Consider the following 144,179-nt stretch of genomic DNA (forward strand, 5'->3'; position numbering starts at 1 on the left):
TCCAAACTTACTTCGAGGTACTTTACAACCCCTAAAACGACGATCCAAACATATATGTATGCTTGATATAATGAGCCGACATTATTTTACGCTAAAAAAAATATGAAGTTCTATATAAAAATATTTATATTTCGGTGTTTTGAAATGTGACTAATCTTCGGTTAAAGTTCGGAAAAAGCTTAATTTTGAGTTTGATTTTCAAAGAACAAAGATGACAAGTTTTCAAGTAAACAAATTTTACTTCGGGGCGCTTTACAACCCCTAAAACGACGATCCAAACGTTTAGGTATACTTGATGTAATGAGCCGACGTTATTGTACGCAAAAAAATATATTAAGTTCTATATAACCTATTGATATTTTGGGGTTTTAAAACATGACTAATATTTGCCCAAAGTATGGGAAAAACGTGATTTTGATAGCTTAAAAAAAGAAAAGAAAAAAAGGCACCCTATTTCACGCACAAAATCTGTGAGTGAAAGGACCAAACTCAAAAAGTTAAAGTTTGGTCCTTTCACGCACAGATTTTGTGCGTGAAGCCTAGTTTGGTTTTTTTTTTAATGGGTTAGTTTGGTTCCAAAATTATTATTTTGTGGGTTAAAAATGTTTCGGACTCCATTTCCGATTTTCCGCCACCTGTGCAACCTCTTCTTACTTCTCTTTCTCTGCATGAGACTAAGGGTGTGTTCGGTATGGAGGAAAACATTTTCCAATTTTCCCATGTTCGTTTGGTCAAAAATTTTGAAAAATATTTTCTTTAGGAAAACAAGTTCCTCAAAAATAGGGAAAATGACTTCCCTAATAAAAGTAGGGAAAACAAGTCTATAAGTGCATTCCACCCCACCCCACCCCCACCCCCCAAAATACCCTAGCCCCCCCCCCCCCCACAAAATACCCCTGCCCCACCCCCACCTCCCAAAATTAATTTTTTTTTGAATAAAAAAGTTTTATTTTTTTTTATTTTTTTGCACCACCCCACCCACCCCTGCCTCACCCCCAATCCCCCCCTCCCCCCACAAATTTTGTTTTGAAAAAAAAGTTTTAATTTTTTTGGTTTTTTGGCCCCACCCCACCCCCCTTTCCCGACACCCCACCACCCCCTCCAAAAAAAATTGAGGGTGGGGGTGGGTGGTTGTGGGGTTTGGTGTGGTATGGGTCCACACCGGGGGGAGGGGGGAGGGGGATGTGGTGGTTTAGAAAATCTAGAAAAAAATTAAATACTTCAAAAAAAAAAAATGGTGTGGGGGTGGGGGTGGAGTTGTGGGGCTTGGGTGGGTATTTTTCTGAAAATATTTTCTACCAATCAAACGAACATGAGAAAAAAAGTAAGAAATTCACTTATTTTCCGCTACCTAAACGAACATATGAAAATAAGTAGAAATTCACTTATTTTCGAAGAATACATTTTCCAGGAAAATATTTTCCTTCATACTGAACACATCCTAAATAAAGATTCTGCAAAACTCCACAAAAACTGCACTAAGTTCTCCATTTTGTGCAGTTCGAAAAATAACCCAGTTGAAAAATAAAATTTAGACATTATGTGAAACATACATGTAGCTAAAAATCAAATGATAGAATGAGAATGGAGTTGTGGGTGAAACCAATGAAATGAAATTGAATTGGGGATATTTGGTAAAATGACAAAACGGTCTCTACTATTAATTTGGTGGCTAAAAAGGTAAGGACATTTAAGTACACTAAAAAGTGGAAAGAATGCTAACATACTACCTTCAGGTAGTATATTTGCAAGACCATATATATATATATATATATATATATAATATTCCTAATATATAGAAGAGCCCTGAAGCTGCTAAGGGTCGTCATGTCTGCTTGTTGATGAGGGGCAATTTTGACATTTCAGAATTTTTGTGGTTAAAAGACATTGTACTTAGGTGTTATATGTGTGTACTTTTCCTTCTTGGACAATAAAGTGCATAAGTTACTTTGCTGAAAGATAGGTCCACACTAGAATTTCTATGCTACACGCTGCATTTGAAGCCTTTTCAAATGACTCATCAAAAATCGTGGGCCCCTCTAAAATTTTGATGTGAAAGTCTCTCTTTGTAGGTTTTACTTGTCCATCTCTCCATAGCTTTTTAGTAAATATCCTACATATCAGCTTTTATCAAAATTACTTTTTTAACTAAGTAACGTCGCATAACGTAATATGTTAACAATTTGATTGCAATGTATAATGTTCTAAAAAGAAATAAAGATAAATATCTAATGTATTAAGTTTCTAATTATGAAGCATCAAAATAGCTAAAATAATTTATTAATAAATACATAATTATGATAGTTCAAGTAAAAATAAAGGATAGAAGGAGTATTTTATATCACATTTCCCTGTTATATGACACCATAGACTCATATAATTACCCTATATATGAGACATTGATTTATAATAAATACCTAGAGTTTGAACTGCATAATTGAAATTTTATAAATAATTTTTTGGAGTATGAACCGTGTTAATATTGTTTCCACGAATATTTTATGTAGTCCTTGTATTTCAAGTTATGCATATATGCGAAGTTTAAAGATTTTCACGTTTTAATCTAGGAGTATGATCGTTCAAATGATGTTTTCGGATTTAAAAAAAAGTAATTAAAGTTCAATTAGTTTTGAAATTTTAGTTAAGGTTTGATTAGTAGTTTAAAAATTGATTATTAACATATTTGTTTCAAAATATAAGAATAAGGTTACATTACTTGAAACAAATAGATACGCTATATAATACAAACTGTTGAATCTCTGCTCCGAAAATCATAAAATACGTTGAAAGATTCTTATAATTGCATAGAAAAAAAATATTAACATATGTTGGGCCCGTGCTGACACGGGCTTCGATATCTAAGTATATATATGTATGTGCACACGAAAACTTAAGGAGAATATCTTTCATTTTGAATTTTAACAAAAGTACAAATTAAATTTCAATCTTTCTTCATTTTTCATTCAAAGCAAAGTAATAAAACAAGTTTGTGCATTACGAATTTCTAATCACGGACTATAAACAATAATGTTAAGCACCCAATTAAATTAAAATAATACACCTGAACTATATTAACTGAAAAAGAATTTATCTTAAGCTCGTTAGAAAATTATCAGTGAAGGATGGCATGTGTCATGAGTTGGAGAGTCCGGAACCAAAATGCCCCCAAAAAAACCACTTTGAACCAAAATACCCCAACAAAAGAAAAATGTTACAAAACTACCTTTAGCGCAGTAATTTACTGCGCTAAAGCAGTTCACGGAGACGGAGTCGTTAACTGCTTTAGCGCAGTATTTTACTGCGTTATAGAAGCAGTTAATTTTTTTTTCTATAACGCAGTAAAATACTGCGTTATAGAAACAGTACCAAAAAAAATAAAAAATTGGCCAACTTTATTTTTTGCAACACTTAGTGTTTTTTTCCATACTTTAACCAATGATTAGTCGTGTGTCAAGACTCCGAAACGTCAATATTTTATATAGAACCTGATGTTTTTTTCTGCGTACAATAATGTAGGCTCAATACATCAAGGATATGTAAACGTTCGGATCGTCATTTTAGGGGTTGAAAAGGTGCCCGAAGTAAGTTTTATTTGTAAACTTTAGGTTTAAGTGTTCTATATACATAGATGTACATTTTTGTTTGAAGACTTGTTATCAGTAGCTTAAGGTTTTTTATTTTTAAGGTTTAGATTTATTGAAAATAAAGTCGTTGCCAAAAGGTTTTTAATTGCTTTAGGGCAGTATTTTACTGCGCTAAAGTTTTTTTTTTTTTTTGTATAGCGCAGTAAAACGGCGATCCGAACGTTTACGTATCCTTGATGTATTGAGCCTACATTATAGTACACAGAAAAAAATATCAGGTTCTATATAAAATATTGACGTTTCGGAGTGTTGACACACGACTAATCGTTGGTCAAAGTATGAAAAAAAAACACTAAGCACTGCAAAGAAAAGATTTATTAAAATAAGATGTTGCGATCTTTTTATGGAAAAAAACACTAAGTTCCTTAAGTGTGTTATTTTTTAATGCGTAACTTTCTTTCGAATATGTTGCAAAAAAAAAAAAAATCGCGTAAATCGGACGTCCGAGCGCAAAAAACCGCGTATATTCGAAATAAAGTTACGCTTTAAAAAATAACACACTTAAATCTAAACCCTAAAAATAAAAAACCTTAAGCTACTGACAACAAGTCTTCAAACAAAAATGTACGTCTATGTATATAGAACACTTAAACCTAAAATTTACAAATAAAACTTACTTCGGGCACCTTTTCAACCCCTAAAATGATGATCCGAACATTTACATATTCTTGATGTATTGAGCCTACATTATTGTACGCAGAAAAAATATCAGGTTCTATATAAAATATTGACGTTTCGGAGTTTTGACACATGACTAATCATTGGTCAAAGTATGAAAAAAAACACTAAGTGTTGCAAAAAATAAAGCTGCCCAATTTATTTTTTTTGGTACTGTTTCTATAACGCAGTATTTTACTGCGTTATAGAAAAAAAAAATTAATTGCTTCTATAACGCAGTAAAATATTGCGCTAAAGCAGTTAACGGCTCCGTCTCCGTGAATTGCTTTATTTACTGCGCTAAAGATAGTTTTGTAACATTTTTTTTTTGTTGGGATATTTTGGTTCAAAGTGATTTTTTTGGGGGCATTTTTGTTCTGGACTCTGAGTTGGAAGAGGGAGTGTGGAGTGCTGCTAGGTTCGAAGTTTAAAAGAGAGACAACAAAAATAATATTTTACTTTTGAGACTTTTTAAATCATAGGGATAGAATTTCAATCTTTGTTGGGATTTTCCCTGAAACTTTTCCACTAATTGTATTTGCTCATACGTTAGCTCATCAATTTTTGGGGCTTAGCGTCATTTTAAACTACTTATTTGTGAAGAAACAAATAGCAAAATGCAGGTCTGAGAATAGAGCCCGCGACCTTCCAAGCCCTTCCAAGCCCAAGGAGTCGGTCCATAATACATTCGTTAAAGGGTCATATTTGTCCCTCAATTATTGAAAATAAACTATATTTGCCTTCATTTACACATTTTTAACAAATATACCCTCTATAGTCATTCTTAAGAGCTATATTTATCTCTCACCCGTTAAAATTAGCTATATTTATCCCTCACCTGTTAAAACTTCATTTTCAGCTTAAAAATGTCATGCGTCATGCTCGAAGTGAATGAAAAAATCAGCCTCATTTTTATAGAGTTCACTATAAAACTATGCTTTATTTACCCCTCATCCTAAAGTGTAAATAGAGTTCGCTTTTATAATAGAACATTGAAAACGAAATGAATTGTTAATAGCAATTAATTTTCTTCATGGAAAAATAGCACGTTTTTGGAAAATCTAAAATTTAAAGTAAGACACTTCGGTACATTCTTTTTAAAATCGGGCCAAAGTGGTAATTACATAACTGATAGTTACTTGAGATTTAATCGCTTTTTAATGTAACACTTTCTTTATTCAACTTTTCAAAAATTACAAAGGTCAACATATATATTCCACTGCCTCCCAACAAATATAAGTACTCTCTCCATCCATTTCAGCTATCGTTATAGCTCAAAACAATTGTTCCAAAATAATTGTCACTTTAGAAAATCATGATTAAAGCGACACTTGTTTTCAACCATATGCTTAATATTAAAAAAATAGTTCTTTTTAATATTGTTCAATTCTCAAAAAGCATTTAATAACCCGTTTCGTTGTGGATGTACGCTTTAAGGACTGCCATTCATTTACTAAATAGGGTTCCTAGTAAAGCAGTTCCAAAGACACCTTTTGAACTATGAACAGATAGGAAACCTAGTTTGAGGCATCTGCATGTTTTGGGTTGCCCAACATAAGTTAGAGTTTATAACCCACAAGAAAAAAAATTAATTCAAGAACAATCAACGGTTTCTTCATTGTTTATCCATAAAAATCAAATGGGTGTAGATTTTACTGTCTTAATCATAGTATGAGAATAGTTGAAATTGAAAATGTCAGGTTCATTGAGAATGGTGAAGTTAGTGGGAGTGCAGAACCACGTAATGTGAAATTTAAAGAAGTTAGGGTGCAAATTCCTCTACCCTGCACTTCTTCTAATATTGTTTTTCCTAAAGTTGTTGTACAACCTAACAATCAACAAGAACAACAAATAAATGATCTTGCTATTATAGAAGTCATAATTAATGGACTTACAGTAGATGAACCATAAGAAGTAGCATTAAGAAAATGACAAAGACAAAGGAGACCGACTATTTCTGATGATTATATGGTATATCTACACGAGTCAAATATTGACTTGGGAATTAATAATGATCCAGCTTCATTACAAGTTGTTGAAAGTAATAATTATGATAAATGGATCGATTCTACAAAAGATGAGTTGAAATCTATAAGAACAGAATGAAGTTTGGGACTTTATTGAATTACCAGAAGGTTGCAAAAGAGTCGGGTGTAACTGGGTCTTTAAGACCAAACGCGGCTCAAATGGCAACATCAACATCACAAAGCTAGACCTATTGCCAAGGTTTCACTCATAAACATAACATTCACTATAAGGAGACATTTTCACCAGTCTCTAGAAAAGATTCACTTAGAATTATTATGGCTTTAGTAGCTCTTTATGACTTAGAGTTACATCAAATGGATGTGAAAAATGTCTTTCTGAATGGGAATTTGGAAGAAGAAGTTTATATGGATCAACCTGAGGGGTTTTCCATTAAAGGAAAGGAAGACATGGTGTGTAAACTTAAGTCAATATATACATACTTAATCAAGCTTCCCGATAATGGTATCTTAGTTTAACGAAACTATTTTCACTTTTGTATTCAAGGAACACACTGTCTGAAGTTTAGTGATAGTAATTTTATTATGTTAGTTCTGTATGTTGATGGAAACGTACTTGCTATGATCTTGATCTGTTGCATGAAACCTAGAAATTTATCTCTAACAACTTTGAAATGAAAGATATTAGAGAAACATCATATGTGATTGGGATAGATATATTTCGGGATAGATCATAAGGATTGTTGGAGTTGTCTCAAAAAGCCTGTATTAATAAAGTGCTAGAGAGATTTAGAATAGAAAGATGCTCATCAAGTCCTGTTCCATCCAGAAAGGAGATAAATTTAGTCTCAAACAATGTCCAAAGAATGAATTGGAACGAAAACAAATAAAAAACTATTCCTTATGCATCAATAGTTGGGAGCCTAATGTATGCCTAGACATGTATGAGTCCAAGCATCAGTTTTACTGTTGGGATGCTATGCCATATCAAAGTAATCCAGGAATGAACCACTGGAAAGTTGCGAAGAAAGTATTGCGATACTTGCTAGGAACGAAAAAGCAGATGCTCACTTATAAAAGATCTGATCATCTTGATGTGGTTGGATATTCAGATTATGCTTGTTGTGTGGATACAAGAAAATCATTATTCGTTCCAGTTAGCTGGAGGAGCAATATCATGCAAGAGTGGGAAGCAATATGTTACAGTTGCATCCACTATGAAAACTGAGTTTGTGGCATGCTTTGAGGCCCTAGTTTAAGCTCATTGGCTGCGGAACATTATTTCTGGACTTAGACTAGTCGACGGTATTGTGAAGGTTTATTGCAATAATGCTACACCAAACTTTTTCTCTACAAATGACAAGTATTCGAATGGTGCTAAGCATATGGAGTTGAAATAATTTTCGGTGAAAGAAGTCCATCAACATAAAGTTTCAATTGAACATATTAGGACCAAACTTATGATTGATGGCCAAGATGTCACGACCTGACTAGAGGGCCATGACGGGTACCCAGAGCTAACCACCGAGCATCGTTCGTCATACAATTAACCTGCCTAATCGGTACACATATAGTCCCCATGGTGATACTTATCATTACCTGATCATAAACTATTCTTCAAAACACGTACAATTACATATATATATATATATATATATATATATATATATATATACATAATCCCTCACGGCAACAAAAGAATAACATACAAAATATACATTGAGGGTCACTTAACATCAACTACCCACATATGAGTATCTACGAGCCTCTAACTGAAATACTGAAGTCATGAAGACGGGACAGGACCCCGCCATATCCCAGTATGTACCCAAAAGAATGTATCAGAGACTGCACCTCTGGAATATGGAAGTGCTTCTGTGCAAGCTGATCTGGCTCCTACGAAGCTGGGTCGTGCCCCTGTCTACCTGTGGGCATGGGCACAACGTCCAAAAGAAAAGGGACGCCAGTACGAGCAATGTACTGAGTATATAAGGCATGCGTCATAACATAATAAAGAAACAAGAGAATAAAAGGTAAACAGATAACCTGTGACAACTTGCCTCCTAAGGCGGAGTCATGCATGCAAACTTATAAAACAAATAGCATCATATCATATATTATATATTACTGCGGAACGTGTAGCCCGATCCATATATCATCACATATCAATATATTGCCGCAGAACGAATGGCCCGATCCATTTTCCCATATATCTCGCGTCCGGGCATCCCGTGTCCCGGACGATATCATAATATACCAGTTGATCAGGTGGCTATGCGTCTATAGCGCCTCACCTTTCCCCATATCCCCTATGTACATATACGTATCATATAAATATATAATATAAGTAGCATGCATGAGAGCCCAAATAAAAGCTACGACTTTATCGGAGTAACGTAAGGTCGTGAACCTCCGATCACATTATGGTCTCATCGTCACTGTTATGTCTCACCTTGAAGGAACTATACCATGAGGTGAGACCCCAATGAAGAATAACATCAATGGAATCATAAACATAGAAATATCGACTTCATGAACACATCATTATCATCGTCGCTGTCATGGAACATGTCTCATAAGAAACTCTCGAAGATCTTTAACTTCCATTCTTAGGGGTATAAGAATGTCATGGGGGTATAAAAACAGAATAATAGAACACGAGTCATGCCTTTGAAAGAAGGGGACAAGCCTTACATACCTTTATATCTCCCTAACGATAGTGACTTCGTGCACTCCTTCTGAATTCACAATTCTACATACAAAAGGGTTCGTACGAAGATTAGATTGTTGGAAGTATACTTAAGCTTAAACTAAAACGACTAAGGCTAACGAAAATTGGGCAGCATTTCCTTTGTTTCAACAACTTTTTCTCATATAATAAATAGCTCCCAAACATCACAACGACACCCATAACATCATGATACATAAACTCCTTCGAATTAGACATTATTCAACTTCCAAGAGCCTCCATAACCATAACTATAATACATCATCATATTTATCATTCATATAATACTTCCTCAATATCATTAGTGTCATTCATAATAATATTATACTCATTTTACACCATGAATCATAACTCAACTTGTCTTTCAACTCATCATACCCTTATCAGCATACTTAAGCTCGTATTGCATACTTGTTTCTAATTCAAGTTCTTCAACTACTTAACACCATCACTAACATGAAATAATCGTGAAACTCACCTTTGCTTATGTAGAGATGGTCCTTTGAATGAAAATACTCCTCTTAAGAAAAACTCAACTCCAACACTAAAGTGATTCTTGATCTCTATCAATCCTAGGAAGCATCCACACCTTTGATTTCACCAACTTTGGACGTTTGATCTTTGATTTCCCTTCTTGTATATGTGTTAGTGTGATATGGAGAAAATTCTAGAGGTTTTTGGAAGATTGGAGAATTGGAAAATGAGTAAAATAAAAGGAAATCGTGTATATACAAAAATAGAGTTCGGACCCGACCCGAAACCTACGGTCTACTATACGGACCGTATAATTTATACGGTCCGTATAATGGACCATATGTTTCTTCCAGAAACTCACCCTTCACTGGAAGGGTTCTATGGTCAGGTATACGGGCCGTATAAAATATATGGTCCGTATATATGACCGTATAATCCCCAATTTTTCCAAATTCATTCTCGTCGCTTCGTTTGATCTCGAATCCTTATGGAACCTTACTTGTGTAACACCTACTTAATGATCTAACAAACATTATAACTCATCCTGAAGACCTTACTAAATATTCGTTAGTTCAATAGCCGTGAAATCCTTCCCAAACATAGCTTATACTCCATTTCCTTTGACGAGCCTAGTTTCACCAAGTCATATAACTTAAAATTTTTATCGTATATGCCTTAAAGTTTCCAATCACCCTCTTATAGTCGTGAAGGCCTCATGTATGCCTTAAGCTGATGTTAGTGTATTCACGACACAACGACATGAAATTGCCGAGGTGTAACACTCTCCCCTCTTAAGAACATTCGTCCTCGAATGTTAAATTCTAGGGAATTCTACTGAAAATTTCGCTAGAGTTTTCCCTGTAATTTGGCACTACCATCCTATCACAGCAACCCATAATAACTTCGCCACACAGGCTATAGCATCAACAACAAGAACAATGGTCAGACACAACCCAAAAGCGATAAAGAAAACATTTCATACCTTGGAGCACTGGCGTCTCATCTTGAGCCTCCTCTAGGGATGGGAATAAATATGGATATTTGGATTTCATAGCTTCCTCGGCATCCCATGTCATTTCTTCTCTATTATTATTCTTCCACAAAACCTTGACTGAGGCCACTTCCTTGTTTCTGAGTTTCCGCACTTGTCTATCTAGTGTGGCAATAGTCATTTCTTCATAGACTAATTTTTCGGTGACTTGAATGTCTCTTGCGGGTACTATTTTAGTAGGATATCCAATGCATTTACGGAGGATCGATACATGGAAAACTGGATGGACCGAGTTAAGTTCTGGAGGTAAGTCCAATTCATAAGCCACTTGGCCCATTCTGCGTACAATCTTGTAGGGTCCGATATATCGAAGACTAAGTTTGCCTTTCCTACCAAATCTCATTATACCCTTCATTGGTGACACTTTCAAAAATACCTAGTCATTGACCTGAAATTCCAGATTCCATCGGCGATGGTCCGCATAAGACTTTTGGCGGCTTTGAGCTGTCAACAACTGGTCTCGAATAAGCTTAATCTTCTCAACTGCTTGATGGATCAATTCTGGGCCTATGAACTGTGTTTCTCCCACTTCAAACCATCCGATGGGCGACCTACACTTCATCCCATATAAGGCTTCATAAGGGGTCATCTGGATACTGGCATGATAACTATTATTATATGCAAATTCAATAAGTGGAAAATGATCCACCCAATTACCTCTAAAGTCCAATGCACAGGCCCCCAACATATCCTCTAAAGTTTGAATGGTGCGTTCAGCTTGTCCATCAGTCTGTGGGTGGAATGCAGTGCTAAACTTCACTTGAGTGCCCAATCCTTCTTGAAAGGACTTCCAGAATCCGGTCGTGAACTGTGCTCCTCTGTCAGTAATGATAGACACTGGGATGACATGGACTCGCACTATCTCCTTGAGATATAATCTGGCATAGTCCTCTGCTGAGTATGTAGATCTGACTGGCAGAAAATGTGCTGATTTCATGAGCCTGTCTACAATTACCCAAATAGAGTCGTATTTACGCCAAGAACGAGGTAAACCCACAACAAAATCCATATTGATTGCTTCCCATTTCCAGGTTGGAATTTCCATCTCTTGCAAAAGCCCTGCCGGTTTCTGGTGCTCAATTTTCACTTGTTGACAATTCGGACATTGAGCCACAAATTCCGCTATATCTCTCTTCATTCCTTCCCACCAATACATTATTTTGATATCATGGTACATCTTTGTCGCTCCTGGGTGGACAGAATAACGAGAGTAATGAGCTTCTTCCAGAATCTGACGATGCAGTCCCGCAACATCCGGAACCCATAGCCTGCTTCGATACCTGAGAATCCCATCTGCAGAGATATCAAATGGTGACTTCTATTTTTAGGGAAGTGTATCTCTATAATAGCTCAATTTGGGATCCTCATAATGACGCCTTTTTACTTTTGCGTCTAGGGACGAAGCAGCTAGGTTAAGCATAGTAACTCCTATATTGTCCGAACCCATTAAGCGAACTCCTAGACTGGCTAGTTGGTGGAGCTTACAAGCTAATTCTTCCTTTCTGGTGATACATCACACTGACTGCCCATGTATTTACGGCTAAGAGCATCGGCTACCACATTTGCTTTACCAGGTAGTATAGAATATTTATGTCATAGTCCTTCAATAGCTCTGGCCATCGCCTCTGTCACAAATTCAATTTTTTTTGCTTGAAAATATATTGAAGGCTTCTGTGATCTGTGTAGATATCCACATGGACACCGTACAAATAATGACTCCATATCTTTAAAGCGTGAATGACCACAATTAATTCAAGGTCATGGGTCGGATAATTCTTCTCGTGTTTCCGCAGCTGCCTGGAAGCATAGGCAATAACCTTACCGTGCTGCATCAGTACACATCCTAACCCGACACCGGAGGCATCGCAATACACCACATAGCCCTCTGATCCTTCTGAAAGTGTCAGGACTGGGATTGAAGTCAACCTGTCTTTCAGCTCCTGAAAGCTACGCTCACAAGTATCGGTCCACTGAAATTTGGCGGCTTTCTGCGTTAGCTTAGTCAGTGGTGCTGAAATAGAGGAAAATCCTTCCATAAATCTTCTTTAATAACCTGCTAGTCCCAGAAAGCTACGGACTTCTGTAGGCGTTGTAGGCCTTGGCCAAGTCTTCACAGCCTCAATATTTTGAGTATCGACCCGAATACCATCGGCTGAGATGATATGGCCCAGAAAAGTTACAGAGTTCAACCAGAATTCACATTTTGAGAATTTAGCATATAATTTGCGAGCTCGAAGAATTCCAAGAATCGTATGCAAATGGTCCGCATGCTCTTCCTCTGCCTTGGAATATACCAAGATGTCGTCAATGAACACAATTATAAATAAATCTAAAAATGGCTGAACACATCATTCATCAAGTTCATAAATATTGCTAGAGCGTTAGTCAAGCCAAACGACATCACCCGAAACTCATAGTGACCATATCTAGTTCTGAAAGCCGTCTTCGGAATAACTTCTTCTTTGACCCTCACTTGATAGTATCCTATCTTGGAAAACCACTTGGCTCCTTGCAATTGATCAAATAAATCATCGATCTTCGGAAGAGGATATTTGTTCTTTATTGTCACCCTGTTCAGCTGCCTATAATCAATACACATCTGCAAAGATCCATCTTTCTTTCTTACAAATAAAACAGGTGCTCCCCATGGCGATGAACTAGGCCTAATAAATCCCTTCTCGAGAAAATCTTTCAACTGTGCTTTTAGTTCTTTCAATTCTGCAGGGGTCATTCTGTAGGGAGGGATAGATATTGGCTCAGTATCCGGTAGTACATCAATAGTAAATTCAATCTCCCGCTCTAGTGGAAGACCTGGGAGTTCATCCGGAAACACATCTGGAAACTCGTTTACTACAGGAATATATTGAAGAGTCGACAGTTTTACTTCAGTGTCATGAACTCGAATTAGATGATAAATATAATCCTTGGCAATCATCTTTCTTGCTTTGAGATAGAAAATAAACATGCCTCTTGGAGATGCAGTGTTACCCTTCCACTCTAAAACTGGTTCTCCCGGAAATTGGAACCAAACCACTTTTCCCCTACAATCTACATTGGCATAACAGGAAGCTAACCAGTCCATGCCCATAATGACATCGAAATCCAGCATTTCCATCTCAATTAATTCAGCTACGGTGTGTCGACCACACACTACAATCATACAATCTTTGTACACTTGTCTGGTTATCACAGGTTCACCAATTGGGGTAGATACCTCGAAAGGTTTAATTGGCTCGAATTTTATCCCAATACGACCAGCGATATAAGGAGTAATATATAACAAAGTAGAACCCGAATCAATCAATGCAAATACATCATAAGAAGATATTATCAGTATACCTGTCACAATATCAGGGGAAGTCTCCAGATCCTATCGTCCCGCCAATGCATAAATATAGTTCTGGGGACCGCTCGAACTAGAGGCTCCTCCTCTCCCTCTGCCACAGCCCGCTGAAATCTGGGAAGTCTGCCCTACAGGGTGCACGACCGATGAAGAGCCTGCTGCTGAACCCGTGGGCTGGGCCTCATCTCATCCGCTCCTCAATGGGCAATCACGCATCATATGGCCAACTCGACCGCAGGCATAGCAAGCATTCGAGCCTCGACGACACTGACCTGAATGTAACTTACCACACTGACTGCACCGTGGTACCGGCGGTCTCCTATGCCTAGAATCACCACGATACTGGGAACCTGAAGCTCTCGAACCCTGACTCGGCCCAGAATAAATGGGGCGATCAAACATTCGGCTCGCAAACTGAGGGGGTGCACTAGATGCAGACTGGCCTGAATATCTGGAATGTTGTTGCCCTTGGCCTCCTCTTTACTCACTACTAGCACCCGCAGATCTGGCCCTTTTTCCATGTCCCCGATCCACATCTCGCTCACCCCTATGCGGTTGTCGTTGCTCTTCTAGATTTTGGGCATGTGCTTGAATACGCGAGATGTCCATTCCTCCCAAAAGCGAAGCTGTCAAACAGTCTTTAAACAAGTGTGGCCCTAAGCCACTCACAAATTCATGTACTCGGTCTCCCATATCTGCTTCCATAGCCAGAGCATATCTAGCCAATGAATTAAACCGAAAGCTATATTCTCGAGTACTCATATTCCCTTGCTTGAGATTCAAGAATTTATCGGCGCGAGCCCGACGAACCTCATGTGGCAAATAATGTCGAATAAAAGCATCCACAAACTCTTGCCATTTTGGGGGAGGTGCATTTTCCCCTCTTGAAGAAATCCAATTGTTATACCATAAAACAGCTACGTTCCGGAGTCTATAATAAGCCAACTCCACGGACTCGGTATCAAAAGCATGAATGATTCTCAGCGTCCTCAATACCTCAGCAATAAAACCCTGCGGGTCTTCATATGGTTTTGATTCGAAAAATTCTGGAGGATTCAAGCTCATGAAATCACGGGCACGGGCACTGGTCACCCTATCACTTAGACCCGCACTCTGCCGCTGAGCCTGGGCGGCAACTAACTGAGTCAACAACTGGACTGCACCTCGCAAGTCCTGATCTGGAGCAATAGGGGAAGGAGCTGGGGCCCTCTCATGCTCCTCTGCTGCTGGAGGAATAGGACTGGGAGTGGCATGCGAGGGAGTAGCACTCTGAGCCTCGCTATGTCCTAACTCAGCTGGGGGTTCTCGACTGGTACTTGCTCCAGCAGCGTCTAATATTGTGCAGATTTGCTTCTTCCTTGGCGGCATCGCTGAAATTATAACACACAATTAGAATAGGAGGAAATTTTACATTATAGCTCTACCGCACGATCTATGAAAAGGAAAGACGGTCATTATTCCTAAATGCCCCGCAGCCTCTTGTTTATAAGTATGGCGCGCTTCACACCCATAAACAAGACTCTACTGGACACGGCTCGTAGACACAACCTAGGAAGAACTGCTCTGATACCACTTTTGTCACGACCCGACTAGAGGGCCATGACGGGTACCCGAAGCTGACCACTAAACACCGTTCGTCATACCATTAACCTACCTAATCGGTACACATATAGTCCCCATGGTGATACTTGTCATTACCTAATCATAAGCTATTCTTCAAAACACGTACATTTACATATATATATATATATATATATATATATATATATATATATATATATATATATATATATACATAAGCCCTCACGGCAACAAAAGAATAAAATACAAAATATACATTGAGGGTCACTTAACATCAACTACCCACACACGAGTATCTACGAGCCTCTAACTGAAATACTAAAGTCATGAAGACGGGACAGGACCCCGCCATATCCCAGTATGTACACAAAAGAATGTATCAGTGACTGCACCTCCGGAATATGGAAGTGCTCCTGTGCAAGCTGATCTGGTTCCTACGAAGCTGGGTCGTCCCCCTGTCTACCTGTGGGCATGGGCACAACGTCCAAAAGAAAAGGGACGTCAGTACGAGCAATGTACTGAGTATGTAAGGCATGCGTCATAACATAATAAAGAAACAAGAGAATAAAAGATAAAGAGATAACCTGTGACAACTTGCCTCCTAAGGCGGAGTCATGCATGCAAACTTATAAAACAAATAGCATCATATCATATATTATATATTACTGCGGAACGTGCAGCCCGATCCATATATCATCACATATCAATATATTGCCGCGGAACGAACGACCCGATTCATTTTCCCATATATCCAGCGTCCGGGCATCCCGCGTCCCGGACGATATCATAATATACCAGCTGATCAGGTGGCTATGCGTCTATAGCGCCTTACCTTTCCCCATGTCCCCTATGTACATATGTGTATCATATACATATATAATATAAGTACATTGCATGAGAGCCCAAATAAAAGCTATGACTTTATCGGAGTGACGTAAGGTCGTGAACCTCCGATCACATAATGGTCTCATCATCACCGCTGTCTCACCTTGAAGGAACTATACCATGAGGTGAGACCCCAATGAAGAATAACATCAATGGAATCATAAACGTAGAAATATCGACTTCATGAACACGTCATTATCATCGTCGCTGTCATGGAACATGTCTCATAAGAAACTCTCGAAGATATTTAACTTCCATTCTTAGGGGTATAAGAAGGTCATGGGGGCATAAAAACAGAATCATAGAACACGAGTCATGCCTTTGAAAGAAGGGGACAAGCCTTACATACCTTTATATCTCCCTAACGATAGTGACTTCGTGCACTCCTTCCAAATTCACAATTTTACATACAAAAGGGTTCGTACGAAGATTAGATTGTTAGAAGTATACTTAAGCTTAAACTAAAGCGACTAAGGCTAACGAAAATTGGGCAGTATTTCCTTTGTTTCAACAACTTTTCCTCATATAATAAAATAGTTCCCAAACATCACAACGACACCCATAACATCATAATACGTAAACTCCTTCGAATTAGACATTATTCAACTTCCAAGATCCTCCATAACCATAACTATAATACATCATCATGTTTATCATTCATATAATACTTCCTCAATATCATTAGTGTCATTCATAATAATATTATACTCATTTTACACCATGAATCATAACTCAACTTGTCTTTCAACTCATCATACCCTTATTAGCATACTTAAGCTCATATTCCATACTTGTTTCTAATTCAAGTTCTTCAACTACTTAACACCATCACTAACATGAAATAATTATGAAACTCACCTTTGCTTATGTAGAGATGGTCCTTTGAATGAAAATACTCCTCTTAAGAAAAACTCAACTCCAACACTAAAGTGATTCTTGATCTCTATCAATCCTAGGAAGCATCCACACCTTTGATTTCACCAACTTTGGACGTTTGATCTTTGATTTCCCTTCTTGTATATGTGTTAGTGTGATATGGAGAAAATTCTAGAGGTTTTTGGAAGATTGGAGAAGTGGGAAATGTGAAAAATAAAAGGAAACTGTGTATATATAAAAATAGAGTTCGGACCCGACCCGAAACCTACCATCTACTATACAGACTGTATAATTTATACGGTCCGTATAATGGAAGGAATTATGTCAACTGATCTTGGGTAATAGACTAATATTGTAGTACATGGAAGGAATTATGTCGAGAAGTGATGTATGACCACCATGACTCATATTAGTTGATTTACTTAATAACAATGAATGATGTTGAATTTAACATTAATGTTCAGTTGATTTACTTAATAACAATGAATCATGTTGAATTTTACATTAATGTATGCATGATGATTGAAATATTTATTAAACCTTTAAGAATGTGTGCTAAGTGGGAGAATGTAAGTTATGGTCTACATGGTTATTCATTTGGTTTAATAAATTAAATAATTATTATTAAATCCTAATTAGAGATGGGAAGTTACCTAGTGATTTTAAAACTACTCATCCCTCACGTTGATGGAACGTGAAAGTAACTATTCAAAGGAAACCCTCTCTTATAAAAGAGTCCCTCCTTCCCCCCCCCCCCCCCCCCCCCCTCCCCCCCCCCCCCCTCCACAATTAAAAAACAATGTTGTCCATCAGTAGTTTTCATAAAATGAAGGAAAAGAGAGAAAAATTTATCTTCTTAAGTACAAGATCAAGATCAACTCCGCATAACTACAAGAAAAGAGTCATGGGTTCAGGTATGTTTTTCTTGACTAAAGTACTGTTTTCTTACGTTCTTGTGAAAATATTTAAATCCTACGATTCTGAACTATTGATAGGATTTCATGTTAGATTGTTTATGTGTACAATCTGTTATTGGGAAAATCCTTATAGAGAGTATGTATCTAGCTCTCTGCCTACCGCTCCGATGAATAATGGAATCTTAGTACAGTATCATTCCATTTTCCACTTTTGCAACATATTAACAACATCTACGTTTCTATTATATATAAGTATTCAAGAGGGACTAACACAACTGTGAATGCCTGTACCAAAAGCTTTATAAATTGTACACGCAATGAATGCTTGTACCAAAAGCCATATAAATTGTATACTTTAATCAACTACTTTTTTATCCCACGTGAACATATGTCATAGTACTGAATATTTATTCTCTTCTCATGTATACACGTTCTTGCTGAGTATTTTTCTTTTCTAATATATATAAGTGTCCAAGAGGGACGAACATAGCAACAACAAATTGTACAAAAAGTTGTCAAAGTTGTACACTAAATTTGGACTTATTTCAATTGTACTTGTTTTTTTTTCCAGTTGTGGGTCCACTTCATCTAACAAGTATTACTACTCCCTCCATCCCAAAAAAATTGTCTTCCTTTCCTTTTTAGTCTGTCCCAAAAAGATTGACACCTTTCTATATTTAGAAACACTTTAACTTTATGAGATGATTTACAACTACATAAATATCTAAGGCTTGTTTTGGACCACACATTTCAAAAGTCTTCCTTTATTTCTTAAACTTTGTGCCAAGTCAAACTAAGACAATATTTTTGGGATGGAGAGGGTACTTGATTTGCCACCTATTCTCTGTACACGTGTATTCCACTTTTACGTTATCATATTTCTTTACTTTTACACTTCATTTTATTACTCTATTATAGAAAGCACATGAAATTGTACGCTAAGCAGGGACTAACATGTGTACATTTCAGAGGATTAACATTAATTCTACCTCTTGTGTGTTTACTTTTTAAGTCTCAATTGTCCTTTAAGTTCCTTCATTTGGCATATAGCCCCTCTGTCTCAATTTAAGTGTCTAAGTTTGACTAAACACGGAGTTTAAGAAATAAAGATAGACTTTTTAATCTTGTAGTTCTAAATTAAAAATATGTATAATATAATAGAATATCCTTTGAATCTTGTGATTATAAATTTGACATGTAGGATATTTGAATTGTCAACTTACTAAATATAAAAAGAGACGGACATAATCAAAATAAGATAAATTTTAACAACAATTGAGAAATTAAGGGGAAAAATACGAGGAAAAGAAATAAAATATGGAGACTCACTAAGGAAAATCGCGGTATCCTTTGCAAAATATACAAACCATAAAGACTAACTAAAGTGAGTAATGCCTTTCTTCTTCACTATTCCGGTGGTCTCTCAGCCTTTATTCTACTTCTCTGGTCTTCACTGGCTCGATCTGATTATTCTCTGGGCTGCTTAGTGCTTCATATAGTTAGTACTCTGAATTTGAGATTTCTTTTAATTTTTCCTGTTTAAATTAGAGTTTTGCTATTAATTTTGGTGAGTTTATTCTCCAAATTTCTTTGTTCATTAGATCTAACGCAGTGTCTCAATTGTCATTTCATTTTCTTTATTTGGCATATACTCCCTCTGTCTCAATTGAAGTGTCTAACTTTGACTAGACACGGAGTTTAAGAAATAAAGATAGACTTTTGAATCTTGTGGTTCTAAATTAAAAATGTATATAATATAATAAAATATCCTTTGAATCTTGTGATTATAAACTTAACATGTAAGATATTTGAATTGTCAACTTACTAAATATAAAAAGAGGCGGACATAACCAAAATAAGAATTATTTTAACAACAATTGAGAAATTAAGGGGGGGAAATAAGAGGAAAAAGAAACAAAATATGAAGACTCACTAAATACAAACCATAAAGACCAACTAAAGTGAGTAACCAAATTAATCATGTTCTGCCTCGTGCATCGCACAGGCATAGTTTGCTAGTACCTACCTATATCATCACACTTGTCTCATTTGTTTGGAACCTCATTCTGCTGGGCTCCTCTACAGTTTAAATCACTTAGTACGGATACATCCTTCTGTTGGATTGGAAATAAAAAATCAAACACTTCTTATAGCTTTGTTGTCATGATAAACTAACAGCTGCTGAGTACTATCACCACATTTGTATCATCGACAAGAATCAACACTGCATGTTCACTGTGCCATCACGAATCAAAATCCATATATAGCGCATCTTTTCCTTCACTAACCAATTGCAACTGACTTGTGGACCAGCCTCCAAATGTCTACATACATATACACACTCAATGTCGCACATTGCCCATAAGTTGGTTACTGACTGGATTAAGATTTTACTGATGATTATTTTAATTGTGCAGGAAACTATTATGGGAAACTATAAAGAATAAATGAAGGTGAATTACAAGCATTAAGGATGTGACCAATTATGGAAGGTCGACTTACTCCCTGCAAAATAAGTCAACACGAATTGAAGAAGATCTGCCAGCAAAAAGGGCCTCTCTTAAATCAAAGAGATTTCAATAAAGATGGAGAGGATATCAAGGAAGGCTAATTAATTCAGTCAAGGAAGAAATAAAAGAAGAAGATTTCGAAACAGACTACAATGCAGGATTGGTGATATTAAAGGAAACAAGTATCAAAGATCTTGTGACTATCAAATCACCAAAGCCCTAGATGGAATCAAGTGTAATGAATTGTTGTTATTCAAGATCCGAAGATCTCAACAATGAATACCAATTAAAGCTCCACCTTATTCTTGGAAATAAGATCTGTCAATTTCCTCTTTCTAAGAGTCATTACTTTTGGGTTGCCACCTCTGTCAATGAGCCTAACGTTCAGATTCAAGACTATTTAAAGGCGAACCTCAAAGGTCAATAATATACTTCTTCTCAACCATCTCAAGTTCTTTGTTTTAATTCTTAACAAGCATTGTAATCTTAGTGATTAACAGTTTATTAAAAAACAAGAAAAGAAAAATATTGTTGGTACGACATTATATCAAAAGTTCCAAGAAAAGTGATAGCGTGTGGACGTAGGAATTACGCTTCATCACAATTGTACGAGAATCAATTACAAGAGCTTACAGACAACACCCTTGCAACCTAGAGGATTGAATTAAGATCTACATTGGATCATAACCAATATAAAAAATATTGCATGCCACTTTACCTTTTGCACCTTACTTTCTGAATTATTTTAAGTGTAGTTCTTCACCGCTCTTATTAACAGTCGACTATTGATTATTCTCAGTCAATTAAAAAATAAAAAATGATTACAATTCGCCTCCGCTCTTGCACTTCATTTACATGAGCTTATTAGCCATAACACCGTTCCCACTTCTCTCCATCTTCCGAATAATATTTTCTTTCATATTTGTCTATATATATGATTACATCACAACTACTTTAAAACTTTTTTTAAAGAGTCCCAAGTCGATTTACCCATATAATAAGCCAAGTTAATTCACATTCATGATATAATACCCTTGTAATTCATTGATAAAGTTTGTAATCACACAATATCTATACACATCATGAAAAGTGAAATAGGAGAAGACCTTAGGGCCATATGCTCATTGCTGGTTTTATGTTCGTCGGGAAATTCTGATTTACTCTTTCTTGAAACTAATTTTAGTCCGTCACAATAAGGGTATCAAATATGGTCCAAAATTTAATCGCCCGCCCAATCAGCCCAAAATTAAATTTTATGGGTTGGGCTCAAGATAATTTAATACTTGGCTGATTTTAGCCCAACTCAACATAATCCATTTTAAAGTGATCTTCCAATTTAGTCTAATACTAACTCAATTCTAGCCTACTTTTAGATTTACTTTACTTTGGTTTGAGTTTATTGCTTCAGATTTACTTTATTATTTTCTATGTATTCACTTTTCTTGTATCATGTTATAAGTTCGGGGTGTGTTTGATATGACGAAAAAAAATTTCCTTGCAAATGTTAAAAAGGTTTCCATGGATAATGTTTTCCGAGAAAATATTTTCGACGGAAAATATATATTCCTAAAAAATATTTTCCACAGAAAATGTTTTCCTCAAAAATAATTTCCACAGACTCCCGGCCACCACCAGGAACATATTCAGACTCGAAGAGGGTCGATCCTCGATGGACGGTAGGGGGTGGGTGGGGTGGGGGGAAAGTAGACCCTTAAAAAATATTGGGTCCAGTTGGGCGGGTCATGACCTAGCCCATTTCAGCCCAAATAACTTTGGGTCACTCTTAACTCAATTTATTTATTAACTCAACCCATTTTGACTTTTTGTAATACCACGTTAGGATCGGTTCCTGCTTGAAATTTTATTTTCTTGTTTTCTTTTTTTTTGGTTTTTCCTTTCATGATAAAGTTTTGGGTTTGGTTCTATTTTTATCCTTTCGATAAATAACTTAACTAATGAAGGAAAAGACACAATAAATTAATAAAAAAAATTAGTTTATTATTATTATTATTATTATTATTATTATTATTATTATTATTAAATACTCCCTCTGTCTCAATTTACGTGGCGCCGTTTGACTTGGTACAAAGCTTAAGAAATAAAAGTTTTTTTTTGAAAATGTGGTCTAAAACAAATCTTAGATATTTGTATGAGCCATAAATCATTTCATTAAGGGCAAAGGGGGAATTTTAAAATTAAGTTGTTTCTAATTATAGATGGGTGTCATTCTTTATGGGACAAAACTAAAAGAAAAATGTGTCACATAAATTGAGACATAAGGAGTATTAATATAGATTATTAAAAGAGTACATAGAGCCTGTTTAATTTGATTGACTTATTTAAGGTGATTAAGTGCTTTTACGCACTTTTGTAGTGTTTGGGTAAGATAAAAAGGTACTTTTAAGGAATTGTTGTTAAGCTAAAATAACAAAAATAAGCCAAAAATAATAAGTTAGATTTCCAAATTTAGCATCATGCTTATCAGGCATAAGTTATAAGTCCATCCAAACAGGCTCATATTTGGGTCTTTTAAACTTTTTAGTTTAGGACTTCCCTGTTACACCTCGGAAATTTTATGTCGTTGAGTCGTAAATAGACTAGCGCAAGCTGAAGACGAACATGAAGCTCTCACGACTATAAAAGGGTATTCGGCAACCTTAAAGTATGTGCTATAAGATTTTAAGTTATATGACTTGGGGAAACTAGGTTCGTCAAGGGAGCAAAGTATAAGTTGCGTTTGGGGAAGATTTTATGGTTATTGAGCTAACAGATATTTAGCAAGGTTTTGAGGATGAGTTATAAGGTTCTTTAGATCGTTAATGAAGCGTTAAACAAGTGCCAAGAAGGTTCCATAAGGATTTGAGATCAAACGAAACGACGAGAACAAATCCGGAAAATTTGTGGATTGTACGGTCATATATACGGACCGTATGTCTGTCCGTATAACCCTTCCAGAGAGGGATGACATTCTGGAGGAAATGTACGGTCCATTATACGGACCGTATAATTAATACGATCCGTATAGTAGGCCGTAGATTTCGGGTCGGGTCCGAATTCCATTTTTATATATACACGATCCTTCTTTTTTTTTTTTCTCATTTTCCACTTCTCCAACATTCTCTAAACATATAAAACCCTCTTCATATCATACTAACACATATCTAAGGGAAAAACCAAGGATCAAACATCAAAAGTTGGTAGAACCAAGGGTGTGAATGCTTCCTAGGATTGATAGAAGTTGAGAATCTCTTTGGTATTAAAGTTGAGCTTTTCTCAAGAGGGGTATTTCCATCCAAAGATCATCCCTACACAATAAAAGGTGAGTTTTACAATTGTTTCATGTTATTGATGGTGTTTAGTAGTTGAAGAATTTGAATTAGGAACAAATATGGAATATGAACTCAAATATGCAAATAATGGTATGTTGAGTTGAAAGGTAGTTTGAGTTATGATTCAAGGAGTAATATGGGTATGATCTTGTTACAAATGACGCTAATGATGTTGAGGAAGTATTATGCTAATGATGAACATGATGTTGTAGTATGGTTAGGGTTATGGAGGATTTTGGAAGTACATTTGGAAGTCGAATAATGTCTAACTCGAAGGAATTTACGTATTATGATATTATGGGTGTTGTTATGAAGTTTGGGACTTTTTTTATTATATGGGGAAAAGTTGTCGAAACAAAGGAAATGCTGCCCAATTTTCATTAGCCTTAGCCGCTTTAGTTTAAGCTTAAGTATACTTCCGATTACCAGATTCTAGTACGAACCCTTTTGTATGTAGAATTGTGAGCTCGGAAGGAGAGCGTCTAGCTGATATCGTTAAGGAGAGATAAAGGTATGTTAAGGCTAGTCCGCTTCATTCAAAGGCATGATTTCTATACTATAAATTCTTTTCTATACTCCCATAACCTCCTTACATCCTTGAAGACGAAAGTCAAAGATCTTTAAGAGCTTCTTACGAGATATGTTTTATGATAGTGATGACGATAATTATGCTTTCATGAGCCTGATATTTCTATGGTTATGATTTCATTAATGTTATTCTTTGTTGTTGCCTCACCTCATAATACTAGTCCTTTCAAGGCGAGGCATAACGATGATGATGTTCTATAACATAATCGAAGGTTCCCGACCTTATGTCACTCCGATAGCGCTATGGATTTTACTTGAGCTCGCATGCATGCTTGATGTTATGTACATAATGATGATACACCGTTCCTAGTTGGCCGGGCATGACACCACTTCGGTGGGCGGCTTATGGATAAGGATAACACCGTGTCTTTATGGCACGGGCATGACACCACTAGTGGGCGGCATGAGATGATTGCCTCGGACACGGGAGGCCCGGACGCGGGCTAATGATGTTATTGACTCAGACAGTTCATGTATGCATGTATGATATGTTTTAAATGGTAAAAGTGAGCATGCATGGTTCCGCCTCAAGAGGCACGCAGTTTCAGTTATCCTTCTTATTATGCTTTCTGTACTTTCTTATTATGTTACTATACATGCCTTACATACTTAGTACATTGTTCGTACTGACGTCCTTTTTATTTTATAGATGCGGTGGTCATGCCCACAGGTAGACAGGGGGACGACCCAGATTCCTAGGAGCCGGATCAGCTTGTACATGAGCACTTCCCTATTCCGGAGGTGCAGTTTTCGATATGTTCTTTTGTGTACATATTTGGGTAAGGTGGGGTCCTGTCCCGTCTTCATGACTTCAGTGTCTCCATTAGAGGGTCTTAGATACATATGTGTAGGTAGCAGATGTTATGTGACCCTCTAGTGTATATTTTGTATATTATTCCTTTGTTGCCGTGAGGGCTTATATAAACATGCATGTCTTACGGAATATTTTATGATCAATTCGTAGTAAACATTATCTTGGAGATTATGTGTGTACAGGTTGGGCACGATAGTAGCATGATTTGTGGTGCTCAGTAGTTCGCTCCGAGTACCCGTCATGGCCCTCTAGTCGGGTCGTCACAAAAGTGGTATCAGAGCAGTTCTGTCCTAGGGTCTGTCTACGAGCCGTGTCTAGTAGAGTCTTGTTTATGGGTGTGAAGCGCGCTACACTTATAAACAAGAGGCTGTGGGGCATTTAGGAACAATGACTGTCCTTCTTCCTTATAGATCGTGCGATAGAGCTATAATGTAAGATTTCCTCTTATCCTAATTGTGCATTATAATTTCAGCGATGCCACAAGGAAGAAGCAAATCCGCGCAATATTAGGCGCCGCTAGAGAAGGTACCAGGCGAGAACCCCTAGTTGAGTTAGGGCATAGCGAGACCCAGAGTGCTACTCCCTCGCATGCCATCCTATTCCTCTAGCAGCAAAAGGGCATGAAAGGGCCCCAGCCCCTTGCCCTATTGCTCCAGATGAGGACCTACGAGATGCAGTCCAGTTGCTGACTCAGTTAGTTGCCGCTCAGGCTCAGTGGTAGAGTGCAGTTCTAGGTGATAGGGAGACTAGTGCCCGAGCCCATGATTTTATGAGCATGAGCCCTCCAGAATTTTTCAGGTCAAAACTGGATTAAGACCCGCAGGTCTTTATTGATGAGGTGTTGAAAACGCTGAGAATAATTCATGCTTCTGATACTGAGTCCGTGAAGTAGGCTTCCTATAGACTCCGGGATGTAGCTGTTCTATGGTATAACAATTGGATTTCTTCAAGAGTGGAAAAAGCACCTCCCCCAAAATGGCAAGAGTTTGTGGATGCTTTTATTCGTTACTATTTGGCACCTGAGGTTTGTCGAGCTTGCGCCGATAAATTCTTGAATCTCATGCAAGGACGTATGAGTGCCCGGGAATATAGTCTCCAATTTAATTCATTGACTAGATACGCTCCGGCCATGGTAGCAGACATGGGAGACTAGGTACATCGGTTTGTGAGTGGCTTAGGGCCACACTTGTTTAAAGATTGTTTGACAGCTTCACTCCTGGAAGGAATAGACATTTCGCATATTCAAGCCCATGCCCAGAACCTAGAAGCGCAACAATCACACAGGGGTGAGCGAGATGTTGATAGGAGATATGGTAAGAGGGCCAGATCTGTCGGTATGAGCAGTGAATATAGAGGGGACCAGAGACCACAACATTCCAGACATCCAGGCCAGCCTGCAGCTAGTGCACCTCCGCGGTTCGCGGGTAGAAGATTTGATCGCCCTATTTATTCTGGATAGGGCCAGAGTTCGAGATTTTCAGGTCCCTAATTTGGAGGTAATTCCAGTCAGAGGAGACCACCGGTGCCACGGTGTAGTCAGTGCGGTAAGCTACATTTGGGTCAGTGTCGCCGAGGCTCGGATGCTTGCTATGCCTGCGGCCAGACTAGGCATATAATGTGTGATTGCCTCTCGGTGAGTGGCAGAGGTGGGGCCCAGCTCGCAGGTTTAGTAGTAGGTTCTTCGTCGTCCGTGCACCCCGTAGGGCAGACTCCCCAGGTTTTAGCGAGTCGTGGCAGGGGCAGAGGAGGAGCCTCTAATTCGAGCGGTCCCCAGAATCGTATTTATGCATTGGCCGGACGACAGGATCTGGAGACCTCTCCCGATGTTGTTACAGGTATATTGATAGTATCTTCTTATGATGTTTATGCATTGATTGATCCGGGTTCTACCTTGTCATATATTACTTCTTATATCGCTGGTCGTATTGGAATAAAACCCGAGCCAATCAAACCTTTTGAAGCGTTTACTCCAGTTGGTGATCCAGTAATAGCTAGACAAGTGTAAAAAAGTGATGTGATTGCAGTGTGTGCTCCACACACCGTAGCTGATTTAATTGAACTGGAAATGCTAGATTTCGACGTTATTATGGGCATGGATTGGTTGGCTTCCTGTTATGCCAATGTAGATTGTAGAGCCAAAGTGGTTTGATTCTAATTTCCGCGAGAACCAGTTCTAGAGTGGAAAGGTAATACCGCATCTCCAAAAGGAAGATTTATTTCCTATCTCAAAGCAGGGAAGATGATCGCCAAAGGCTGTATTTATTATTTAGTTCGGGTTCATGACACTGAAATAAAACCGGCAGTTCTCTAATCCATCCCAGTAGTAAATGAGTTTCCAGATGTCTTTCCGGAGGAGCTTCCAGGTCTTCCACCAGAGCTGGAGATTGAATTTACTATCGATGTATTGCCAGATACTGAGCCAATATCTATGCCTTCTTACAGAATAGCTCCTGTAGAATTGAATTAGCTAAAGGCACAATTAAAGGATTTGCTCGAGAAGGGATTTATTAGGCCCAGTTCATCGCCATGGGGAGCACCTGTCTTATTTGTAAGAAAGAAAGATGGGTCTTTACGGATGTGTATCGATTATAGGCAGCTGAACAGGGTGACGATAAAGAATAAATATCCGCTTCCGAGAATCGATGATTTATTTAATCAATTGCAAGGAGACAAATGGTTTTCAAAGATAGATCTGAGGTCAAGATACCACCAAATGAGGGTCAAAGAAGAAGATATTCCGAAGACGGCTTTCAGAGCTAGATATGGTCATTATGAATTTCTGGTGATGTCATTTAGCTTGATTAACGCTACAGCAGTGTTTATGAACTTGATGAATGATGTGTTCAAGCCTTTTCAAAATACTCCGAGCTCGAAAAGTATACGCTAAATTTTCAAAATGTGAGTTCTAGCTGAATTCTGTAACTTTTCTAGGTCATATCATCTCAGCTGACGGTATTCGAGTTGATACTCAAAAGATTAAGGCTGTGAAGACTTGGCCAAGACCTACAACGCCCACGGAATTCCATAGCTTTCTGGGATTAGCAGGTTATTACAGAAGATTTCTAGAAGGGTTTTCCTCTATTTTAGCACCGTTGACGAAGCTAACGCAGAAAGCCGCCAAATTTCAGTGGACTGATGCTTGTGAGGGATCCTTTTCTATCAGATAGGAAGGGTTGTAGCACAAAATGTATTAAAAGGGAAGTACCTTTCCCTTTGGGGGTAGGAAAATCATGATCGGGATAGCGAACCAAAAGCTATGGAACTTGGGTGTGGGTCTTTTGTCGAAATGGAATGACTTTTCTTTTTATGTTTTTATTTATCGTGAATGGGGGAATCATTACACGTAGTATGCCCGATCGGCGTATTTTTTTGTTTTACGCCCCGTAACTCTTCCTCGGCCAGGCTTGGGCAGAATAACAGAGTAAGTATTAGTAGCATAAGAAAAAAAGCCTTCCTCGTCATTAATATCTTTGCTCGCGGCAATTGTGACCTCTTGGGAGAATCGATGTGAGGAGCCGTGGTGGTCCCCCCTGGATCGCCCGGATCCCACGAGTGAATCGAAAGTTAGATCTATATTGGATCTCACCCGAATCGCCCCATCTATCCTCCTGGGGAGGAGTTTGGTTTCAAACCCCGGTTCGAACAGAAGGAGTACGCCATGTTAATGTGCCTTGGATGATCCACCCAGGTGCTGAAAGACAGGTTGACCTCAGCCCCAGTCCTGACACTTCCAGAAGCATCAGAAGGCTATGTTATGTATTGTGATGCCTCCAGTGTCGGGTTAGGCTGTGTACTGATGCAACACGACAAAGTTATTGCCTACGCTTCCAGGCAACTGCGAAAACATGAGAAGAATTATCCGACCCATGACCTTGAGTTAGCTGCAGTTATTCATGCTTTAAAGATATAAAGGCATTATTTGTACGATGTCCATGTGGATATCTACACAAATCACAAAATCCTCTAATATATTTTCAAGCAAAAGGAATTGAATTTGCGATAGAGACGATGGTTAGAGCTATTGAAGGACTACGATGTCAATATTCTATACCATCCTGGTAAAGCAAATATGGTAGCCGATGCTCTTAGTCGTAAATCCATGGGCAGTCGGTGTGATGTCCCACAGGAAAAGAGGGAATTAGACCGTGAGCTCCACCAGCTAGCTAGCCTAGAGTTCGCCTAATGGATTCGGACAATGCAAGAGTTACTGTTCATAACCCAACTATTTCATCCCTAGATACGGAAGTAAGGAGGCACCAGTATGAAGATCCCAAATTGAGCTATTATAGAGATACACTTCCCCAAAAGGAGAAGTCACCATTTGAGATTTCTACAGGTGGAATTCTCAGGTATCGAAGCAGACTATGTGTTCCGGATGTTGCTGGACTACACCGTCAGATTCTGGAAGAAGCTCATTACTCTCGTTATTCCGTTCACCCTGGAGCGACAAAGATGTACCATGACCTCAAATTAATGTATTGGTGGGAAGGAATGAAGAGAGATATAGCGGAGTTTGTGGCTCAGTGTCCAAACTGTCAACAAGTGAAAATTGAGCACCAAAAACCAGCAGGGCTTTTGCAAGAAATGGAAATTCCAACTTGGAAATGGGAAGCGATCAATATGGATTTTATGGTAGGCTTACCTTCTTCTCGGTGCAAGTATGACTCTATCTGGGTGATTGTTGACAGACTCACGAAATCAACACATTTTTTGCCAGTCAGATCTACATATTCAGCGGAGGACTACGCCAGATTGTATCTCAAAGAGATAGTGCGACTTCATGGCATTCCTGTGTCCATCATTACTGACAGAGGAGCACAGTTCACAGCCAAATTCTGGAGATCCTTTCAAGAAGGATTGGGCACTCAAGTGCAATTTAGCACTGCATTTCACCCGCAGACTAATGGACAAGCTGAACGCACCATTCAAACCTTAGAAGATACGTTGCGGGCATGTGCATTAGACTTTGGAGATAATTGGGAGGATCATTTGCCACTTATTGAATTTGCATTTAATAACAACTATCATTCCAGTATCCAGATGGCCTCGTATGAAGCCTTATATGGGAGAAGATGTAGATTGCCCATCTGATGGTTTGAAGTAGGGGAAACACAGTTAATAGGCCCGGAATTGATCCAACAAGCGGTTGAGAAGATTAAGCTTATCCGAGACCGGTTGGTGACAGCTCAAAGCCGCAAAAAATGTTATGCAGATATTCGCCGACGAAATTTGGAATTTCAAGTCAATGATTGGGTATTTTTGAAAGTGTCGCCAATGAAAGGTATAATGAGATTTGGTAAGAAAGGCAAGCTTAGTCCTCGATACATTGGACCCTACAAAATTACACGCAGAGTGGGCCAAGTAGCTTATGAATTAGACTTACCCCAGAGCTTAACTCAGTCCATTCAGTCTTCCATGTATTGATACTTCGTAAATGCGTTGGAGATCCTACCAAAATAGTTCCCGCAAGTGACATCCAAGTCACCGAAAGATTGGCTTATGAAGAGATGCCTATTGCCATACTAGAGAGGCAAGTGCAAAAACTCACAAACAAAGAGGTAGCCTCAGTCAAAGTTTTATCGAGGAATGATAATAGAGAGGAAATGACCTGGGAAGCAGAAAAAGCTATGAAGTCCAAATATCCGCATTTATTTCCACCTTCAGAGGAAACTCAAGATGAAACGCCAGTATTCCCAGGTATGAAATGTTTTTCTTGATCGCTTTTGGGTCGTGTGTGGCCATGTTTCTTGCTGTTGATGTTGTAGCCCTGTGTGGCGATGTTATTTTGGGTTATTGTGACAAGATGGTAATGTCAAATTACAGGGGAAACTCTGGCAAAATTTCTGTAGAACTCCCGAGAATTTAACATTTGAGGACGAATGTTCTTAAGGGAGGGAGAGTGTTACACCTCGAAAATTTTATGTCGTTGAGTCATAAATAGACTAGCGCAAGCTGAAGACGAACATGAAGCTCTCACGACTATAAAAGGGTATTCGGCAACTTTAAAGTATGTGCGATAAAATTTTAAGTTATATGACTTGGGGAAACTAGGTTCGTCAAGGGAGCAAAGTATAAGTTGCGTTTGGGGAAGATTTTATATATAGTTATTGAGATAACGGATATTTATCAAGGTTTTGAGGATGAGTTATAAGGTTCTTTAGATCGTTAATGAAGCGTTAAACAAGTACCAAGAAGGTTCCATAGGGATTTGAGATCAAATGAAACGACGAGGACAAATCCGGAAAAGTTGTGGATTGTACGGTCATATATACGGACCGTATGTCTGTCCGTAGAACCCTTCCAGAGAGGGATGATATTCTGGAGGAAATGTATAGTCCATTATACAGACCGTATAATTAATACGGTCCGTATAGTAGGCTGTAGATTTCGGGTCGGGTCCGAATTCCATTTTTATATATACACAATCCTTTTTTTTTTCTTCTCATTTTCCACTTCTCCAACATTCTCTAAACCTCTATAACCCTCTCCATATCATACTAACACATATCTAAGGGAAAAATCAAAGATCAAACATCAAAAGTTGGTAGAACCAAGGGTGTGAATGGTTCTTAGGATTCATAGAAGTTGAGAATCTCTTTGGTATTGAAGTTGAGAATCTCTTTGGTATTAAAGTTGAGCTTTTCTCAAGAGGGGTATTTCCATCCAAAATTGTCCGTACATAATCAAAGGTGATTTTTACAATTGTTTCATGTTATTGATGGTGTTGAGTAGTTGAAGAATTTGAATTAGGAACAAATATGGAATATGAACTCAAATATGCAAATAATGGTATGTTAAGTTGAAAGGTAGTTTGTGTTACACCCCGTACCTCGGAGAAGCATGGGTTAAATTTGAATGTAAGTATGTCGAGTTACGACTAGGTAAAACAACTTTAGAGTATGAGGAACGAGGCATTATTAAGTATATTGTTTAAGTAAAGGACGAATTACGATCTCGTAAGTCGTAATCAGGAAAGACTATTTTGAAACACAAGAACATGGCCATTATCAAGTATAATAAATGATAAATATCATGTATGGAGAGTTTCGGAAGATTTCGAGATCAAGCAAATTGAAGAAAATAAGTTCGACGAAAATTTGAGAAATATTGGGCAGCTTTTTAGTCGACTTTGGAGGGGTATATCTCCATGTATATTAGGAGTTTTAAAGTGAAACGAAAGCCTAAAATGTAGTTCGTCGAGTCTAGTTTATAATTCAACAAACCGCTCGTCGATAGGACATCGGAGTAGAGAATTATAGACGTTACAAACTGAGCTGACAAAGCTGAAACAGAACTGCTACAGTACTGCTACAGTACTATAGCTACAGTGATGCCGACTTTGCTCACTATAAAAGGGATAAAATCCCATTTCTTTCTTCATCCAAAAGCTTTGAAAATTTCCAGAAAATTTAGCCATCAAAGGGCTCTTAAATCCCACTTAAAATTGAGGAATTTGAGCGAATTTCAAGCTACGGAATACTAATCGAAGTTCGGACGATTTGTAGTCGCGATTATCATTCCTTTTTGGTGTTGGAGGAGCTTGGGAACAAGTAAAAATTGAAGATCTTGTTACTTTGGTAAATACAAGGTATGAACCATTGAATTTCTTTCTTTATTATCATTGATTAAGGAATAATTTCAAGAATAAGGTTATAGTTTGTTGTGTTGATGTTGTTGATTTATGGATTGGGTTTGAAGAGAATTTTGGGTGAAAATACATATATATTTATCTTGTAGGATGTTGAGGATGTTGTTATTGATGTTGTTAGTGTTAATTTCTGCATCTTTATGGAAATAAAGTATTCAAATAAAGTATTCAAATAGTCGTATCACAAGTTGGTTAGTTGAGAAATTTAGAAAACATCGTGTGGGATGTTTTAGGAGATATATTGGCATGGATAATGGTATTGATGATGTTGGTATTGTTGTTGTTGATTGGTTGTTGATATAATGATTTCGAACTAGGCATATAAACAAGGGAAATGCTGCCCGAATTTCGACAGAATTTAGAAGGATTTTAATTAAAGTCTTGAGAGAAGTGCCTGATGACGAGCCTAACAATATTATGAATGGTTCTATATGTAGATTACGAGGCTATCAATGATCTTAAGTGAATTGCAAAACTGGAAGTAAGTTGGAAGTCGAGAAATTATCTTCCAGGTATGTTAAGGCTAGTCCCCTTCTTTCTAAAGGCATGATTTCGATACTATGGCTTTATAAATGTTTCCATATCTTCTTCGTTTTCAAAAGTTAAATGTTTACGACTCCAAGGCATAATTCCTTTCCTAATAATTCATAGTTGTTTTCCCAAAATGTCGTATTTTCCAAATCAGAGATTTATGATTCTGTGAGTTCTTATGATAAAGACGATGGATATATTTTTCCATGACAACGATGATGTCAAAAATGAGAATATTATTTATGATGACTATGATGAGAACGATCTTATGTTTAAAGGTTTCAAGTTTACGATTTCAATGACGATATGAGAATGTCGAGCTATTTATTGATTTCTCAATCTATTCATGGATGGTGACTTTATTTCTAAATCTTCCAAAGTATACGAATTGATTCCTTATGAGATTTACGATCCTATTCTATGTTTTCTCTTAATTCTACTCTTCATCGATAGTCTCACCTTAAAATAATTGTTCTTTCAAGGTGAGACAAAGCGACGATGAGTATTCCATAATATAATCGGAGGCAACCGACCTTACGTCACTCCGATACAGTTGTGGCTTTTGATTGGGCTCTTATGCATGCTTTGTATATATATGTATGTATTTTCTCACACCGCGTTGCACTATAGTCGGCCGGGCAGGCACGTAGATGTGCACACCACTACAGTGGGCATGTTATGATATTGCCCCGGACGCGGGAGGCCTGGACGCAGGCTAATGATGATAACACCGAGCCTTGATGGCCGGGCATGATATTATATATGACACCGCGCCTTAATGGCCGGGCATGTTACTATGTATATGTATGAATATGTTTTTTTTTAAAAGGTTAAGCATGCATGACATCCGCCCTACGAGGCATTCAGATGTACAGGTTATCTCTCTTATTCCTCGTTACTTTTCATATCTATGTTATGTTGTTACTCATGCCTTACATACTCAGTACATTATTCGTATTGACGCCCCTTCTTGTGGGCGCTGCGTTTCATGCCACGCAGGTGTATACAGATGAATAGAGGACATGGCTAGAAGATGTTCCAGCGGGATTGGCGAGCTCCATTTCTTTCCGGAGTGTTGCCGAGTCAGAGTATCCATGTCATGGTATAATGATTTATGTTAGATACTTTGCAGACAGAGTCATGTGTACAGTATGTCAGTCTTGTAAGCGGCTATTTAAGCCGATGTATTCAGTATGCATTACTTTACAGATTTCATATGATTACAGTTTTACTTGGTTTAAGAAAGACGAAAAGAATATTTTTTTGAAAAAAAAAAAAACTTCCATTATGCATTTCAATTCATGACCTGAAAGTCCAGTGAGATTAAGAGTATAACGAGAGCCAGTGGGTTCGCTCGACTCTAAGTAAGGGTCGGGTGCCCATCATGCCCTATCAGGATTAGGGTGTGACAGTTTGAGTTATGATTCAAGGAGTAATATGGGTATGATCTTGTTACGAATGACGCTAATGATGTTGAGGAAGTATTATGCGAATGATGAACATGATGTTATAGTATAGTTAGGGTTATGGAGGATTTTGGAAGTACATTTGGAAGTCGAATAATGTCTAACTCGAAGGAATTTACGTATTATGATATTATGGGTGTTGTTATGAAGTTTGGGACTTGTTTTATTATATGGGGAAAATTTGTCGAAACAAAGGAAATGCTGCCCAATTTTCATTAGCCTTAGCCGCTTTAGTTTAAGCTTAAGTATACTTCTGATTATCTGATTCTAGTATGAACCCTTTTGTATGTAAAATTGTGAGCTCGGAAGGAGAGCGCCTAGCCGATATCGTTAAGGAGACATAAGGGTATGTTAAGGCTAGTCCCCTTCATTCAAAGGCATGATTTCTATACTATAAATTCTTTTCTATACTCCTATGATCTCCTTACATCCTTGAAGACGAAAGTCAAAGATCTTTAAGAGCTTCTTACGAGATATGTTTTATGATAGTGATGACGATAATTATGCTTTCATGAGCCTGATATTTCTATGGTTATGATTTCATTGATGTTATTCTTTATTGTTGCCTCACCTCATAATACTAGTCCTTTCAAGGCGAGGCATGACGATGATGATGTTCTATAACATAATCGGAGGTTCCCGACCTTACGTCACTCCGATAGCGCTATGACTTTTACTTGAGCTCGCACGCATGCTTGATGTTATGTACATAATTATGATACACCGTGCCTAGTTGGCCGGGCATGACACCACTTCGGTGGGCGGCTTATGGATAAGGATAACACCGTGTCTTTATGGCACGGGCATGACACCACTAGTGGGCGGCATGAGATGATTGCCTCGGACGCGGGAGGCCCGGATGCGGGCTAATGATGTTATTGACTCAGACAGTTCATGTATGCATGTATGATATGTTTTAAACGATAAAAGTGAGCATACATGGTTCCGCCTCAAGAGGCACGCAGTTTCAGTTATCCTTCTTATTATGATTTCTGTACTTTCTTATTATGTTACTATACATGCCTTACATACTTAGTACATTGTTCGTACTGACGTCCTTTTTGTTTTATGGACGCGGTGTTCATGCCCACAGGTAGACAGGGGGACGATCCAGATTCCTAGGAGCCGGATCAGCTTGCACATGAGCACTTCCCTATTCCGGAGGTGCAGTTTTCGATATGTTCTTTTGTGTACATATTTGGGTAAGGTGGGGTCCTGTCCCGTCTTCATGACTTCAGTGTCTCCGTTAGAGGCTCGTAGATACATATGTGTGGGTAGCAGATATTATGTGACCCTCTTGTGTATATTTTGTATATTATTCCTTTGTTGCCGTGAGGGCTTATATATACATGCATGTCTTGCGGAATAGTTTATGATCAATTCGTAGTAAGCATTATCTTGGAGATTATGTGTGTATAGGTTGGGCACGATAGTAGCATGATGAGTGGTGCTCGGTAGTTCGCTCCGGGTACCCATCATGACCCTCTAGTCGGGTCATGACACCATTTTTATATTAGTATATATATGTATGTACAGTTAAACCTCTCAACAATGGCAACTTTTGTTTGAAAAATTTATGGCTGCTATATATAGTGAGGTGTTGTTGTTTGCAACAAAGTTTCTCAAGATATATAGAATAAACTACAATCACAAAATAAATAAAAAAGTGATTTCATTTATCAAGATTGTGAGTATAAATCTGTATATTTTCTTGATTCTTCTCTCTTAAATCTTCTCAGTGATTCGAGGGCCATTGACAAGCGTATATGATTTGGATGTGGAAATTTTTGGAATGTATGTATTTCTCGAGCGTAGATGATTTGGATGTGGACATTTTTGGAATGTATTTAATCTCCATGAAAGGGTATTTGTGGATCTTCTTGAAGTATTTGATTGTCAAGAAATATCCGGCCACATATTGATCTCTTTGTGAATATCCCGTGAAGTTTATTGTATTTTCGAGATGCCTCCTCAAGGGAATATGTGTCCCTTTATATAGGCATGAGAAAGGATTTAGGGTAGAGCAGCCAGCCTCCAAGAAACCCTAACGGACCTTAGAGTTCGAAGATGGATTGGACTCGTCTTGCAGAGTCCTATTTTAAATAAGGTAAAATTTCGATGTCAACAACTGTTATGTATGTATACTGACATTTGATGTTTAAATCTCATTAAGCTATAGACAAAAGTACGCAAAAAAATATTTTTCTGTACTTTTTATGTATAAACGAAAACAAAATATTTGTTAATTTTCCATTGTTTGTAATATATATATATATATATATATATATTTCTCATGGTAATTTGATTTAGTCTTGCAAAATTTCAAACACAAAAATAGACTAATTAGAGCTAGAAAATAGGTGAGTTTGAAATTTTGCAATACTAAATCAGATTACTATGAGAAATATAATTTTTTTTCCTTTTAGATATTCGTACTTTAAATTTACTACATGCATGACATTAATGATTATTCTCATAAAGATTTTAATGTTTTATTTTATACATAATATAATTATTCCAAAATCTTATTACACAATATTTGAGTGTGGCTGTTATAGTGAGGTAACTGCTTTATCATGGTTTTTTCGCTTTCGTTATTTTTATTTTCATACTGCTTTGAATTGCTTGTCCTTATCTGACATTTTTTGCTATGTTTTCTCTTGAGCTGAGGGTCTTTTGGGAACAACCTCCCTAGCTCTGCGTACACTTTACCCTTCTCAGACCCATATTGTGGGATTTCACTGGATATGTTGTTGTTGTTGTTGTTATACAGAGGTAATTTTACTAAAAGTGCACCACTATAATGAATGTCACTGTCGTTATAGGTAGAATGTTATTCTAGAGAGTAAAATATAACATGAAAAATAGATATGGAGAAAATCTAATCGTTATACTGAAATGTTGTTATAATGAATAACAATTACTATAAAAAGGTTTGATGTATATGTGTACTTATGTACGCTGTAATTGATATTCAATTCTGCTTATTTATTTCACGTGCCGCTAGTGTTCCATTCCTGCGGTAGATTTTAGCATCTACAAGTACTATAAGCCACGAAGAATAAATATAATCCCTCTGTTCCAAAGAGATTGTCCTTCTTTCCTTTTTAATCTGTTTCAAAAATATTGTCATCTTTCTATATTTAGAATCAATTTAACTTTATGAGACGATTTACAGCCACACGAATATCTAAGGCTTGTTTTGGATCACATATTTCAGAAGTCTTCTTCTATTTCTTAAACTTTGTGTCAAGTCAAAGGAGGATAATCTTTCTTGGGACGGAGGGAGTATATTATTAGAAGGGAACTTTTGTCAAAGTTTGACTCTCAAGGGAGAAAAAAGTTCCACAATATAAAACCAAAATACAAAAAGGAAACCTCCAGTAAATAAAAATATTACACCAGGATTTCAACGTAACATGGAGAAAGCAGCGTTGGGAAAGACTAGCAAATGCACAAAATCTTCAGTTTTCACCGATTATCATTTTTGCTTTGTGTTTTAAGTGTATGATCTATCGAGACATATCTTAACCATGTTGTTCAGATTAAAGAAGTTGCTGCTATTTACAATCAGCTAATCCTCATTCTCTTGAAATTCATGTTGATTAGACTAAGGGCTGTTGGTGATTTTTCTTAAACCTTCAAGTTCCATTGCCATTTCCTTCATTGTAGGCCTATCTTTTCCATGCAAGTGAAGGCAGCTCTTCACAAGCCCAGCCGTCTTTTGTAACTGCTCAAGACTTCCTTCCTTTATTAATCGACGATCAAGAATAAGAAACAAACAATCTTATTCATGGACGAAAGGAAATACTCTACCAAATTCCTGTCCCCTTCACTTGTATCTCTTGAAATAGGTTTCATTCCTATTAAAAGTTCTGCAAGAACTACTCCAAAACTAAAAACATCACTTTTTTCGGTCAATTGACTAGTGCTGAAATATTAATGTTCCTTGAACCAATGTAGCGATATGTGATTAATCAAGAGGGATTAATCTTGGAAGCTCAAAAATCTGCAACTTTAGTTGTGTAAACACTATCCAACAAAATGTTAGAAGACTTGACATCTCTATAATTATAGGCATCGCTGTAAATGAATGAAGGTACGCAAGTGCGTTTGCTGTTTCAACGGCAATCCTTAGTCTATGTTGCCAAGATAAACGACGTTTCTCCATTTTTATCGTGGATATATATGCTCATTAAGTGTTCCATTGAGAAATGTATTGATAGACCAGTGACGACACTTAAACTTCCAAACAACATCCAAAGAGTCTCACCATGTTTTAGTGATTGACTTGAGTGAGAATAAGCACCTCATTGATGAACTGTTCAGTATGATCCTCGTCCACAAACATAGATTTTTTTATTGCAACCATGTAATTATCAGGTAGAGTACCTTTATATACAACCCCATTTCCTCCACAACCAAGAATCTATCACTGGCATAGTTGTTTGGAGCCTTCTTCAGCTCCTCAACGGTAAAACTTTTGACCGCTGCCACACCACCCTCGTTAGATGAAAGTTGTTGTTTCAAGGGCAAACCTCCATTTTGTTGGAAGAATTTCTCCTGGAGTTTAAACAGTTTTCTTTTCTTGAAGCTAAAATTGAGCCAAGTTACATAAAGCCAACTCCCATACCTATATGTTAATGAGAACAAAATTTAAGCCCCTCCTTAAATGAATTAGGTTCATTCCGATGCTGGATGACTATATCATATGTAAGTATAGACAAGTTGAACTTCTGAGAAACTTACTGTTGACACCTAATTTTTGCGCTCCAGTAATGTTATTTAATTATTCAGAGTTCTTGAATCACAAACCGAGTGAAATATGCATTTTACAAGTCAAAAATAATTTTACAAAATTATTTCGGTGACATTTTGCCATTTCATTTGGTAAAATATCTTCAAATATATATTGTATATCATCTCATGCATTTGTATATTTTCTATAGTTTTCAAGAATATTTGTCAGTATCTTAATCCAAAAATAGTTAAAACAATTATTTAATTAATAGTTTAAAATATTAAGATCAAATTGACAAATATTTTATTCCGTTAAATCAAGAAATTTGAGTAATTAAATAGATAGTCAAGTACGTCTCAATTTTATAGTTCATCGGATTTTATTTGCAATTTTCCTCAAATTAATTGAAATTGAAATTATCAATTAATTGTGGTTATGTTTTAAATTATCAATTGATCCTTACCACTTAATGTGGCTATTTGTGTAATTTAATTAATGACCGCATTTTGGCAAAATTGACCACATTACACATATATACATATATGTGTAGTAGCTTGTTTGCTAGTTACTAGTATGCTTGGTGGGTTTGTTTAATCATTAGTAGAACATATATGTTTAGTCTAGCCTATTTTAATATGCCTTAGTATAGTTTGGCTTAACTAGTTTGGGATAGGCCTTAGCTGCTTTGATAATTTAGATTAATAACCATCTGTGTTAAGTCAGTAGGCTATAATATTCATTAGTTTTTAAAATGATGCCTAATCTTGTATTTGTTGAGTCATTTGTCAGTTCATCAGGGTTTTAATCTAGTTTAGTTCCTTTTTCAACCAAGTATGTGCTAAGTCAATTTATCTAGTCATTGGCATGCCTACAAGTTTTTTTTAGTCTGAATATTTTCTAAACCTGTTTGTTGGACACTTGTTGGTTTATTAGCATGATTAGAGGTTGTCATATTTGATTATGTTTAGCTATGTGTCATGGATACGTTTATAAGATCATTTGATGCTTCAATTACTGCCTACCTATATGACTATTGGCTCAGATATGGGTTTGCCCAAGGGCTCTATTCTAGTGTTGCTATATGCTCGTTAAGATAACTCAATATGATAGTCTGCTTAGTTGTTCAGTTTAGATATACTAGTTACTTATAATACATCAAGGTCACTATGTCCCCATATCTGTATATGATAGACTTATTAGCCCAATCTTGTTTAAAGATAACATGTCCTGTATTGAAACAAATTGGTATGCCTGTACTCATATTAAGCAGTCTGTTCTGAGCCCTGAAACTGCCACTTGCATCATTATGTGTCTTGCTGTGTGATATGTTTGCTCATGAATGGTCCCCCCCCCCCCCCCCCCCCCCCCCCGGTTAAAAGTGGATCTGTTAAGATCATTTAATCATCATTGAACATCTGTGGTTGTTGAACTGTGGTTGAGTCTCATGAATCTGCCCTTTAAGTATAAAGCTCTCAATGTAAAACCTGACATGTCCTGATTTATCAACTCACGATTGGCCGTAGTAGTTTGATCTGCCTTGGAATTTGCTTTAATAGAAGTCATTAGTCTCATTACTAGGCTCAAGTCAACATGTTTCATTTGATTTAATATAATATGAATATAGAGTAATCTGATGATGGACTAAGTATGTATGTGAGGATGATGTGCCATGAGTTTTGAGTTTTTTTTTTTTTTTTTTAAATTTAAAAAAATGCCTATTTGACTAAACTGACCAAACATGTACCTTTTTGATATAACTTAACTGTTGGGAATCTGTTTCAAGCATATGATTGCATGTTTATATTTCCAAGAGTCATTAACTAGGCTATGCAAGCATGTTAATGTCTGAGGAGTGCCTTTGCATTTCTGTCTGATTTCAATATGTGTATACATGCCTTCCAGGCCCAAGAAGTTATTTGGTATATTTGATATTGCACTATCATCGTTGTTTGAATGAAGTTGGTAGTATGAAATAGCTAAGGTATAATGGAAGATAAAAATGGGACCTGTGCATGATAAGTTGGACTGATAAAATTCATTGAGGATAAAAATGAGATGGTGCATGATCACATAAGTAGAAGAAGCTCAAGAGGCTGTCACTTGACTTGTAAGAGCATGAGAAGTGACTTACCTAGGGCTAGGGAAGGTTTAGGAAAGGTTTTGAGTCGTTACTCAGTCCAGTACTACCCATCCCAAGCAGCTGGGGTTCCTTCTTATGGGATCACAATGTCATGGAACCCTCTTAAGTTACTGTAAGCATAACAAGAAGAGAATTATGTGGATAACTGAATTTTAAGGTCAGTTGTGGAGTAGTGATCATAACTGTAAATACTCTATTCATTCCTTCAGTGCATTGGTTTTGCATCAAGTCCTAAGTTATATCCTGATGTGGTTTAGAGGGTGAAGTATCATTCAGTTTTGCATGATAGTTTAGGCCATGGATTTGTCCTTGTTTGACTGCCCTCTCACCCTGAATCTTCCCGCAACCATTTGGTTTCTTTATATCTCTTCAAAGGCAACCCAAGCATATGATCAGTATATAGGACTGTAAAACTGTCAATACCCCTTTAATGAGTTAAAATTAGTAGGGATGACAGAGTTTGAATGTTTAAAAGACTTGCCTGGCTCAGCTGGACTACACCTCTAGTTTAAATTGATAGCTAAAAACAAATGAGAATCCTTTGTCTCTTACTCTTCCCCTACTTGTGAAAATTGCTGAATGATTTTGTTCCATAATAATGATTGTTGCATTACTCTTCACTTGTGCATAATTTTTGCTCATGCTAGAATTTGTATGATTTTTGGAAAATCCTTTGCCCTTATGTGATCAACCTACTTCTGAGTTTATTGGGCCTGTAGCATCCTTCACCATTGACATGTTTTTATTTTCTTGAACGTGAACTCTCACCAGGGCAAAAATTTGTATCTATTTCCTTGGGGTTTTGGGAGAGGCTCTGTTAAATGATTTGTTTCCTTGAGTTTCAAATGAGTTGTTTACTGTATGTTGTGCCTTCTTGGCTGATTACCATGGATTTTCTTTCGAGTAGTAGACTTGTTGAATATTTGGTATATTTGCTGTATATGTGTGTATACATTTAAATTCAAGGCCACTCTAAAGATAGAAATATTGTGTCATGCTTACTTTGCCTCTTTTCCTCCCTTCTTCTTCCTGTTTGACCTTGCCATGACTAAGTATACCACAGAAGATATACACTATATATATTCTCCATATATGCCTTGGTGTATATTGGGTTGTATATCATGTATATTGGGTATACATGCTAATATATAGGATCATGTTTGGATGCTTTTCCTTTTAAATTCATGTTGAGTAATTTGGTAAGTATATATGTCCTCCTAGCCGTAATTTTCCTTTTTCCCCTTTTCCTAGCATGAACTCATTCGCATGGGCCACTCGGGTCATACAACTGCTTCCTTGTTGGTCCATAAGCCCAACATCCCCTTCTTCATCAAGTCTGAATTAATTGAAGGCCCAATCATGGGCGAAAATGACAACTGGTGGGGCTCGGAAGGCCTACCAGCCTGACTTTCTCTTTTCATTTTATGTGTACAAGAATTTGCAAATGAACATGTGTAAATATTGAAACCCTATGGTTATGAACTTAGATGATTAGGAAAAACAATATGTACATCGTTAGAATGGATAGGAACCGGATACTATTTCAAATCAAGACCCAACAAAAAATAAAGGATAACGTTTTCAAGAATGGGACAAAAAATAATTTTACAGCTACTTTTTTTACAAAACTGGAAACCGAGCAGTTAGTATATGTACTACTTTTTTGGAAACAAGTTAACATTTCGAAAAAATTGAATTTTAGTAGCAGAAACAGAAAACAATTCGGATCGTGTTGAGGTAAAAATCTGCAGTATTTTGGATTTAAAGCCCATACACTGAAAAATAATTGATTTCATAAAAAATAGCTAGTGTTGTAAAAATGGACTTCAAAGACTTTCAGGATTTTCAAATGTTTCTGGGCCAAGCCCAATTTTAAGTTAATTAAACAAAGGATATATACTTAGTTAGGAGAAGTTTTCAATAAAATTTATAAGGACAAAACAGCATAACGTTGGACCAATTTTTAGTTAAACTCTACTTAAGGGATTTTTGCCAAAATGATTTAAGATATGTCATGACAAGTTATACAAGAAATTAAACTATTTTAAGCAAATAATTATAATAATTACACATTGAAGCTCGAAGATCAACCGTATTCTACGGATTCTTAATTTCAGGGTGTCTTAACGCCTTTCACGAGGAATCACAAGAACCTCTAACTCAAACTCTGATTTTAAAGGATTTACTTCTTGTTTGAATAAACCCTTTAAATTGTTTTTTCTAATTTTCCTTATAAATTAGGTGGCAACTCTAAAAAATACAAAATCCAATAGATTCCACAACATCGAATTAGCTTTTATGCCTCACGTAAAAGTGTATCGTAACACTTACCAGCAGAGAAATCGATCCGTGGAGACTTGGAGTTCAAGTTTGATGCGATACAGCCACGGCCATTCTTTTTACCATCGCCACTGTATCCTTCTAGACAGGAACAATTGTAACTCCCGGCGTATTTATACAAATTATCTTACACGAATTGGTATTTATATTGGCACATTCATCAATATCTGGCAAAACAGAGATATCTTTGTTAATCTTTTTGTTCTTCACAAGCAGGGCTGTGCGACTATAGTTAGGTGTGAAATATCTTTATAAAAGGTAACAATATTATTCCATATATACGAAGATGAAACAAATCTCCTCTTCGCTTCTGGATTGATTCAATTCAGTTTAAGGTTAGAAAATTGGAAACATATGTATTAATTAAGCCACTCTCTCCTTATAAAAACAAGGGACAACTACGTATATATACATCTTAAGGAGAAATATTTACGAAACGTGACGATAGTTTTATATTTACAAAATATAACATTACAAACCCTATACAAAACATGCTTTTTTAAAATTAAAAAAATAAAATAAAAATTATTTGTTTTTTTTTTTTTTTTTTAAATATTTTTTATGTATGAAAGTTGTATGAAATGTGTATATCTCGCTCAAGGCTTAAAAAGTTCGCTCAAAATTTAGTGTATGAAAACGATATGAAAAATGTATGAAATGTGTATATCTCATTCAAGGCTTTAAAAATCCGCTCAAAATTGTGTGTATGAAAATAATATGAAATTTGTATCTCGCTCAAGTCTTAAAATTTCACTCACATTTTTGTGTATAAAGTTCATGTTAGATTTCTGTAAAATTAATACAACTACAACAACATTGTATACAACTTTGATACAACATTCAAGACTTAAAATAATCGCTCAAATTTTTGTGTATGAAATGTGTATATCTTACTCAAGGCTTAAAAAGTTTGCTCAAATTTTATGTATGAAGTGTGTATATCTCGATCAAGGCTTAAACATTACACTCAAAATTTTATGCATGAGAATGGTATGAAATGTGTATATCTCGCTCAAGACTTAGAATTTCATTCACATTTTTCGTATATAATGTTCATATTAGGTTTCTGGAAAATTAATACAACTACAACAACATTGTGACAACTTTCATACAATATTCAAGGCTTCGCTCATAATTTCGTGTATGACAATTATATTAAAAATTTTGCTCATACATACACATTTCATACACAAAAATTTGAGGTAATTTTTTAAGCCTTTGAGTAAAAAAATATATAATTTTTTTTATTTTTTTTTTAATTTTTTTTATTTTTTTTTTAAAATAATATATTTTCTGGAAAAAAAATAAAAAAAATGAAAAATATATGAAAATTCGTCATGTTTCGTCATATATCGTTATGTTTTGTAAATAAGGAAAACCATCGTCACGTTTCGTAAATATTTCTCCATAACATGTATATATATATATATATATGTAGTTTTCCAAAATGACATGGGGTCACTACTTAATACTCTTTATTACAAAACATATAGGTAGTTTTCCTTATTTACAAACCTTAAAGACTAATTACAAAACTTAACGAATTTGGGCTCACCACGTTTTTGGGCCTCTATGTTAGCGTATCGGGTTGGGCCTCTGTCTCCGCCCAAAATTATTGCAGCCCGTTTCTTTCTCCCGTCTTTCACATCTTCATTCATTCGATGTGTTTCCCCTTTCATGCGATTTTCACCATCTCCTCTTTTTCACCATCTTCATTCCATCTCCTCATTTGCATTCGATTTTCACCATAGCTAGTTGTTCTCCATTCCATCTCCTCCTTTTTCTTTCGATTTTCACCATATTTACTGTTCCAATGAGTACCCGTAGAAGCCCTAGATTTGGTGTATCAAGCCCAAAAGTAGGGCCGATTCCAAACTTTAATTTACTCACTCACCCCCCCCCCCCCCCCCCCGCCCCGGAGAAGAAAGGAAGAAACAATCCTTGCAATGTTAGTCCTATAGTAGTTGAAATCAAATCAACTCCCCGGAAAGATACCAAAAGGAAGGGGAAAGAGACATCAACTACTAAGTCTAAAAATGTCACTGGTGACTCTGATTTTGAAGAAGAAACTGAGCATCCTAAAGCAAAAAAACGTAAGGTTGCGATTGGTGAAACATCAAAGAAGAAGAAAGTCCAGCAAGCCCAAAGATCAAAGAAGAAGAAGAAGAAAAACAACTCGACAGAGAAGGTATAAAAATCAAACACTTTAGTCTTTGATTTTTGGTTAATTTGCATGTGTATGTAAAGGAGTGTATGAAATGTGTATGTACAAAGGATGTGCCTGTATGATTTTCTGAAAACATTTAGCATTTTTTGTGCGTATATAATATGCATGGAATGTGTATGCCCTGATTTATGAGTTGTTGGTGCACATAAAATGTATGGAAAATGGTATTCGTTGATTTTTCACATGGGGTCCTAGGCAATGCATTTGCACCAGCAACATATGACCCAGAAACTAGTGTTACAGACCAAATTTAGCAACAACAGTTACAAAACTTCCTTTAGTGGTTTATTTTCACGGTGCAAATTTAGTGCCTAGGAACCATGTTGCAGATGGTTCCTAAATGGGTGACTGCACATAATTTAAAGCAAGGAACTGAATGGATAGTATTTTTACTTGTTGCTTGTTCCTTTTAGATTAAATTGAATTTGACTACTTGTTCCTTTTTATTTATTATATTCAGAATACAAAGCAACAAACTCATTGGTGTTCTTACACCAACGTGAATGCCCCAGAAGAAATTAAGGCGCGCCTAAATGACACACAATTGAAGATGTTTAGGGATTCCCCTTTTGGGTTATTTCTGGATTTGTCAACCTTGAAGGTTCAGCCACAACTACTTCGAAGTCTGATGTATGCCGAGACGGATCATGATAGGGATGATATGTTTATCATGAAGGTCAATGGGAAATTGCTCCATTTTGGCATTAGGGAATTTTCCATCATAATTGGTTTAAAATGTAGCATGGACAGCGAGTTTATCTCAGACCCTGATTCCTCCAACAGACTGATGACTAGGTAATTTAATGGTCAAACTAAAGTACCGAAGACCATGTTGGTTAGGCTCTTTATAGACTTTAAAGAGAACAAATCGTTGATTGAGGATGGTGATGTTTTTAAGATAACACTACTTTACTTTATCAGCACTTTCTTATTCTCAACTCAAAGTAATGTAGCGTTTGTCACCAAGTTACATTTTGACTTGGTTGAGAGTGGAGAGTACATGAATTATCCCTGGGGCAATGTTTGCTTCAAAAATCTGTTGTCTACGATTAGTCACAAGTTGGTGAACAAACCAACTTACTACAGGTTTGGGGGTTTTCCGCTGGCTATTCAAGTATGGTTTTATGAATGTTGTTCGAAGGTAGACCCTACGGTTGCAAAGCGTATTGGAAACGACATCCCCCGTATTTTTAATTGGCAAACAACTTCGAATACAGTCTACTTTAACCATTTGAAAATGGGGATGTTCAAAACCTACATCAATCTGGTAATACTACAAGCTAACTATTTTTCATACATTAATAATACACATTTCATACACTGTTTTTATTATAATGCTAACTGGTCAGCTTCTACATATATTTTTGTTGGTAGCTGGTTTTTACCAACATTCTCCCAACGGATGAGGAAAAGAGAACTATCAACTTTTCTGCGTTGCCACAAGAGGCTGTGGTCGAAGATGTTGTAGTAGAACCGCAGGTTTCTACAGAGTCGGGTCCCTCTCCCTCTGTACATGGTTCTAGGTTTCAAGCATTGAAAAAGGAAGTTGCAAATGTAAGCATGTGTTTTGACTAATTTTATTCATCATTTTTCTTATGGAATGGTTTAATTTTGTGGTTAACAATATTTCACTAATGTTATTCTACATCTTTCAGGTCCCCAAAGATCTTCAATCATTAGACAAAAAGGTTGGCAAGTTTAACATAGTTTTTAAAGCTTTTTTTTTATTCTCATGTAGTATATAAATTACCTCAGATTTGTTGTCATAATTTCGTTGTTTTTCCTAGGTTGGTGCACATTTTAATGAAATGAAGACCTACATGGACAAGTCGATTATGAATTTACTTAAAGATATCAAAATCATGCTTGGCAAGCAAATTGAAACAGAGGAAGCTAAGGTTATTTTTATCATAATTTTGAGTTAATGCCTTTTGTATTATCCATTTTCTATCTAAGTGTGCTGATACATATCTTAATAAACAACAGGGTTCCGGCAGTGTTAAGGATAATATGGAAGACCCAAAGAAAAGCAACAAGGAGATTGATTTTGATGAAAAATAGGTGATTTTGCGGTTGGTGGGCAGGATGGAGGTGGCCGAATTTTCTGTCAGACAGGAGTAGATGCTGAAAAAACAAGTGATTTTGCGGTTGGTGGGCAGGATGGAGGTGATCGAGTATCTGGTACGATAGGATTAGATGCATCTAGTTTGAAGAATGGAATTAATGCTTCTATTTTAGGTATAGTTTTCTCTTCCTTTTTTTTGACACATTTGAAACCCATCTTAATGTATGAAAAATGTATAAAAATAAGAAAACTTGCACTTTTTTTATTGGAAACATGTAGTTGGTGACCAAGTTGTAGATGGTGAAGCATGCAATAAACAGAAAGTGGACGTAGAAGAATTGAAGAGGCATCCTTATGATGCTCCTATTTCAGGTAATTACTATTCTAGTGTGAAACCCATATTATTACTGTATGAAAAGTGTAAAAAAAAAATACAAAAACTTACTTGCTTTATGTGAAAACATGAAGTTGGTGAGCAAGTTGATGATGCAGATATTGAAGGTAATTACTATATGTAATAATTAATTGTACATTTTTACAGATGTTGAGATTTTAATATGAATTTAAATGATCAAATTCTACAGATCTTCTTCTAGATGAGTTGGTTGTTGGCATTGATCTTTGGGGCATTTCTACCAATAAGATCCCTACCCTGGATGACCTTGAATTGCCTCTATTTAACGAGTCTCAAATTGTAGCACTTGAAACCAAAACCAGTGTTCAACTGGATCATATGGACGTTACACCTGAACTAGAAGCAAGAAACAGAAAACCTGGACTATATGGTAAATCACCATTCACTGGTTTTAGTTCAACTGGCATCAACACATACATTGCGCCTACATACTTTCATATTAAACACCCATTCGCAAATTGCATTGGCTTTGCTATTGATATTGAACTGATCGCCGAATTTGAGGCTTGGGTGAAATAAAAAATGTCTAAAAAACAGGGGAAGAGGTCTGTACACCATATGTTGCTTATTGAACAATTATTTGACATTCTTTGAATTGATCATTCTACAATTCTAACACATCTGTCTTTTTTTGCAGTGATGGAGTGTTCTCTGTGAAGGGCAATAAGATATTGAATCCTTATAATCTGGGAGTTGATAAAATTGACAAAATGGATTGGTTCTACAATATGATGACTATTAGAATATCTTGGGGAGATTTGGTACGTTGATTCCAATCTTTTCATGGCATTTTCATTTCTATGTTGTCTGGTATGTGTGCAATGTGGTGCTGATGGCTGTGTTTTTTTTTTTTTTTTTGTGTTTTGACATGTTTTCAGTATATTGATGTCATTATGTATTACCTGAGGAAGAAGGCTAAGTATGGGCCAAATAATGGAGTAAGATATGTAACAACTGACTGTTTTTTCAAGTCGTGGGTTGAGTTTATCCACCAACAGTTTAAGCAAAAGAATTATGACCCCAGTATTATTACTCCAGAACATGATGTGGCACAAGTAATCCATAGATATAAGATTCTTGCAAATATCGGTTAGGATAAAGTGGATTGTGTGATTATACCGATTAATGTAGGCACGAAATTTCATTGGGTGCTGACTCTTTTATCTATAAAAAAGAGGTGTCTTTATGTCTATGATTCACTCCCGGGGGGTAAAATGCACACTAATGCGGTTACAAATATTGTTGAAAAATTGGCAATGATGATACCCCTCTTCTTCAACAATATCGGATTTTATGGCTAAAGGGATGACATAGACTGGAACAATGAACCAGCCTACAATGGGAAGGGAGTTTATGATCCTTTGGATTATATGTTAATGCAAAACTTTCCAGAACAAGATCCTGCATCAAAGTATGTATTTCTATTCTATGATATGTGATTTTTTTCATTTTTTTAACACTTGTTTATAGTTTTGATCTATCATCATTTTTTTACAGTAATTGTAGAGTCTATGTATGTGCATTTGCTGAATATATCAGTGATGGCATGTTCAATATCCCGAAGGCCACCTTCAATCATAATCTTCACTGTAATAGGTATGCTGCCCTATTGTGGGATTACGCAAGGCAAAAGCAGGATGCTGGTGCTATTAGTGAGAGTGAAGTTACTGGATTTGTTACCGCAAAATTAGGTGGGCCAAAAGTTTGCAAGGAACCTGTACCACAGAGGGAAAAATTACCAAGACCTAAACGAAAAGTGAAAAACTAGTTTGTGATTTTTGGAGTTACTATTTTTTGGCTGGTTATGAGACATTAGTGACTGGTTTGTGAATAAGTAGTTTTAGGTTGTAGTGTTTGATGGAAATATAGTAGTTGGTGACTGGATCTATGTTAATAGTTTTTGGTGACTGGAAATATAGTTTTTGGTGACTGAATCTCTGAGTTTTGTAATTGATACATCTTTTACACAGTATCATTCAAGTTGTTTTTTATTTCAGTTTCGTGCTCTTCGTTTTTTATTTTCTGAAGTTATTTTTGAAATATCGTATTGTGGGTGATCATACGCTTTTTGCCAGATGGAAACACTATTATTTCATCAGTTGTGAATGTTTGTAGCTCAAATGAGCAACGACTCTTTTCAGTTGGTAAAATGCTAAATGTTTCAGAAAATCATACAGGCACACACATCCCTTTACATACATATTTCATACACCCCTTTACATACATGCTTCTGGTGTGATTTTACTTTCATGGTTGATAGTAGCTAATTCACCATCTCTGCTACCAAGTCCTACTCATAACTATGGGGAGAGAGAAGGAAAAAGTATACTTCACGATCTCTGCTGCACTCGCATTCCATATACTATCATGCCTATTCGATACAAAACACATATTCTCCCTCTCACCATAAGCATACTTGAACCTCTCAAAGAACCATGTCCAAGATGAATCATTTTCAGAATCAACTATGGTATATGCAAGTGGCAGTATACTACCTGTTTCCATACACAAAGTATCAGTTATTAACTTTTAACCCCCTGGATTCAATGTACTTAAATTCATACATTATTCATACACTAATCATATATTTTGCAGACAAAAAAATATAAAATTTTATTATAGCCAACAAAAACTAACCTACTGGACTCATTATACACTAATACACTAATACAATCAGTTTTTAGCTTTAAAACAAGAAGAAGATAAAACACTAAGCTCCTGGATCCAATGTACAGGCTAATAGCATAGTCCCTTTATAAGTTGATTTAAGATGGGTGCCATCAACCACCACTATAGGCCTGCAATACTCCCATCCTCTAATACAAGCTTCCAATGCTACAAAGGTATACAAGAAACGGTCTTCCTCTGTTTTCTTCAAACTTACAACCGATCCCGGATATGTTTTCTCTAAAATGTATAAGTAGGATGGAATTTTACTGTATGAGTCGGTTGGGTCGTCTCGCAACATGACCAGTGCCTTTTCCTTTGCTCTATAAGCTTTCATGTAGGTCATGGTTAAACCATGTTGTTTCTTCATGTCCCTAGCTATATCCTTTGGTGTGTATGTTGTTTTTGGATCTTCGTACTTATCCATTATAATAGCGCCAACGACATTAGAAGTTGCTTGACGTTGTGAATAAATTCTATCCTTTAACAAGCATGTGTGGACATCACAAAAGTCTCTAATCTTGAAAAACGCTGAATCATTTAGACTTGAGGACTTTAGAAACCATGAACAATTATCAACGGGGCATACAAGATGATAGCTGTTGATGAACAATAAATACACATCACATCAGAAACATTGAACAAATACAGTTTCATACACATATCATACAATATTCATACACCCAGAAACAGTAATGTTTGTTCGTACCTTTGTGAACCAGACCGTTTCACCCGGAATTAAAAGTGCTTCATAAACGCATATTGCTTCATAACTTCAGAGAATATTTCTTTATCCTAGTAAACCTGTTGGTTCGCAACAAATTCATGTCGAGGGTCGCTTATTATTTCACTTGCAAAACTATCCAGTAACTCAACATCTCCACTGGATGGCATATCAATCAGTTGAATCATATTCCCCATGTACGAAGATTGAATATCCAAACCCCTTCTTATTGACCTGGAACTACTTTCGGCATTATTGAACTCAATATCCCAAACCCTTTTAAATGACCCGGAACTACTTTCAGCATGAGGAACCTCGATTGCATCGATTTCTCTATCCTCCAATGTGATACATAAAGGAAACCTACTGAAGAAATCTTTATACTTTTTTTTTATCTAAATATACCCGGACGCCTATGTCGTTGTGTATGATCATTGGTGGGCATTGATCACTAACAATATATTTAATCATCATGATTTGGAGTGTGGTATCTATCCCCAATTGAGCAACAATTACAAAAATCAATCCACTATAATTCGAATTTGAATTGTACAGGATTCCTTCAATTTTGAAATCGACATATCTAACTGTAATAGAATATTCATACATGCTTCAATAAACAAATTTGTCTAAATTAAATCACTTCCATTTTACAGCTACTTCTAGATTTCGGGATTTTTACAACTGTTCATACACGATTTTTACAACTTTTATATACTATTCATACACGAATTTTTACACCCTTGTATCTGGATTTTTACAACTTTCATACACTATTCATACACGATTTACACAATTTAGACACAATTCACACCATTCTATAGAAACTATATTTATAACACTATTCATACACGATTTACACTATTCATACACGCACATTCATACAACTTTCATACACGATTTTCAAACATAATGTGCTTGGAGTTCAAGTATATTCACCTGATGTGTTCCATCTCCCACTGTGTTGTATCATTATTGAATGATTTGTGCTATCCGTCATTGTTAGCAGCATCCTAAACTACAGATTTACAGCGAAAAATTGTGTAATTCTACTGTCTATTTTGGTAATTTGTAAGTGAATCGATGTTGAATCATCCGTTTTTTCAATCAGAAATTGGTGCAAAACTGGTGAAATTGGTGCAAACTTCACACCGATTTTGAATCTCCTGTACGTATTTTGAACCCTAATTGATGAGAAGAGAATTTTGGTGAAATTGGAGGAAAGAAAGAAAAAACGAGAAAGAAGGAAGAAAAAATGACATATTTTGGTTCCGTATTTTTTTTGGAAGAAGAGATACGCGTGTTTATTTGGTGGAAGCTCAGTTTTTTTCTTTTTAATTGTATTTGTATAGGGTTTGTAATGTTATGTTCCGTAAATAAAAAACTATCGTCACGTTTCGTAAATATTTGTTCTTAATAGGTATATATACGTAATACCTATTGCAAATTGAATGAAATCATTACGGATATAAGATTTTTTTTCTTTTTCTTATTGTACTTTTTAAAACTGAGATTGAAAATTCTATAAGTAAAGGTGACCTAAATTAAGCCTGTCAATTGGGCCGGGCCATGTAAATTCTAGTCACATGGGGCCGGTTCCGGACCGGGTCGGGTCGGGCCATAGGCTAATGGGTTGGGTTAGGGGTCGGGTTTGAGGAGGGAAAAGGGTGTCCGGCCCATCCCCCTACCCGGGTAGGGGTACATAGTGGGCTAAGTGGGCCAGGCCGGGTTTTAATTATTTTTTTAAAAAAATGCTAATACTAAAATTTATTAAGTTTGATACTTTAAAATCTAGTTGTTGCCAACTTTATTTTAACCATCAAGTACATTAAATTATTCTTTGGCCCTATTTTCAATCTATAAATACCATTCATTCTTCTCCATATTATCCCACAATTCCCTACGCTCCTCTATTCCTAAATTTCCTACTCATCTAAATCTCTCTCTCTCTCTCTCTCTCTTCCAACTTCCAAGTTCAAATTTCAAAATTTAAATTTAATGAATAATGGAAATCCTCCTCCTCTAGCTCAAGGAGTGCATCAGTGTGGAGGTATTATGATAAATTAGAAGAAGATACGATTCGATGTAGAATTTGTCTACAAACTATGAACCATAGGTCTAGACCGGGATATGGACCGGTCCGTCACTTGGGTCAGAAACACCCAAATGCATATGCAATTCTTCGTTAGAATTTGAATTTTGAGCTTTCAAGGTTCAAGTTTCAAGACTCAACTTTCAAGTTTGTATGTTTTCATTTTGCAATGTTAGTTTGTTTGTTTTGATTTGATTTTGCAATGTAAGTCGTTCAAGTTTGTATGTTTGGAATTTGCAGTGTTATCAATTTAAGTTTGAAATTTTATTTTAAATTATCGATGTAGTCTTGCATCACACTCTCAAATTTTTATAATGTTTGACACTTATATTTAAATGAATTAATTTTTTTTTAAAAAGAAGTCATTATTGGGGTTTGGCCATTTGCCCAACGACGTTGGGAACTCTTCATTCCTACAACATATACAAGATATACATGAATATAAAATTAACATATACAAGATATACACAAATATACAAACAACATATACAAGACATACACAAAGTCATAAATATCCAAACAAGATATACAAGTCCTTTTTGGAGTTTTTGAGAATATCTTAATCACAAATATACATGGTATTTTTTCAACTAAAAAATATTTTCCAATCAAAAGGTCACAAAAGGTTAAATCAATATACATAGTATTTCTAAAAAATAATATTATACAAGGTATATATAACTGTAATACCTCAGACCTTTAACTTAAGCCTTGACCATGATTTTAGACTTAGAAAATCATAGAGAGAATGTTAGAATTGGAATTTTTTTCACAATTATTAGATGGGAATTTACGCCCCAAATTACGGACCGTATTCATTATACCGCCCGTATTTAAAATCGTAAAATGCCATCAAAATTCACTATACATTCTGGAATTTTGTTTGGGGAGTTATATTGTTAATTACAGACCGTAATTTGGTTTACGACCCGTAATTCAGATCGTATTTGAGAAGGGAAGTAAGGCACTGTTTCTGTTTTTGGAACTTGATTAATTACGGTCCAGAATACGGACCGTAATTTGGAATATGGACCATATTTTGGTCCGTATTTCCCAACCTGCACCAGAACTTATAAATACCTGGTTCAGTTCTACTTTTTATTTTTACAAGTCCCTAAACCCTAGAACGACCTGCTCACTACCTCCACCATCAAGAACATTAAGGGAAGATATCCTAGCCTATTACAAGTGGATTAAATCATGTGTTCATCTAACCTAATTAGGGAATAATTGTTCTTAACCTAAGGTTTTCAAGAAAACCCACCTAAGGATTCAAGACTTAGACTTTTGGGATTCTTCTCAATTTCAGACCAGTAGTTACAAGACTTGGAGCATATACATGTATGTGAGGCTAACTATCTACGTCAGAGAATGTTTATGATTCTCTCTATGCCTCATTCTACACGCTTATCAGTAATTTGACTCAGAATACAGTTTAGCCCTAGTTTCTTGAATAGTTGTAGAACTACTATCTTCTAGGGTTATAGTTTCATAATTCGTTCATGGTGATCATTTTGAATATCATGAACTCAGTACGTAATCATTATAGACTTGTGTATTGACATCATATAAGTCTCAGTCAGTGTATAATCAATTATTTGCTTAAGTTTCATAATAAAAAACAGTTATCATGCTATCAGCTATAGCCAGTCTTAGTCTTGTAAATTGTTTGATGTTGAACACCTGTATCTGTATTTTTGGGCCATAGGTCATAGTTTATGCATACATATTGCTTGCGTATGAGGCCACACTTTTTGTGCACATTATTTGGGCCCTGGGCCATAGTTATATTTACAGTTTGACAGGTGATTTTTCATTCAGAATAGGGAGTACTTTAGACTCTTGCTTTCCTATTTAGTTCAGTTTCAGTACTTATATTCTTTTTTTCAGTTGCTTTACATACCAGTACAATTCAAATGTGCTGATGCCCCTTTTATTACTTGGGGGCCTCCATCGCGATATACGGGTTAATGATCCAACTAGCTAGGACCCGCTCGTATCAGCTATTGGTGAACCCTAGTTCCTCCGGGGTGTTATCCTGCTTTAGTCTTCCCAACAGTTAGATAGTTATCTTTAGAGGCTTCATAGATATAGTCTAGTTAGTCAGATATTAGCATAATTTTATGTTTTAGCCTTGTTGGATATTTATTCAGATGTTCAGACTTAATCAGTATTTCTGCATTTATATACATTTCCAGTCAGACCGTTTAGCAGATCAGCAGGTGTTGGTTTATTTCTTTATTATTGTATATTTTGATATCACATGTTGATTCAGCCAGCCTATGGGTTCGCTCGGTCACATGCAGTTAGGCAGCGAGTGCCCTGTTACGCCCAGGCCATGGTTCAGGGCATGACAAAGCTTCGTATCAGAGCACTAGGTTCAAGTGTCTTAGGGAGTCTATGAAGCCGTGTCTAGTGCGGTCGCCTTTATATATGTGAGGGCCCCACACATATAAATAGTTGACCATCAAGACATTCAGGATTTGTTGTTTCACTTCTTTCATACTCTAGTTCGTGCAGTTAGAGCAATACTTTCAGGAGGTCTTCTAACTCGTGTGAATTACGTATTTCAAAAATTACTCCGAAAAGAAAGTACAATAAGAGGAATACAGCTACTAGCCAAAGGGCTACCGTTGATGCTGCAATCGAAGAGAACACTCAGGCTCAGGCACCCGCCACAGCTAATGCTACAGCTACACCTCCCAATGCTTCAGACACGGATATTAGAGGAGCTATTCAGCTACTCACTCAGATTTTGGCAAACCAGGCCCAGCAACAAGAAACGTTTCCTAGCTCAGGTGCTAGTAATAAGTCGAACAATTCTAGATCTCAGGAGTTTCTGCGGAGAAGCCGCCAGTGTTCATAGGGTCAAAGAAGGATGAGGACCCGCAAAAATTCATTGATAGACTCCAGAAGGTATTTCGAGTGGTGCATGCTAATGATACAGAGGCAGCGGAGCTTGGAGATTTCCAGCTGCAAGATGTGGCTCATATTTGGTATGAGAGATGGGAACAGTCCCAAGGGGAGGATGCCCCTTCTTCTACTTGGGATGAATTTGCAGACGCTTTCATTGAGCACTTCATGCCAATTGAGGCCAGGGAAGACAAGGCTACTTAGTTTGAGAATTTAAGGCAGAATGACATGACCGTTCAGGACTATTATCTCAAGTTCGTGTCATTGTTAAGACATGCTCCTCATATAGTTCCGGATATGAGGGCTATGGTTAGAAGATTTGTACTTGGGCTTAAACCTGAATTGCACAGGGATGCCAATACGGTTGCTCAGAATGATAAAATGACTATTTCAAAGATACTTTCATTCATGCAAGGTAACGTGACTAGGTTGAAGGAAGAAGAAGCCCTGCTGAAGCTGAAGGATAGAGAGTTCAACAAGAGGGCTACGTCTGCTGGTTATTTCAGTCAGGGAGGATCTCAAGAAGGTGGGAACCGTCAGTTCTTTAAGAATAGGTCATCAGGACCTGCTCCCTCACCCGCTAGTGCCCCATCTCAGAGGTCCAAGTTTAATCAGAAAGGCTGAAACTTCGGAACAGCAGGCTCATAGTCACAGGCCAGCGTGACCAGCCGTGGTTTCCAACACCCTACTTGCAACACCTGTGGTAAGAAACATTCAGGAGTATGCCGTTCGGGGATGGATGGCTGTTTTGGGTGTGGTCAGCCAGGTCATTTTCTGCGGGATTGTCCGTCAGCAAGACAGAACACCAGAGGTAACAGTAATGTAGCTCAGTCCACTAATTCAGTAGCTCCTCAAAATTCCCAAGCCCAGCAGAGGTGTGGGGCAGTAAAGTCTAGAAATACGGGCGGGGGTCAGAACCGTCTGTATGCTCTGTTAGGACGTCAAGATACATAAGCTTGTGGAGATGTTGTCATAGGTATACTAACAGTCTTCACCTTCGATATTTTTGATCTTATGGACCCAGGATCCACTCTATCTTATGTAACCCCTTATATTGCTAAGAACTTTGGGATAGAACCCGAATAGTTGCGTTAACCCTTTGAAGTAGCCACACCAGTTAGGGAGTCAGTTATAGCTAGATGTATTTATAGGGGATGTCCAGTGTTAGTCTATTATCGCAAAACCATAGCAGATTTGGTCGAATTATAAATGGTAGACTTTGATGTAATCATGGGTATGGATTGGTTAGAGTCCTGTTATGCCTCAGTGGGTTGTAGAACCAAAACAGTAACCTTTGATTTTCTTAATGAACTCATAAAATGGAGGGGTAATTCAGTAGCACCTAGGGGCAGATTTATTTTCTATCTTATAGCTAGAAAGATGATCTCCAAAGGGTATATTTACCACTTAATCCGAGGGATGGATACAAATGCCCAAACTCTAACTCTTCAGTCAGTACCAGTTGTCAGTGAGTTCCCAGAAGTCTTTCCAAATGATCTACCCGGAGTTCCTCCCTATGGGGAAATTGACTTTGGAATTGATCTACTTCCTGGCACTAAGCCGATATTTATTCCGCCGTATAGAATGGCCCCAGCAGAATTGAAGGAATTAACAGTTCAGTTGAAGGATCTTCTTGACAAGGGATTTATAAGGCCAAGTGTCTCACCTTGGGGCGCACCGATCTTGTTTGTCCGAACGAAGGATGGATCCTTGCATATGTGTATAGATTACCGTCAGCTGAACAAGGTCACCATTAAGAACAAGTATCCTCTTCCCAAAATCGATGACTTATTTGATCAACTTCAGGTTGCTCAGTGTTATTCCAAGATTGACCTCAGATAAGGCTACCATCTGTTGAAGGTTAAGGAGGTTGATATTCCGAAAACAACTTTCAGAAACCCCTATGGTCATTTTGGATTTCTTGTCATGTCATTTCGGTTGATAAATGCACTAACAACTTTTATGGATCTTATGAACAGAGTCTTCAAGCCTTATCTCGACTTATTGATCATTGTGTTTATTGATAACATATTGGTGTGTTCTCATAATGAGGCTGAATATGCAGAGCACCTTAGGATAGTATTATAGACACTCAAGGATCGTGGACTTTATGCAAAATTCTCAAAGTGAGAGTTTTGGCTAAAGTCAGTGGCATTCTTAGGCCATGTGATTTCAGGCGAAGGTGTTAAAGTGGACTTTCAAAACATCGACGCTGTTAAGAACTGGCCCAGACTTACCTCAGCGTCAGATATCAGAAGTTTCTTGGGTCAGGTAGGTTATTACAGGCGTTTTGTTGAGGGGTTTTCCTCTATCCCAACTCTGTTGACTAGGTTGACTCAGAAGAAGGCCAAGTTCCAATGGTCAGATGCATGTGAACAGAGTTTCGAAGAGTTAAAGAAGAGATTGACTTTTGCTCCAGTGTTGACGCTACCAGAAGGAACCGAAGGGTTCGTAGTTTATTGTGATGCTTCAGGATTTTGTCTTGGATGTGTTTTAATGCAGCATGGTAAAGTTGTGGCTTATGCATCTAGACAACTTAAGGCTCCTGAAAAGAATTATCCGACTCATGATGTAGAATTGGCAACTGTGGTTTTTGCACTTAAGATATGGTGTCACTACTTGTATGGAGTGCATGTGGGTATTTTCACCAATCATAAAAGCCTGCAATATATTGTCAAGCAAAGAGAGTTGAATCTTAGGCAGAGAAGATGGCTCGAATTGCTTAAGGACTATGATATGAATATTCTCTATCATCCAGGGAAGGTGAATGTAGTGGCCGATGCTCTTAGTTTGCATTCCATGGGAAGTTTAACTCATGTTGATGCAGAAAAGAGAGTCATGACCAAGTAAGTTCATCATTTAGCCAGTCTTGGAGTTCGACTTTTGGACTCTGAGAATGGCGGTGTGGTTGTTCAGAATAGGGCTCTTTCCTCCTAAGTCGTTAAAGTTAAAGAGAAGCCGTATAAGGATCCCTACTTATTGCGACTGAAAGAGGGGATTCACAAGCATAAGATGACGACATTTGAACAAGGGGGAGATGATGGTACCTTAAGATATCGAGGCAGATTATGTGTTCCAGATGTAGATGGGCACAGAGAGCGACTTATGTCAGAAGCTCACCATTCCAGGTATTCTATTCATCCAGGTTCCACGAAAATGTAACATGATCTTAAGGAGATATATTGGTGGAACGATATGAAAAAGAATGTAGCAGATTTTGTGGCTAAGTGTCCAAATTGTCAGCTTGTGAAAGCCGAACACTAGAGACCTGGTGACTTGGCTCAGAATATTGTTATTCCTATTATGAAGTGTGAGATGATAAATATGGATTTCATAACAGGTCTACCTCGTTCAGCTAGGAGGCATGATTCAATTTGGGTGATTGTGGACAGACTTGCGAAGTCAGCGCACTTCTTACCAGTTAAGACCACAGATGCAGCAAAGGACTATGCCAAGTTATATCTTCGTGAAATTGTCAAACTTCACGGGACTCCAGTGTCCATTATTTCAGATCGTGGTGCTCAGTTCACGGCAAAATTTTGGAAATCCTTTCAGAAAGGATTTGGTTCAAAAGTTAACCTCTGTACAACTTTTCACCCTCAGACAAATGGCCTGGTAGAGCACACCATTCAGACCCTTGAGGATATGTTGAGGGCATGTGTCTTTGATTTCAAAGGTAATTGGGAAGATCACTTGCCTCTTATTGAGTTTGCTTATAATAAACAGTTACCATGCTAGTATTGGGATGGCACCGTATGAAGCTTTGTATGGGCGCAGATGTAGATCACTAATTGGTTGGTTTGAGGTTGGTGAAGCCGAATTTTTAGGACCAGACTTGGTCTATCAGGATATAGACAAAGTCAAGTTAATTCAGGAGCGGTTGAAAACGGCTCAGAGTGGCCAGAAGTCTTACACAGATGTGAGATGAAGGGATTTAGAGCTTCAAATTAATAGCTGGGTATTTATTAAAGTCTCGCCTATAAAGGGTGTCATGAGATTTGGTAAGAAGGGGAAGCTTAGTCCCCGCTATATTGGACCATACAAAATTCTGCGAAAGGTTGGTCAAGTGGCTTATGAGCTTGAGTTGCCGCAAGACTTGGTTGCGGTGCACCCAGTGTTCTATGTGTCCATGTTGAGAAAGTGTGTCGGGGATCCCTTATTGGTTGTCCCGACTGATAACATAACAGTTAATGATAGTTTGACTTATGAAGAAGTCCTAGTGAAAATCCTTGATCGCCAGGTTCGCAAGTTGAGAGCGAAAGAAGTTGCTTCAGTGAAAGTCCTTTGGAGGAGTCAGAAAGTTGAAGAAGCTACGTGGGAAGCAGAAGAGGACATGAAGTTCAGATATCCCCATCTTTGAAGAGACAGTAGAAAGAGTTGAAGGTAATTTATCTTCTCATTCAGATTTCCTTTCATGGTTTCCCTGTACCCAGTAATCAGCCAGTTTAGTAGCCAACCAGTTCAATAGTTATTCAGTTCAACAGATAATAGTTCAGCATCCATGTGTTCATGTCAGTTAGTGTGCACATGCCTTAGCAATCACTCGTTACCCGAATCCTTCATTCGAGGACGAATGATCCCCAGGGGGAGATATTGTAACACCTCAGACCTTTAACTTAAGCCTTGATAATGATTTTAGACTTAGAAAATCATATGGTGAATGTTAGAATTGGAAAATTTCTACAGTTATCAGATGGGGGATTTATGCCTCAGATTACGGACCACATTTCATTATACGACCCGTATTTAAAATCATAAAATGCCATACAAATTCGCTGTACATTCTGGAATTTTGTTTGGGGAATTTTGTAAGGCAGTGTTTCTGTTTTTTGAACATGATTAACTACGGTCCAGAATACGGACCATAATTCGGAATACGGACCGTATTTTTGTCCGTATTTCCCAGTTCGTATTTAGCAACCCGCACTAGAACCTATAAATACCTGGTTCAGTTCTACTTTTTATTTTTACAAGTCCCTAAACCCTAGAACGACCTGCTCTCCTCCTCCACCATCAAGAACACTAAAGTAAGTTATCCTAGCCTATTCCAAGTGGATTAAATCATGTGTTCATCTAACCTAATTAGGGAATCATTGTTTTTAACCTAGGGTTTTCAAGAAAATCCACCTAAGGGAGACATAGACTTTTGGGATTCTTCTCAATTTCAGACCACTAGTTACTAGACTTGGAGCATATACAGGTATGTGAGGCTAACTATCTACGTTAGGGAATGTTTGTGATTCTTCCTACGCCTCATTCTACATGCTTATCAGTAATTTGACTCAGAATACAGTTTAGCCCTAGTTTCTTGAATAGTTGTCGAACTACTATCTTCTAGGGTTATAGTTTCATAATTCGTTCATGGTGATCATTTTAAACATCTGAACTCAGTACGTAATCATTATAGACTTGTGTATTGGCATCACATGAGTCTCAGTCAGTGTATAATCAGTTATTTTCTTTAGTTTCATTATCAGAAACAATTATCATGCTATCAGCTATAGCCAGTCTCAGTCTTGTAAATTGTTTGATGTTGAACACCTTTATCTGTATTTTTGGGCCCTAGGCCATAGTTTATGCATAAGTATTGCTTGGGCCTGAGGTCACAGGTTTTGTGCACATTATTTGGGCCCTGGGCCACAGTTATATTTACAGTTTGACAGGTGATTTTTCATTCAGAATAGGGAGTACTTTAGACTCTTGCTTTCCTGTTTAGTTCAGTTTCAGTTTTAGTACTTATTTTCTTTCTTGCAGTTGCTTTGCATACCAGTACAATTCAAATGTGCTGATGTCCCTTTTATTGCTTAGGGTCCTGCATCTCGCGATGCAGGTAACGATATACAGGCTGACGATCCAGGTAGCTAGGACCCGCTCGTATCAGCTATTGGCGAGCCCCAGTTCCTCCGGGGTTTTATCCTGCTTGAGGCGTCTCAGCAGTTAGACAATTATCTTTAGAGGCTTCATAGATATAGTCTAATTAGTTAGATATTAGTAGACTTTTATGTTTTAGCCTTGTTGGCTATTTATTCAGATGTTCAGACTTAATCAGCATTTCTGCATTTATATACATTTCCTGTCAGACCTTTTAGCAGATCAACAGGTGTTGGTTTATTTCTTTATTATTGCATGTTTTGATATCACTTATTGATTCTGCTAGCCTATGGATTCGCTCGGTCACATACAGTTAGGCACCGAGTGCCGTGTTACGCCCAGGTCATGGTTCAGCGTGTGACAATAACATTATACCATTATAATCTATGTTAAATTATACTATGTATAAAGTACATCAGTGTGCCTCTAAAAATGAATTATACTATGTATTTATAATATTACACCTCAATAAAATATAATATAATCAAATTATACCATGTATATTGTAATACATTAGTAAATAGAATACCTCTAAAAATTGTCAGGTATATATAATGATTAATTGAATACTATTAAGCTTTAATTGCACAGTAATTAAGAGAATAAAGAGAGTTTAACAGTTAAAGTTGGAATCATCTCCTTATAAAATAGCTAATTTGAATGACTTATTTAATTAACTTCAAAATTTTTAGAACTATCCATAAAAATAGGCAAGAAAATGGAAAGCATGGATCTAATATAGGATTGATTCTCGTATACTAGTGTTGACACCTAATTTTTGACCTCCCATAATTTATTTTAATTGCTCAAAGTGCTTGAATATTAAATGGGGGTGATAAACATTTTTTTTTAGTAAAATCAAGATGATTTTATAGACTTTGTATATAATGTTTTACCTTTAGTGTTCGGTAAAATAATTTCTCTAACAACTCTCTTGGAGATTATTTCAAAATAACTAATAAGGCATTTTACTAAAAATAATGTGGAGTAGCTATTTATCTAATTATGCAAATATCAGAATTTTAATTAGCAAATGTTTACCCCTATTTTAGTTCAAGGAAATTGAGTAATTAAAATAAGTAAGCACTTTACCCCAAAATTTTAATTCTCTGCATAATCAACTTATGAGGACAATTCTCAAATTAATTATAATTAATTTAGATAAATTAATTATGATCATGTTTGTAAATTGCATATTATGAGTTTAACAACGACTACAATTGAAATAATGAATTAATTAGCCAAAATGGGGCCACAATTGAAATAGCAAATTCATGCTTCAACTCAATTAAGGCCATTTCTTAAATTTATTATTTTTGTGAAGATTAGTCATGTTTTTAAATTAATTGGTTGGTTAATTTCAATCTCTTAAATTGTTTACCCATTAATTCTTTTTTTCTTCTTTTCTTTGTTGCGTTAGTATATATATGTATAATACATCTATATATAATATATACATATATAGAGCATAAGTATATACTTATATATAGAATACCTATACATGATATATATATATATATATATATATATATATGCATGTGGGCTGGCCATTTTCAGAGGGGCTGAGTCCAGCCCAACAAGGGCCAGACCCGGCCCAGTTCGCAAATAAAACAAAGGGGTTAAGGCCCCATTTCCACTTTCAGCTTGCCAAGCACCCCTTAGCCGCCTCTTTCCCTTTCCCCCTCCCCCAAACCCTAGCGCCGCCTGAAGGAGAAATCCTCTCTATTTGTCATCGTTGCCTCAAATGGAAAAATAGCAGGTGGGTAAACACTTTTACAGTCTGGGTTTGATCATTTGAGGCAATAATTAATTCCTCGTCTCCAAATTGCACCAAACGCTACCTTAACACGGTAGAATCCTCTCCTCTCTCTTACTTTTACGATTTTTCAACGGTCTATGACTGATTTCCTTTAATTGTCTTTGTTGTTTTGCAAATTTGAATCCTTAAACTTGATTGGTTCAATGGTGACCACGAGGATTTGTTGAGGTTGGAAAGGATCTAACCCTTTTCTTATGTTTACACTCGATCTACACCACACGATGATTGTTGTGAGGAAACAAGTCCAAAAAATGACTTGTCCCACATCGATGCGGGTAGGGTTTGAAAGATTTAGGGATTTTCTATATAAATGGACACCAAATGACATTTTAAATGGGCTTGCGATCTGAAAATCTCACGATTGCAAAAAAAAAAAAAAAAACTCGAAATACTTGGGGTTTTGAAGCATTCGAGACCCTTAACTTTGCTTAATCTATCATGTTGAGCCCATGAAAGTTTATCATCCATCCCTGTTTGGATCATCATCTTGGATTACAGTTAATTAATCCCTTATTTGGTCTAACCTACTATGTGTGGTTTATGATGGTTAAGTTTTATTTGGTTAGTTGCTATGGTGTTTTAGCCTTTTGTCTATTTGGCTGAATGTTGTGTGCTTGTCTAGACCTTGTGGCTGTCATAAGTAGGTTTAGTTACCAAGTGTTAATGTACTAGTATGAAACAGCTTTGAAGATTTAAAAATGAGCCTGTGTGATCTTGTGAACTTGCCTAATAATTCTACTTGACTGAACAAGTGTGCAATGTGACTTTAAAGATTTAATCTGGTTTAAATAGAAAGAGACAGCTTGATATTCTTAAAATTGTTGATGTGTAACTCGGCTGTCACAATAGATTTACTGGTTTATTGATATAATGTAAAGTTTAGATATCCTGATACAACTAAAAAGGGCAAATGAGCTCAGATGTTAGTTTAAGGTTGCAAACATAGGCTAGGGAGTCAATTTTTAAAAATGTACACAAGTTGGTTGTTATTAGAATCTTGGTGAGTCTGTGTAACCATGACATGAGTTAAAACTGCACATGCCTATTGTAATATTTCTGCCCTTCTACTTGCTGATAGTTTGTTGTCTTGTGATCCTTGGATCGTTAGTAAATGAATGTATCTCTGTATAAGTTGTCCATGGGAAAAGAGTAACATGTTTAAGAGTCTTAAGGTGATTGTGTTTCATGAGTCTATCTGTTTTGGATCATCTGTCTATACTCTTCGCTTTACTTGAATGGATTTAAGGCCATCTTGGGAACTAAAGGGTTGACATGTCTATTGTGTTACCTGTCTGTTGTTTCATGCTCATATGTGGAATTACATGATTCATTAGTTGTTCACAATCTGCAGACCTTTGTTATTGCTACTGCTATGCAGATTTTTGCCTTAGCACATTTTGTAGTTAGTTTTTTTGCGATGTTCATTGACTGCTGTATGGTTGATTGGTTGGAATATTCTCAGTATACCTATAAGTGTTTTAATTTTGTTAAGGCAGTGAGGTTGTATACCTGTGTATTCTTGAATTATGTTCATGACAATACACTAATAGGGAGGTTCAAATGGTCGGCAAAGATTAAGCTTGAATCCTCCCTGGTGTTAGCCATGCCTGGGGTTCCTAGAAACCTCTTGGAACTCGTGCAACATCGGGAGCACGAGGGTGAAAGCTTTCTATTGCTAACCATTTAGAAATCCCTAAAGGTGTGTATATTATAGGTATACCAAAGGGATACATATGTATAAATCTCTTCCCTTAACTCAAACTTAAGCATTTAATTAGGCAGTTTTGCTATTATGTTTTCGTTGAATTTTGATTACTTGTTTGGATGTGCATTCATGGTATTAATCTTTATCCTTTTTCTATGTGATATCCTCCTTTGCATTTCTGGGTCACCCATTCTTCCATACAGGGATTGGGCCGAGGCCCAATTCCAACTCTAACCCGGTGGTGTTTATTATATGAGGGAAGCTAATATTTTTGAAGGCCCAGTCATGGGTGAAAATGGCTCAAAGGCCCAGCTATGGGTAAAAAAATAATACCAACGGGGTGGGTAGCCTGTTAGTAAAAAATAATTTCTATTTCTCCTTGTTTGATTCTTTTGTTGTATAATGTGTAAAAGTTAAACCTCTACTATTAATGAAACCCCCATGGATGTAGAACTTAGGATATCACCTAGTGATTTAGGTTTTTAAATCTAAAACTAGTGTAAAATCCCTTAAAAAAAAAGAAAAAGAAAATCCAACTTGTGGTAAAACCGGCGTAAAAAATACGTGTCTTATGATCTAAATAAAGAGGTTTTTGGGTCAAAAATGATAAAGGTTTGCAAAGTTAACTTTCAGAATTGAAGCATGTATTAACTTGTATGAATTAAAAAAAAAAAAAAAAACTGGGCCGTGTGGAATGATATTTTGATATGGTTTTGGTTTTTGTTACAAAGTTAAACATGCAAACTAGGATTTGTTGAATTCATAAAACCTGAAAACTGGCTTGATTTTCTGGACCAAAAATAACATCTTTTGTGAAGAATTTTGGGCCAAAACACAGTCGAGTTGCATCAAATTTGGGCCTGGAAGCCCACAAAAAATGGATTGAAAATGAGACATTTGGGTTTGTAAACTTGGGCTAAAATGGACATATTTTGGACCGGATCATTGGACTGAGCTAGACATGTTGAGGGCTGAAAGTACATGGGCCAGAATTTAAGGTTTGATGGACTATGATTTTGACTTATTAGGCTTCACTTAAAATGGACCTAATAAATTGGACTTATATATGTATATCTATATCAAACGGGAATATATCCCATATTTTCATATAAATACAAAACTCGTAAGTACTAAACACATTTCGTTAGGACTAGAATAGTAGCGACTCTATTCGAGAGTGATCTCGGATGTGTCCTAGTCCGGAAATGAAATGGGTTGAACACTTACGTGGATTTTTCTAAACCAATACTCCTTATTTAAAAGGGAAATATTTACCGAATTTTTCTAAAAAGGAGATGATAAAAATGAAAAAATGCTATATTTTGCGAAACGCTTTAACACAAACAAATAAATAAACCTTACAGTGAAGCTCGTAGGTCAACCGTATTCTACGGATCCTTAATACCATGGTGCTTAAAACTTTCCCTGAGGGATCACCAGAACCCTTAACTCGAATTTTGGTCCAAAAAGACTTTTTATTGGTCTAAAAAACTCTTTAAACCCTGTTTTTCCTAATTTTCCTTTTGAATAAATTAGGTGGCGACTCTAAAACAAAATGTCCAATTTGGAGCACCAACAACCTCGCAGTAACTTTTAAGCCTTAACTGGCGTAAAAGCGAACCATAACAAATAGAATCTGTTATGGAAGTAAATATTTAATATGCATTAATTATAGTTGTCATATATATGTAATCATTTTTCAAAACCTGCCTATTTTTTTTTAAAATTAATTCAAAATGGATCGGGTTGGCCCGGTACCCTGGTGGGCCAGAATCCAGGCTATCGGGCTACATGGCATGTCTGGCCTAGCCCCTTAATTTTTTTCGCTAGTCCAGCCCACCACCCTCTTATCCGGTTTGAGGCCGGGTCAACTCAATTGATAGGCTTAACCTAAATAAGCTTCCAACAACCGTTAAAAAAAATTCATTGGACGGAGGAGATCAAATAAAAGTCAGACTTCCAGAAAAATACTAAGTATCAACACATCAAGAAGTTATGGTAACAAAATATTTACACGTTTGTTACATGTTACTAACTCCACTAATTATGGTCAGTTAGATATAGTTATCTTTTTAATGACTTAATAGTATAAAATCATTCACCTGTATGAATTAAAACTCAAGAAATATTATGATACCTAGGCAGCCAAGGTAAGGTTGCATTTATATCTCGGATTACAACTACATCGATAGCCACCTAAGCTGATGGGCGAATCCACACAAAGACTGTTATCTCGGCAAGAATAATCGTCATGTTTCTTGTCTTCAACACAACTAAAATTTCCTATAGCCCAATCTAACACAATAGGGACGATATCCAAAATCTTCTTTACAAAAGTAAGATCACTTAGATCCTGCATGCCCCTGAATTTGAATCAGCTAGCCTCACCAAGAAACGCATAGCCACACGGATTAAACGAACAAACTCTAGTATGATTTCTCCCACTAACCATAGATGCATTGAAATATTTCATGCCTTTTGGAATCGATAACTAGCAGCAACCGGCGCTTGCATCACATTTTTCAACCACGTTATGGGATTTTCCACAACGGGAGGGGAAAAAACTGACAAAGCCATCGTCATTCATTATGCTAATTTCATCGCAGCCAATTAGAGTAAACCTTTTAAGAGTAGAGATACTGTAAGGACTTGATGTTCCTAAATCTAACCAAGCAGCATCTTCCCGTAACAAAATTCTTGTTTGTGTGTAACAATTCATGCGTTGGAACTTGTATGTTTTGATGATTGACAAAGTGAATGAATCAGGTCTATGAACATGTTCCATCTCAGATTCAGATGCGAGACAAAATGAACGAACTAGGTGAATGAACCAGGTCCATGCAGGGGCGGACCCAGCTTGAAGAATGGGGGGACACGTGCCCCCTGTAACTTCAGAAAAAATCCTATATACATATATCTATATACCTTGAAAAACTATCATATATTTTAAAAGGATCCCTCAAACATAATTGCTAAAGTAGTTCAGTTGGTAGAAGTGAGAGTGCGCACCTTAAATAATCCCAAAGTGGGATTTTCATCCAAAATAACCCGCAAAAAAAAAAAAGTGACAAAAGTAACTTTTGCGCACAAAATTAGTGCACAACAGGACTTAACTATGACCGTCACCGTTAAGTCCTATTGCACACTAATTTTGTGCGCAAACGGTGCTAGTTTTATTTCCTACACTTTGTATAATTTCAAAGTTTTGAAATTCATTTTTTTTTCCATACTTTGACCAAAGATTAGTTATGTCTCAAAACTCCGGAATATCAATATTTTATATAGAACCTGATATCTTTTTTTGTGAACAATAATGTAGGCTCAATACATCAAGTATACCTAAACGTTTGGATCGTCGTTTTAGGGGTTGTAAAGTGCCCCGAAGTAAGTTTTGTTTGGAAACTTGTTATCGTTAGGTTTAAGTGTTTTATTTTATAAGGATTTGATTTAAGTGTTTTATTATTTAGTCAAGGCATTACATCATTAAGGATATGGCGATATTTGTTTCGAGTTTTTTTTTTTTTTTTTTTTTTAATTCAAGACAAATCGAATTCATCAAGAAGAATTAAAATACATTGATAATTCAAGGAAATTTCAATACATCAAGACACCACGGACCTATTGGTTACACAAACGCTTATTATGGCCAAACTCTTTACACGTCGAGCACCTTCAAGAGTATGTACTATCTGGATCATCCATTTGATTGGGAATCCGAGTTCGTATGTTAACATGCATTTTACGGATATACTCCTTGTTAGCAATCATTGAAAATGGATTATTTGGCCAATAAGATTGATCACCAAGTGAGTAGAAACCTCCGAAATATGCTTTAAGATAACTTTCGACGTTGTATTCGGATGCCACATAGGTGGATACTGTTTTTCCTATTGCCTCGAAACACTTAATGGCATGAGAACACAACATGTGGTATGAATTCCACTTACCACAACTACACGTTCTCGTTCTCTCATAAACAGTATGAAGGTTTCCTCCCCGACCTTGGTAATAACATGTCTGGACTTCATACACACGTTCAGCAAAGTTATACTCTTCCATCTTGTGTAGCTCACATTTTTTCCTATGATGCTCGAACATTTGTGCAGGTTTTGGCATCAATTTCCCACCATCTGCTAACATGGATTTGGCATGTATTGTTCTAGTGGAAAACCTCTCCACAACGTTTTTGAAAGTCATTCTCACCATTGCAGTAACGGGAGTCCCCGGGCAGATTTTAGCAAACCATTGAATGATTCCGAGCTGTTTTTTGTTAGCATCCCCCATCTCCTGCCTACACCAGAGATATCCCTTTTTCTTGCTTATCATTTTTTGATATGTTTCCTTAACGTTCTAATGCAATCTTTGATGGGATAGCTGATGATATGATACCAATGGGCAACACTCCTTCAAGGCCATTCACTCGTAGCCAAGCCAAGGAACTCCAAGACTTGCAAGTGATGTTTATGAAGAGAGGGGTATTGGAGGCGCTTGAAGAACACCTCTCAAGAGTGTATAACATATGGATGATTGCTTGAGAGGATGTTGAAGATGAAGGCATAAGAAGGGAAGCCATAAAAAGTGGCTAGAAGTGCTAATGGCCAAAGAAGAGCCAATGTTGGCTATTTTCGGCCAACTTGTGGCTAATTTTGTAAAAGGTCACTTTTGGGCCTTAGTTGTAAAAGACAAGACTATATATAGTTGTCTTAGTCATTCATTAGTTTCTTAGCTTGATTATTGAAGAAAAACCTCTTATGAGTGATAGTTTGTTTAGTTAATTAGAGATTATCTTAGTGATTAGTTGTGTGGATCTTTGGTTGGTAATCTAAAACTCTCGTCCTTGATTTTCTACATTGAATTGCTCATTTGTGGATTCATTGAGTCTTCCTTGTTGATTATCAATTAGTATAGGTTCATTAGTAGGAATCAATTAGGAGAATTTAGGTTTAACATACCTAGATTTTCCTATAATTCCTTTACTAATTGGGTCTTGCTTTTATCTTAATTCCTTGCATTTTTAATTCCTTTGAATTTCTAGAGTTTCCATTATGAATCTTATCATTTCGTATCAAGAGCTTGGTAGAAGAATTGTTCTATCAATTCTTCATCCTTGGTTCTAAAAATAAAATAATATATATATATATATAATTTGAAATTCTTCAAAACCCCCCAAAAGATATTTGTGTTTGTTTCGTTGATTTGATACTAGATTGTTGTTCCCTAGTGTTATTTGAGTCAAATTCCAAAGTTTCAAGTCAATTGGATCTTTTTTGAGTCATCCACCATTAATGAAGTTTGAAGGTGGAAGAACTTGAAGGTGGTCTTGAAGAAGAAGAGGAAATTAGGGCTTGAAAATTATTGGGTTTATTTTTACTAGTGGAGGGGAGCCTAAGTTCGAAATTTGGGAATTTTTAGAGTTGATTTGAAGGTGATTGGCAATTTGAAGTTCTTGGTGTTCTTGAAGAACTTCCAATCTTCATAGAAAAGAAAATCCCAAAAGGTGTGTTTAATCCAAAAAGTGTTCAAGTCAAAAGTGTTTGTTGGGCCTAAAGAAAAAATAAAAATAGAAACAAATACTAAGTTGGTAGGCCCTCAAATTAGCAAAATCCGAAATTGAAAAAATAAAATAAAATCTGACACGCTGTTGACGTTAGCCCGCCTCCCACGCGCCTGCCCAGGCCCAAGCGCAGCCTGAGCACGCGTGAAGGCCATTTTCAGAGCCTGTTTTGCTCTGTTTTGCCCTGTTTCAGTCCATTTTTTCTCCCCTGCTCACCAATTTTCCCCCCTTTTTTTTCCAGCCCCAAATTTTAAAAACAAATAATCTTTCTTCTTCAAGGTTTGTCTCTTCTTCTAGTTTCCTTCTTTGATTTTTCTAATTGATTAACAATTAGTAATTGTTCTTACTTGATTGTTAAATTAGTTCTTGAGTCCGAATTTTATTTCGTATCAATTTCTTCAAGCTTTTCTTGTTTTATTTCGTTGAACATTTATTGGCTCTTGTCCGTTTGTTTTGAGTCGTCCGTCATTCCTAACACAAGAATCCATTCTTTCACAAAGCTTAGCAATCGTGAGGCTTGATTGGACAAGTGGTTTTCATTACCAACCTTGGCCGAAGCACTAGGTTGTGTAGTAAACGTTCAGAGTTAAATACGAGCGACGTGAGGAACTTTACTACTAATATTCTTTGTTGAGTTTTGTAGGTACCATGACTAATTCCGGAGGACAATCTCATGATGGAGAGGACTCAATGGCTCTCTTACGTAGGGAGTTTGCAAGGATTACCACGGAGATGAGTGCAATGAGGGCGGATGTGGGAAGTATCAATGTTGGGTTAGAAAATGTGGAGCAAACTAGTAGGTTGGGCACTCCCCAATTAAAAGATAGGGATGTGAATGTTGGAGATGACGTGAGTAGGAACCCCAACACCTCACCAACCATAACCCCGGGACAAATGCGTGCATTATACTATCCCCAAGCTAACCTCAATCCTTCCTCATCCGTTCAACCCCTACTAATTCAAATGCCGACACCTTAGGATATGTGAGGCGAACCAACCCCCTTAACCAACCCTAATTATACCAACACGCTTAAGAGGAACGTCCACCACACGTGACCCCGAGACTCACTCCACCAATTATTTCCTACACAAACCCAAATGCACCAACACTACAAAACTTTACCCCGGAACCATTTCCAATGCAATACCACAATCCCACTTATGAAGAAAAAGTTGAGGCCTATGAGCAGGATAGATAGTAGGAGGAGCCACGGTATGGAGGGAGACATAGGTATGATGCCCAAAGGGGATGAGGGAGACAAGGAGGTTTTGGTAGACCCTATGAGGAGCGGGGTGGATTGCAAGGTCATGATGACCTGTTAGATGGCAAGGACATGATGATCGGGCGAGATGGCAAGGGTATGAAGATAGGGGATGTCAAGACCACAACTTGCATACTATCAAGGGGGAACTTCCCAAGTTCAATGGTCGGAGTGACTCGGAAGAGTTCTTAGAATGGAAATTGCAAAGCGAGAGGATCTTCCTTACTAACAACATCTCGGATGCGTTGAAAGCAAAGTATGCCCTCACCCAATTTGAGGGGTATGCATCCACTTGGTGGGAATCCAAGAAACGCGAGAGAGCTCAACGACATATATTTGATGTGCCAACTTGACAAGAGTTGATTGAGCTCATGGGCAAGGTATGTAACACCCGACTATTACCAAGGTATTATCAAAAGAGTATACATTTTGAGGCAAGGTAGTAAGAGTGTGGAAGAATACTTCGATGAGTTTGAGAACTTAAGGTTGAAATCCAAGATCGAAGAGCACTTGAACTACACGGTGATCCGATTTGTGGCCAATTTGAAACATGATATCTCCAAACCCATGAGGCTTCATTCCTATACCACACTTGAGGAAGCATTTCATGATGCAACTAAAGTTGAAGCGAATGTGAAAGCGGAGAAATCTTACAAGGCTAAGAATGTGTCATCCTCATCATGGAGCAAGGATAGATAGGAAAAGCCCAAGATCACTACTCCAACTCCTCAATCCAAGTTCGACTACAAAGCTAAGGGTGAAGACAAGGCTAAAGGAGGTAACAATGCTAAACCTAACTTTCCTCGTCCTTCTTCTATTCAAGGTTTCAAATGGTAAGGTAAGGGACACATTGGAAGTGAATGTCCTAATAGAAGGGCAATTGTGGCCATGCTTGATGATTATCGAACCGATGAAGAGGAAGAGGGTGGTAGATGAGGTAGTGATGGTGAACCGAAAGGTGAACATGAGAGAGAATTTGAAGAAGAGAATGATGAACGGTAACTAGAGGAGAATATTAATTTGGCTTGTGTGTTGCAAAGGATCATGGGTGTAATGAATAGAGAGGAACTTGATCAAAGTTAAAACCTCTTCTATACTCGATGTAAAATCATGGATAAGTGTGATCCTTGATCATTGATGATGGTAGTTGCACAAATGTAGTGAGCACGACATTTGTTGACTATATGAAATTTCCCACAAGGAAACATCCAAGCCCCTACTAGCTTCAATAGTTCAATAATTGTGGAGAAGTAAGAGCCACGAAGCGGGTTGTAGTGAAGTTTAGCATTGGCAAGTACCAAGATGAAGTCTTATGTGATGTGGTGCCAATGCAAGCATGCCATATGTTACTTAGGAGACCATGGCAATTTGATAGAGATGCTCAACATAGTGGGAGATCTAACAAGTATTGCTTCGTCTTTGGGGGTAGAAAGCATACTCTTACCCCATTGACACCCTATCAAGTGAGTGAGGACTATAGAATCATGAAAGAGCTCCAAGAGAGAATGCAAAAGGAAGAGGTAGAAAAAGAGTCCTTACTTAGCCAAAAGGATCAAGGGGTAACAAAAGGGAAATCCAAGATTTGTACACTTTCCAAATAAAGCAATTGCTTAAAATGTGTTGATGAGGGATGATTTATGGTGTGCCTTGTCAACAAGGATCACTTATTGCATATTAACCAAGATACTAGTACTTTGCCTAGTATTGTTCCTTCTCTTTTGCAGGAATATGGTGAGCTATTTTCGGAGGAGATGCCCAAAGGATTGCCTCCATTGAGGGGTATTGAACATCAAATTGATTTTGTGCCAGGATCTCAAATTCCCAACAAGCCGGAGCCCCTACAGTAATTGCTATAGTAACCCGACCTGCTACAGTGACCCCCCGAATTTGAACCTTATATAAAGGGTAAAACCCCCTTATTTTCATCAAATTTTTCTAGAAAATATTCAGAAAACAGTTGAGGGGTGAGGATACTACTAAATTTAGTGAGTTTTAAGTGGCGGAGTGTAGTTTAGGTTCGGATAGTGCGCAACTGTGATTGTAGTATCGTTTTGCGGCGGATTTTGGTTTGGATTCTAGGCGAACACCGAAGAAATTGTTGTTTTAGTAAGAACAAGGTATGAATCTCTTCCTATTGATATTAATCTTGGTTTCTTTACAGAGATAGAGCTGTCAAATAGTTGTATAATAGTTTTGTTGGTGGGAATATGGGATAAACCCCATATGGAATGTTTATGAAGTGTTTTGGTATTGAGAATATTATGATTGATGTTGGTTGCTGAATTGAGATTTCGGGCTAGGCATATAAACAGGGGAGATGCTGCCCAACTTTCGGCAGGATATAAAATAGTTTGATTTGAAAACTTAGCACAAGTATCCTACAGTGAGTCTAACGATAGTACGAAGTCCTCTTGAATGTAGATTTACGAGTTCGGACGAATAATCATAGATAATAGGAGGCCAAACAGGTATGTTATGGCTCGTCCCTTTCTTTCAAAGGCATGATTCCTATGTTCTGATTCCATAACCTCCTTGTTTCTAAAAGTTAGAAGTTCATGATTCAAGGGCATGACTCCTTTTCTGATAATCCATAAATTCTTTCCAAAATGTCTATATTTTCCAAACCAGAGATTTATGATTCTTTAACCTCTTATGACAACAACGATGGACATGTTTTCACAATGATAATGATGATGTCAAAGATGAGAATATTTCTATGATGATCATGATGACGATGATTTCATGTTTAAGAATCCCAAGCTTATGAGTTCAATGGGAATATGAGAATGTTGAGCTACTTCTTGATTCTCTCCATTTTATTCATTGATGATGACCCTATTTCTAAAGGCTCCAAAGTGTATGAATTGACGCTTTATGAGATTTATGACCTTTATTATATGTTTTCCCTTGATGTTATTCTTCATTGATAGTCTCACATCATAATACTAGTTCCTTCAAGGTGAGACATGACGATCATGATGTTCCATAATACAATTGAAGGTTACCGACCATACGTCACTCTGATAGAGTTATAGCTTTTGATTAGACTCTCATGCATGCTTTAGGTATATGTATATGTATGATGACACCGTGCCTATACGGCCGGGCAGCACCACTATGGTGGGCGTAGTGGGCGGCTATGGATAAGGATAATAACACCGTGCCTAGATGGCCGGGCAGCACCACTACGATGGGTGTAGTGGGCGGCTATGGATAATGATAGTAACACTGTGTCTATATGGCACGGGCAACACCACTAGTGGGCGGCATGAGATAATTACCCCGGACGCGGGCTAATGATGTGATTTGATTCAGACAGTTATGTATGAATGTGTAATATGTTTAAAAGGTAAAGAGGAGCATGCATGATTCCGCCTTAAGAGGCAAGTAGTTACAATTGTACTCTCTTCTTATGTCTTCTATACTTCCTTATATGCTATCATACATGCCTTACATACTGAGTACTCTGTTCGTACTGACGTCCTTTCTTTTATGGACGCTGTGTTCATGCCCGTAGGTAAGCAGGTTAATGCGTCTGATCCTTAGGAGCTCCATCAGCGGCATATTGAGAGTGCTCCAGTTGTCCCGGAGCTACGGCTTATTGGTACTACTCTTGTGTATATATTTAGGCATGGTGAAATCCTGCCCCATAGTCATGGATTTATGTATCTTATTTAGAGGTTCGTCTACAGACGTATGTGGATAGATGTTTCATAACTTTGTCTATTCTTGTTGTTGTATAATATTTTGGTAAAGCTTATGGACTTATGCTTACGAGTATAGCTATTGATGACTATATTAAGTGAGATGTGCATGAATTGTCCATATGGCCCGCTTAGTAGTGAAAGTGGAATGTTAGACCAAAGGTGCTCGGTAAGCTAGTATCGGGTACCCGTCATAGCCTCTATTGGGGTCGTGACAAAAGTGGTATCATAGCGGTTCGTCCTTGGGTATGTCTACGAGCCGTGTCCGGTAGTGTCGTGTTTATGGGTTTGAAGCGCGCCACACTTATAAAAAGGAGGCTGCAGGGCATATAAGAATAATTGACCTTCTTTCTCATCTTAGATCGTGCGGTAGAGCCATGTTATCAGGTTCTCCTCTTTTCTTAATTGTGTGTTATGATTTCAGCGATGCCTGTGAAGAGGAGAGCTACAGCAGCCCAGAAGGACAAGACGGTGGTCGCAAGAAGAATTGAACGGGAGCCACCGGCGGAGGTAGAAGAGGGTGAGTGTCATAACGAGGTTCCCTCCCAGACCTATCATGGTCCACCCTTGTCAGCGGAGCAGGAAAAAGCTTCAGCTCCAGCCCCAGCACCTCCAGTTCCACCGCCAGGAGCTTTGGGCCAGCAGATAAAGAAGCTATTCAGTTGCTGACCTAGTTGGTTGCTGCGCAGGCTTAGCGGCAGGGTACGGGCCAAGGTGATAGGGCGGTGAGTGCAAGAGCCCGTGATTTTATCAGCCTGAATCCTCCAGCATTCTACGGGTCGAAACCAGATGAAAACCTGCAAGGCTTCATAGACGAGATGCTGAGGACGCTGCGGATAATACATGCTTCGGATACTGAGTCAGTAGAATTGGCTTCGTATAGATTGTGGGATGTAGCCGTCCAGTGGTATAATGCTTAGATATGATCGTGAGGAGCAAATGCACCTCCCCCAGTTTGGCAAGTATTCACAAATGCTTTTCTGCGACATTATTTACCACCGGAGGTTCGACGGGCATGAGCTGATAAGTTTTTGAATCTCAAGCAAAGGAATATGAGTGCCCGGGAATACAGCCTCCGCTTTAATTCTTTGGCCAGGTATGCCCCATCCATGGTAGCCGATATGAGAGACCGTGTGCATCGATTCGTCAGTGGGTTGGGGCCACATTTGGTTAAGGATTGCCTTACGGCCTCACTCCAGGATGGGATGGATATCGCTCGCATTCAGGCCCATGCCCAGAACCTGGAAGAGCAACAACAACCGTAGAGAGGTGAACGTGATTCTGATAAGGGGCGCAGTAAAAGGGCTAGATCTTTTGGTGCTAGCAATGAGTATAGAGGAGGGCAGAAACAACAATATTACAGGTATTCAGGCCAATCAGTGGCCAGCGCACCCCCTCGCTTTTGCGAGCAAAGGATTTGACCGTCTTATTTATTCAAGACAAGGCCAGAGCTCGAGAGTTTTGAGTTCTCAGTTTGGAGGAGCTCCCAGTCAGAGGAGACCACCTATTCCGCGATGCAGCCAGTGCGGAAGATTGCATTCGGGTCCGTGTCGCCAAGGCTCAGATGCTTGTTATGCTTGCGGATAAATTGGGCACATGATGCGTGAATGTCTATCAGTGGTTGGTAGCGGTAGGAGCCAGCCCGCAGGATCGGTGGCGGGTTCTTCTTCATCTGTGTGCCCTTTGGGGCAAAGCTCACAAGCACCAGTGGGTCACGATAGAGGCAGAGGAGGAGCATCCAGTTTAAGCGGCCCTCAGAACCGTATATATGCACTGGCGGGACGGCAGGATCTTGAGTCTTCTCCCGACATCGTTACAAGTATATTATCGGTATTCTCCTATGACGATCCAGGTTCTACTATGTCATATATTACTCCTTATGTTGCTAACCGTATTGAGATGAAACCGAAGCCAATCAGACCTTTTGAGGTAGCTACACCTGTAGGAGACCCAATAGTAGCCAGGCGAGTATATAGGGATTGTGTGATCGTAGTTTGCGATCGTCATACTACTGCTGACCTACATGAGCTGGAGATGTTAGATTTTGACGTTATTATGGGTATGGACTGGCTAGCCTCCTGTTACGCCAACTTTGATTGTAGAACGAAAGGGGTTCCATTCTAGTTACCAGGAGAACCAGTGTTGGAATGGAAAGGCAATGCGGCGTCTCCGAGGGGTCGATCTATTTCCTACCTCAAAGCGAGGAAGATGATTGCCAAAGGCTATATATATCATTTGGTTCGGGTTCAAGACACAGAAGCAAAACCGCCGACTCTTCAATTAGTCCCAGTGGTAAATGAGTTCCCGGATGTGTTCCCAGATGAGCTTCCAGGTCTTCCACCAGAACAGGAGATTGAGTTTACTATCGATGTGTTGTTGGATACTAAGCCCATATATATTCCCCCATATCGAATGGCCCCTGCGGAATTGAACGAGTTAAAGGCGCAATTGAAGGATTTGCTTGAAAAAGGCTTCATTAGACCCAGTTCGTCGCCATGGAGAGCGCCTGTGTTGTTCGTAAGGAAGAAGGATGGTTCTTTACGTATGTTTACTGACTATAGATAATTGAACAAGGTGACGGTAAAGAACAAATACCCACTTCCAAGGATTGATGATTTATTTGATCAGTTGCAGGGAGCCAAGTGGTTCTCAAAAATAGATATGAAATCAGGATACCATCAAGTGAGAGTTAAGGAACAAGATATCCCAAAAACAGCCTTCCGAACCAGATATGGTCATTATGAGTTTCGAGTGATGTCATTTTGGGTTGACTAATGCTCCAACGGTATTCATGAATTTGATGAAAAATGTGTTTAGGCCTTTCTTGGATCTATTTGTAATTATGTTCATCGATGATATTCTGGTGTATTCTCGATCGGAGGCAGAGCATGCAGACCATTTGCGTACTGTTCTTGGAATTCTTCGAGCTCGGGAGTTATATGCCAAAGTTTCAAAATGTGAATTTTGGCTAAATTCTGTGACCTTTCTGGGGCACGTTATTTCAGCTGATGGTATTCGAGTGGACGCTCAGAAGATCGAAGCTGTGAAGAATTGGCCAAGGCCTATAACGCCTACAGAGGTCCGTAGTTTCCTGGGGTTAGTTGGTTACTATAGGAGATTTGTAGAGGGATTCTCTTCTATTTCTGCAACACTGACGAAGCTGACTCAGAAATCGGCTAAGTTTCAGTGGACAGATGCGTGTGAGCACAGCTTTCAGGAGCTAAAGGATAGGTTGACTTCGGCCCCAGTCCTAATACTTCCAAAAGGATCGGAGGTCTACGTTATTTACTGTGATGCTTCAGGTGTTGGACTAGATGGTGTGTTGATTCAGCAAGGAAAAGTAATAGCTTATGCCTCACTGCAGTTGCGGAAACATAAGAAATTTTTTTCGAACCACGACCTAGAGTTGGCTGCAGTTATTCATGCGTTGAAGATATGGAGACATTATTTATATGGTGAGCCTCCAATATCTTCAAGCAGAAGGAATTGAACTTACGACAACGGCGATGGTTGGAGTTATTAAAGGGTTATGATGTGAGAATTTTATACCACCCGGGAAAAGAGAATGTGGTAGCTGATGGTCTCAGCCGCAAATCCATGGGTAGTCTATGTGATGTGCAGCCAGAAAAGAGAGATCTAGCTCGAGAACTTCAACAGCTAGCCAGCCTAGGAGTTCGCTTGATGGACTCGGGCAGTGCAGGAGTTACTATTCAGGACTTGGCTGTTTCATCCTTAATGGAGGAAGTAAAGAAGCGCCAATACGAAGACCCTGTGTTAGTTCATTGTAAGGATGTGATTTCCCATAAGGAGAAGTCACAATTTGAAGTCCCTACGGATGGAATCCTCAGATATTGAGGAAGATTATGTGTTCCTAATGTGGTAGGGCTATGGCAGCAGATCTTGAAGGAAGCCCATTATTCTTGTTATTCCGTCCATCTAGGAGCAACAAAGATGTACCACGATTTTAAATCTATATACTGGTGGGATGGAAAGAAGAGGGATATAGTGGAGTTCGTGGCCCAATGTCCTAATTACCAACAGGTCAAGATGGAGCATCAGAAACCCGGAGGATTACTGCAAGCTATAGAGATCCCAACTTGGAAATGAGAGGCGATTAATATGGACTTCATTACAGGCTTACCTCGTTCCCGACGTAAGTATGATTTTATATGGGTGATAGTGGATAGACTCACAAAGTCAGCTCATTTTCTGCCAGTCAGAACGACGTACTCAGCAGAAGATTATGCAAAGTTATATATCAAAGAGATAGTGCGACTTTACGGTGTTCTAGTATCCATTATGATTGATTGAAGAACACAGTTTACGGTGAATTTTTGGAGGTCCTTCCAAGAAGGTTTGGGAACACAAGTGAAACTTAGTACAACATTCCACCCGTAAACTGACGGGCAGGCGGAGCGCACTATCCAAACCCTTGAAGATATGCTGAGGGCATGTGTGCTAGATTTGGAGGTAATTGGGATGATCACTTGCCACTTATTGAATTTTCCTATAACAATAGTTATCACTCTAGTATTCAGATTGCCCCATATGAAGCTCTGTACGGGAGGAAGTGTAGATCGTCTATTGGATGGTTCGAAGTGGGAGAGACAAAATTAATGGGCCCAGACTTGATTCAACAAGCGGTAGAGAAGGTTAAGCTTATTCCGGGTCGACTATTAACAGCTCAAAGTCGTCAGAAATCCTATGCAGACAATCATCGACGAAACTTAGAATTCAAAGTTAACGACTGGGTATTCTTGAAAGTATCACCGATGAAAGACGTGATGAGATTTAGCAAGAAAGGAAAGCTTAGTCCTCCGTACATTGGACCTTATAAGATTGTGCGCAAGGTAGGCCAAGTAGCTTATGAACTAGATTTGCCTTCAGAGTTGGAATCTGTCCACCTAGTGTTTCACGTGTCCATGCTTCGCAAATGTGTTGGAGACCTTTCCAGGATTGTGCCTACAGACGATGTACAAGTCACTGAGAAACTGTCCTATCAGGAAGCACCTGTTGCTATACTGGATAGGCAAGTCCGAAGGCTTAGAACCAAGGACGTAACTTATGTCCAAGTCCTATGGAGAAATAATAACAGGGAAGAGATAACCTGGGAAGCTGAGGAGGGTATGAAATCTAGATACGCGTATTTATTCCCACCCCCAGAAGACATGCAGACAGGGCCATCAGCATCCCCAGGTATGTAATGCTTCTCTAAAGCGATTTCTTGGCCGTGTGTTGCCAATGCGAATATAGGTGTTGATGCCCTGTGAGGCATCATATATTTTGGGTTGTTATGACAGGACAGTAGTGGTACAATTACAGGAGAAAATCTGGTAAAATTCTTAGGAATCCCTAAGAGCTCAACATTCGAGGATGAATGTTTTTAAGGAGGGAGAGATGTTACACCCCGTATCTTCGAAGAAGCACTTATCAAATTTGAAACATAAGTACGTTGAGTTATGGTTAAGTAAAACCACTTTGGAATATAAGCAAGCATTATTAAGTATATTTAACGAGTGAAGGATGTATATAAGGTATACCGGAAGGTTTTATAAGGAAATGAGTGGAAGAAATGGAGTAGTACGACTTTGGAGAAAGGAAGGGTAAAGTTTCATGTGAAACTTTTGGTCCAACTTGAGGGAAGAGTATCTGTTAGCATATGAAATGTTTTAAAGTTTTTCAAAGGCCTAAAATTAAGTTCGTCGAGTCTAGTTTCTAACGAAACAAACTCCTCATCAATAGGACATCGGAGTAGAGAATTATGGACGTTACGAGTTCAGCTGACAAAGCAGAAACGCGTGCTACAGTAACTGCTACAGTAACGACCTGCTGCAGTGACCCCGACCCGAATTTAAACCTTATATAAAGGGTAAAACCCCCTTATTTTCATCAGATTTTTCTAGAAAAAATTCAGAAAACAGTTGAGGGGTGAGGATACCACTAAATTTAGTTTTAAGTGGCGGAGTGTAGTTTAGGTTCAGAGAGCGTGCAACTGTGATTGTAGTATCGCTTTGCAGTGGATTTTCGTTTGGATTCTAAGAGAACACCGAAGATATTGCTGTTTTAGTAAGAACAAGGTATGAATCTCTTCCTATTGATATTAATCTTGGTTTCTTTACGAAGATAGAGTTGTCAAATAGCTGCATAATTGTTTTGTTGGTGGAAATATGGGATAGACCCTATCTGGAATGTTTATAAAGTATTTTGGTATTGAGAATATTATGATTGATGTTGGTATTATTATTGGTTGCTGAATTGAGATTTCGAGCTAGGCATATAAATAGGAGAGATGCTGCCCGATTTTCGGCAGGATAAAAAATAGTTTGATTTGAAAACTTAGCACAAGTATCCTATAGTGAGTCTAACGATAGTACGCGTCCTCTTGAATGTTGATTTACAAGTTCGAACGAATAATGATAGATAATAGGAGGCCAAACAGGTATATTAAGGCTCGTCCCTTTCTTTCAAAGGCATGATTCGTATGTGATGATTCCATAAATGTTTCCATAACCTCCTTGTTTCTAAAAGTTAGAAGTTCATGATTCAAGGGCATGGCTCCTTTTCTGATAATCCATAAATTCTTTCCAAAATGTCCGTATTTTCCAAACCAGAGATTTATGATTCTGTAAGGTCTTATGACAACAACGATAGACATATTTTTACAATAATAACGATGATGTCAAAGATGAGAATATTTCTATGATGACATGGTGACGATGATTTCATGTTTAAGTATCCAAAGCTTATGAGTTCAATGGGAATATGAGAATGTTGAGCTACTTCTTGATTCTCTCCATTTTATTCATTGATGATGACCCTATTTCTAAAGGCTCCAAAGTGTATGAATTGACGCTTTATGAGATTTATGACCTTTATTATATGTTTTCCCTTGGTGTTATTCTTCATTGATAGTCTCACATCATAATACTAGTTCCTTCAAGGTGAGACATGACGATCATGATGTTCCATAATACAATTGAAGGTTACCGACCATACGTCACTCTGATAGAGTTATAGCTTTTGATTAGACTCTCATGCATGCTTTAGGTATATGTATATGTATGATTACACCGTGCCTATACGGCCGGGAAGCACCACTATGGTGGGCGTAGTGGGCGGCTATGGATAAGGATAATAACACCGTGCCTAGATGGCCGGGCAGCACCACTACGATGGGCGTAGTGGGCGGCTATGGATAATGATAGTAACACTCTGTCTATATGGCACGGGCAGCACCACTAGTGGGCGGCATGAGATAATTACCCCGGACGCGGGCTAATGATGTTATTTGATTCAGACAGTTATGTATGAATGTGTAATATGTTTAAAAGGTAAAGAGGAGCATGCATGATTCCGCCTTAAGAGGCAAGTAGTTACAGTTGTACTCTCTTCTTATGTCTTATATACTTCCTTATATGCTATCATACATGCCTTACATACTGAGTACTCTGTTCGTACTGACGTCCTTTCTTTTATGGACGCTGAGTTCATGCCCGCGGGTAAGCAGGTTGACGCGTCTGATCCTTAGGAGCTCTATCAGCGGCATCTTGAGAGCGCTCCAGTTGTCCCGGAGCTACAACTTATTGGTACTACTCTTGTGTATATATTTGGGCATGGTGAAATCCTGCCCCGTCGTCATGGATTTATGTATCTTATTTAGAGGTTCGTCGACAGACGTATGTGGATAGATGTTTCATAACTTTGTCCGTCCTTGTTGTTGTATAATATTTTGGTAAAGCTTATAGACATATGCTTACGGATATAGCTATTGATGACTATATTAAGTGAGATGTGCATGAATTGTCTATATGGCCCGCTTAGTAGTGAAAGTGGAATGTTAGACCAGAGGTGCTCGGTAAGCTAGTACCGAGTACCCGTCATGGCCTCTAGTGGGGTCATGACAACCCTTGGAGAATGTACATTGATTGTAGAGCCGTCAACAAAATCACAGTAAAGTATCGACATCCTATTCCTAGACTTGATGATATGTTGGATGAGCTCTGTAGCTCAAGTGTATTTTCGAAGATTAAATTTAGAAGTGGTTATCACCATATTCATATGAATCCAGGTGATGAGTGGAAATCGACCTTCAAAGAAAGTTTGATTTCTATGAGTGGCTTGTTATGCCATTCTACCTAACCAATGCATCTAGCACTTTTACGAGGTTGATGAATCATGTCTTGAAGCCCTTTATCAATAAATTTGTGGTTGTCAATTTTGATGACATTCTTGTGTATAGTAAAACAATGGAGGAGCATGTAGTCCATTTGAGACAAGTTTTTGATGTCTTATTGCGTGAAAAGTTATTTGCGAATCTCAAGAAGTGTTCCTTTGGGGTTGATAAAGTGGTATTCTTAGGTTTTGTTGTGAGTGTGAATGGTGTGGAGGTTGATGAAGAAAAGGTGGAGTCCATTAGAACTTGGCCAAATCCTAAAAATGCAACAGATGTAAGGAGTTTTCATGTGTTGGTAAGTTTCTACAGGCGATTTGTGAAGGGATTTAGTACTATTGCCTCTCCTTTAACCGAATTGATAAAAAAAGAAGTTCCTTTTGTTTAGGGAGATGAGCAAGAGAAGGCTTTTCAAGAGTTGAAGTGCAAGTTGAATTCGTCACCATTGTTGCAATTGCCCAATTTTGAGAAGACATTTGAAGTTGAGTGTGATGCTTCCGGGGTTGGTATAGCTGGATTATTGATGCAAGAGGCCAAGCCATTGGCTTACTTTAGTGAAAAGCTAAAGGGGGCTTTTCTTGAATTACTCTATTTATGACAAGGAGTTGTATGCACTTGTGAGGGTATTGACCCATTGGTAACATTATTTGTGGCACAAAGAATTTGTGATTCCTTCGGATCATGAGTTCTTGAAGCATTTGAAGAGCCAATCCAAACTCATCAAGAGACATGCAAAATGGGTTGAACTTATTGAAGCATTTCCTTGTATGATCCATTATAAGAAGGGTAAGGAAAATATGGTGGCGAATGCTTTGTCTAGAAGGTATGTTTTGCTAAATACTATGACTTCTAGAATGATGGGATTTGAAAGCCTCAAGGGGTTCTATTCTCAAGATCCTGATTTCAAAGAACTTTGTGAGAAGTTTACTCAAGGGAAGAGAGTTGACCGATACCAACTTGTTGAAGGGTTCTTGTTCAAAGATGGTAGGGTGTGTCTTCTTATGAGTTCATGGAGAGAGCTTTTTGTCAAAGAAGCCATAGTTTTGGAATGATGGGGACATTTTGGAGTTTCCAAAACACTTGACATCCTCAATGAACAATTCTATTGGCCCAAAATGAAGCATGATATAGAGAAGCTTTGTGGACAATGCGTGGAGTGAAAGCAAGAAAAATCAAAGACTCGTCCTCAAGGTATGTATACTCCCCTTCCCACACCTATTGGCCCTTGGATTGACATTTCTTTGGATTTTGTGTTGGATCTTCCAAGAACCAAAGGGGGCATGATAGCATCTTTGTTGTGGTAGATAAGTTCTCAAAAATGTCTCATTTTATACCATGTCATAAATGTGATGATGCATCTCATGCTGCTTCTTTGTTTGTGAATCATGTGCTTAAATTGCATGGCGTGCCTTACACTATTGTTAGTGATAGGGACTCCAAGTTTCTTAGCCATTTTTGGAAGAGTCTATGGGGTACACTTGACACCAAGCTCATGTTGTCTACTTCTTGCCACCCTCAAACAGATGGTCAAACCGAAGTAGTGATTAGGACTCTTGGGCGTATGCTTAGGTGTATGATTAGAGGAAGACCCACTTCTTGGGAGGATTGTTTGCCTTTTATTGAATTTTCTTATAATCGGTCCCTCAATTTCTCTATTGGCATGACGCCATTTGAAGTTTGTTATGGTTTTAACCCCTTGGCTCCTTTATCCTTAACCCCCTTGTCTAGTGATGTTTTTGTGAGTTTAGATACAAAACAATAGGCGTCCGAAATGGTGAAGGTTCATGCCAAAGTGAAGGAAAGCATAGAGAAGATCAATACTAAGGTGGCAAAAAGGCAAAACCATGGAAGAAAGAAAGTGGAATTCCAACCCGATGATTGGGCTTGGGTCCACTTCCTGAAGGAACGATTCCCTCAATTGAGGAAGGGAAAGTTGAACCCAAGAGGAGATAGCCCTTTCAGATTCCTTCAGAAGATCAATGACAATGCCTACAAGATCGGCTTGCCAAGTGAGTATAATGTGCATATGTTTTCAATGTAAGTGATCTATCTTCTTGTGTTGTAGGTGAGCCTTTAGATTCGAAGACTAATCTTCTCCAAGAAGGGGAGGATGATATGATACCAATAGGAACCATTCCTTCAAGGCCATTCACTCGTAGCCAAGCCAAGGAACTCCAAGACTTGCAAGTGACGTTTATGAAGAGAGAGGCATTGGAGGTGCTTGAAGAACACCTCTCAAGAGTGTATAACATGTGGATGATTGCTTGGGAAGATGCTGAAGATGAAGGCACAAGAAGGGAAGCCATAAAAAGTGGCTAGAAGTGCAAATGGCCAAAGAAGAGCCAATGTTGGCTATTTTCGGCCAACTTGTGGCTAATTTTGCAAAAGGTCACTTTTGGACCTTAGTTGTAAAAAACAAGACTATATATAGTTGCCTTAGTCATTTCATTCTTAGCTTGATTATTGAAGAAAAACCTCTTATGAGTGATAGTTTGTTTAGTTAATTTGTAACACTTTGTAAATCCGGGTTAAGTATGATCCTCCTTGGAGAATCTGACTCCACTGTTTTTGTTAATGTAAAATACGGCTAGAGAATACGGCCCGTGTTTTGAAATACGATCTGTATTTCCTGGGCGTATTTCACTGCCTCCCTATGGGGTCCACTGTTTTGTTAACGTAAAATATAGCCAAAGAATACGACTCGTATTTTGAAATACAGTATGTATTTTTGGGCGTATTTCACCCGCCTCCAGCAGTGTGTATATAAAGAGGGGTACAGTTAATTTTATCACTTAGTCACATTCTCATAAACCAACAAAAATCTTTCCTCCAAGTCTTCAAACAATAAGGTGAGAACATCTTTAACATTATTAATTAATCCTAGCATTAAACCTATGATTCTTAACATGATTCTTGAATGAAAAACCTAGGGTTGCAAGGTAATCTTTCTTAAATTGACTCAGGCTGGGGTTTTGGGTGTTCTTCGTTGTAAAAGTGAATTGTTGAATTACGTAAGGCTTAATTAAGGTATGTCTCTTTTGAAAATCTTATTTTGGATGTGTGTCTCCTTTTCAAAAGTTCTTTATTGAATAAAAAGGTGAACTTTTCATACTTTAAAATCGTAATTCATGCTCTGATTATGGTTGGTGTGCGTGAGGAGACAAGCCCACATTAAACCTTGGTTGTATTATACTCTATACATGTATATGTAGTTGTAATAGTTTTCCTCTATAAGAGATGATCATCAATAATGACTAAGGAATTAGTAATGGTGTTCTAAGGAATTGGTAATGGTGTTTTATGATGAACTTAAATGCTAGATGAATTGTGATTCGGCTTTTATGCTATGAACTTTATTGTTGTGTTTGACCTAGCTACTTGGGAGGAAGGGTAGTCACTATGGATCCTAGTGTAGTAATGCCTAGCCATTCGGGAGGAAGAGTGGCTATTGCAGGTTCTCTACTCGGGTGCGGTTTATACCTAGCTATTCGGGAGGAAGGATAGCCACCGAGAGTCTAATATTCCGGTGTGATGCGCAGTTATGTTTAGGGAACCTCAAAGGTCATCCCTTCGATGTGATTCATTCTTGGGCCCGTATTGGCATGTGTGATATCTTTATCTCTTTATGAAAGCATTTCAGATGATAATCTGGCAAATTGAAAGAACATAAATGAAAGTTGTAAACTTGATAAAAAGGGGTTCTCATTCGTTTTGACAAGCATATTGAACCAAGTTAAATAACTGTTTAACAATGATTTCACATGTTTTCCAGAACTGATTTCTTTACTTATATCGTATCTGATTTTTATATGTCGTACTGTCCCTGAGGCACTCACGGAGTACGAAGTACTCAGGCATACCATTGTTATGTTTTATGGTATGTTAGGTAACGAAGAAGAGCAGGTTCGTGGAGACTAAAGCGCTATTGCTTATGATTTGGTGAGCCCACATGATCATTCTTGGTTCATCCTCTATTTATTCATTCATTTATTTATATTAGTTTTGCGGGCTGCGTCCTGATGATTAGACGGTCATTCTTTATTCTTAGAAGCTGCATAGTTTACATTCATTCTGTGGGTAGTTGAAGAGTTGTTGTGTAACTCTATGGGCACTTGTCATGTTTTGATTAAGTTATATAACATAAAAGACTTCCGCTTATTTTTTTTAATTTGATATCTTGATTAGAATGCATTTATCTATAACTACTGGTAATTAAGTAGTGAACCTTGCAGGTTCTTGTGTTGGATATTGAATGTTTAGGTTCTTTCGATATTGTTCATGACGTTGGATGCCGGTCACGTCGAGGGTGAGTTTTTGGGCGTGACAAGCTTTGTATTAGAGCCAATGTTTAGATACGTCCTAGGATTGCTGTTGGTGTCTGTGTAGCTGGGTCTAGTGGAGTTTTCCTTGTGCAGCCTGATCAGGCGCCACCTCAAGCACAGCCTACTCCTGCTATTCCTGCTGCGGGCGTGCCTGAGATTGGGTCAATGCAGACGGTGATCCAAATGCTAACTGCATTAGTTGTAGCTCAGCATCATCGTGGAGGTATGGAATCTTATGGTGGAGGTAAGCTTAAGCAGTTTCACGATTTAAAGTCACCAGAGTTCTTTGGGTCACGAGGGTCGGATAACCCCTAACACTTTATGGATAAGACTTTCAAGGCACTAAGGGAAATGAATCCCAGGGTTCTGAAGCTGTAAGATTTACATTATATCAGTTGAAAGACGTTGCTCACGCTTGGTTTGAGGTTTGGGAGTCTGAACAGGGTAATATGTTGTACCTCCTACTTGGGCTAAATTTGAGGAGGTATTCATGGAGAGGTTTCTGTCTAATGAAGAGAGGTTTGCTATGGCTACCAAATTCGAGAAAATTGAGCAAGGTACCAAATCTATTCGTGAATATATCTTGGAGTTCACCCATCTATCAAAATATGCAATGTACATGATTCCATCTGAGAAGCATAAGTTGACTCGTTTTGTACATTGGTTGGTCCCACGAATTAAATCTGCATGTGCTGCTGCTACTATGTCTCCTACTTGTACTTTCTCATCATTAGTTGGGTTTGCTGAGCAACAAGAGAACTGGAAGAACAAGGAGAGGGTAGAGAGAGATCAAAACAAGAAGGACCGATCTGCGGGTGGCTTTAGTGGTAATGTTAATGGAGGACAAAGGAAAGGGTGCTCAGCATCTACTCAGTTTGGCGCTTACTCTAACGCCAGTATGCCTTCTGGTATACAAGGGCAGCGAACTAATAATAATCAAAGCAGATTTTCTCAGAGTAGTAATCGACCAACTGTGTGGGAGGATCGTATTTGTCATCACTGTGGGATTAGAGGCCACATTAAGAGAGATTGTCGAAAATGGCTCGTGAGATGGCTAATATGTCCAATCAGAGGAACGATTCGCCTGCTTCTACTTTTGTTAAGAATTTTCCTGCTGGCAATGCTGCTAATAATCAGAATACTAGTGGTGATGGTAAAGGAAAGGAAGTTGCTAACACTTCTAATGGAGGAACAACTCAACTTTATGGGTTGACTCGTAGGGAGGCAACTGAAGCCTCTGACGCTGTGGTTGCAGGCATTCTTACTATTTGCTCCTTTCATGCGTACTCGTTGATCGATCCGAGTTCAAACTTATCTTATGTGACCCCATATTTTACTCTCAATTTTGGTATGGAACTTGAACTGCTGTTGGAACCCTTTGCTGCCGATACACCTTCTAGTATTCCTGTTATTACTTCTAGGGTCTATAGAAATTGTGTTGTTGTGATTAAGGGTCATGAGACTATGGCTGATTTATATGAACTTGAGATGGTGGATTTTGGTGTCATTATGGGGATGGATTGGTTGTCCACCTATTATGCTAATGTGGATTATCGCCATAAGTTAGTTCGTTTTGCCTTTCATGACGAACCTACTATTGTTTGGGAGGGTGAAATTGCTAAGCCCCGGGGTAGGTTTATTTCCTATCTTAAGGCTTGTAAATTGATTACTAAGGGGTGTATCTACCATTTGGTTGTGGTTAATGATACAAAAGCCGTAGTACCTGAATTTGCATCTGTTCCCATAGTTAGTGATTATCCCAAAGTGTTTCCCGAAGATCTTCCTGGTATTCCTCCTGATAAAGTCATTGATTTTGGGATTGATGTTATTCCTGACACCCAACCAATTTCCATTCCTCTATATCGTATGGCTCCAGCGGAGCTAAGGGAATTAAAATACCAATTAAAGGACTTGTTGGATAAAGGTTTCATCCGACCAAGTTCCTAGCATTGGGGTGCTCCAGTCTTGTTTGTTAGAAAGAAAAATGGTTCCCTTAGGATGTGTGTCGACTATCGCCAGCTTAATAAGGTGACCATTAAGAATAAATATACTTTGCCTAGGATATATGATCTATTTGACCAACTTCAAGGCGCTAAGTTCTTCTCGAAGATTGACTTAAGGTCTGGGTATCAACAATTGAAAATAAAGGAGCAGGATATTTCGGAAACAACGTTTCGTACTAGTTATGGGCACTTCGAGTTTCTAGTAATGTCCTTTGGGTTGACTAATGCGTCTGCAACATTTATGGACTTAATGAATCGTGTGTTTAAATCATATCTGGATCGTTTCATCATTGTTTTCATTGACGATATTTTGGTGTATTCAGAGAGTCGTGAGGATCATCCAAATCATCTGAGAATAACCCTGACAACACTTGAGGAGAACGAGTTTTATGTAAAATTCTCTAAGTGTGAATTTTGGCTTAATTCTGTGGCTTTCTTAGGCCATGTGGTGTCTGGCGACGGTATTAAGGTTGACCCTCAGAAAATTTCAGCAGTGAAGGATTGGCCTAGACCCACGAGTGTGACTGATATTCATAGTTTCTTGGGTTTGGCTAATTATTACAGAAAGTTTGTGGAAGGCTTTTCATCAATAGCCTCGCCATTGACCAAGTTGAAGCAAAAGGCTGCTAAGTTTCAGTGGTCTGAAGCTTGTGAAAAAAGTTTCTAGGAGCTGAAGGCAAGGTTGACTTCGGCTCCTATTCTGACTTTACCCTCTGGGTCCGGTGGCTATGTGGTGTATTGTGATGCCTCTAGGATTGGGTTGGGTCGTGTGTTGATGCAGAATGGTAAGGTGATTGCTTATGCGTCGCGACAGTTGAAAAAGCATGAGAAGAATTACCCGACTCATGACTTGGAGTTGGCTGTTGTGGTATTTGCTTTGAAGATTTGGCGTCACTATTTTTATGGTGAGCATTGTGATGTTTTCACTGATCACAAGAGTCTAAAATATATTTTCAAGCAACGAGAGTTGAATCTCAGACAAAGGAGATGGTTGGAGTTGTTGAAAGATTACGACTTGAATATCTTATATCATCCGGGCAAGGCGAATGTGGTTGCTGATGCTCTAAGTAGAAAGTATATGGGCACATTGGCATATTTGCGTGCACATGACATACCTATAGGAAGGGAAATTCAAAGAATCGCTAGTCTTGGTGTCAGACTTGATGAAACCGAAGATAGTGAGTTAGTGGGAATCACGCCAACACAGTCTGACATTGTGGAAAGGATCAAGTCCAAGCAGTATGAAGATGAACTTTGGATGAAACTGTGGGATGGAGTGGAAAGGGGTGAGTACACTTCATTCACTGTTGGGACAGGTGATAGTGTCCTACGGTTGCATGGGCGGTTATGTGTTCCTGATGTTGACGGACTTGGACAAGAATTGAAGGTGGAGGCACATAATTCCAAATACCCTGTGCATCCGGGGTCCACCAAGATGTATAAGGATTTGAAACAACACTATTGGTGGAAGACCATAAAGGTTGATATTTCTAACTTTGTGGCTAAGTGTTTGAACTGTCAACAAGTTGAGGCTAAACATCAAAGGCCTGGAAGTGATCAATATGGATTTCATTGTGGGTTTACCCCGCACAAAGGCCAAATTTGATTCGATATGGGTGATCGTGGATAGACTCACAAAGTCTACCCATTTTCTCCCTATGAAGACGCCTTATACCGCGGCGAAGTACGCAAGTTATATCTAAAAGAGATAGTTAGATTGCATGGGATTCTGACATCCATCATATCTGATAGAGGTACGTAATTCACTGCTCAGTTTTGGAAATCCTTTTAGGAAGGTTTGGGAACCAGAGTGAAATTGAGCACTGCCTTTCATCTTCAAACTAACGGGCAGGCCGAGAGAACTATTCAGACTTTGGAAGATATGCTGCGAGCCTGTGCTATAGATTTCGGAGGAAATTGGGATGGACATTTACCTCTTGTGGAATTCGCGTACAACAACAGTTATCAAGCGAGTATTCAGATGGCTCCTTATGAGGCTCTTTATGAGAGGCGTTGTAGGTCTCCAATTGGTTGGTTTAAACCAACTGAAGTAGAATTGTTAGGTCATGACCCAGTTCATGAAGCAATTGAGAAATTTAATCTTATTGTACAACTACTCAAGACATCTCAGAGTAGACAGAAGTCTTATACGGACATGAGGCGACATGAGCTAGAGTTTTCTGTTGGTAACAAGGTATTCTTGAAAGTGTCGCAGATGAAGGGAGTAATGCGCTCTGGTAAAAAGGGCAAGCTTAGTCCTCATTTCATTGGCCCTTATGAGATTGTTAGGAAAGTTGGGGCGGTGGCTTATGAGTTGAAGTTACCATTTGATATGGCCATGGTGCATCCTGTGTTTCACATTTCGATGTTGAGGTTGTACAAACCTAATCCTTCCCATGTGTTGAACCATGAAGAAATTGAAATTAATGAAGGGTTATCTTATGAAGAAGAACCAATTTAGATTCTAGATCGTCAAGTTGGAAGGTTAAGAAGAAAATATGCAACTTCAGTTAAAGTCCTCTGGCGAAACCATGATACCAAAGAAGCAACTTGGGAAGCAAAGGAGGACATGAAGAAAAGATATCCTCACTTGTTCCCAATTGCAGGTATGAGTTAAAGCTTTTAGCTATTATTATGCGAAGCATTTGCATTTGTTCGAAACAACTTATGGTTTAGTAAATCCTTGTTAGGCTACAATTCTCATTGAAGGACAAATGATCTTGAGGGAGGGATAATGTAACACTCTATAAATCCGGGTTAAGTGTGAAAGCTCCTTGGAGAATCTAGACTCCACTATTTTTGTTAATGTAAAATACGGCCCGTATTTTGAAATACGGTCCGTATTTCCTGGGCATATTTCACTCCCTCCCTATGGGGTCCATTGTTTTGTTAACGTAAAATATGGCCAAAGAATACAACCCGTATTTTGAAATACAGTCCGCATTCCTAGGCGTATTTCACCCGCCTCCAGCAGTGTGTATATAAAGAGGGGTTCAATTAATTTTATCACTTATTCACATTCTCATAAACCAACAAAAATCTTTCCTCCAAGTCTTCAAACATTAAGGTGAGAATCTTTAACATTATTAATCAATCCTAGCATTAAACCCATGATTCTTGAATGAAAAACCTAGGGTTGCAAGGTAATCTTTCTCAAACTGACTCAAGCTAGGGTTTTGGGTGTTCTTCGTTGTAAAAGTGAATTGTTGAATTACGTAAGACTTAATTAAGGTATGTCTCTTTTGAAAATCTTATTTTGGATGTGTGTCTCCTTTTCAAAGTTCTTTATTGAATAAAAAGGTGAACTTTTCATACTTTAAAACCCTAATTCAAGCTTTGATTATGGTTGGTGTGCGTGAGGGGAGAAGCCCACATTAAACCTTGGTTGTATTATACTCTATACATGTATACGTAATTCTAATCGTTTTCCTCTTTAAGAGATGATCATCAATAATGACTAAGGAATTAGTAATGGTGTTTTATGATGAACTTAAATTCTAATTGATGATGTGACTACCTTGAGATGAATTGTGATTCGGCTTCTATGCTATGAACTTTATTATTTTGTTTGGCCTAGCTACTCGGGAGGAAGGGTAGTCACTATGAATCCTAGTGTGGTAATGCCTAGCCATTGGGGAGGTAGAGTGGCCGCTGCGGGTTCGCTACCCGGGTGCAGTTTATGCCTAGCTATTCGGGAGGAAGGATAGCCACCGAGAGTCTAATATTCCGGTGTGGAGCGCAGTTATGTTTAGGGAACCTCAAAGGTCATCCCTTTTATGTGATTCATTCTTGGGCCTGTATTGGCATGTGTGATATCTTTATCTCTTTATGAAAGCATTTTTGATGATAATCTGGCAAATTGAAAGGACATAAACGAAAGTTGTAAACTTGAAAAAAAGGGGCTCTCATTCGTTTTGACAAGCATATTGAACCAAGTTAAATAACTGTTTAACAATGATTTCACATGTTTTCCAGAACTGATTTATTTACTTATTATTGAATCTGATTTTTATATGTTGTACTATACCTGAGGCACTCACCGAGTACGAAGTACTCAGCCATACCATTGTTGTTTTTTATGGTATGTTAGGTAACGAAGAAAAGCAGGTTTGTGGAGACTAAAGCGCTAGGAGAACTTGTTGTTGCTATTGATTTGGTGAGCCCACATGCTCATTAGTGGGTCATCCTCTATTTATTCGTTCCATTTAATTATATTAGTATTCTGGGCTGCGTCCCGATGATTAGACGGTCATTCTTTATTCTTAGAAGCTCCATAGTTTACATTCATGATGTGGGTAGTTGAAGAGTTGTTGCGTAACTCTTTAGGCACTTGTCATGTTTTGATAAGTTAAATAACATTAAAGACTTCCGCTGATTTTTTTAAATTTTGCTATCTTGATTAGAATGCATTTATCTATAACTGCTGGTAATTGAATAGTTAACCTTGCGGGTTCTAGTGTTGGTTATTAAGTGTTTAGGTTCTTCGGATGTTGTTCATGACGTCGGATTCCGGTCACGTTTAGGGTGGATTTTGGGGCGTGACATAATTAAAGATTATCTTAATGATTAGTTGTGTGGATATTTGGTTGATAATCTAAAACTCTTGTCCTTGATTTTCTACATTGAATTCCTCATTTGTGGGTTCATTGAGTCTTTCTTGTTGATTATCAATTAGTATAGGTTCATTAGTAGGAATCAATTAGGATGATTTAGGTTTAACATACCTAGATTTGCCTATTATTCCTTTACTAATTGGGTCTTGCTTTTATCTTAATTCCTTACATTTTTAATTCCTTTGAATTTCTAGAGTTTCCATTAGGAATCTTATCACCTGAACACGTTTAAACAAACAACATTTAGCAATGATATGATAATTTAATTGATGTAAAAATTATAATGAACTTGGTTGGATAGCTTACCATGGGGTTTCGACAACGTGAACAAGTAACATTTGAGCAATCATAGTTGTATCTAAATTAAAATGATCTGCTTGATTCTCTTCTATATCACAAGTGTGACGTGGGTAAAATTTTGTGATAATCCACATACTATCATGCTTAACAATAACACGAAGCATCCATTGACAACCTTGATATTGTCGTCTGCAAACTATTCTCAATAGCTTTCGGGTTAAATCATCAACCCTAAACTCCCTTATTCCCTAGTAGCTATAAATTTTGATGGCCCTTTGCAATGCCTTTTTGGATTCGAACATCATGCCTTTTGCAAGGTGAACAACATTATTTACAAGATCGGTCGATTCTTTCCACCATTTATGGCGAATTGGATCATCTTCTCTGGTGTAGACGAAGGTATCAGGAAGACCTTTAAGATTCTCAAGATATGGAATCACGTCAGAATGCCGCTGAATTGGGATTTCGGCCATCAGTTCTTGTTTGTGAATTGGGCTTTCGGCCATCGGTTCTTTGCTAGTTTGGCCGACTTTGCATCATTTCTACTAATTGTAGTTCCTGCATATGAGGATTAACATCAACCTCATCATCATCATCGTCGTCGGAATCCTCTGCATTTGGTATATCATCGCTATCACTTGATGATGCTTATAATTAAGATAATCATCACCATCTAGTAAAAGGCCTCTTCCTACACGAAAAATAAGTAACATATTTTAAATACCAACATCAAAATATATATGGATTATTTAATATCAAGGTAATGCACCTACCAATAGTGTTTAATATTGGCAGGGTTTGAAGAAAGATCAACTGCATCGAAATCAACATTTGATGCCATTGGCGAGTTTTGTGTGTAATTTTCAGCTGCACCGAACTGAGAGGATTGGCCAATATTACTCATATAAGGTGTATAACCCCTAAAAAGATACAAAAAACATTACTATTACCATACGTATAATAAAATAAACATGTGCTACTACACAAAATTATAATTTAAAAATAGATATTTACCAATTTTCACTGTAATTTTGATTAAATTGCTGGCTTAGAGTTTTCAACGGCACTTGACCACTCAAAATGTCTCCATAAGAACTCAAGTTCATATAAGTGTTACCATGAGTAGGCTGGACTTGAGGGACTTCCTGACAACTGTGAGGTATCCTTTCAATATACATTTCAAGAACATTGATGGTGATTAACCCCCTATATTCTTCCGACGCCCTCAAATAGTCCCTCAAAGAGTCATCATCATTGATAGTCCACTCACCATAAAGAACTAATCCTTGGGGTGCAATGGATGTTGGATATCTACCTATTGTAGATAATTCATAGTCACGATTACCTTTCATTCTTCTGTGTAAGACATTGAGTAATGTTTCGTAATCCAACGTAGTTGGAAAATTAACATGGCATTGTGTTTTAATACTATAACGAACAATATTATTATCATAAAGGATTTCTCTATCCCAAAATAAAGAAACCTTAACAGTTGAAGGAGGAGAAGAATTTTTTTTAAGAACTTTAGAGTTGGGTTTGTTTTTCAAGAACTTGAAAAAAGATGACTTAAACTTATGAAATGGTTGAGTCTTTACCTCATCCAAAATTCATAGTAAATAGAAAAAGATTGAGCATTTGAACATGGTGTTTTCAAATCAAGGATGTCAAAACTTATAGTTTCCGCATATAAATGTTGCGCAATATAAGCGTGTCATATAAAGCATCTAAAATTGAGCATGGTGTTGTCAAATCAAGTATGAAATTGAGCACATATATTGCGCATATAAATGTTGTGCAATATAAGCGTCTGAAATTGAGCATGGTGTTGTAAAATCAAGGATGTCAAAACTAATATTTTGCGCATATAAATGTTGCACAATATAAGTGTGTCATATAAAGCGTTTGAAATTGAGAATGGTGTTGTCAAATCAAGGATGTCAAAACTCATATTTTGCGCAATATAAGTGTATCATATAAAGCATTTGAAATTGAGCATGGTGTTATCAAATCAATGATGCCAAAACTCCTATTTTGTGCATATAAATGTTACGCAATATAAGCGTGTCATATAAAGCATATGAAATTGAGCATGGTCTTGTCAAATCAAGGATGTCAAAACTCATATTTTGCGCATATAAATGTTGCGCAATATAAGTGTCATATAAAGCGTCTAAAATTGAGCATGCTGTTATCAAATCAAGTATGAAATTGAGCATGCTGTTGTCAAAATCAAGGAGTAGTATATAACATGAAAGACGAACAACTAGCATTCACATTAAAACGAGTTATTATGTCATTTTGGATCCAATTTTCTGATATTGCTTCTATTAAATATTTTACCCCAGCAAACATATTCGAAGCAATGGGTAGGACATGGAAACTAGATGAGTATAATTTTTATTACTCAGATAACCCGAACAATAGATACAATCAAGAATACAATAATACAATGAAAGATGAGTGGAATTGGCATACTAGGGAGGTTGAAATGCTAAAATAAAACTTGAGGGCACTTAGACTCAAACGTCCAAAAAGACCTGCTACGCAATGCCTCGTAATACACCATAAAAGTTCTATTTTGCTCTTAGCCGTTTTCGTGAAGAGAATAATCGGACGAAAATACGTTTCCTTAGGGTAGAATATAGTCAACAAGGTTACGTTAGATTCAGATCCAAGTGGGATTCGAATTGTGAGATGTCCATTGAAGATGAATCCCTGTGATCCTATTAATATTATTTTATAATAAAGTAAGTAGCTAGGGTCATAAGGAGGACCCCAAGGGTACTTGGGGTTTTGCAACTATATTAGTAGGCTTTCATTTGTTATTAAACTAAAACATATTCAATGTTGAGTAGTAGAAATGTAGATTGGTCGGTATTCCTTCCAAATGATTCGAATAGAAATGCTAATGAAAGCTCAAATCATAGCAGCTATTCCGGTGAATCGAGTTATCTTGATAACAATTAATTCAAGATAGACGATTTGAAACCCCACCTTCTTATAGAATGTAATGACGATTTTTGCAACGTGAAATATTTAGATCCACAAAACTATTATTGTGGGTTACGCCGAGAATGGGCATATTGGCATGCCGAATCCGAACGTCTTGTTCGTGACTTGAAAAATCTCAACGCTCAAATCCCAACAAGGTTCTCAATGATCATGCCTCGAGTAGGTGCACACACTTGCGAGATTGCAGTACAAAGGATTAGAAAAAAAAAACATAATGCTAGCAAGACGTTGTAGATTTTACATGCTAAAGTTGGCCGAAGAACAAGCATCATCAACAGGTAGAGAACTAACATCTATAGAAAGAAGATATATCTTAAGAAACCCAAAATATTGTTCTGAGGACGATATTGAGGACTTATGTTCTGATGATGATTAGGGGTTATTTTGGTTCACTGTCTTAGTTTTGGGTCATTTAAGTTTCGGACTCATGATTTAATTTGTATTTTCAATTTATTATGAATTCATCAATTTGAAAAAATTTAGTATGTTTTTAATTTGCTTTGATTATTATAGTCTATTATTAATTTATATAAGCTTTTTAGAGTTAATAATACATAAAAAGTTCAACAATTCATAATTTTAAAGAAAATACAAATAAATTAGTACATAAAAGGTGCCGATTACATAATACGTGAAAACGTACAACTAGTAAAAACAAAATTCATAAAAATAACAACAAAATACATAGAAATAACAAACTTAAAAAACAAAATACATAGAAATAATAGACAACAACAAGATAGCACAAATAATCTTCCAAAATTTCAGTTGTTCTTTGAAAGTATTTGTTACACCTCGGAAATTTTTTCGTTCATGCACAGTGAATAGACTGATGAAGGGCACGACATATACGATGTTTTGATGAGTAAGGAATAACATTTTATGATTCTAAATGACATTTCAAAGACATGTGAGGTAGGAGACGGAAGATGTTAAGGAAGACAAAGCATATGTTGTGTTTTGGAAAGATTTACGAGAACCAAATTAATGATGGCTTAATAAAGTTTTGGAGAAGAGTTATAATGTCCCTTAGATTGTTAATGAAGTATTAAATAGGTGTTAAGAAGGTTGTATAAGGATTGGAGATCAAACGAAGCAACGAGGACAACTTCGGAAAAGCTGTGAGTTACACGATCACCTTACGCGGACCGTGGAATTTTATACGGACCGTATAAGGGTCCGTATAACCCAACAGAAGGAATGTTTTCCATGAAAATGAACCACGGACACTTATACGGACCGTACATGGTTATACGGACCGTATAAGTGGTCCGTATAATGCCCGACAGACTAATTAATTTGCAAGTATAAATACATGTTCCCATTTTTATTTTCTCATTATTTCCACTTCTTTATCTCTCTCAAGAGTTATAGAGGGTTCTAAATATGTCATCAACACAAATTCAAGACAAATCAAAGGTTCATATCATAAATTCAAGAGAATCAAGTGCAAGAAACTCACTAGGGTTTATCCAAGACAAGAAATCTCTTTGGAAGTGGAACTAGGGTTTTGCTTAAGTGAAGTGTCTCCACCTAAAGCTCATTCTCATACTATCAAAGGTAAGGTTTTTGATCAATTCATTTTATTTAGAGTATTGAGGGGTTGAAACACTTGGATTGTAGAAGAATATAGAAAAATGGGTCATGAATGTGGGAATAGTGCCATTTTGAGTAATAGCTTGAATTGAGTCATGATTATTGATGTGTTGTGATATGGTTATATTATAAATGATATTAAGGACATGGGATAAGCATTATATGTGAGAAAATGTACTAGTATACTATGACCATGATTATGGATGAATTGAAGTGGAATTGTGAAATGAGGGTAATGTAGACGAATGAGGATTGTTGGTTATGATATTGTGAACGCTATTATAAATGTTTGGGAGTTGATATACAATAATGGGGAAGGTTGTATAAACAAAGGAAATGCTTCCCAATTTTCTCTAGCTTTAGTAAGCACGTTCATATAATCGATTAGCTAATGTGAATGCGAATTCTCTTGAAGGTAGAAACGTGAGCATTAAAGGAGAACAATCAAGCGATGGAATTGTTAAACGAAAGAGGTATGTAAGGCTAGTACCTTCTTTCTAAGGCATGACTCCTATAGTATGAATCCTTCTATCTTTCCATGATATTTTCTACATATCGGAAATTATGAGCCTACGATTATAAAGAGCATCATACAAGATAAAGAAAAGAGATACGTTACGAGCATGACAATACCGATGATGAATCTAAGTTTAGAAGTCTTAAAGTTCATGATACGACATTCCTACGAAACTAATGATCCTTATATATGATTCCTACAATATTATTTTCCTTACTCCTCCATGACTTTCTTACATTCCGGGAACTATGAGTCAACAATGATAAAGATCTTTTTATGAGATAAAGATGAGGAATATGTCATGAATATGATAATAATGATGATAAGTTTAAGCCTATAGATTCTAAAGAAAGAAATGATGTCTATGAAGTTAAAGATCCTACTTACGATCCCTTGATGTTGTTCATGGTGTACACTCACCTTAAAATATTAGTTCCTTCAAGGTGAGATATGATGAATATGATTACTCCATAATGGAATCGGGGGTTCTCGACCTTATGTCACCCCGACATTGTTATAGATTGTCTATAAGCTCCAATGCATGTCGTATGACCAATGTTCTGAAAAGTTACGAGTCTATGTTCATAGGGGGTTCCATATGATATAAAGGTAAGAGATATGCCGTATATACGATGATGGTAATGATGAGCCTAAGTTTAGAGATTATAAAGTCTATCATGCGACATTTTTACGAAGTTCATGCTACGAATATGATATGATTTTCATAGATTGTCTTTAAATTCAAATGCATGCTTTATTAAAAGTTATGATAAGCTCATGAGATATATGTGATGAGAATGATGACGATGATAAATGTATAATGATGTTAAGTTATGATAAGACTACGATATGCCTATGAGATGCGTAATAATGATGAGTTTATAATTGATTATATGACGATACGATTCCACCGTGCCTAGTTGGCCGGACATGTCACCGCGAAGGCGGGGTGCTTACGATTCCACCGTGCCTAGTTGGCCGGACATGTCACCGCTAAGGCGGGCTGCTTATGGTTCCACCGCGCGTAGAAGGCCGGACATGATCACCACTAGTGGGCGGCATATGATGGTTACCCGGTCGCGGGTTAACGATGTTGATTTTTATGACACAATGATGAATGCGCTATAATGATACATGCACTATGATTATATATATGATATATGTATGAAAAGCCCGGAAGATATGTATGTGATATTGTCGAGCCACTACGTGGCCGAATACGAATAATGTTTAATGTGTATGAGCAGATACATTATTATGATATATGTATGATACGATGATGTATGTGCTATGATAATACATGTACTGTGATTATATATGTTATAGGCATGAAAGGTATCTTCCCTTAATAGTTACGCAGGTTATGTCTTCATCTTATGTCATATGATTTCTCTATTATGTTCATTTCATTCATGCCTTACATACTCAGTACAATATTCGTACTAACGTCCGTTTTCTTTGGACGCTGTGTTCATGCCCACAGGTAGACAGGGAGGCGACCCAGATTTATAGAAGCCGATAAGCAGACTTTTGAGAGCATTCCACTATTCCGGAGGTGCCATTGATTCACTATTTTGTGTACATATATGTTTTGGGCACGACGGGGTCCTGTCCCGTCCATATGTCTAGTACTCTAGTAGAGGCTCGTAGATACGCATGTGTGGGTAGTATGGCCTCACGATGTTTCTATTGTATCTATATTATTATTTTGATAGCCGATGGGCTTATGTATATAAAATTAATTATGTTCCCAAATGAAAAATGGTTTTCCTATGATTATGAGCACAAGAGTAATGAAGAACCGTATAGTAAGTATGATAAGTAATAGAATGAGTGGTGCTCGGTGGTTAGCCCCGGGTACCCGTCATGGCCCTTAGTCGGGTCGTGACAGTATTTTTCTCATGTTGAGTGTCTCTAAGGTTAGCCTTGAAAAAACCTTATTTTTCTGTGGATTCTTTTACCAAGACCTCCAAGAGGTCAATTTTTTCTTGAGCTTCCATAAGCTTAAACTGCAAGTCAAACTTCACGGAATCTCTAATAATACGTGAATTCGCGGTATCTCTATCAACAAGAGGCTTTTTAAACTTCACTGCCACCCTTTTATCCACGGGAATGCTATCTTCCCATTGAAAATATTTGCAACCATTCATATCTTATAAACATTACAAGAAAATCAGTTTTTGAAGGTAAAATATTTAGATAATGTGAAAAAAAATTAAACCCTAAAAACTTGTAAAAATACTTACTTCGAGCAATTTACAAAGACAAAAATGAAGACCCGGATTATCTTGGGTCTTTGATGTTTTTAGCTTACAATAATAACCACATTCACAAATATCGGGTTCTATAGCAGATTTTGACGTTTCAGAGCTTTGAGACATGATATTTTTTTTTGGGGGGGGGGGGGGGGGGGTGGTAAAGTATGTTGAAAGAGTGAAAATGGAGGAGGTGAAGAGTAACTTGAAAATGGCCAAGTGTTGGGGTTTATATAAACCCCTATTGCGCAGTAAATTCGTGCGCAAAAGGAGTTAACTGTGTCGTTACAGTTTAAGAGCCTGTTTGGATGGGCTTATTTTAAGCAGCTTATAAGCTGGAAACACCTTATAAGCTAAAAAAAAATAAGTTGGGGTAGCCTAACTTGTTTTTTTTGGCTTATAAGCTGTTTGCAACTTATAAGATGCTTTAGATAAGCTAAGTCAAATGGGCCAAATTATTTTTTTGAGCTTATTTTAAGCACAAAATGACTTTAGGCTGGCCAGCCAAACACTAAAAAAACCTGAAAATAACTTATAAGCAACTTATAAGCCAATCCAAACGGGCTCTAAGTCCTTTTGCGCAGGAATTTACTATGCAAAAGGTAGTTTTGTCACATTTTTTAGTCGGTATTTATGTTCCAACCCACACTTTGTGGGTCAATTAAGTTGCGGACTCGTAGGAGTGCCCCTGCGTTGATGCTTACTGGTCGTGACCCGAGTTTGAATATCGGCTCCTACAATTTTTTTTAAAAAATGTGTGCGGTAAACTGCTGTACAAACCTGTGTTTAATGTAGAGTTTCAATTTTTTTTTTATCTTTTTATTATTTAGTCCCCCTCCCATTTTACTTTTTCTTTAAAACCCTCCCCCAAAAGATTTTTTCCCACTTCCCACTCATCTTTTTCCAATGTAATAAGCAAAAAGAAACTCCTTTGGCTCTCTGCATTCTCAAACCCTTCTTCCATTATCAAGTTTTCTCATCACTAAGTTAGGAATGTCACCCATAGTCGAATCTATTATCGATATTCCTTAATTTCTCCTGCAATCGAATTTGAGCCAGTGATCAAACTTCTCTTACGGTAAAGCTTTCCCTTCTTTTTTAGTGATTAATGTAGATTACTTATTATATAAGTATATAATAGTATTTAATTACTAGGGATTGAGGAATAAATAACTTTATAGATTTAATTTAATTAAAAATTGTATTATCTTATACTAAGCCCTAAAATCTTATCATATTCTTAAATTTGGGATTTTGTACAATCAACTTAAGGTCTTGAAAAGTCAAGTTTGTTTTTATTTTTCAAATGAAAACGCATCGAGTTCAAGTATGAGTTGATGATGTACTTTTGTTATATTAGTACCAAATTAATTATATTTGATAATATTGAAGTTTGTAATTTGTTATTGTAATCGATAAGGTGTTTAAGAGTCGCACACCTAACTTTGTCGCTAGTAATTGGCACACTAAAGATAATGGTACCCCCATTGCGCTCAAATCCTAGGTCCGCCTCTGGGTCCATGAACATGTTCTATCTCAGAGTCCTGCTGCGAGTAGAACTCTTGGATGAAAAGATTACGATATAAGGACTTGGAGGACAAGATATAGGCGTCCTTGGAAGAATTATCTAAGATAAACATCAGACTCTTAAAGTGCATATATGAAGTCGTGTGACAAGCATGAAGCTGAAGTGAACTCAAATACTATCTCTCCTCTTGAGCCATATCAAGCAGGTGTTGTGTTCAGCTGAATTACTTCTCTTCCAAGGCTATATATATGCAGGTCCTCTTTGGAAGAAATTTACACACTTACCTAAAGAGAAAGCAGAATTTGAGCAAATAAAGTAAAAACAATATTTGCAACCTCTGATTCCTGAAGTGCGACCTGATACGAAGGACAAGATTGAAGAACCTATTTCATTGAGTAATGACTTACAATCTTCAAGTCAAGAATCTTGAATTACGAATTTTTTGTTAAACCTCAAATTTTTTTGTGTCGTTTGTGTCGTGAGTAAATTAATGTAAGCTTGGAGAGGTTATGGAACCCTTACAAGGTTAAGGAATAATTTTACAAGTTCCAAGCAAGTTTCTAAATGTTCCAGGATCAAGTGAATCGAAGAAATTAAGTTTGTTGAAATTTTGAAAAAAATTGGAAGAATTTTTGACAGAAAATTCTGGTCCAACTTGAGAGAGGTATACCTCTTATAATATGAAGATTTATGTAATTCATAACCTATGTAAACTGAAGTTCAGCGAGTCTTCTTTCCAATGCAACTGGCAGATTGCAATTTGGAGATTTACAGTGGGAGATACGGTTCTTTGAAATTCGACGAAACCGTCGTTGTGCATCGACGGTTCCGTCAATGTGAGGCAGTGGAGAGCTTTCTAGAATGTTTATATTTTGATATATTATGTTTCAGCACTTCATTTCTCCATAGTAACAGACCCTAATCACCCTTAAGCTCTCTCTAACCTCTCCTAGTTCTCCATCATCAATTAAGTTGAGTTTAAGGCCGTAAAACCCGAGACTGGCTAATATAAGGTAGAAGCTCGTGTGGGCAGCAAGTTGTTGGCCTTGTAGCTTGGAAGTGAAGTGTTACAGTTGTAGTTTCTGGACTAGTAAGGTATGTTTATCCTCCTAATTTAGTTATTGAGTTGTCCTTGAAGGATTTTAATGCTTTAAAGTGAAGAAAACCATGATAGGAAGATTATAATTCCAGTTGTCGATGCTGTTAACTTATGGACTGTTTTTGAAGGAAGTTTTGGGATGGATTTGCGGATGTTTATCTTGTTGTATCTTGATGTAGTTGTTGTGGAATGTTGTTGATGATGTTTGGGTTTGATTTGAAGATGGATAGAAGTGGATATTATAAGGGAAAGCTGCCCGAATTCCATTAACTTAGAAACTAGTTTAACATGGGGTTTAAGAATGTCCTTGGCCTAACTTTGGTATGATTCACCTTGTATGTGGATTTGTGAGCTCGAAAGTTAAGCGTTGAGTAGCTAAGTGAGTGACCAAGTATGTTAAGGTTATCCCTTTCTTTCTTAAGGCATGATCCTATTGTTATGAACTTTCAAAAATGATATCCATAATGATTCCTCTCATAGAAATGCTAGAAGCTTACATTCTTGATGTTCTTAAGATGTTATTGATGTTGGTCTCACCTTATGATTATTGTTCCTTCAAGGTGAGATATGCCAATGATATTAGCTCCATAATGGAAATTGGAGGTTTACCGACCTTACGTCACTGCGACGAATTTAGAAATGTGTTCTTAAGGAATGCTTTATAAGACATGAATAGTGTGCTAGTAGAAGATCCTTAATGAGGTATTTAATGCTAGAAGAGAGGTTTATGATGTATCTTAGGATTTGGTTAAGGTTTAGTTAATCGGGAAGAAGTCCTAATCTTCCAGAAATGTGCTTATTAGTCTTATGTGATCATGTAGGCATTAACGGATATGTGATGACCATGAGAAGTGCATAAAGATTACTCATAGAGGTCTGGTTATGATGTTGATTATATTTACCACTGGTCTACAGCCAGTTGGGTAGATTATGTATCACAATTACAACTGAGCTATGGGCGGTCGGGCAGATATGTATTTACCACCATGCTATGGCTGGTTGGGAAGTTATTACCACCGAGCTACGGCCGGTTGGGCAGTTACCACTGATCAGTCGGGTAGTTGCGCTCTACGATCGGGCGATAATCGGATTGGCAGTTACTACCGTCCTACGGCCGGTTACCCAGTTCCCACTGATCAGTTGGGCGGATAGCACCAGGATGATAAGTAGGTCAGGACCACAGTATTGTACATAGATGTAGTTAAATATAAGAGAGTATAGAGAGACATTCATACTAGATTCTCATTCGTAGAAGTGCCAGGTTGATTCTTATCCTTCTTCTTTGCAATATATGTTTATTATATTACATTTCCACCTTACATACTCGGTACATTATTTGTACTGACGTCCTTTTGTTTATGGACATTGCATTCATGCCCGCAGGTATAGACAGACGAGACGAGGACCCTCTACAGTAGGCTGCCTCGAGGTACCAGTTTTGATTGGTGAGCTCCACTTCTTCCTGGAGCATTGCCGAGTCTAGGATTGTATATGTGTTTTTGTGTTATGGGTATGTCGGGGGCCCTGTCCCGACTTATATACTTTAGTCATGTTCTTAGAGGCTTTGCAGATAGTTTCCTGTATACAACTTAGTCATGCCTTGTCAGTTGTTATGTCGGCATCGTCGGCCCATTGTACAAACACATACACATATGCATGATATTATATTCACCGTTGGCCTCCTTGGTCTTATTTGTCCATTCGAAATATAGATGATGCGAGTTACAGTTTGGTTCGCTTGGTCCCTGTAAGGTGTCGGGTGCCAATCACGCCTCTCCAAGGTGGGGGTGTGATAAAGTGGTATCAGAGCAGGTGTTTCCTAGGGTTGTCTGTAAGCCACGTCTAGCAGAGTCTTGTTTATAGTTTGCAGTGTACCACATTTATAAACAGTAGGTTGCAAGGCATTTAGTAAGATTTCCTTTCTTTCATATCTTAGATCGTGTGATAGAACCATATTATGAGGATTTCCTTTTTCCTGACCATATGTTATGATTTCAGTATTGCCCGTGACGAGGAAACCTTCAGCGGCCCAGGAGGGAAAGTCAGTGGCAGGTAGGAGAACTGGTTGGGCACCATTTGATGATGTTGGGGAAGGTGAGTCCTAAAATGAAGTTCCATATCGGACCCCTTATACCCCGCCAGCTCCAGAGAAGCATATAGGAGCTCTAGCACCCCCAGTTTCACCACCTGATGCCTCGGGTTAGGAGATGCGAGAGGCTATTCGGTTGTTGATGCAGTTAGTAGCCACTCAAGCTCAGCGTCAGGGTACGGGTCATGGTGATTGTTACATCTCGGGAATTTCGAGTTGTTGCGCGGTTAATAGACTAACGCATGGTTAAGCTAAACATGAAGTCCTTATGAAGTTAAGGGGAGTTTTTGATAGCTTTAAGTGCGTACTACAAGATTTTGAAGTCGCGTGACTCGGTGGAACTAAATTCGTTGAGGGAAGTGAAATGTAAGTTCTGTTTATGAAGATTTCGCATAAATCGAGCTAATGTTTATTTAGAAATGTCTTGAGAAGGAGCTATAGGGCTCCTTAGATGGTTAATGAAGTGTTATATAAGTTCCAAGAGAGTTCCACAAGGATTGGGAGTCAAACGAATCAACGAAAGCAAGTTCGGAAAAAAAATGGGTTGTAAGACCACTTATACGGTCCGTATAACCATTCTAGAGAGGGGTTATCCCATGGTGGGATTATACGACCATTTATACAGACCGAATAAAATTATACAGACCGTATAAGTGGCCGTATAATCGGGTCGGGTCACTTTTTTTCTCTTTTTATATATAGATCACCCTTGTTCTTATTTTTCATTTCCCACATTTTCCCCCAAGTCTTGAAAGCTCTATAACCTTCCCTTTATCATATTAACCCAAACCCAAGAGAAATCAAAGATTAAATAGAAAGAATCAAGAGAATCAAGTGTGGGAAGACTCACTAGGGTTTGTAGAATTCAAGATTTTCTTTGGTATTGAAGTTGGGGTTTCATTCAAGTGAAATACTTTAACCCAAAGTTCATCTTTATATGATAAAGGTTGAGTTGTTTTTACATCTATTTCATGTTATTAAGAGTATTTGGCTGTTGAATAACTTTGATGAGGGAAGAAAGTAGAAGATGAAGCTCAAATATGGATTTAATGATATTTTTGAGTAATAAATTAACTTGAGTCATGATTCTTAGTATGCTATGAGAATAATCTTGTTGAGGGGGGTACTAATGATGTTGAGGAAATATTGTATGTAAGTGAATATGGTGTTGTGTTGTAGCTATTGTTATGAATGACCTTAAAAAAGGAGTTTTGAGGATTGGACAATTCATAACTTGAAAGAAGCCTCTTGATTATGATATTATGTATGTTGCTTTGATGTTTGGGAGTTGTCTATGATATGGAGAAAATCAATGAAACAAAGGAAATACTGCCCAAATTCCTTTAGCTCTTAGTTGCTTTAGTTTAAACTTAATCATGCTTTCAATGACCTAACCTTAGTATGAATCCTCTTGAATGTAGAGTCGTGAGCTTGAAAGGAGAACGTTTAGTCGTTAAGAAGACAAAAGGTATGTTAAGGCTAGTTTCTTTCTTTCAAAGGCATGATTCCTGTGTTATGATTCTATCCATATTTTCCATAACCTCCTTATGTCCAAAAGCTAGAAGTTTATGATTGTTAAAAGCTTCTTATGATACCAAAGATGAGATGTTTTCTCTGTTGAACATGATGATGCTGATTTTAATGCTAGAAATTCCAAAGCTTATGGTTTTGATGCTATTGTGAGATTATTGAGTTATTTCATGAATTCCTTGATTTCATTCATTGTTGTTGATCTCACCTTATGAATTGTTCCTTCGGGATGAGATATAGTGATGATGATTATTCCATAAGATAATCGGAGGTTACCGACCTTACGTCACTCTGATAGATTGCAGCTTTTAATTAGGCTCTCATGCATGCTTATTTTTATGTATGATTACACCGGGCCTAATTGGCCGGGCAGACACCACTACGGTGGGCGTAGTGGGCGGCTTATGGATAATGATAATAACACTGTGCCTTTAAGGCAGGGCAGACACCACTAGTGGGCGGCATGAGATGGTTACCCCGGACGCGGAAGGCCCAGACGCCGGCTAATGATGAGTACACTGTACCCATATGGTCGGGAAGTGTGTGTATATATATATATATATATATATATATATATATATATATATATGTTATGATGTTGTTTTAAAAGTGAAAGTTAGCATGCATGGCTTCGCCTAGAGGCAGTCAGTTGCAGGTTCTCTTTATCTCACGTTTCTTTATTTCTTTATTATATTATTCTTCATGCCTTACATACTCAGTACATTGTTCGTACTGATGTCCTTTCTTTTATGGACACTGCGTTCATAGCCGCAGGTAGATAGGGAGAGGGTCCAGATCCCTTGGAGCTTTATCAGCAGATATACAGGAGCACTCCACCACTCCGGAGTTGCAGTTTATTGGTATATTCTTTTGTGTTTATATTTGGGGCATGGAGGGGTCCTGTCTCGTCCTTATAATTTTCAGTACTCCAGTTAGAGGTTCGTAGACATGTGTGGATAGTAGATATTTCATGACCTTATTAGTGTATATTCTGTATAACATTTTGTAGCCTTGCAAGCTTGTTCATATAGATGTTTGAGGTGGAATCGAAGAATGCTTCGTAACGAGTTTTATCTTTGAGAATGGCATTTATTCTGTTTGAGTTATTTGATAATTAGAAAGGTGGTCCACTAAGATAGATTGGGGAGAAGTGTGACAAGTGGTGCTCGATAAGCTAGCTCCGGGTACCCGTTATGGCCCTCTGGTTGGTTTATGACAGTGACAGAGCTGTTAGTGCCAGAGTCCGAGACTTTATTAATTTAGACCCTCCAGTGTTCTTTGGGTCAAAACCAGATGAGGACCCGCATAATTTTATAGATGGGATGCTGAGAACGTTGCGAGTGATGCATGATTTAGACACTGAGTTAGTAGAGTTAGCTTCCTACATATTACGGGATGTGGCTGTTTATTAGTATGATACTTGGATGTCTTCTAGAGGGGTTAATGCACCTCCACCCGTGGGCAAGAGTTCGTAAATGCCTTTCTTCGACATTATCTGCCACCAGAGATTCGTTGGGCGAGAGTAGACAGATTTTTTACTCTTAGGCAAGGAAACAGAAGTGTGCAGGAGTATAGCCTATAGTTTAACTCTTTGGCTAGGTATGCTCCCACTATTGTAGTAGAGATGGAAGACCGAGTGCATCGATTTGTGGTGGGACTCGAGCCGCATCTAATTAATGAGTGTTCCATAGCTGTTTTACTTGATGGTATAGACATCTTCTGTATCCAGGCATATGCTCAGAATCTATAAGATCAGACGAGACAACAGTCCGAGGACTTGTGTGAGAGTCAGCCTAAGAGGGCTAGGTTTTCTAGTTAGTTAGAGGACGTTAGGGGTAGTTTTAGGCCCCCACTTTCAGCTACTAGTACTCCTTCACTATTGTGGAGGCCGCTTTATGAGAGGTCGGCTTATTCTGAGTCAGGTCGGGATTCGAAGGCTTCGGGTTTTTAGTACCGGAGGGACTCAGCACAGATGAGGATGCCTCCTCCACGATGTAGTCAGTGTGGTAGAGCCCATTCTAGATGATGTTGTCAAGGCTCTGATGTATGTTATACATGTGGAGTTTCAGGTCACTATATGAGGGATTGCCCGATGAGTGATAGAGGTGATATAGTTCAACCCACTAGATCAGTAGCAACTTCATCTTCTTTGGCATGCTTCCCAGAACGAGGCCCTCAGACATCGGCCAGTAAAGGCAGAGGTAGAGGTGGAGCGTCTAGCTGCGGCAGTGGTCAGAACCACATATACGATTTGGCTAGGCACCAGGATCAGAAGCAGCTACTCTATGTTGATACAAGTATATTCACTAGTTATGTATGGCTAAAAAGTTACTATTGTTTGTTGTGACCCTGCGGCATTGTGTATTTTGGATTGCTGTGTCATAGGTTAGTTGTATTACAAGTACAGAGGAAGTTCTGCCAAAATTTCCATAAGATCTCTGAGAGTTTATCATTCGAGGACAAATGTTTTTAAGGGGGGAGAATGTTACACCTCGTAAATTTTCGCGTCGTTTACATTGTGAGTAAATTAACGTAAGCTCGGAGAGGTTATGGAACCCTTACAAGGTTAAGCAATACTTTTAACAAGTGCCAAGCAAGTGTCTAAAGGTTCCGGGATCAAATGAATCAAAGAAATTAAGTTTGTCGAAATGTTGAAAAAACTTGGCAGAATTTTTGACAGGAAATTCTGGTCCAACTTGAGAGAGGTATATATCCTATAATATTAGGAGTTATGTAATGCATAGCCTCTGTAAACTGAAGTTCAGCGAGTCTTCTTTCCGATGCAACTGGCAGATTGCAATTTGGAGATTTACGGTGGGAGATACGGGTCTTCGAAATTCGATGGAATCGTCATTGTACATCGACAGTTCCGTCAATGTGAGGCGGTGGAGAGATTTCTGGAATGTTTATATATTGTTCTATTATGTTTTAGCACTTCATTTCTCCATAGTAACAGACCCTAATCACCCTTAAACTCTCTCTAAGCTCTCCTAGTTCTCCATCATCAATTAAGTTGAGTTTAAGGCCGTAAAACCTGAGACTGGCTAATATAAGGTAGAAGCTCGTGTGGGCAGAAAGTTGTTGGCCTTATAGCTTGGAAATGAAGTGTTACAGTTGGAGTTTCTGGACTAATAAGGTATTATTATCCTCCTAATTTAATTATTGAGTTGTCCTTGAAGGATTTCAATGCTTTAAAGTGAAGAAAACCATGATAGGAAGATTATAATTCCGGTTGTCGATGCTGTTAACTTATGGACTGTTTTTTAAAGAAGTTTTGGGAAGGATTTGCGACTATTTATCTTGTTGTATCTTGATGTTGTTATTGTGGAATGTTGTTGATGATGTTTGGGTTTGATTTGGAGATGGATAGAAGTGGATATTATTGGGGAAATGTTGCCCGAATTCCGTTAACTTAGAAACTATTTAACATGGGGTGTAAGAATGTCCTTAGCCTAATTTTAGTATGTTTCACCTTGTATGTAGATTTGTGAGCTCGGAAGTTAAGCGTTGAGTAGCTAACTGAGCGACCAGGTACGTTAAGGCTATCCCTTTCTTTCTTATGGTATGATCCTATTGTTATGAACTTTCACAAATGATGTCCATAATGATTCCTCTCATAGAAATGCTAGAAGCTTACATTCTTGATGTTCTCAAGATGTTATTGATGTTGGTCTCACCTTATGATTATTGTTCCTTCAAGGCGAGATACGCCAATGATGTTAGCTCCATAATGGAAATTGGCGGTTTACCGACCTTACGTCACTCTGATGAATTTAGAAATGTGTTCTTAAGGAATGTTTTGTAGGACATGAATAGTGTGCTAGTATAAGATCCCTAATGAGGTATTTAATGCTGGAAGAGAGGTTTATGATGTGCACCCGGATGATAAGTAGGTCAGGACCACAATATTGTACATAGATGTAGTTAAATATATGAGAGTATAGAGAGACATGCATACTAGATTCTCATTGGTAAGTAAAAAGTGCCAGGTTGATCCTAATCCTTCTTCTTTGCAGTATATGTTTATTATGTTACATTTTTGCCTTACATACTCGGTACATTATTCGTATTGACGTCCTTTTTATATGTGGAAGCTACGTTCATGCCCGCAGGTATAGACAGACGAGACGAGGACCCTCCACAGTAGGTTGCCTCCAGGTACCAGTTTTGATTGGCGAGCTCCACTTCTTTCTGGAGCATTGCCGAGTTTGGGATTGTATATGTATTTTTTTGTTATGGATATGTCGAGGGCCCTGTCCTGACTTATATACTTTGGTCATGTTCTTAGAGGCTTTTGCGAACAGTTTCTTGTATATAGCTTAGTCATGCCTTGTCAGTTGTTACGTCGGCATCATGGGATAAATTTACATATACATATGTATGATATTATATTCATAGTTGGCCTCCTTGGCCTTATTTTTCCATTCGAGACATAGATGATGCGAGTTACTGTTTGGTTCGCTCGGCCCCAATAAGGTACCGAGTCCCAATCACGCCTCACCAAGTTTGGGGTGTGACATTTTTATCGAGTTATACCTTTCCAGCTTTCCTAGAAGCATTTGTAATAGGTATAAACACTTGTCAAATTCATCTTCAAGTTGAGGAAAACGTGGTGGGGGCTTAACAGTCTAGGGAGATTATTGAGATAGAAATTAAAGTTAGTTCCTAAGTTGCAGTGTTGTAATCTGAATTTTCTTATACTCACAGTTGTAGTTAAGTTTTGGGAAAAATCCTGCAGAGCTGTAGATCGTGTTTTTTTTCTTGTGAGCCATGTCGTTTCCACATAAAATACCATGTCGTTACTTTTCTGTTCGTTATTATTCTGTATACGTAACTTGGAACAGATAAAGAAACCTGGTCTATCTCTAGGCTAAAATCAGGTGTAACGTAGGATAGATATTTGGTCGTGCAAAATAACAAATTACGAGCAATGACATTTGATATGCACATTTCAGACTTGGAGATGTCATGGACTTGGATAGTAGTACTATTAAATATTAGGGTTTTTGGAGAACCAGTTGAAATGTCGCAGTTGATCTCAAAATTTGGGTCAAAAGCACAACATGATCCTATACCAATCCCAAATAGATATGGAGCTGTAAGATTAACGCACTGCTTTGTGCATCCTGGTTTCGTGACATCCGCACCTTTGGTTATGGTGGATAATGTCATGATTAGAAAACAAGAAGAAAAAAGGCGAGTTGCATAGCAAGCTGAAACAGTAGTTGCCTTTGTAGCTTCTTTTTAGAAGATTATGGAAAATAATGTTTCAAGGTGTTTCATACATAAAACTACTCTTTAATTAAGCAGAAGATAACATAGCTATTGAAATAGTAGAAGATTAATTTCTAATGGTTTATGAATTAATATTGCAGAAATTTTCATTACTATCAATGATTTTGATTCTTTTGACATGAAAGAACAACAATATCCCTTTTGATATTACTAATATTGATATTGCGAATGCCAGTAAGACTTGCCTAATATAGAAGTTGACATTGGAGTTTTCTCGTGCAATAATGTACCACCAAAGAGCAATGAATTTGACAAAGGGCAGTCGATATAAATTATTCAAAAAAATATTTTGCAAGCCAATGTCCTGAATAGTAAGTAAGTTCTCCACTTTTTCTTCCCAGTGTCCAACTTCTGAACTTTTTGAGTCCCAAATTTTTTGATCAGTCAGCATTAAGGTAGTATGTAATGTCTGGGTTTAGGAATGACAAGCAGTGCGGATTGTCTTAACCCGCCCCATGTAGTATTTTCAGCCATGTTTGGTTACCCCTAAATCTGAAATCTAGCATAACCATTGAAATTTGTTCTATGGTTTAAGGACATGCAGATTAAGATACTCAAACAATTTGTTTTTAATGCTAAACTGCTAGATAATAACAATAGTGATAAACCAAAATATGAATGGAATAAACGAATAAGGTAAAGTAATGAATTCGTATTGAAGTGTCTTCGTACTGTTGTCTGGCAACGACTCCAAGATACTGTAACCTCGTGAATCTTGAGAGCTCAAAAGAAACTATTAGGTTGCACGACGTACTTCCTATCCTATGTGTAACTAATTTTCGCGTTAGGATGGAACACGTTACTGTACCTGTTCTATACTAGCGTCTTTGCGAAATAATAAACTGCATGTAAGTAAAGGACACACGATATTTACGTGGAAACCACCCGGCTCAAAATGTTATAAAACCCAAAACGACTTACAGATCTGTAGGATTTCCCCAACAACTTCACCACAACAATGAGCCAACTGTAAATTAAGTTACAACCTTTGCAACCTAATTTCTTCTACAGCCTTGCTACCCCAACTGTAACTAGCAAGCTATCTCCAAGTAGTAACCTTCCTACTTGGAGTTATAATTGTTTGTATCTACGTTTATGTTTCTTAATAAGCGGATAAAGATACAACTCAATAAACCAAACCTAAAACAATATATCTAGACTTGTGAACTAGAGAACATTATAGAGTAAAACAGTTCCTTCAATCCTTCTTCTTGCACTAGGGACACAGCCTTGGATTCTTGAATATTCTTGGATATATCTTCTTCGTTCAATATTCTGAATTCTCTCTTTGTTGGTGTGCAAACTTCTTCTTGGATAGACTTGGATATATATATATATCCCTTGATGCTCCACAGGTCGGTCAATACAAAACCTTGTCCTAGTCGGTCAATGACAGCTAATAGAATTTGTGTGGTATTTGGATTCTTGGCTTGTTGAATCCGCTTCTAATACATGTAGAAGGCTTACTAATCCCTACAAATATGTCAAGGAATATTTCATACTTGGCTGCCAAGTTCTTTCCTAGTTGTTGTAGGACTTGCCTTGGAACATGTTCACGAACCTGTTTCATCCACCTTGTTCATCTACCTTTGAATTTCTGCATTGTCTGAGGTAGAACATGTTTTTGTACCTGTTCCAGTAACCTCTTTCATTCTGCATCTGCCATTGAACTGCTTCTGAGATCTTGGCTGGAACATTTTGACATACCTGTTTCATATAATTGTAAGCTCTGTGTCTGCAAGTGGTCAACTCTTCTCTATCTTTCATTGAACTGCTCTGGGACTGTATTCTTCTTCTTCATTCAGTTTTGTTCCTTGCTGGAATAAATCATGCCTTCAGCCTTGACTCTATCTTTGACTTCTGAATTTGTTCTTGCTCTATAATGGAACATATTTGCAAACCTGGTTCTTCTGTTGACCTGATGTATGTGCTTTGTCTGCAAACTCTTTAGCTGAACAATTTCTTCCTTTTGAACATTGTCTTCTGTTGTCTGAGTCACTTCACCTCTTCTCTTGATCTCCTTATGTCTAGGTCATTCATCCACTGCACCTGATGACCTGACTTCGTTCCTCCACTATATCTGTTGCTTTCATATGAACCATGTAACCATGCTTGTTCTATGAACTGCTCCGTGGCTTAGTCATTTTCATATATCTCTATGATGGAACATGTATTTTGACCAGTTCCATTTATCATTGCATTTGTCTTCGCACACTTTCATGTTTATGGATAGTTTCAACCTTTCTCTGATCTGATCTCTTCATTGTATTTGTCTTTGCGTTGACACACATATGTCGCGCCCCATTTTCCTCACAGAAAACAGGCCAAGTCACGTGACAACTCCTTTGGGATTTAAAAGAGAAAAGTCACCACCTAACGAGTTAAGGTGCGTTAGGGCACCATTTACTATTACTAATGCAAATAACTCTGTTTAAAACTAGGTTGCATAATCAAAGATGGGGTAAGGGTTCAAATTATCTCAAAAAGAAGGTGTTAGGCAGCTTTCAAGGTCCAAAAATGTGGATCCCAGCCGGATTTAATTCTATGTGGGATTAGGTAATAAAAGCATGAAATATCAATTAAGTATTCTAAGATAATTAAGTGATCAAGCATGTGAAATTATTTATTAATTATTCTTACCGATTAAGTATATCAAATCTATAAGTTGAGATTAATTATACTAAAGAAGATAAGTATTAAGAAAAGAATAAAAAAGAGGGAAGGAAGAGATGCAAATAAAGAAAAGATTTTACTGATAAACGAAGTATTAAGTAACATCTTTAAAGGACTGAAGTAAAATTATGGTTTGAGTATAAATTTGATATTAAAGGAAATTTAATACAATTTGAGCGAGAAGGTTTGAATAATATAAAGGTCTTAACAAACACAGGAGTATAATCAAGAAAAGGAACCCGATTAATTACTTAAACATATCATTCAAACATTTAGCACAGAAATGAAAACAATACCACACAAAAAGGAAAGAAACATCTAGCAAACTGCATGACTAAGATTGTTCATATGGCGGCCAACCCACGACACTGAAGTAAATAACTAAATCAAAGATCCACCTTGACGCATAAAATGGTAGATGAAGAACGAAAGCCTAACATGGTCGTTTCAAGTATAATGCTTAAAGTATTCGAGTGTTATAAAAATATAACAAGAAAAAAAGAAGTTAATCTACATGCACAACTACATATAAAGGGAAGCAAACTTTGTTAAGATCAGGAAACTGACCTTGTTTGCGAAACATCAAATTAATAACGAATACAATAAATTATTCAAAATGCCAAGTCACGAAGAACAATGGCAGTCGATGAGTGATAGGCCTCCAAACGTCGTGTATTAGAAATTCCATCCTTTAATTATTCTTTATTTTCACATAGTGCGCCCTAGCCAGTCCCCATAAATTTTAACATCGCCAAAAGAAAAGAAATTGTTAGTAAAATATGTGCCACCTTAATTTTGGTGGAAAATTCAATGTAAAGGACTAAAAACAATAATAAAATAGCAATATATAAATTTAAAGCTAAGAGTAGGAGAATAATGTGGGATCAGTACATGACAAGGCTGAGAACAGGCCCAATGCGATGTTACTCCCCTCTATTCTATTTTGGTATGATCGACTCTCTTACACGCCTTAAACGAGACGAAATGTCACGATCCCATTTAGCTAAGTCGTGCGGGCACCTATCTTTCCCACCTCGGTAGGCGAACCCTTATCCCAACGAATCTCAAATACATGAAATTATTAACAAATGAGCGGAAGAGATAGAAATACCTGAGTCTGTCATAATAATAGATAAAATATGCGGAAATACATCAAAATCACCCCAGAAATCTGTCTAGTCATACAAGAACAACTAACTACGAGTCTGGAAATATCAATAATACATCAATAGTCTAAATATGTCTTGGAATATCAAGTAAGACATAAAATAAAGGAAGAATCTCCAAGGCGGGGGACGTCCCCGTGCTCACCCTATAAGACTCTAAGCAGCAACTCTCACACCACTATCAGCCACGAGAAGCAGAGGTCGATCCTACCTGGAACTCTGCATTCATAAAAGAATGCAGCAAGTGCAGGTCAGTACAAATAACAAGTACTGGTAGGTATCATAGGTCGACTAAGTTTAACTAACATATATAATGTCAATAAGGTAAGATAAACAAGTAAATCAATAAGGTATAAGTCAAACACAAGCCAGAATCCAAGTACACATCATCACCTATGTATAGCATCTAAACCCAAATGTGCCAAGTCTCAAAATACTCCGTCAGATTCCGTATATCACAAACACATCATAAGAATATCACAATAGAAGTCATAGTGCAATGCAATGCAATAATGTATGAAATGTGAATGCAATGCATATGCTGTGTACACATGTACTCTGATGATGGAACATCATATCTCGGTAGCACAACCAATGGAGGACCCGCGAAGTCCATGTACCTCACGGTTCCGGCAACAACCTCGGCAACCGCTACCTCATGATTCTGGCAACAATACCGGCAATTGCTACATACATTCTCGATTCGGGGATAACCATCGGACATCGGTCCTTACGTCACTCTCATCCAACTGATCCCAGCTCATAACACTGTTTCCTCAAGTATCATCAATGTATCAGCAATATATCATGAAGGATGAGAATGCATGTATTGTATGAGTTCAATGTTAGCAATCAAATCAATATCACAAGTACCACGCTTGGGCACACCAACAATATCATGAAAAGGCTACACAATAAGCCATAATAGAACACAATCCTCGTATCAAACGTCAACAAATAAGATACTACAATATCATGATCAAGGTATATCAATAGTATCTAATATCTACTATGTCCACGTGGTATCAAGCAAACTACAATAGAACAACATAAGTCACAACACAATGGGGTGGCTAACCCCAATCACACAACAGGACCTAACCTAAGATAATATCCAACCCAACTTCATACCCGAAGGTTTACATGCTTTCTCCAACAATATCGCCTAAATATATGCTTCACTAAAAGAAGTTTCACTATAGGGTAAACCATAAACTACCTGGAAGGCCGAACAGCAAGGTCTCCAATAGTCAAACCTTGGTCTTCCCTTTCCTTTGAGCCTCGAGATAATGAAAGTCTAAACATATCAAAAACACGCAATTAGAATCAAGAAGAACATCAATCAAACCCTACTTTTATTCAAGACCCAAATTACCAACCTATGGAATAGGGTTTATGAACTAGAAAGGTGAAATAAGGAATCTAAAGATCTCAACATGAAATTAAAGCTCTAGGTGATCAATTCCCATCAATATCAAGCTAGATAAACCAACAATTTACTCAAATTCGAATTCTAGGCAAAACCCCCAAATTTGGGTGTAACTCCTAACTCCCAATTCAATAATTAGACCTCAATCAAGAAGTCAACATGTTACTATAGCTTATATTCATCAAATCCATGCTAAATAAATCTAACCCAACCACTAATTTCAGATTTATAGCTAATAAATCATTTAGGAAGAAACCCATTAAAACCTACTATTAATACTCAACTTATTGATGAACTTAGAATCAAAGCATTTTGTTAAAAAAAAATAGGTTTTGTGACTAAATGACTAAAGTCCAACTTTAAATTTTATATACATCAAAATACCAAACCCTACCCTACTTTTTGCCCAACCTCTCGCCCGCGCTGGCCATAGGGGAGGCCAGCAAAGGATGGCCACCTTTACCAGGATGCGAGCCACCACCATTAATACCAAAAAAACCTTCAAACATTGAAATACCTAAGCTAGACGCAGCTACCACACCCTCAAACCCTAATGAGAAGCAAAAACAAACCTATGTTCATGTACAACTTACACTACCTGGAGGAGATAGTACACCACCACCACTACCAAACAAACCTTCATATCTTGAAACACTTAAGCCAGAGTCTTCCACACCATCTTCAAATCCTATTGAGATAAAAAAAACTTATATACGTGCATGGGGAACCAACAGTACTATGGGATGAACATAAAACGGATGATATGATTGTACAAGAGGGTCTACAATATGCTGTAATAGGTAATTCTCATATGGATGGCCTGAGATGGAAGAGTTACGTACTATAATACCTTTCCAATGTGGCATCAAAACTTAGTGTAAGATTGGTTTTTTGCATGATAGGAATGTTTTGATTAGACTTGGCACTTTTGAGGATTATGTTCATGTTATGGAAAAGCCTGCGTATTATCTCAAAGCTAGAGATGGAGTTTATCATATGAGACCTTTAATTTGGGATCCATGGTTCAATCCAGAGATTGAAACATCAACAACAATTGCATGGATTTCCTTTCAATCCTTATCTCCCAATTTGTTTGTCAAAAATTCCTTGTTCATGATGGCACAGGCAGTGGAGAAGCCATTACATGTTGATATAGCCACAAAGAACAAAACATGACCTAGTTGTGCCAAGGTGAAGGTGCAAGTTGACCTGTTGAAGAAGTATCCAAAGAGAATCAATGTGGGCATAAAGAAGAAATCTGGTGAGATTGTGTCAACTTGGATTGATATAAAATATGATTACATGCCAAAGTATTGTATCAAATGTAGTTTGCAAGGGCATACTGAATCTGAGTGTTTTGTTCTACATCCTAAGTAGAAGAAGGATAAAGAGGAGAGGAATAACAATAATGAGGATCGGGCTCAAAGAAAGAAAGTTGAGAACAAAGCAAAGGAGGATCCAAAGGAGAAAGTTGAAGAGAGAAGAAGGAATAGCATGGATTACAATTGGTGGAATGTTGTCAAAGATTGTAGAATACAACCACTGGTAGATAATGAGCATGCTAAAGGAAAGTCTAGCTCTGTAGACAACTCTAAGGAAATTCAAACAAGTAATGCTTTTGCTGCTTTGGAAGAGGATGTGATTGCTGAGGAGGATGTGGTTTCTATTGAGCCACAATCATGTAAATCATGGGAGGAACAATCTTTTGGGAAATAGAAATCACCAAAAAGTATAGATGATAAACAAGAGGAGATCAACCAAACTGAGGATATACAGAAGGAAAATCATATGCATGAAGAATAAAAAATTGATGATGTAGAAAGGGCTGAGACAAATAACAATGCAGAGAAGTTAGATATAGTCAAAGAAATAGCAACAAGTCAAATAGAAAGGCAAACCAAGATTGTGGTAGATAGCAACTCTGATGAGTATGGATCAGATGAAAGGATTGAAGAAGATCCAAAAGAACTACCAGATATAGATGCTGATCCACCTGATAAGAACAAGGATGATATTGAAACAATTATAAATGAAGGTGTTGTTGTTAATAATATTCATCATGAGCAGGAAGAGGAGAGTATGGATGCTAATGTCAAACATATTAGCAAAGAAGCTGATCTATCGCCAAAACATGTCAACAAGCTGAAAGAAACCACCAGTAAAGTCAAAGCAGGAAAAAAAATCAGAAAGAGCAAGCTCTCCCAATTAGAAGTTTATCAAAGAGGCTGGCAGCCTCAAAGTTAAACAAACAATTATGAATAAAGCTTTATTTTGGAATATTAGATCAATCAATACTAAACAAGCCTTTGAGAGATTGACTAATATTAGAAGGAATCAATATCAATTAATAGGATTAATGGAGCCTTTTCAGGATGCTACAGAATTAGACTGTTTCAGAAGAAGATTTGGACATCAATCAGCCCTTCCTAACTGCACAGGCAAGATTTGGTTGTTTGTTATGGAAGAATGGGAAGTTCACTTAGTTGAAGATCATGCTCAACATCTGAAAGTAATAGTAGTACATCAACAGACAAGGCAGGAGGATTTAGTCTCAGTGGTGTATGCCACTTGTGATGCAAGCATAAGAAGAAACTTGTGGGATTCTATGATTCATTTAGCAGGACAATGGAAAATTCCTTGGTTGGTGGGAGGTGACTTTAATGTGGTTTTGTCTGATGAAGAGAAGTTAGGTGGTTTGCCAGTATTGTTTCAAGAGACTGAAGACTTTGCAGCTTGCATAAATGACTGTCATTTGTATGATCTGGGATATAGGCAGCACTTTCACATGGTGGAATGGCTGATCAGATGCATCTACTATTTTTAAGAGATTAGATAGAATCTTGAGCAATCAAAAGATGATAGATCATGTCCCTCAAATGACTGTCACTCACCTGATCAAAAAAGGCTCAGACCATGCTTCACCGAAGTTCCAAATAAGGCAAGAAACTAAGGGGATCATCAAGCCTTTCAAATTTCTAAATTTTTGGATTCATCCTGCTACTTTCAATCAGGTTGTCATTGAAAATTGGACAGCAGATTTTGCAGGAAATCCTTTTCTCATTTTTCAGCACAAACTGAAGAAGTTGAGGAGAGGACTGGTGGAATGGAGCAAGACAACTTATGGAAACATTTTCCAGAAGGTTAGCACTCTAGAAGAGGTAATTCTTGCACATGAATCTTAGTTTGAGGCTGATCCATCAATGGAGAACAGAGCTTAGTTGCATAGAGTTCAGGCTGAACTTAGTAAATACTTACATTTAGAAGAGGCATACTGGAGGGAAAAGTCAGGCATGAAGTGGTTCAAAGATGGGGATAGAAATATAAGATTCTTCCACTCTTATGTAAATGGAAGAAGAAAGAAGCTTAAGTTACCAATATTCAGAATGGGGATGGAGAGTGGCAAACTACTAATCAAGATATTGCAGCTGAGGCAGTTAACTTCTATAGCAGACAGTTTGCTGCTGATAGATGTCCTGATGATTTTAACTTATTAAAGCATATTCCAACAGTTATTACTAAGGAGCATAATCATGAACTGGTGGAATTACCTTCTGAGGAGGAGATCAAATCAGCTATTTTTCGACTTAGTGGGGACAGTGCAAGTGGTCCTGATAGTTTCACTGGCTGTTTTTTCCAACATTGTTGGAACATAGTGAATGAGGACATTATCAACATGGTAAGATCCTTCTTTGTTGGATATGAACTTCCCAAGTTCATTACTCATACAAACCTGGTACTGCTGCCAAAGAAGGACAAAGTTGAGACTTTTTCTGATTGGCCAATCAGCCTGAGTAACTTCAGCAATAAGATCATCTCAAGAGTACTGCATGAAAGGCTGGTTCAATTATTGCCACTGTTAATTTCCAGTAACCAGTCAGGCTTTGTGAAGGGCATAAGCATAGTATAAAATGTGTTGTTAGCACAAGAAATAGTCAGAGATATATCTGAAAGAACTAAAACAGCCAACATGGTAGTTAAACTGGATATGATGAAAGCATATGACAGAGTTTCTTGGTTGTTTTTGTCTAAGGTACTCAAGAAGTTTGGCTTCAGTGAAAGAATTATTGACACGGTGTTTAGGCTGGTTTCAAGTAATTGGTACTCAGTGCTCATAAATGGCAAAGCACATGGTTTCTTCACCTCTTTAAGAGGAGTTAAACAAGGATATCCACTATCTCCTATTTTGTTCATTATATCAGCAGAAGTTCTCTCTAGAAGTTTAAATTCACTTTTATAAAAGGACTGATTCAAACCATTTGACATACCTAAGTGGAGTCCTTCTATTAATTATCTCTCATATGCTGATGACACCATATTATTCTTGTCTGCAGAGAAAGAATCAGTTAAGCTTATGATAAAGAAAATTCAGCAGTATGAGGAAGTGTTTGGACAGTTAGTCAATTTGAATAAGAGTGCTTTCTATGTTCATCATAAAGTTTTTCAAACTATGGTCAGAAGAATAATGGGAATTACTAAGATCAGAAAGGGATCTTTTCCTTTTACTTATCTTGGTTGCCCAATATACTATGGCAGAAACAAGATTGCATGTTATGATGACATAATAAAGAAAATAGGCAAAAGAATACAATCTTGGCATGGGAAGATGTTGTCCTATGGTGGAAGGGCTGTATTGATTTCAAATGTCCTGCAGAGTATGCCTTTGCATATTCTTTCTGCTATGAGCCCACCAATTGGAGTGATCAGACATATACACAGGCTTTTGGCTAGATTTTTCTGGAATTATAAAAGTGATACAAGGTGCAGACACTGGATCAAATGGGAGGCTGCTTGTCTACCAAAGGAAGAGAGTGACCTTGGTTTTAGATTAGTTTTTGACATGTCAAATGCTTTGTTATGCAAATTATGGGGGAACCTAAGAACAAAGCCTTTTCTATGGGCTTCATTCATGATCAACAAGTATTGCAAGAAATTGCATCCTTTGATAGCCAATGCTAGGGGAGGATCCCGTACATGGAAGAAGATGATTCTTGTCAGAGATTTAGTTGAGCATGAAATTTGGTGGCAGATAAGACAGGGAGATGCTAGTTTCTGGTTTGACAACTGGACCTGACTAGGTGCATTATATCATGTTGTGGAAGAAAATCATGCAGAAGAGGAGATTGAAGTCAAACAGTTTAGTAGCGGAGGAGAATGGGATTTGATTGCTTTGAGAGAACAGCTTTCTGAGGATATTGTTCAACATATAATGCAAAATATCTCTCCACCAGTAGATACATTACCTTTGGACAAAACCTGGTGGATGTTGGAACAAAATGGTAAGTTTTCTGTCAAAAGTGCATGGAATTATATTAGACAGAAGGATGAGAGGGAAGATATTTACAAGTATATGTGGGAGAGAGGACTTCCTTTCAAGCTGTCATTCTTTATATGGAGAGCATGGAATTTTAAGCTGCCAATAGATCAGGTTCTTCACAGTTTGGGAGTGAGCATGCCATCAAAGTGTTGGTGTTGCCAAGAACCAAAAGAAGAAACCATGTCACATCTTTTTCTAACCTCTCTAGTAGCTACCAAGCTATGGAGAATGTTTGTTTCATGTGCAGGTATCAATATTGAAGGCTTGCAGCTTAGTCAAGTGATTATAAAATGTTGGAAACATGGACCTACTAAGGTGCAACAACTGTTGAAGGCTATACCAGCAGTTATCATGTGGGAAATTTGGAAGAGAAGAAATAAAATCAAGCATGGAGGAAACATGACAATTTCTAGGTTGGAATATCAGGTTCATAAAACTATTTGGCAACTGGTGAGGGTCAAGTTTTCAAGACTAGCTCATGTACCACCAGGATGGCCAGAGTTGTTGGATTGCTTAGAAACATGGAGGCCAATTTTGCATTACAAGAAAATCATATGGCAAGCACCAGCAGAGGGACATATAAAGATCAACACATATGGAGCTAGTAGGGGTAATCCGGGACCAAGTTCTTATAGCTTTTGTTACAGAAATCACAATGGAGACATTATATATGCATAGACAGCACAGATAGCAGACACAACCAATATTGTAGCAGAGGCTGAGGCAATCAAAGAAGCTCTATATTTCTGTATACTAAAGGGGATCCCACAGGTGATCATTGAAACTGATTCCATGCAGCTCAAGAGAATACTGCAAGCAGTTCAACACCATGGCATCTTATTACAATAATAGAAGACATACAAAAGTTTATGCAATTATGTTCAGTACATTTGCAGCATATCTATAGGGAAGGAAACAAGATTGCAGATTACCTAGCTAACATGGCTTTGGACACAGGCAGCAAGTTGGAGATAAATGGATTTTAAGATCTTTCAAGCACTGGCAGGACACTCATCAACATGGACAAGAATCAGTACCCAAATTTGAGGATTAAGACCAAGAAGACTTGATGATGATCATTACCATTTTGTACTTATTATGCATACAGGATCAGACTGTGAAACTGGATGCAGTTATGCAACTTAATGACATTGTGGTAGGAAGGGAGAGCAACTTGTGCTTGAACTTCACTGTAGTTTTAGAACATCTTATTTTAGCTAGTTCCTACTTTGAGCATGATGTAAGAATACTTCTTTTATTACTTATTAATGAAATAAGCTATTAGGCACAACCTAATGGATATTTATTCAAAAAAAAAAAAAGAACTTAGAATGAACCATGAATTTCTATGGCGATTTAATGATCAAGGAATGAAGTATAAGGTTGGGGAAACTCACCACAAAGCTTAGCCTCTTCAAGAACTCCAAAACCCTCTCCAATAGCCTTTAGATGTAATGGGGAAATGTTTAGAGACTTAGAGGTTTTAAAATAGAAAATCTGGTCCGTCAGCCGCTATAGCGGTCGCCCCACCGCTATAGCGCTCACCAGACACCAGAATTTTTTAGTGTCTTCCAAAATTGGAATCAACACTCGGAACCATCCCGAAACCTCCTGCACACAAACCAAATATGCAGATATACATAAAAACGCATTACGAACGCACTCATGGCCTCAGAATTCCCATCAGAGGTCTCGTTGACCAAGTCGAACCGCGATACCTCAAAAAACATTCCAACCCAAGTCCCAAAATGCACTCGAGTGCATTGGGAACCAAACCGAATATGCACACAAGTTCTAACAGACCATCTGGACCGCTCGGAATAGACGGATTCCCGAAAAAGGTATGTTCGCCCAAAAGTTAACTCTGAGTCAACTATTTTTTGCTTTTAAGCCAAATTTCTCAAAACTTACCCAAATCAACTCCAATGACTTTGGGAAGCATGCCGATGGTCCTCGCGGGTCAAATATGAGCTAATAAAGCTCGAAAAATAATCAAAAGGGTCGGAAACGCAGTAATGACCAAACGGGTCGTTATATCAGATACTAATTAAACAATCGCTCGTCCTCGAGCGATAAGGAAGAGAGGACAGAAAAATATTTGAATCGACAATAACTGAGGATATCGGCTACGCATGCCAGACTTCTCCTTACGGGAAAGATTCTCATCGACAAAACTGAATCCCAACGAATGATACAGGAAGCACCAGAACGGTACTTTTTCAACATATAAACATGGAAAACCGGATAAACACCCGATATGCCTAGTGAAAACTAACTCGTAAAACACAGGATCAACACAACAAATAGTCTCAAATAGGCCACTACATCTCGGGCTCACTTGCCCTCCTTCACAAATCGCATCACACCCTTGTTGGGTGTAACATTCAGAAAAACCTAATCGTTCACTTTTACCAGTCACAACCCTCTAAACTTAGCTCAAGCTCCAATTCTCATATCTCCGTATTCAAATTTCCCTCGCGCAACTGATCCTCGTATAAACGAATTTCTTTTGCTCAAATTCTCTGATTTGATAAAATCGCAACTCTAAACGCGATCAATAGGCCCACAAACACTCCTCAAACCAATGCAATCCTTCGAAACATGGCCACAAACCATAGCCGATTCTGAATCGGGAAGATGTTTTGATTCTGCTAACCTTTCTTTCGCACTTGCTAAAGCCGTTTTTTGTACTACGATTCCTTAGAAACACATGAACACACATACCAAAATTCTAAAACCATAACTTACTCTTGCCAGAAAAAATCCTTGATTCATCTGAGATCCCTACGCAATTCCATCAAAACTGATCTTACTGATAACCAACTTGGCTAGTTCTAAGTCTCCTTAAACCTTCAAATAACTATATAGAAACATACCACCGAGCATCTCGTCGAACAAAGTCCGTCGGAACCCAACTGATCACTATAAAGACATCTCGCACAACAGTTCCTCCTCAAATCTGTACTAAGCTCATTGTATACCATTATTCTACCCAAGTAACTATTCTAAAAAAACATCATTAAATTCACTAGAAAACCCTGACAAAGCTCGGTAAATCTGTCATACCTCAAATCTGGGCCGAAATGCATCGAATCCTTAATATCTTCCTGGAAATATAATCATAGACCCTTAAGCTTAACTCGAACAATGCTGACCCTGAATGAATGCGCCACTCTCGAATATCACCAATAGTCATTAGAATTGATTCCAAATTTTTAAACCAATCATAGTCATACCAGGCATAACAAATCCTATCTGTCACCCTCGACTCCACAAGTTGTGTCCTATCTAAGTTATCAACTTAGTACCGAAGAGCTATACCTTATGATTCCAATCTTCATGCTTCTCAACCTTTATCAGACACACAAATCCGATACAATCCCGAACTTTTTGGTGCAAAACCTGAAACCTCATATAATACTTATTTAACTATCGAGCCTCTCATTGCATCATCTCGATTTGCCATAATTTTTCTGAAATTATCCAATCTTACAACTACCGCTCTAAATCTCCCGCAATTGCTCCCAAGTCCTTAATAGCCAAAAGCACTTACCCAAACTGTCCAATCCCTATTACTTGCAATCATACTATATTACCACGAGTACGGTCTCACCCCGAAAATATAACTCTAGCCTCACATGATAGGAATTCCACAATCCGTTCTCTTAAAGCACGCTAACTCATCCACTGTAGTATGTTATGAAATTTTCCAATGGTGTACCACCAAGCCATTTCTTATAAATCTCAACATGTCGGTTCACTCAAATATGCTTATCACTAGCTGCCGATCACGAATCTCACAAAATTTTCCTCATATCACTTAGTCCATTTCTGTAGACTTCCTTCCTTAAGCCCACGCAACAATCACAACTCATCTGAATATGCAAGACAACGATACCACCATCTAAATAGACTCAGGTCATCCCAAGATATACCTCATTCTTGTCGGCTCTCTATCAGCTATACCTTTTCTTGACTCTTCAATTCCTCAATTTCTATCAGTTGACTTATACCGTCATCGTCTGATCATTACTCGAACCCACTCAGTAGTCTTATCACATAACTATAAGTCTCGTACACTAACTGAATCACACCTGGAGATAATAGTAGGCCACAAACTCTATCCATTATAGTTTCTTTAATGCGTACCATTATAAATTGAACACTCTCTAAATCCTGTGTATCGGATAACAGTCTTACTGATATCCTCATTTATCTCACTGAAGCATCCTTGCCCGACTTGCCTTACTCAATTTCCGAAATGTTACCCCGGACTTAACTCAGTTAACCCATCATCAATCTACCATTTCAGGTATCCATGTTTATTAATCCCATACTCAAATCCTTAAAGTTACTAGTCCTCGAAGAATCACCTCTTACCTCAATTATCGAATCTGAATACCTCTAGGCACTCGCATGACTATCCCTTTTTATTCAATCACCTAAGCCGAGTAATATCACCACTAGTAGAGAGACCTAGCCAATTTTTACACAATGAATACAAGCTTCCCAAACTTAGTCCACCACTGACCTCTATTAGTCTATGGCATAACCGAACATCCCAGCTCATCCACAAACTCTCAAGCCCACTTTACACTAATCGCAACTAAGCTCTCACATCACTAACTCTTGTTTCAACAATTTCCTTTATGCCCTTAACCTCGAAGACACCAATCAACCTCATTGGTCATACCCCTTACTGTACGTCATGGTATAATGTCCCCGCAGTCCAAACATGACTCAAGTACCCATGTGTCATTTCAAATCACGTTTATTTCTATCAACTAACAACTACTTAATGCCATTCGATCCTCTAAACTAATCATCCATCTAAGCCAAACGAACAACAAAACGACATTAATATTTCTCCTCAAATCTAAGTGAAACAACCAGTAACTTCTCAAGTCATTAACTCATCGCATACGCCCATATTTGAAGTCAGTTCCACCAGTCGATTACTAAGTCCTCAGAAGTCTACAACCCAATCAATTTACCGATCAAACTATGTGCCCATAGCATTCACTTAATTACAGAATAGTCCTTAACATCAACGAGCTTATATCATGAATAACATTTAGTACTAGTCGTAACCTTATCCTGACAACCATGTCAGAGACCAATTTTTCCCTTCCCAATCTCAAGAAAAGTACTCATGTCTAAGATGTTCTATGAAGTCTCACTTCGCTACATGCTTTCCATAAGTCTTCCTTCATGTTCATATAGTTAACTTCTTTTCTTTATTAACGCGGTGATAATACGTTTGCCCAATTCAACGGTCATTACAGAACTTAGACATGTTCTCATATACCGAAGTCTAATATTCTACCGCTGTTGAATCATCGACCCGCCATTGGTACACCAGTGTCAGGTACACCGTCATTAAGCCTTGACGAATCTGAAGTTTTTCCCAAACTGATCATATCATCGAGGAAGCCACAACTGTCAAGCCATCAAGGCACTTTGTCACTTCCGAGCGACCCAACGCTGAAACATGGAGACCCTGTAACCCTCTGAACTATCTTTCCCGTTTCTCACGAACTTTCACAATAAATGAGTCTAATCGCGACTCCACACAATCGAATCTTTAGGCCATAACTAGATGTCACACCCCTACTAGGAGTATGACGGGCTCCGACCCGTAGGCCGGGAACCACCTGACTTATCCTTTACTCTGAACATTATAAACCATAACTCAAAGAAAATCTGCATGCAGAAAAGGCCCAACATAGGAATATCCGATCATTCAGCACATATGTTCATATGCGGACCGACAAGGTCGTCACAATATAACATATATCATAAAGTAGGCAAGGCTAACAGTAAAGTAGCAAGAGTCCAAAATAAGGCCGATAGGGCCACCAATATATTATAAAACAATATGAACTAGTGGAGCTATAAAACATCTAACTATACACACACGTCTACGAGCCTCTACATAGAACACAAATGATCATAAGGACAATACCAAATAGAACGCAGCTCCGAAGTAAGTGGAGTGCTCATGAGAATCCGCTAATAGGACACCTACGGGTCAGATCCGTCTCCCTGCCTACCTGCGGGCATGAACGCAGCGTCCACAAGAAGGGACGTCAGTACGAATAATGTACTGAGTATGTAAGGCATAAATAACAACATAATATAGATATGAAAGGTAACATGGAACAAGAGAGATAACCTGTACATCTGAATGCCTCATAAGGCGGATGTCATGCATGCTTAGCCTTCAAAAAAATATTTTTATACATATACATAGTACCATGCCCGGCCATTAAGGCTCGGTGTCATATATAGTATCATGCCCAGCCATTAAGGCTCGGTGTCATATATATAGTATCATGCCCGACCATTAAGGCTCGGTGTCATATATATAGTATCATGCTCGGCCATTAATGCTCGGTGTTATCATCATTAGCCCGCGTCCGGGGCAATATCATAACATGCCCACTGTAGTGGTGTGCACATCTACGTGCCATGCCCGGTCGACTATAGCGCGACTATATATATATATATATATATATATAAAGCATGCATGAGAGCAAAATAAAAGCTATAAATACATCGGACTGACGTAAGGTCGGTAACCTCCGATTATATTATGGAATAATCATCATCGCTCTATCTTACCTTGAAGGAACAATTATTATAAGTCGAGTTCAACAACAATGAATAAAAATCAAGAAAATCACGAAAATAACTCAACATTCTCATATTTACATTGAAATCATAAGCTTGGGACTTTTAAACATGAAATCATCCTCATCGTCGTAATCATCATAGAAACATTCTCATCTTTAGCAACGTTATTAACATTGTAAAAACATGTCCGTTGTTGTTGTCATAAAAGCTTATAGAATCATAAATCTTTGACTCGGAAAATAACATTTTGGAAAAACATTTATGGTTTATCAAGAAAGAAGTCATGCCTTTGAATCATGAACTCTAACTTTTGGAACTAAGGAGATTATGAAACATATGTAGGGAATTATAACATAGGAGTTTCTAGAAATAGGATCATCGTCATCATAAAACATGTTTATCTTTAGTATCATGAGAACTCTATAAATCATGAATCTCTAGCTTTTGAGAATAAGAATATTCTTGGAAAACATTTATGGATTCATAGAAGGGATCATGGGACATTTGAAAAACACCTATTGGATTCATACGAAAGGAATCATGCCTTTAGAAGAAAGAGACTACCTTAACATACCTGTTCAACCTTCAGTTATCCACTCTTATTCATCCAAATTCGTGAGTCTACATTTAAGAGGGTTCACATTATCATTAGACTCATCATAGTATAGTTATACTAGACTTTCAAGTCAAACTACTCTATATTCTGCCGAAAATTGGGCAGCATCTCCCCTGTTTATATGCCTAGCCCGAAATTTCAATTCAGCAACCAACAACATCAACAACAATACCAATAGTAATAACATCATTTCCAACACCAACATATGCCATAAAACAGCCCACACGCTGTTTTCCAACTTCTATAATTAACCAACTTACTATACAATTATTTAACGACTTTATCTTCGTAAATAAGCCTTAAATAATACCAAAAGAGAAAGATTCATACCTTTTTTTCTTGTTAAGATAGAAATATCCTCAATATCCACGCTAAAATTCACCGCAAAATAATATTAGAATCACAACCATGCGTTACCCGGACCTAAACCACTACTCCGCTACTTGAAAATTGCTCATTTTTTAATACCCTCACTCTCCCTTCTAAAATCTGGAAATTTCTGGCTAAAATCTGGTGAAAAAAGGGGGTTATCACCCTTTATATAGGGGTCAAATTCGGGTCGGATTCGCTGTAGCGGTACTGTAGCAGTACTGTAGCACGCGTTTCAGCTTTGTCAGCCGAACTTGTAACGTCCATAATTCTCTACTCCGACGTCATATCGATGACCGCTTTATTGAATTGAAAACTAGACTCGACGAACTTCATTTTAGGCTTTTGAAACACCTTAAAACTCCTAATATACTAAAAGATATGCCCCTCCAAAGTTGACTAAAAATCTGTCCAACATCCTGCCAACATTTCTCAAATTTTCGTCAAACTTATTTTCTTCAATTTGCTTGATCTCTAAATCTTCCGAAACTCTCCATACATGATATTTATCATTTATTATACTTGATAATGACCATGTTCTTGTGTTTCAAAATAGTCGTTCCCGATTACGACTTACGAGATCGTAATTCCTCCTTTACTTCATTGTTACATACTTTTCATGGCTTGTACCTTCCAAAACTTCATGGGACGTCTCCGATACTCCATTACTACGGTGATGTACGTGGCATGCTCATGCTCTGAAAGTGCGGGGTGTAACACTAGAGACTGAACTTGATCACGTTTTCGAATCAGAATAACACATCTCATACCAAACCATAACACGTCATAGATCAACCACTCGCATAAGAATTAGAGGACGAGTGTCCACCCTCCGTGGGTGATTAAGATAAGAAAGTTTAGCTACCAATTGGAATCGACTAGATACCAATTTGAATGAAGTCACACGAGAGAATGAAAGAATTGGAAGTTTCTTAAATGTCTTATAGCCTCTCGCAGACAAGTACGGAGTTCATCATACCGATCCACGAGACTCTACTAGACACGCTCTTGTATTATAGACCGAGTAACCTAGGGCAGTGATACCAACTTGTCACGACCCCATTTAGCTAAGTCGTGCGGGCACCTACCTTTCCCACCTCGGTAGGCGAACACTTATTTATCCCAACAAATCTCAAATACATGAAACTATAAAAAAAATAAGTAGAAGAGATAGAAATACGTAAGTCCGTCATAATAATAGATTGAATATACGGAAATACATGAAAACCACCCAAGAAATTTATCTAGTCATACAAGAGATACTAACTAGAATCTACGAGTTTAGAAATATAATTAATACATCAATAGTCTAAATATGTCTCAAAATATCAAGTAAGACATAAAATAGAGAAAGAATCTCCAAGGCGGTGGAAGTCCCCGTGCTCACCCTGTAAGACTTTAAGCAGCAACCCACGCACCACTATCAGGCACAAGAAGCAGAGGTCGATCCTACCTGAAACTCTGCATTCATAAAAGAATGCAGCAAGTGCAAGTCAGTACAAACAACAAGTACTGGTAGGTATCATAGGCTGACTAAGTTTAACTAACACATATCAAGTCAATAAGGTAAGGTAAACAAGTAAATCAACAAGGTATAAGTCAAGCACAAGCCAGAATCCAAGTACACATCATCAGCTATGTTTAGCATCTAAACCCAAATGTGCCAAGTGTCACGACCCAGCTAGGGGCCGCGACGGGTCCCCGGGGCTAGCCGCCGAGCACCGCTCGTACTATCACTCATCTCGCTCATTTAATGCTCTCTTATTACATTTATGATCAAGCATGGAAAAAAAATCATATTTTATGGGAAAACATGAATACCTTTACATAAATGTTCCCTTAGGCTATTAAAATAGATATTATGTATATACATACGAATATACCACAATAGACTTGTGAGACCATCTAACCCACACTACGCATCTACGAGCCTCTACTGACATACTATGCATATAGACGGAACAAGACTCCGTCTTGCCCAAAATATACATATGTACCAAAATAATAAACATAAGCACCTCCGAACAATGGAGTGGTCTCAATCAGCTGACCGCAGCTAAGAATCTGGATCGAGCTCACCTCCCTGTCCACCTGTGGGCATGAACACAGCGTCCAAAGAAAACGGACGTCAGTACGAATGTTGTACTGAGTATGAGAGGCATAAACAATAACAATACATCAAGAAATAAGGGAGATATCAGATATGGATCAGACTGTAACTGACTATGAATCATATGAGAAGTAATGCATGCTGACTTACTTTCATACTTACTCATCATCTCAGGTATGCATAACATGTATATATATATAAACTGCCCGACCATATAGGAGAGGTGTGATAATCAATAACATTAGCCCGTGTCCAGGCCTCCCGCGTCCGGGGTATCATCTCATGCCGCCCACTAGTGGTGTCTGCCCATGCCAACTGGCCATGGTGTATAACATAGCTGCCCGCCTTAGCGGTGACTGCCCGGCCAACTAGGCGCGGTGTAATATCATCATAATATGTTCATCACAATATGCTTATCATAATATGCTTATCATAATGTGCTTTTCATAATGTATGCATAGGACTCAAGGATAACTGTACTCTATCGGGGTGATGTAAGGTCGTGACCCCCGATCTCGTTATGGAGCATTCGTCGATAGTCTTCCTCACCTTGAAGGGATTAGCATCTAAGGTGAGTGTGAGTAACAAATACCATTCTTATCATTATGGCATCATCATATCATATCTCATGTAGACATTTAGGGATATAGGCTTTTAGCTTTTCGGAATGTATGAACTCATAAAGAGGGGAGGAATTTATACTATAGGATTCATCCCATTAGAAAGAAAGGAGTAGCCTCACATACCTTTATCGTTTAGCTAAGCTATCGTTCACTTGTTCTCCTTGGATATCACGTCGTTACCTTCACGAGAGAATTTGGGCTAACGTTAGTTAATGGACTACAAGAACGCATTGTGATTTCTAGGGAAAATTGGGCAGCATTTCCTTTATTTCTACTACTTTTCCCATATTCTATATCAACTCCCAACATTCACAACAACAACCACAATATAGAGACCAACAATCATCATTTATATACATTGAGTAAAATCCACCATTTCTCTCCAAGTTTTCCACATTTAATGGTTATAGCTCGTTATCGCGTTTTCTCTTATATAATACTCATTTCATGGTCTAAACATCGTTTACAACATATTCATAACCATAACGCATCAACATTCATGATTCCATTCCACTATCATTCAATTGTGACACTATTCACTCAGTAATGGCCCATTTTCTATATTCTTCTACATTTCAAGTATCTAAGCCTTCCAATACCTTGAAAAACATGGTATAGTCATGAACCATACCTTAGATGTTGGTTGAACAAGCCTTGAATGAGAATACTCCTCTAGCACTAAAACCCTTCTTCACCTCTTTTGGAATTTCTTGAAGGAGATGACTTCCAATTAGGTTTCATACACTTGGTTCCACAGATTTGGTGTTGGTGATCTTAGTTTTCCTTTGATTTCTCTTGTAGTGGAAGAGTGGAGAGTTTTCTAGATGGTTCTTGAAGTGTGGAGAGTGAATGAAATGAAAAATGAAATGAAAGGGTCCCTTATATTAAAAATACAAAGCTGGCCGACCATTATTATACAGACCAACATACGGTCTGTACTATTTATACGGACCGTATGTGTGGCCGTATATTTGGTCCAGTGGCTGGTCATCTCTTTGGCCATTTATACGGTCCCATATACGGCTGGTATAATTTATACGGTCAGTAGATTGGACCGTATAATGCCCAATGGTTCCGTTTTCGTTCTCGTCGACTCGTTCGATCTCTGATCCTTATGGAACCTTCTTAACACTTGTTTAACACCTTAATACCAACCTAAGGGATGTTATTACTTATCTCTAAGACATCATTATGCCATCACAGAATCGTTGCTCGTTGTTCTTATCCGATACACCACATATGGTTTGCTTTTCTTAGCAACTATCTTTCCTTACCTCACATGCTTTTGAATTCTCGTTTAGGGTCGTCAAATACTATTTCTTACTCATCAAAACAGCATATACGCCATGACCTTCGCTGTCCTATTCACAGTACACGTACGGGGAATTTTCCGAGGTGTAACATTCTTCCCCCCTTTTGGAACATTCGTCCTCGAATGTTAAACACTCGGGATCCTACGAAAATTTCGCCAGAGTTTCCCCTGTAATTGGGCACTACCAACCTGTCACAACAACCCATAATATCATCGCCTCACAGGGCTACATCATAATATCCACATATCTATGGCCACACACGACCAACAGTATAAAATAAAGCATACATACCTCATCTCGTCGACGTTGCATCTTGAATCTCCTCTGGGGGTTGGAATAAATGCGGATATTTGGTTTTCATATTCTCCTCCGCTTCCCAAGTCATTTCTTCCCTGTTGTTATTCCGCCATAGAACCTTGACTGAAGCAACCTCTTTGTTCCGAAGTCTTCGCACTTGTCTATCTAAAATAGCAACCGACACTTCTTCATATGTCAATTTTTCTGTCACTTGAACGTCACCAACCGGAACTATTCTTGTTGGGTCTCTACTGCACTTGCGGAGCATCGAAACATGAAAAACTGGATGTACAGACTCAAGCTCTGAAGGCAAGTCCAGTTTGTAGGCTACACGACCCACCTTACTAACGACTCGATAGGGTCCAATGTACCTTGGGCTCAACTTCCCCTTTCTACCAAATCTCATTACCCCTTTCATTGGTGATACCTTCAAAAATACCCAATCATTGGCCTGAAATTCCAAGTCTCGACGGCGATTGTCCGCATAAGACTTTTGGCGACTTTGGGCTGTCAATAATCGATCTCGTATCACCTTGACTTTTTCGACTGCTTGTTGAATCAATTCGGGGCCTATTAATTGTGTCTCTCCGGTCTCAAACCATCCAATTGGAGATCTACATTTCCTTCCATACAAAGCTTCATATGGAGCCATTTGAATACCGGAATGGTAGCTATTGTTGTATGCGAATTCTATAAGGGGTAAATGCTCATCCCAACTACCGCCAAAATCCAACACACACGCTCGTAGCATATCCTCCAAGGTCTGAATAGTACGTTCGGCTTGTCCATCCGTCTGTGGATGAAACGTCGTACTGAGCTTGACTTGGGTACCTAGAACTTCCTGGAAGGACTTCCAAAACTTGGCTGTAAACTGCGCCCCTCTGTCTGTAATAATGGCCAAAGGAATTCCATGAAGTCGCACAATTTCCTTTAGATGCAACCTGGCATAATCTTCTGCTGAATACGTGGTTCTAACTGGGAGGAAATGAGCTGCTTTCACGAGGCTGTCTACGATCACCCATACAGAATCATATTTGCCTCGGGAGCGAGGTAACCCTACAATGAAATCAATATTAATTTCTTCCCATTTCCATGTAGGAATTTCCATTGCTTGTAATAAGCCCCCTGGCTTCTGATGTTCTGCTTTTACCTGTTGGCAATTTGGACATTGTGCTACAAAATCTGCTATATTCCTCTTCATGCCATCCCACCAGTATATCAATTTGAGGTCATGATACATTTTGGTTGCACCGGGATGAATAGAATACCGAGAATAGTATGCTTCCTCTAAAATTCGTTGGCACAAATTTGCCACATCCGGTACGCATAGCCTACCTCGATATCTAAGGACCCCATCTTTGGAAACTCCAAATGGAGACTTTTCCTTTTCACGAGATAGGTCTCGGTAATGGCTTAACTGAGAGTCTTCATATTATCGTTAATTCCTTCACTTCCATACTCAAAGATGACACTGTGGGGTCATTGATGCTAATTCTTGTACTACCCGAGTCAATTGCACGTACTCCGAGATTTACTAGTCGATGGAGCTCACGAACCATTTCTTGCTTTTCTGAAGGAACTCCACATAAACTACTCATTGATCGATGGCTAAGCGCGTCGGCTACCACATTCGCTTTTCCGGGATGATATAGAATATTCACATCGTAATCCTTCAGTAATTCTAGCCATCGCCTCTACCGCAGATTTAACTCCTTCTGTTTGAAAATATGCTGGAGACTCTTGTGATCTGTATAAATATCGATGTGCACACCATACAAATAGTGTCTCTATATCTTCAAGGCATGAATAACCGCAGCCAATTCGAGATCATGAGTTGGATAATTCTTTTCATGTTTCCGCAATTGTCTCGAGGCATATGCAATAACTTTGCCATGCTGCATCAATACACATCCTAGTCCCACACTGGAAGCGTCACAATATACAACATAGCCTTCTGGAAGTGTTAACACTGGGGCTGAAGTCAATCTGTCTTTCAACTCTTGGAAACTACGCTCACAAGCATCGTTCCACTGAAATTTCGCCGACTTCTGGGTTAGCTTCGTTAATGGAGCTGAAATAGACGAGAAGCCCTCTACAAATCTTCTATAATATCCCGCCAAACCCAGGAAACTACGAACTTCCGTAGGCGTTGTAGGCCTTGGCCAAGTCTTCACAGCTTCTATTTTCTGAGTGTCGACTCGGATGCCATCATCTGAAATAACATGACCTAGAAATGCCACAGAATTTAGCCAGAACTCGCACTTTGAAAATTTTGCATATAATTTCCGAGCTCGGAGAACGCCAAGGACAATTCTTAGATGATCTGCATGTTTGGATTCTGTGCGAGAATACACCAGAATATCATCGATAAATACTATCATGAAGAGAACCACGAATGTCCTGAACACATTATTCATTAAATTCATGAACACTACCGGGGCATTTGTCAACCCAAACGACATCACTCGGAACTCATAGTGGCCATACCTCGTTCTGAAGGCTATTTGGGGAATATCCTCTTCTCTAATTCTAACTTGATGATAACCAGATCTCAGATCTATCTTGGAGAACCACTTAGCACCCTGTAATTGATCAAACAAATCGTCAATTCTGGGGAGGGGATATTTGTTCTTTACCGTCACCTTATTCAGCTATCTATAATCGATGCACATCCGTAGAGATCCATCCTTCTTCCTCACGAACAAGACCGGTGCTCCCCACGGCGATGAACTGGGCCTTATAAAACCCCTTTTCAAGAAAGTCCTTCAACTGTGCCTTCAGCTCTTTCAATTCTGCCGGAGCCATTCGATAAGGGGGAATGGAAATAGGCTCAGTGTCCGGTAACACATCAATAGTGAAATCAGTTTCCCTTTCAGGAGGAAGACCTGGAAATACGTCGGGGAATTCATTCACCACCGAAACAGATTGGAAAGCTGGCGACTTTGCCTCGGTGTCATGAAGCCGAACTAGATGATAAATATAACCTTTAGCTATCATCTTTCTTGCCTTGAGGTAGGAAATAAACCTACCCTTTGGGGATGCTGTGTTACCCTTCCATTCAAGTACGGGCTCTCCCGGAAATTGAAATCGAACCATTTTCGTTCGGCAATCAACATTAGCATAACATGAGGCCAACCAATCCATACCCATAATTACATCGAAATCTGTCATTTCAAGCTCAATCAAATCGGCTTTAGTCTGGCGATCACATATCACAATGACACAATTTTTGTACACTTTCCTCGCTATTACCGGATCACCCACCGGAGTGAATACCTCAAAAGGTTTAATGGGCTCGGGTTTCACCCCAATACAATCAGCAACATACGGAGTAACATAAGAGAAAGTAGAGCCCGGATCAATCAAAGCATATACGTCACGGGAAAGTACAGTCAAGGTACCTGTAACAACATCTGGGGAGGACTCAAGATCCTGTCGCCCAGCTAAAGCATATATGCGGGGCTGGACAGCACCTGAAGTAGATGCCCCCCCCCCCTGCCTCTGCCTCTACCTGCGATAGTCTGAGAAATCTGTGCTGTCGGGCGTACCGAAGAAGACCCAGCTGCTGATCCGGTAGGCTGAGTCCCAACTCTACCTCTCGCTGAAGGACAATCTCTCATCATATGGCCAACTTGCCCGCAGGCATAACATGCATCCGAACCCTGATGGCACTGCCCGGAATGCAATCTACCGCACTGGCTGCACCGCGGTACTGGAGGTCTCCGCTGACTAAAATCTCCCCTGAACTGAGAATCTGAGGCCCTCGAACTCTGGCCCTGTCCTGACTGAAAAGAATGATCAAAACTCCTATCTGAGAATCTGGGAGGCGCACTAGTCACTGACTGGCCTGAATGCCTAGAATACATCTGTCTCGGTCCCCCTCTATATTCACTGCTCGCTCCCATAGATCTAGCCCTCTTACCTTGTCTTCTGTCACTATCACGATCACTTAGTTGCGACTGTTGTCGTTCCTCAAGATTCTGAGCATGGGCCTGTATTCGGGAAATATCCATCCCGTCTTGCAAAAAGGCCATCAGACAATCTCTAAACAAATGTGGCCCCAAACCACTCACAAATCTATGGACCCGGTCTCCCATGTCGGCCACCATAGTCGGAGCATAGCTAGCCAAGGAATTGAATTGCATACTATACTCTCGGGCACTCAAGTTTCCTTGCTTTAGATTCAAGAACCTGTCCGCTCTAGCTTGGCGGACCTCGGGTGACAAGTAATGACGAATAAAGGCATCCACAAATTCCTGCCAAATCGGAGAAGGCGCATTCTCTCCTCTTGACGCCATCCAATTGTTGTACCATAATACCGCCACATCGCGGAGTCTATAAGAGGCCAACTCCACAAATTCGGTCTCAGAAGCATGAATAATCTTCAAGGTCCTCAACATTTCATCAATGAAGTTTTGCGGATCTTCATCCGGCTTCGACCCAAAGAACTCCGAAGGATTTAAGGTCATGAAATCATGGGCTTTAGTACTTGCTGCCCGATCACTCGAACCTGTACCTTGCTGCTGTGCCTGGGCGGCAACCAATTGTGTCAATAAATGTATGGCCTCCGTCACTTGTTGACTCGAAGCACCTGCTGGAGGAATCGGAGCCGAGGCTCCTCCTTGCTCTCCTACATTGGGCGAGGCCTCATTTTGTGATTCGCCCTCTTCTACATTCATCAGAGGCTCTCTTTCCGCCCGTCTTTTTGTCGTAGCTTTGCCCTTCTGGGCAGCTGTAGCTTTTCCCTTTGGCGGAATTCTGAAATCACAACACACTTTTAGGAAAAATGAAATCTTATGTATGGCTCTATCGCACGATCTAATAAGAAGAAAGATGGTCATTTTCCTAAATGCCCTGTAGCCTCTTGTTTATTAGCGTGGCGCGCAACACACCATAAACAAGACTCTACTAGACACGGCTCGTAGACACTTCCTAGGACTGAACCGCTCTGATACAACTTCTGTCACGACCCAGCTAGGGGCCGCGACGGGTACCCGGGGCTAGCCGCCGAGCACCGCTCGTACTATCACTCATCTCGCTCATTTAATGCTCTCTTATTACATTTATGATCAACCATGGAAAAAAAATCATATTTTATGGGAAAACATGAATACCTTTACATAAATGTGTCCTTAGGCTATCAAAATAGATATTATGTATATACATACGAATATACCACAATAGACTTGTGAGACCATCTAACCCACACTACGCATGTACGAGCCTCTACTGACATACTATGCATATAGACGGAACAAGACTCCGTCGTGCCCAAAATATACATATGTACCAAAAGAATAAACATAAGCACCTCCGAACAATGGAGTGCTCTCAATCAGCTGACCGCAGCTAAGAATCTGGATCAAGCTCACCTCCCTCTCTACCTGTGGGCATGAACACAGCGTCCAAAGAAAACGAACGTCAGTACGAATGTTGTACTGAGTATGAGAGGCATAAACAATAACAATACATCAAGAAATAAGGGAGATATCATATATGGATCAAACTGTAACTGACTGTGAATCATATGAGAAGTAATGCATGCTGACTTACTTTCATACTTACTCATCATCTCAGGTATGCATAACATGTATATATATATATATATATATAAACTGCTCGACCATATAGGAACGGTGTGATAATCAATAATATTAGCCCGCGTCCAGGCCTCCCGCGTCCGGGATATCATCTCATGCCGCCCACTAGTGGTGTCTGCCCATGCCAACTGGCCATGGTGTATAACATAGCTGCCCGCCTTAGCGATGACTGCCCGGCCAACTAGGCGCGGTGTAATATCATCATAACATGCTCATCACAATATGCTTATCATAATGTATGCATAGGACTCAAGGATAACTGTACTCTATCGGGGTGACGTAAGGTCGTCACCCTCGATCTCGTTATGGAGCATTCGTCGATAGTCTGCCTCGCCTTGAAGGGATTAGCATATAAGGTGAGTGTGAGTAGTAAATACCATTCTTATCATTATGGCATCATCATATCATATCTCATGTAGACATTTAGGGATATAGGCT

At 38.1% G+C, this 144,179-nt stretch overlaps 1 protein-coding gene and 1 pseudogene across 1 annotated transcript; one reads left to right on the top strand and one right to left on the bottom strand.

The window, feature by feature from the left end:
• Window positions 1–38,601: 38,601 nt before the first annotated feature.
• Window positions 38,602–115,472, bottom strand: LOC132630586 (wall-associated receptor kinase 3-like; annotated as a pseudogene).
• Window positions 115,473–124,830: 9,358 nt separating this feature from the next.
• Window positions 124,831–127,163, top strand: LOC132630587 (uncharacterized). Its single transcript, XM_060346157.1, has 4 exons — window positions 124,831–125,080; window positions 125,195–125,830; window positions 125,939–126,787; window positions 126,976–127,163. The coding sequence occupies exons 1-4, from the start codon at window positions 124,831–124,833 to the stop codon at window positions 127,161–127,163; spliced, it is 1,923 nt and encodes a 640-aa protein (XP_060202140.1).
• Window positions 127,164–144,179: the final 17,016 nt, after the last annotated feature.

This window comes from Lycium barbarum, chromosome 3, assembly GCF_019175385.1.
Source record: "Lycium barbarum isolate Lr01 chromosome 3, ASM1917538v2, whole genome shotgun sequence".
Lineage (NCBI taxonomy): Eukaryota > Viridiplantae > Streptophyta > Magnoliopsida > Solanales > Solanaceae > Lycium > Lycium barbarum.

Excerpts from the sequence above, each read along its gene's own strand:
- LOC132630587 (XM_060346157.1), top strand. The coding sequence starts at position 124,831 with ATGGTAGTTAAACTGGATATGATGAAAGCATATGACAGAGTTTCTTGG. Across the intron at positions 125,831-125,938 it reads CAATGCTAGGGGAGGATCCC|GTGCATTATATCATGTTGTG; the intron begins GTACATGGAAGA and ends GGACCTGACTAG. Across the intron at positions 126,788-126,975 it reads CACATATGGAGCTAGTAGGG|CTCAAGAGAATACTGCAAGC; the intron begins GTAATCCGGGAC and ends GATTCCATGCAG.